The 144179-nt window shown below is 41.8% G+C and overlaps 1 protein-coding gene across 1 annotated transcript; it reads right to left on the minus strand.

Annotated features, from left to right (window-relative positions):
• Positions 1-54599: 54599 nt before the first annotated feature.
• PTCHD1 (patched domain containing 1) lies at positions 54600-106873 on the minus strand. Its single transcript, XM_045856087.1, has 3 exons — positions 106281-106873; positions 68796-69456; positions 54600-56686 (listed from the first exon to the last, which is right to left on the minus strand). Exons 1-3 carry the CDS (start codon positions 106629-106631, stop codon positions 55032-55034), a joined length of 2667 nt encoding a protein of 888 aa, XP_045712043.1. The 5' UTR covers positions 106632-106873; the 3' UTR covers positions 54600-55031.
• Between the last annotated feature and the right edge of the window lie 37306 nt (positions 106874-144179).

Below are 144179 nucleotides of genomic sequence, written 5' to 3' on the forward strand. Positions count from 1 at the left end.
CTTATACAATGTTGTATGTCAATTTTGTTTTCAAAAAGCTGGGGGAAAATTTTTAAAGAGAGTACTTTTAGGCTTCTGGTCAAGATGGCAGCGTAGGCAGACAGGGCTCACCTCCTTGCATACCCACGTCAAAATTATGACTAAAATATAGAACAACCATCACTCAGAACTGTCAGAAATCGAGTTGAATGGAAGTCTGACAACTACGGAATTAAAAAAAAATCACATCCATCAAGACTGGTAGGAGGGGTGCAGACGCTGAATGGGCTGGTCTCTCATCCGCGTGTGGTGGATGAAAATTCAGGAGGGATATCTCAGTAGCAAGCAGGCCCTGCCACACACCAGGCCTCCCAACCCAGGGTTCCAGTGCCAGGAAGATAAGTCCCCAAAACTACTGTCTGCAAAATACAGCGGGGATTGAGTTGGTGGAAGAAACTTCTGGATCCCCAAGCAGTTCCTCTTAAAGAACCTGCACATGGACTCACCTACTCCGACTTATTCCCTGTGAGCTCCAGCACCAGGGTGGTAGCTTGAAGGGCACCAGTGGAGTGCAGGGGGAGGCTGAAGTGCCTGGCATGGTGGAGAACAGAAGCCATTGCCTCTTTTCTGAGCCATCCCCCGCAACCCTGCAGAACCATGGAGCCGGTAGGCTGGTGCCATATTTGAGACTCCGTCAACCTGGCTAACACTGTTTGACCTGCCTTAGAGATCCCCAGAGACTCTGCCCCACCCAACTTACAGGCCCACCCAAGTTGCTTTTCCATATGAATGGCTGGTCTTGGCTCATGTTTCACAACTTCATAAATCCTCGCAATCAAGCACCAGTTGGCCTTAGTGAGCTCCAGGCTGGGCACTAGCAGTAGCCAGACTTGTTTCACAGCTTGGCTTCACCTGGGAATCTTTGAGCCCAGCACAAGTAGCAGCCTCCTCAGATTGCTTCATACTTCAGGAAGGGTGGCCCTGGGCAAAATACTGGTGGGGGCTGACCTTGGCCTGCACCACCTGGGAAACCCCAGGGCCAGTGCACACAGTGGAGAGCTACAGATCACGTAGGAGCACCACCACCCTGCTCCTGCACAGCTGATCCTCCATGGAGGGCAGAGATTGGTGGTCACTGGTCACAGTCAATCCTTGTAGCTGACTGGCCTGGGTAAATCCCTCCCATTGATCTGCCAACAGCACCCAAGGCTCAACCACAAGAGGAGGGTGTACTCAGCCTACATGAAGGGACCACCTCCAGTACCCAGTTTGGATGATAGGGTAGGCTGTTCCGCTGGACCCTTCAGGACACCTACCAACACACAGAGTCAAAGCAGCTCGACCTAACACATAAAAACAAACACAGGGAGGCTGCCAAAATAAGGGGAAAAAGAAACATGTCCCAAATCAAAGATCAGATCATAACTTCAGAAAAAAAGCTACACGAAAGGGAGATAAGCAATCTATCAGATGCAGAATTCAAAACACTGGTCATAAAGATGCTCAAGGGAGGACCTCAGCAGCATGAAAAAGATCCAGTCAGAAACAAAGGTTCACTAATTGAAACGAACAATTTACAGGGAACCAACAGTAGAGTGGATGAAGCTGAGAATCAAATCAATGATTTGTAACAAAGGGAAGCAAAAACAGCCAATCAGAACAAGAAGAAAAAAGAATAAAAAAATGAGGGCAATACAAGCAGCCTCTGGGACAACTTTAAGAAGTCCAACATTTGCATCATAGGGGTGCTAGAAGGAGAAGAAAAAGAGCAAAAAATTGGAAATCTATTTGAAAAAATAATGAAAGAAAGCTTCCCTAATTTGGTAAAGGAAATAGACATGCAAGTTCAGGAAGCACAGAGTCCCAATCAAATTGAGGACCCAAAGAGGACCACACAAAGACACATCATAATTAAAATGCCAAGGGTTAAAGATAAAGAGAGAATCTTAAAAGCAGCAAGAAATATGCAGAGAGTTACCTACAAAGGAGTTCCCATAAGACTGTCAGCTGATTTCTCAAAAGAAACTTTGCAGGCTAGAAGGGACAGGCAAGAAGTATTCAAAGTGATGAAAAGCAAGGACCTACAACCAAGATTACTCTATCCAGCAAAGCTATTATTTAGAATGGAAGTAAAGCTAAAGGAGTTCATTATCACCAAACCATTATTATATGAAATATTAAGGGGACTTATTTAAGAAAAAGAAGATCAAAACTATGAATATTAAAATGACAACAAACTCACAACTATCAACAACTGAAATTAAAAAATAAAAGTAAAACCAAAAACAGACTAAGCAAACAATCAGAACAGGAACAGAATTGTAGGTATGGGGATCATTTGGAGGGTTATCAGCTGGGAGGGGGAGGAGAGAAAATGGGGAAAAGGTACAGGGATCAAGAAGCATAATTGATAGGAACAAAGTAGATAGGGAGATGTTAAGAATAATGTAGGAAAGTCAGACGCCAAAGAACTTACATGCATGACCTATGGACATGAACTAAGGCGGTAAATGTCAGAGGGAAGGGGGAGTACTGGGTGGAGGAGGGCAAAGGGAAAAAAATAGGGACAACTGTAACAGCATAATCAAGAAAATATACCTAAAAAGAGTACTTTTGATTTTTAAATTTAATTTTAAGGTTGATTTATTTTATATCTGTTTGTGTTTCAAGGTTGAAGCCATTGCTTATTTATTTCCCTAATTTTACATTCTTTAAAGAGGTTTAAAAAAAAGTTTGTTTTTGTGGGGACAGTTTCCAACCTGGGAAAACCTTACATACTCTTTTTACTGATCATGGCAAGAAAAGATTAGGTGATTTGTTGATGTTTTTTACCAGAAGGAACATCTTTTTATAGTAAGCAGGAAATGAGAACTATTAGGCACATTGAACTTGGCTAGAATGTTATGGGAGTATTTTAGGTAGGATGAATTAATGGAGATCTAGGATGGCGAGAGTAATTGAGGACAGCACCATTTTCATTCCTGAACTTTGGGAGCAAGTATATTGGCTTCTCTTTTCCTTTCTTATGCTCCCACTTTTCTGCTGGTCCTCTTGGACCATTTTTGCCCTAACTTCAATGTGAGCATCTGTATCCAGTGTAGGGAGGAAAAAAAATTTCACCTACCCTCTTTGGATTGGTAAATGTGGTCTGCAAGTTCAATTGACAAAATACAGTTAAAGAGGACAAAAAGACCTAGTTTATGCATGCAACATGTATATACGTGGGAGAACTCGATGAATAACTTATAGGGGTGGTTATAATTTGGGGCTTACATGCCATCTTAACTAAAGGGCAACAAACTGGGAAGAAGTGACCAGACCAAGGACAGGGGGGGTTTGGGCTCCTGAGTATGGTAAATTGTGGCAAGACAACTAGGAAATATATGTTAGGTAAGGGTTGTTTAGTAAGGTTTGTTATATGTGGGGAAGTGTCATTCTCTTCTTTCTGGTACAGGAGAGGGGCACACCTTTGCAAATGGAGATTTGTGTCACTTTTACAAAGGGAAATTGGTGCACTGCTTCTAGGCAGAAAGGGGGAGAGCAGTAAGCTCCTCCTGTGTCTGCTGTTTCTTCATTGTCTTCAGCTCAAAATTATCCTCTTGCCTCAGTGGCACCTTTGGGGATGGCATATTCTGATCCCCTTCACCAGTATTTCTCTAATGTTTTATTTTGTTTTCTAAAGTTTTAATGTGCACATAGAAGGGATTAGATGACAATGAAATTGAAGGGGAAACAAATGTGGGAAAGTATCTAGAGCAGCAGTCCCCAACCCACTTGGTACCAGGGACCGGCTTTGTGGAAGACAATTTTCCCACAGACCAGGGACAGAGGGGATGGTTTCAGGATGACTCAAACACACTACACTCAAGCTCACCTCCTGCTGTGTAGCCTGGTTCCTAATAGGCCCGGACCCGCACCGGTCCAGAGCCTGGAGGTTGGGGACTCCTGGTCTAGGCAATCCTCTCTTACAGACCAATTCTGAAGTACCAGTGCCCTCAAGTTTCCTCTGATGTGAATAGTCAAAAAATGTCTAGTTATGCATAGTTTTATGTACCTTTTAGATAACTTTCAACCTCAAATTTTAAAAATGTAGCTCTGGTGTTTTTTATTTAAGCACCTTATGAGCACTGTAGTTCTGAAGCTAATTATAGCATCTGGTGTAGTTTCAGTGTCCTTGTCTCAAGCATTTACCCAGGTAGTCAGAGCACAAGAGAGAAACTGAGTCACAATAGTGCTCAATAAATTATTTCTACTTGGCAGATAGATTGGTGGCAAGTATATTAAGCCTTTTAGACAGAATTAACCTGGAAACAACTGATGTAAGCCACTTAAACATGAACTTTCCCTACTTATTAAATTAAACGAATATCTAAATGGCAACATGGGTTTTTAAAAACAATAATTTGAAATGTAATATGTTAAATTTAGTAGAATACCTACATTTTTTTTGCATCACCAGTGACAAATCACAAGATAAATGAATAGCATGCTCTGCTGTTTATTCTGGGATGATATGGGTTTGTAGTCAAGAGCTGTAGACTCTGGATCTCTGGATTCAGGTTTTCTGGGTTCAAAAACCCACTCTGTATATAATATTTAACAGAATAAAGTTTAGGAGCTTAGTGAAGTGGGCCATTGTCATAAACAGAGCTTTATCGAATCTTAGGGATTTGATCACTGACCATGTCTCTTGCTGAATTCAAACAAAACACTAGGATTTCAGGATATTTTATTTTTGTCCTTCACCCTGTGGGCCCTGAAGACTTTTGGCTCTTTATTGGGCACAGCTATAACCATTGCTTGATTCTCTTTAATTACATATTTTGCATTTAATATAACAGTAATGAGAAAATGCTCGGTTTTAGATGAGCAAGGCATTTTCCCCCACAGAACCACTTGGAACGTGTTCTCAATCAGAAGGTGGTTATTACTGAAAGAAGCATGCTAGAAAGGCAAAAACTATAACTAACATAGTTTCCTAGAGGTGTATCCAGGTAGAGTGATAAGGTGGAGGAGATCTTAAGAGAACTGAAACCAGCGGATCCCAATCCTGGCTGTATGGTAGAATCACCTGAGGAGTGTTAAGAGTGGTTTTGTCTAGGTCAACAAAAGCAAAACACCAAACCAAAAGCTTTTGCACGGTGAAGGAAACCTTCAACAAACCAGGAAAAGATTTGCAAATAACATACCTAATAAGGGGTTAATATCCAAAATATATACAGAACTCATACAACTCAACATTGAAAAAAAAAACACAAAGCATCTGATTAAAATATGGGCAAAGTACCTGAATAGACATTTCTCCAAAGAGGACATACAGATAGATGGCCAACAGACATGTGAAAAAATGCTCAACATCACTAATCATCAGAGAGATGCAAATCAAAACCACAATGAGATATCACCTTATACCTGTCAGAATGGCCATAATTAATAAATTAACAAAAACAAGTGTTGGTGAGGACATGAAAAAAAGGGAACCCTAGTGCACTGTTGGTGGGGATGCAGACTGGTGGATGCAGCCACTGTGGAAAACAGTATGGAGGGTCCTCAAAAAATTAAAAATAGAACTACCTTACAACCCAGCAATTCCACTTATGGGCATTTACCCGAAGAAAACAAAAACTATTCAAAAACGTATATGCACCCCTGTTTTCATTGCAGCATTGTAAAAATGTTTTCTTTTCAAAATTGAACAATATTTCAAACATATAGAAAAGTGCAGAGGAAAATATAAAGAATAACTGTGAACCTGCTCTAGCTTTTTCAAATCTTAATAACATAATAAATATAATGTAACAAACTATAATATAATAATGCAACACAAGTTAATATAATTCGGTATATAAACACTTTTTATTATGAAAAAATTTTATTTATTTTTATTTTCTTTTGTTCAAGTACAGTTGTCTCTGTTTCTCCCCCACCACTTTCTCCTGCCCCACTCTCAATCCTACCCCTCTTTGGCTTTTTCCATGTGTCCTTTATACTTGTTCCTTGATGACTCCTCCCCTTTTCCCCCCATTATCCCCTCCCTCCCCCTTTGGTTACTGTCAGTTTGTTCTTTATTTCAGTATCTCTGGTTATATTTTGCTCACTTGTTTGTTTTGTTGATTAGATTTCACTTATAGGTGAGATCCTATGGCATTTCTCTTTCACTGCCTGGCTTGTTTCACTTAGCATAATGCTCTCCAGAGCCATCCATGCTGTGATGAAGGGTAGGCGCTCCTTCTTTCTCTCTGCTGTATAGCATTCCATCATGTAAATGTACCTCAGTTTTGGGATCCCCTCATTTACTGATGGACACTTAGGTTGCTTCCAGCACTTGGCTATTGTCAGTTGTGCTGCTATGAACATTGGGATGCATAGGTTCTTTTGGATTGGTATTTCAGGGCTCTTAAGATATAATCCCAGCAGTGGACTCACTGGGTCGAAAGGCAGTTCCATTTTTAGTTTTCTGAGGAAATTCCATACTGTTTTCAACAGTGGCTGCACCAGTCTGCATTCCCACCTATTATGAAAAAAATTAAAATATACTAGAGTAAAATACAGTCATGTGCAGCATGATGACATTTTGGTCAACAATGGACCACACATATGACGGTGGTCCCATAAGATTATAATGGAGTTGAAAAAGTCCTATTGCCTAGTGATGATAGCCATTGTAAAGTCATAGTGCAAAGATTGCAGCAATGAACAATTTGAGATGATAGGTAACTTTAACCCTGTCTGTGAATGAGGATAACATTGAGGAGCTCTTAGAGGTGGTTCCTGAGGAGTTGTTGGAACAAAATCAGAAACTGAGGAGGTTCCTAATAAGGAGTTGTTGAAAGTGGACAGGAATTTGTAGTTGAAGAAGAGGCAAGAGACAAGGAAACTGTAGGAGAAAAAGAAGAAACCTCAAGAAAATTCACAATGAAGGGTTTAGAAGAAGGTTTTTCAGACTTCAACAAGCTCCTTAAAATGTCTGAAAACACGGACCCAAACACTGAAAGGTTTTCAGTAGAGAGGAATGCTCATGGTACATTATCTGCTTATGAGCAAATGTATGATGGAAAATAAAAAGAAACAAACCAAGCAAACCACCATAGACACATTTCTGAAAAGAGTGACACCTCCTCAAGAAGAGCCTCAGACAGGTCCTTGAGGAGGTGTTCCAGAAGAAGGCATTGTCATCATAGGAGATGATGGCTGTATGCCTCTTACTGCATCTGATGACTGTCTAGGCTGTGGTGGTGGAGGACAGTGGTATTGATGATCCCAACCCAGAGTAGGCCTAGGCTAGTGTGTGTGAGTGTCTCAGTATTTTTGTTTTTAAAAAATGATGGCTCTGCAGGGGTGGAGGGATCGAACAAAAAAGAAAAAGGACTCATGGACATGGACAGCAGTGTGGTGATTGCAGAGGGTATAAGGGCAATAAAATGGTAATGGAAAAATATATAATAATAAAAATAATAAAATTTTTCAAATATTTTTTCTGTCCTTTCTCTCATCTCCTTCTGGAGCTGCCACAATGCATTGGTTGTTCAGCTTGATGTTACCCACAGGTCACTTATACTTCATTTATTTTTCTGCAATCTTTTTTCTTTCCTTTTCTCAGACTCAATAATTTCAATTTCCCTATCTTAAAGTTTTCTGACTCCTCTTCCTCTTCAAATTTGCTGTTGAACCCTTTTAGTGACTTTTTAATTTCATTTATCATTCTTTCAAGCTCTGGAATTTCAGTTTGGTTTCTTTTTACAATCTATCTCTTTATTGATATTCTCACTTGGTTAATGCATAGTTTTTCTGATTTCTTTAGTAATTTTTTTATGTTTTCCTTTAGTTTTTTGAGCATGTCTAAATGCCTTGTATCAGTACTTCAGATAATTCCCAGATAAGTTAGAACAGCATCCCCCAACCTTCTTGGCACCAGGGACTAGTTTTGTGGAAGCCTAGCGGGGGCAAGGGAGAAGGACAGGACAGGGACGATGACAGGAGGCGTACTTAGGTGAGCTTTGCTTGCTGAAAGTATATATATATATATAGAAAGATCTCATGATTTAGAATCAGCATACAGAGACCTCATGGCAGGCCAGATTTTGAGGAACCAGTTATTCAGAGAACTACATAGAAACCATAAACAAGAGATCATATGGTCTGTGATAGAGGAGATAACTGCCAATCCCCAGTTTTCCCTTGGCTCTCAATGTCTTTTTAATTCCTGTGCCTGTGTATCCTTCCAACAAACTGCAGTTACTAAGGTTCCTCATATAGTTTCCTGCTTCTCACAACCTATAGAGCTCAGACTTTTAGGAAGTGTGTGTGATACCTCCCTAAATGGCTTATATTTCTTTTACATGAATAATCTAAGAAACATAATGACAGGGAAAACAACAGAGCAAATGTCTTCAATGAAACGAACTCATGTGAAAAATGGTTCAAAACATTAGATATAACTGGATTCATTCATCCTTAAAAAATATAAGTGGTTACCTTCTATGGTTTTTATATTTGGTCAAGTTCAAAGTCCAGTAAGCATTTGAACGTGTCTTTGGTCTATGCAAACTCCTACTGTCAGTACATTAGAATACCACAGTGGAAAGACTCTGTATGAAAAGATGATAGATACCTCTCAGGTGAGCTTTCTCCAAGAAGAGTTCCAACTCTATTTCCTCAATGGAGGCATGTAGAAGTACCGATGAAGGGAGACAACTGCCTTCTAATGGGGTAGCAGAGACAGAAAGCAAAATAGGCACTAAGTCAGACAATTGTTTTGTGTTTTGTTTTTTTTAAGCAGAAGAGAGAAATTTGTTCAGAGCAGCTGTATAAAACTGAGGACAAGTAATTATACTGTCTACAAAGCCTCTGGCACTGCTGTTATAAGGAGCTTCTAAAATGGGTAAGACACCAGAACCAGTATGCCTGCTTACATGCTGAGTCAAAAAAAAAAAAAAAAAAAGGAAAATCCCTTGGGAGGATTTGAGTCCCAATTGGTTCTGATACAAATGGTACCAGTGGAAAAGTGAGGTGGCAGGTAGCATATATTCATTGGGATAAATGCCCTTTTAGTCCATTGCCAGGTGCCTCAGGGTCCATGTTTGAATCAAGCCAAAGGGACATTAGGGGCATTTTTCCTGTTGTCTTATTACCAGAAATATAACTTTACATAAATGACATGGAATAGTATCTCAATCATTTTTTTCCCAATTCATTTCTCTTTTTAACAAGCATAAAAATCTCATATCATCCAATTAATGTTATTTGAAATTCCAAAAAATCCCAAGAAATTTCTAAATAAATTAAAATGTAATTTAATCTAAATTGGTATAATGAGACGAGGAACTACATTATTTTAAACTAAGGACTGATCATTTTAAAGTGACTTAGCAGGATAACAAACTAATCAAGTTTCAAGTTGAACTTGAAAGTCAATTTATCAGATTATCAATTTACATAAGTTTCTTGAATGCTTTAAACATATTTATAACTTTCATGTTTGTTTATCTCTTGTGTCTCTATAGAAGTAGAGAGATATCACATCTCTCTCTATATATATACACATACACACACACACATACACCCAAGGCCTGTCCAGAAAAAGTCCACCAATTGTTAATATAACAAGTACAGTTTGCACCACATCGATGTTACCCTGGTACCCAAGGAGAATGGACTGGAATGAGCATGCATGAACAATGATGACTTCATTGTACTAGTCTGTGGGGGCAGTAGATGCCATTGAGTGAGCATGTGTACTGTGTGGCCATTGCATTCAGAATGATTTAGAGTAGAGCAATGAATCTGCGTCAAATTTTGCGTTAAGCTTGAACTATCCTCCATAGAAACAATTTGGATGATTCAGAAGGTTGCAGCTATGGGCAATTGGTGATTGGCAGCTTCATTACAACACTGTGCTCATGCATCACATCTCGTGCAGTTTTTTTGTGAAACATAAAACCACTAAGGTGACTCAGTCTCCCTACACCCCAGATTTGGTACCCTGTGACTTCTGGTTTTCCCCAAAACTAAAATCAGCTTTGAAAGGGAAGAGATTTCGGATTATTGGTGAGATTCAGGAAAATATGACGAGGCCACTGATGGCAACTGGGAGAACTGTGTGAGATCCCAAGGTACTTACTTTGAAGGGGACTGAGGTGTCATTGTCCTGTGTACAATATTTCTTGTGTCTTGTATCTTCTTCAATAAGTGTCTCTAATTTTCATATTACATGGCTGGATACCTTCTAGACAGACCTTGTATATCTCTACCAAGAGAGAAAGAGTGAGTGAGGGAGAGGGAGAGAGAGGACAAAACAGTTGTTGTTGATATGTTTGTTAGACAAGATTTTCACATCTAAGTTAGCTATCATTACAGTTATGATTCTACTTTGAGTCATAGAGATGACATAAGTACCAGAAAAAGTTATAAACAAGTACTATTGAGAGGGAATAGGAGCTGCAACTTGTTTGTGCTACAGAAGACTTAGTGGTGGGTTAGAATTGCCCTGGGTCTTGAAAAAATGAGTAGAAATTGTGTGGGGAGAGAAGAATGAGGTAGTGTTTTAATCTTGTAGGATCCTTGATCCTTTTTTTTAAAAAGAGAATACCCTGACCCTGAGACCCTATGCTGAATAGTCCTTATTGAACTGTTAAGCTTCCAAAACTTTTATTGAGATCTTTGTATACAAACTTTCTCTTCAATGTCAGTTGATAGTGTTGGGAACTCACGGGAGGATGCATAATTGTTTTGGGTAGGCCAAGACATAGCCAGTAACATGTTTAAAATAATATGAAGAGACTGGTTGCAGAGTCGATGCATGGAAAGCATTGCTCCAAAGAAGAAACAGTTCTTTAGGAAAAATGATAACTACCCTGTGGCTCAATTTCATTGTAGTCTGGGATGAGTGTGGGTTGCCATATTAAATTCCTGTCTTGCTATGAATGGGAAACCAATGTAATATGCCTTCTCAGATGGCTTGTAGTATCTTTGTTGCATCAAGACATTAGGTCCTAAATAGGATGGATAGACATTTGAAAAGAACCCTTAATTTTTCCTATATAATTACTGTCTAATATGCCAAGAGAAACCAACAGGCTGTCTCAATTCAGTGGGAAAAATTTGGTGAGAAGCAGACAGTTTTAAGGACTCTTTTAAATTGAGCTTTTATTAAGAAGTAAAATAGAACAAGAAAAGAAGGAACTGTTACCAAGGCAAAGTCCTGGCATGCAGCACACTTCTTTTTACTGTGCTTGTCAGCACTTTTGCTCTCTTCCCACCCTGCCCTGTTTTTATTTTCTTCCCCTGTTCTGAATTCAGAGCCAAGTCTTGAGGTGTTTTGAAAGCTCACCATGTGCCCTGAAGCTCCTTTCTCTGGGAATGGCACTGCACTGGCCACTTAATATTGCTTCCCTCCACTATTGTCTTTTGAGCTGAGTCAAGTGTCCTACAAGTCTGTTTGGGCTCCATTTCAGCCTCCATTACCCCATGAGTATATCATTTAGCCTCTTTTCATTTTAAGGGGTTCTAACCTTGAGGGACCAAAAAACCCTCTAGATGTTTCCTTTGTGACTTCTGTTGCCGTCAGCCTGATTGACCATAAACTAAATCATTCAAGCATCATGATCTACTCCTTTGCTTTCCCCCTTGTCCCAGCTCTAGGCCTGGGACTCCATAGAGTTTTATCTTTGTCCATGCTACTCCTTGCCTAAAGCATTACAGATAAAAGCATCAAAAGACAAGCAATGCTTTATACCTAGGGTCCTGAAAATCTTTTCTTCGCTCCTAAACAGCAATAAGGTAAAATATATACTCCTTGTCATGGCCAGTGGATCTTTAATATGTAATTCTGGTGTACTTTTTACAACCCTCTGCGGTGGGTAACTTGCCTGTACAGGATGGTCCTTCCAGACCACCGGGTCTTTGCTCACACTGGAACCTATGCCCTGAAAACCCATTCACCTACAGCCTTCAAGGCCCAACCCTGTATGTCACTTCCTTAATACATTCGACTCACATTCCACCTCAAAATAATTTCTCCCTAACAGTTGTTTTAGTTAAGATAGGGAAGGTTATACTGTACTAACAAATGACTTCTGAATCTCAGTCACTCAAGTTGATTTCTCATTTGTTACACGTGGAGCTCAAGTCAGCTGTGCCTGTTCCCTGAATCATCTTTACTCTGGTTCCCAGGATGGCAGAGCAGCCTTTATCTGGGATATTGCTGGTCACTTGGCATAGGGACAAGAAAATCTAGTGAAACTAAGCAAAGGCTCTTAGCTCAGAAGTGGAACATGTCAATTCTGCTCATATTTCATTGGTCACAAGAAATCCTATGTTATTAGTCAATGGGATGAGGAAGTATAATACACTCCCAGAGGGGAGCAGCTGGTATTTTGAATCTTAAAAAAATCAACCCAATGATTCCACACAACACTTTGACTATGTCACTATTGTGTTTGTTATACAGTGTTATTAGTTCTATATGTTATCCCTGTGAACTATGAATTCATCAAGAGCAAGGAATGAATCTTATTCATCTGCTTATTTCTCTATTTTACACTGTACTATCAAGGCACATATGAACTGCTTCATAATTGTTGACTAGTGGATAAGTAAATGAATAAATAATTTTTGACCTGAATTCATCTGGGACATTTGCAAAAAAAAATCCCTATTCTATTTAAAATTGCTCAGTGTCTCGGGAAAATGTATTTTTGGTGAAATATTCTTTCAGTGTCTTTTGGACCTTATGCCTCTGAATTATTTTCACAAAATATGAAACCTTTGGAAGCCAGTTGGCATCATCATTAGTCATTGGAAATCATCCATTTGACACCAGCAAAAACACAGGCATGCTGCCTTTCTCACAAGGGCTATGAGTTAGTGAGACACCAAGCAGTGAGAATACATAGCTGTCCTTTCTGTTCAGAGATGACACATGATGCTCGACCCTTCTCCTGTTTGGCTGTGGACGAGCAGTCTCGTACAAATGGACCTTGGAATACTAAATCAGATTTGTCCAGAGCACAGGGCTAGCCTCACACAAGTGACTGAGTAAATGATGTTCCTTCCAAGTGACTCCAAGAAGCTTTTACTGCTCCCAAATGATCTGTCCTATAATATATCAGGGCCCCAGATTTCCCCATAAGAACCACTCTCATGTTTGATTCAGTGTTTGGTAGTCCCACCTTGCATCTGCTCCTTTTTCTGTGCCCCTCTTTAGAGACAGTAGTTATAGCTTGGCTCTTTTGTTTCCATTCCCCAGTATAGGCATCTTACATTTGTGTAACTGAATTTGTGTTGAGAAATGTAATTTATGAAACAAAAATCTATGAAATGTACACTGGGTTTTAGGCACTGTGGCTTCTCTTAATAAGTTTATAATCTAATGGAGATGACAGACAAGTAAACCCAAAATTAAAGTATGGTATGATAAATGCTATGATAGAGGCCTTCCTGGGTGCACAGACATGGGCCATCAGTGCCTAGATTTCAATTAAATTCAATGGAGGGAGGGAGGGAAGGAGGAAGGGAGATAGATAGATAGACAGACAGATGGAGAATGAACTGTGATCTGAGAAGAGAAAACAAGACCTGTATCTGCCAAGGCTTTAGCTCCAAGTCATAGAAATTGAATTTGAAGCAGGGAGGTTACACAGTCGGATGACTGGTCTTCTGCAGATGCCATTGCTGCCAGTACCACAGGCCTCACCAGGATGGACTGTGCAAGGTTCCTGCCTTATTCTGTTATTACTTTCTGTATCAGGCAGGTTTCTGACAGGAAATATATGGCATGCTCAAAAGGGTCACCAAAGATCATTTAAAGAGGGGTCTATAGTCAAAGGAACAAGAAGGGGTTATGAAGCACACAGGAACTACCAGCAGGGGGGAGATTTCACCACCTCTAGGTCTGAAAGGGCAAGTTAGGGGAGCAAACACAAGAACCTAGCTAGCTCTAGTATCATAAGAGAGAGGCCATGGCCTTACCCAGAGGAATACAGCCAGTGTCACACTGCATCCCAGCATGGAAGAAGGAGGGAAAACAGATACCTCAGCCTCACTCTCCTCTGGCCCTCTGATCTGCCAATGTCTCTAACTGGCGAAACACAATGGGAAGACAGCTGGCAAAGGAAGCCCAGTGGATGTGAAATCTAGAGGTCAGCTTCTTTGGGCACAGAGCAGGGTGGAGAAGGGTGGGAAATGGATTCTGAAGGGGGTAAATGGAAATATCTAGCACAGCTTCCAATTCAAATTGTGATTGGCAGAGCCTAGATTATGTGATTGTGTATCTGTATGTCCAGGTAACCAGGGGAAGCAAGCCACTGGCATTTTCAGAATGCATACTGGGAAACAGGCTACATTTAAATAATAGGAGAAAAAGTTCACCCATAAGGAATACCAACAGTCCTTCAGTGGTCAAGGATAGGGCCTGGGAAAAGTCAACATTCAGGATAGGGGCAGGTAAAGACCACACTTTGAAAGGCAACTAAAATTGTGTGACTAAAGAGCAAGGAAGGAGCCCTGGCCAGTGTGGCTCCGTTGGTTGGAGCATCTTCCAGTAAACTGAAAGGTTGCGGGTTTGATTCCCATTCAGGCACACGCCTGGGTTGTGGGTCAGGGGATATGCAGGAGGTAGCTGATCAATGTTTCTCTCATGTCGGTATTTCTCTCTCTCTTCCTACCTTCCCCCTTCCTCTAAAATCAATAAGCATGTGCTTGAGTGAGGATAAAAAAAAGATGAAGGAAGGAAAACCAGGGAAGACTAGAGTCAGATAGGTAGGATCACCAATGTCAGTGGCTGTGGAGAGTTGTGTTTGTGGGGTGGTAGGTGTGGGGACTATATGCCCCCAAAATGAGTGAGAGGTAATAAAGTGCTGAAAGCGAATGTATGTTACTCTTTTTAGAAGCTTTTTTCTTTTGAAAAGGAGAAAGAATGATCACTTCTTTGTAGATGGTCATGAATTTAAATGAGAAATTTTTTTAAAGAAGAGGAAACTTGAGTGCTGCTTATGTGTGTGGAAAGAGCTTGTGAATAAAGAGATGGTGGAAAGACATTACCTATTACCAAGAGAAAAACCTTCTTTCTCTTTTTTTCTCATCTGTTTATGCTTTATCTTTCTACCTATATATCTACCTATTTTTATTATTTTTTAAAAAGATTTTATTTATTTATTTTTAGAGAGGGAAGGGAGGGAGAAAGAGAGAGAGAGAGAAACATCAATGTGTGGTTGCTGGGGCCGTGGCCTGCAACCCAGGCATATGCCCTGACTGGGAATCGAACCTGCGACACTTTGGTTTGCAGCCCATGCTCAATCCACTGAGTTACGCCAGCCAGGGATATCTACCTATTTATTTTTTAATGGGAGTATCTCAACTTTGCTATTTATGGTTCATATGTTTTACTTATTTTCATATAAATAACTATACATGGCCATCAATTTTTCCAACTTACCAGGGAGAAACTTGACAAATATTATTGTATGTATTTAAATTATACAACGTGATGATTTTATATTCATATACATTGTAGAATGATTACCAAGGTCAAGATAAATAACACAACCATCACCTTACATACTCTTTTCCCCCTTTTTTTGTGTTGAGAATGATTAAGATCTACTCTTAGCAACTTTCAAATGTTTAATACAGTATTGTTAACTATAGTCACCATGCTGTGTGTTAGATCCTCAGAATTTATTCTTCCTGTAACTGAAAGTTTGTACTCTTTGTCTTACATCTCCCCATTTCTCCCTCTCCTCACCCATTGGAAGCCACCATTCTATTCTCTGTGTGAAATCAACTTAAAATATGATCCTAAGTATAAGTGACACCATACAGTATTTGCCTTTCTCTGTCTGACTTATCACACTTAGTATGAGCCCTCCAGATGCATTTTGCAAATGGCAAAATTTCTTTCTTTTGTATGGCTAAGTAATATTCCTTTGTGTCATCATATATTGTCTTTATCCATTCATCTATTGAAGGACATTTAAGTTATTGGAATAAGGCTGCAATTAATGTGAGAGTGCAGATACCTTTTTTGAGGTACTGATTTCATTTACTTCGGATATATACTCAGGAGTGGGATTGCTGAATCATATGTTAGTTCTATTTTAAGTTTTTTGAAGAACCTCTACTCTGTTTTTCATAATTACTGTACCTTTTAACATTCCAACCAACAGTGTATAAAAATTCCCTTTTTACCACATACTCAACAACGTGTGTTATCTCTTGTCTTTTTTATAATAGCCATCCTAACAGGTATGAGATGACATCTTATTGTGGTTTTGATTTGCATTTCCCTGATTATTAGTGATGTTGAGCACCTTTTTCTGTACCTGTTGGCCATTTGTAGGTCTTCTTTGGAAAAATGTCTATTCAGGTCCTTTGCCCACTTAAAATTAGATTATTTGCTTTTTTACTCTTGAGTTCTATGAGTTATTTATATATTTTGGATATTAACCCCTTATCTCATATATGGTTTGGAAATATTTTCTCCCATTTGATAGGTTGCCTTTTCAATTTATATTTTGCTTTCTTTGCTGTGCATAAGTTTTTTCAAAAGTTTGGTGTAGCCCTGCTTGTTTATTTTAGTTTTTTTTGTCTGTGGTTTTCATGTCTTATCCAAGAAATCATTGCCAAGATGAATGGCAAGGAGCTTTACCCCTATTTTTCTTCTAGGAGTTTTATGATTCCAGGTCTGACATTAGGTCTTTAATCTGTCTTGGATTAACTTTTGTGATTGGTGTAAAATAAGGGTCCAATTTCATTCTTTTGCATGTAAATATCCAGTTTTCCTGATACCATTTATTGAAGAGATTATCCTTTCCTATTGTTTGTTCTTGGTACACCTGTCAAAAATTAGTTGACCATATATGTGTGGATTTATTTCTTGGCTCTGTACTCTTTTCCACTGGTCTATGTGCCTATTTTTATGTCAGTACCATAATTTTTTGATTACTGTAGCTTTACAATATAGTTTTAAGTCAGGAAGCATGCCCCTCTGCAAATGAGTATGACCATCAGTACTGGGTAGATTTATGGATTTCTTAATTGAGATTTTCATTGCTTCAGTATGGCTGACTTAAACTTGGGGAGGAGGTAGGAATAGCACTTAAACTTGGATGGGGTAGGAATAGGGTAGGTAAGGTAAGATTATTTATTAATAGTTGAGCATCTTTTTTAATTTAAGTGCTATGATAGCTCCTATCCAGAAGTAACTGTATGTGGCAAATTAATGATGTCTCTAAATTCTTTGGACCTTTTCCATTCCAGAGTTTTTGTCTGTGACCTTTGAATCTAGGCAGTTTCTATGCGTGATTGACCAATAGAATATGGTAGTAGTGATAATGTGCCAGTTCCAGTCCCAGGCTTTAAGAGCCTGACAGTTTCCACTTTCTGCTTCTTGGGACACTCTGGGAGCTCTGAGCCCCTATTTATGAAATCCCACTACCCTGAGGCCTCCCGGCTGGAGAGGCTGCATGTGGGCACTCTGGTTGCAGTTCCAGCTGAACCCAGCATTCAGGGCAACCCTGCCAAGGTGCCACATATGTGAGTGAAAGTGTTTTGGATTCTCCAGGCCAATCCATTTGCCAACTGAACCCACAAAATTCTGAGACATTAAAAAGAGGCTTCTGTTTTAGACTGCTAAATTTTCAGGCAATTTGTTGTAGAGCAACAGATAACTGAAACAGTAGACTGGAAGTGTATGTTCCAGACTTTTAAAGGGTGGAAGTAATTTTTTAAAAATATCTTATTTATTTATTTTTAGAGAGAAGGGAAGGGAGAGAGAAAGAGAGGGAGAGAAACATCAATGTGTGGTTGCCTCTTGCGTGTCCCCTACTGGGGACCTGGCCCACAACCCAGGCATGTGCCCTGACTGGGAATCGAACCGGTGACCCTTTGCTTCACGGGTCCACACTCAATCCACTGAGCCATGCCAGCAAGGGCTAGAAGTCATTTTTAAGCAAAATTTATTAGAAATTTCAATGTTAAAAACAATCTTAATCTGGTAATTTAAAATGCTTAATCCCAAAGCCATTATAATTTCACCATTGCTTAACGTGAAATATGTATTTTATTTATTAAATGGCATCTACATATAGCTTAAAATTATTAGTATCTATACATATGACATATATGAAACTGTTTAGATTTGTGAAGCCTCATGCTTATTCCAAAGAACCCTAAAAGATCTATGACCTACTCGTTCTTAGAAACCGAATTCTTCTTGTCTTAGTAAATGTAAAAAAAATTGGATAGGATTCAGATGCTAGTGAAACCAGCCATTTGAAACCCACTGATGATTTATCATTGGAAAATGTTTTTTTCTGTAGGCCTGATTTCATAAGTTGATGGCAAAAGATTGGTGTCTAGACATTGAGTAAAAATAATGTGTGCATATATATAAATTTTTTCATGGTGTTTAAAATTAGTACTGTGATTCTTTCATCTTTATGTTAATTTTTTGAGTACCCTAGTTGACCACTGAATATATTATAGGTACTTATCAATTTTCTTGATTATCATTTGGCCTTTGACATTTGCTTTGATCAAAACTTAATTTTTTTTTATTGAGGTAACATTGGTTTATAACATTATATAAGTTTCAGGTAGGCAGCATTATAATTCAGCATCTGTATGTACTACATTGTGCTCACCACCAAAAGTCTAGTTTCCATCTGTCAATGAACAATTGAGCCTCTTTACCCGTTTCGCCCCCCCTTCACCCCTCTTCCCTGCTAGTAACCACCAATCTGTTGTCTGCCTCTATGAGTTTGTTCTCTTTGTTTGTTTCTTGGTTTTGTTTTTAATATTCCACATATGAATGAAATCATATGGTATTTGTCTTTTTCCATCTGACTTATGTCACTTAGCCTCTAGGTCCATTCCTGTTGTTGTAACTTGAAAAACGGTGGAATCCTGCCATTTGCTTTGAACAAATAAATCTTACTTTAAACTGGCTCACACTGGAAAATGGGAAGCCTTCCCTAGAAAAGTAAGTAAAGGAAAATGGTAGTTTTTTTTTAAGGCAGAATGTCCGATTTTAAGCTAGTTCAGTGTTGCAGTTGCATTCAGTATCGATGTAATTGCTTTTACATTACTCAGTATTATGTGTCTAGTAGATTTTCAGAGCAGTTTGAAAAGCAATTGAGTAGACTATGTAAGTGTTCTTTCTACTGAGCATTACCTGGTACAAATGGATTATATAATAAGACTATTTAGCTCTGTGGAGATCAATGTGTGATAGATAGGCCTACTAAATTTACTTCTGGCCTCCCATAACTCAAAGGATGTAAGCTTAAAACTACAAAAAAAGCAATATCTGAGACTAAATCTGCTGACATTTAACACTTAACCTACAAGATGAATGTAGCTAAATACATGAACCTATCTGAAAATAAAAGAAGGACAGCTCATAAAATAGTGTTGGGACATTTGGCTATCCACTTGGAAAGGGAAATTTGGTTTCTTCCTCATGCCATTAGACAAGTAAGTTCCACAAGGAATAAATATTTAAATGTGGAAAATAACACTATATAATGATTAGAGGAAAAAATAGAAAACTCACTTTGAATTTCTGGAGGGGGTGAATGCTTTTCTTAGTTTTCCTCAAGGTTTTACCACATTAAAGAAAAACCATAGGTGGGGGGATGTGAGGAGGTAGGAGAGGGTAAAGGGGTGATACATGGTGATGGAAGGAGACCTGACTTCGGGTGGTGAACACACAATACAGTGTACAGATGGTGTATTATATAATTGTACACCTGAAACTTAATGCAATGTTATTAACCAGTGTCACCCCAATATATTTAATTAAAAATAAAGAAGTAAAAATAAAGGACAACTGAATCAGTTTGACCACATAGAAATACTACTAGTGCTGCTGCTACTACTAAATTATTGTCCTGACAACGCTGAAACAAATTTAAAAAGCAAGTAACAACCAAAGAAGCCACAGGGTTGGAACATATCCTTATTCTATCAAAATATTTCCCAAATTAATAAAACACTTAAATACAAAAGTGAACAAAGATTTAAATGGGAAATTTTCAAAAGAAGAAATTCACATAGAAGCCAATAAAAAAGAGAAAATGAGAAAATTCTTAATTTTGCAATAATTAGAGAAGTAAAAATTTTTTTAGAGAATTACAAATTATAATGACAATATGGTGGTATTTTTTTAGCTACCACACTGATGAAGGATGAAAAAGATTGCTAACAGCCAGAAAGGCTGCAGCTGTGAGGCAGTAGGCTGCCTCCTGCACTATGGAGGCTGTCGAAATGGACTAACCTTTCTGGAAGGCAAGCTTGCATTAAAATGCATTTACTATTTTTGACCCAAGAATTCACTTCTATGTAATTAGTCTAAAGAAATAAGTGTTTTTATTTCAGTGTTGTATGTAATAGCAAAACTGGCATGAACCCAAATGTCCATTCATACAATAGAAAAATAGGTGTTTATTTTTAAGGACAGGCTAAGTGTCCACTGATTGATGGACGGATAAAGAAATTGTAGTATACAAATACAATGCAATATTATTCTGCCTTCAAAAACCAGATCCTGCTGTTTGTGACAAAGTGGATAAGTCTGCAGGACATTATGCTAAATGAAATAGGCCAGATAAAGATAGAAAAAAAGTGCATGATCTCACTGATACGTGGAATCTAAAAGAAGTCCAGTACATAAAAGTGGAGGGGAGAGGAGTGGTTACTATGGGCAGGGAAGGTAGCGGAGATGGGGAGATGTTGGTCAAGGGTACAAAATTGCAGTTACATAGGATGAATAAATAAGTCTAGAGATGTAATGTATGGTGTGATGACTGTAGTTAATCATACTGTATTAAAGATGGAAACATGCTTTCAGGTGCTCTTACCACACACCAAGAAAGGTAACTATGTTAATTAGCGTGACTGCAGTAATCACACTTCACTATGTATATGTATATCAAATCATCATGTTGATATCTTAAAATATATAATTTTTATTTTAAAATTAAAGATTAAAAAAATAAAGGACAGGCTATATTTATAGGCATTGACAGAGGAATAATATCACAATTTACTAAGTACTTTTTATTAAAAATAATTTATTTATTTTTTAGAGAGAAGGGAAGGGAAGGAGAGGGGGGAGAAACATTGACGTGAGAGAGCGGCATCGGTCAGTTGTGGGATTCAAACCAGCGACCTTTCAATTTGTAGGACGAGGCCCAACCAACTGAACTATGCTGGCCGGGGCCTAAGTACTTTTTAAAAAATCTACAGAATAGTATGTATGGAATAAGCACATTTAGTTTACATGCATATAAAAGTTAGCAAAACTAACACCACATTGATAGCAGAGAGGTTTCTCTTGGAGGTGGATGGGACTTGACTTTAACGTCTCATTTTTTTGTGTTACTGTATTTTGCCATGTATAGGATGCACTTTTTTGCTCAAATTTTTGAGGGAAAAATAAGGATGCATATTATACATGGGTATAATGATTACATACCATGTGTATAATAATTCCCTGTATAATATGTACAAAAACATGGGTGTGCATTGTACATGGCAAAAGTATGGTATTTAATTTTTATAGTGACTGTGCATATTACTTTGAACTGTGAAAAGACACTGAAGGTTTGCATTTTGAATAAAATTGAAAGTTAAATGTAATGGTTTTCTATAAAGTACCAGAACTTTACAGTCACCTTGGGTCTCTTGGGCTTTGTTTTAATTATTCTAAGTAAATAACTAAAGTAGATAAGAAACCTCCGGCTGAAGAGTCTTCCCAGGAAGAAAAATGGGGAGGATAAAAAACCTGCCTGAGTTTAGATCTTTTGAAAGACACTCAAAGCTTTGTCCAGACTACACTGGAGTGATGTAGACACACCTCGACAGTAGCTTTTTTTGGGGGGTGGGGTGGGGCTGTAATTAAATTCTTCCTTCGCCACTCTCTCTCCTCCATTTTTCCACTTTTTTTTGTACTCTGTAAAACAGTAGCATTATAACAAGAAGAGATAATTGAGACCTTTCCCTCAAGGACCTCTGGATAATACCTTGTTTTACATATTCAGAGGACTAAAATAAATAAACAACCCATACCGACTGCAATTTAAGGCTGTAATGATAGCAAGCCTCACCTGAAATGTTGGTGGGCAGAGGCCGTCAGCAGGTTAGCGTCTGCTGCAGGGAAGATCTGTGAGTCGCTGCCATTAGAGAAAGGAGGTTACGAAAAGGTTGACTTTGCCCAGGCTCTCTGTCTCCTTTCCCTTCTCCTCTCAATAAATAATCACAGTGCTGCTTTTTGCTTGGAGATGTAAGGTCGATGCAGTCATTCTAAATCAGGGTTGCATATCAGAACTTTGGTAAGATTTTTCGAAATAAAGATGCCTGCAAAGTACCTCTAAGCGAACTGGCTGGAATGTATGTGATGTTAAACATTAAGGGTGATTCTTATGGTTAGGCAGCATCAGCAACCATTGGAAGCCATAGTCATTGCATAAATTACAAAGCTTTGAAGACCTGGAGGCTTAGTAGGCCCCTAGAGATGGCTTGCAGGACTCATTCTTTTATAAACCATCTTATAAAAACATGTTTTTTGTCATCTTTCTCTCTGAACGTTTATAATAATTCTTCTACATAGTACATTACTCAAATGTTATCCTGATCCGACATTACATCACTAATTCATGTATTAAGAAATACTTGTTTAGTACCTACCACATTCCAGGCTATTTTATAGGGTTTGGTTAGTATTTATTGTTCCTGATTATGTGTTGTATCCATTCCTGTAGGTACTGTGTTCATCTCAAACTATTATAATAAGGATTTCACATGTCTGTCTGCCCATCGTACTATTGCCGAGTTCAGGGACTGTGTCTTATTTATACTTGTGTTTTTAGTGCTTAGCACCTTCCCTGACATTTGGTTAGTGCTCAGTGAATATTAGCTTATATTATTATCCTTGTGGGAGTGGGGAGAACAGATGGTGTGTTCTAGGATTAACAGGTCAGTGGTGACTATTCAGCATGGCTAGTACATAGCAGGCAGAGGAAGAGGTGGTAGGAGCTGAGGCTGAATAGGCAGGTAAGGCTGGCCCATGAAGAGTCTTATATGCTATGCCAAGAAGTTTTGGCTTTATGTACAATAGTGAGTGCTATGGTCAGAATGCTTGTGTCCACCTGAAATTTGTATGTTGAAAAGCTAATGTCCAAGGTAGCGGAATTAGCAGGCGATCAGGCCATTAGGGCAGAGCCCTCATGATTGGGATTAGTTCCTTTATAAAGGAGACCCCAGAGAGATCCATTGTCCCTCTCTATGACTTGAGGACACAATGAGAGCTCAGCAGCCTGCAAACTGGAACAGGGTCATCACCAGAACCCAACCATGCTGGCACTCTGATCTCAGACTTCCAGCCTCCAGGACTGTGAGAAATAAATTTCCATTGTTCATAAGCCATCCAATCTAAGGTATTTTGTTATAGCAGGACAAACAGACTAAGGTGGTAAGTCATTCAAAGTTTTATGCACAAAAGAGGCATGATGGCAGTACAGCTGGGAGGAGGTTAGGACAAGAGTTATGGCTGGTGACAGTGATTATTGCAGTAATCTAGAAGAGAGGATAAAACAATTAATGGAGCATTTCCAGTAATTTGCTGGGGCTGGCTTGTACCAGTTTGTGAGAGCTGATTCTGTACCTCTCTTCCCAACCTCATGATCAGTGGTGTCACATTTGTAGCTTAAAATTGGCCATGGTGGGATTGTTTGAATTATAAGAATTGGCAAACACTTCACATCGGGATTTCTTTTTTCCTAGAAAGCCATTTTAGCAAAGTATCATTGCATTTACCTCAGCTTAAAGGTCATTTCACCTAGAAAGCCTTACCTTGTTGCTACGCATGGGTAAGGTGCATCCTCTGTGTGCTCTCATAGCATGCTAGTCCATTTACATTATAATACTCAACATTCTGTATTTGTTTGCCTCACCGGAGGACATTCCTATTGATTTTAGAGAGAGAGGAAGGGAGAGAGAGAGAGAGAGAGGAAGAGAATCATCTATGTGAGAGAGAAACATCAATTGGCTGCCTTCTGTATGTACCCTGACTGGGGACCAAACCCTCAATCCAGGCATGCGGCCTGACTGGGAATCAAACTAGTGACCCCTTGGTTACAGGACGATGCTCACCTATCTGAACCACACTGGTCAGGGCTCAACACTCTGTGCTTTAATAACCTGTTTACTTGTTTGGATATCATGCTCAGTTGTAAGCTTTGTGATGGCAGCAACATGTCTGCCATGCTCACAATTATACCTTGTGCCTGTCATATAAATGTGTTCAAAGATATGTGATGATTGTGTGAATGAATAATGTTTTATCCCAGTAGTTCATGTGGCAGATATGTTTCAACAGCAATTCCAGCCCTGGCTGTTGTGGCTCAGTGGATTGAGTGCTAGCCTGTGAAGCAAAGGGTCGCTGGTTGGATTCCCAGTCAGGGCACATGCCTGGGTTGTGGGCCAGGTCCTCAGTAGGGGGTACACAAGAGGCAACCACACATTGATGTTTCTCTCCCTCTCTTTCTCCCTCCCTTTACCTCTCTCTAAAAATAAATAAATAAAATCTTTTTAGAAAGCGCCAACAATTCTAGAAGTGGTGTATGCATATGGTTCATACTTCCTCTTTTTTACAATAAATTAAATGAATCAAAATTACAATGTAATTATCAAAAAAGCATATATGTCCTCAATTCTTGAAAGAGAATAGAAAGAATAGATTATTTCTGTGATCATAACATGAAAGATATATTGTAAGAGGTATTATTTTCATTTTCTTTTAATTTTTCCTCCTTGCATATATGACAATTACAGGTTTTTGTGTGTTTTTTGCATTTTAAGTGTAGCATGGAAAGAAAAAGACTTTGAAGATCTAAGCCAGCATTTTATAATAGCTATAGAAGTACCCTTCAGTATTTTGATTTGAACAAGAAACTACAGGTATTAGTAAAAAACTGAGACTTGAGTTTTTTCATGTTGTTGACATTACACTTGTCAAAATAGATTACTTTCCTGTCAAAATAGATCTGTATACTTACATGCACATATAAAACACATAAAAAGCACAGTTATTAAAATAACATTTATGAAAAATTTATAACATCTCTGTGTTCACTATCCACTGCTGCATAACAAATGGCTCCAAAATTAATGGCTTAAAACAGTGCGCATTTATTAGCAGACCCAGTTTCTGTGGATCAGAAGTCTGGTAGCAGCTTAGCTGGATTGTTCTGACTTAGGGTCCCTCTTGAGGCTGAAGTCCAGGTGTTGGCCTGGGCTCTAGTCATCTGAAGACTTGAAAGGTGCTGGAGGATGTACTTCCAAGGTAGCTCACTTGCATACCTGGCAAGTTAGTGCTGGTTGTTGTCAGGAGACTTCTCCATTGGGCTGCTTGAGTGTCCTCAGGATATGGCAGCTGACTTCCTCCAAAGGGAGTTATGTGAAAGAATGAACAAAGATAAAGGCACAGTCTTTTATGACCTAGTCTCTGAGATATACACCCTTCTTTGCCATACTCTATTCCTTGGAAGCATGTCCCTAAATACAGCCTATACTCTAGGGAGGCAGGTGGTTAGTTTCTACCCTTTGAATGTAAGAGTAGCAAAGAATTTGTGGACATATTTTAAAAACATCATGATGGCAAAGTACTTATGTTGTACCTCTTTTTAAAAATTATATTGTATTGACTATGCTATTACAGTTGTCCAAATTTTTCCCCTATTGCCCCCCTCCTCCCAGCACCCCCCACTCCCTCAGGCAATCCCCGCACCATTGTTCATGTCCATGGCTCATGCATATAAGTTCTTTGGCTACTCCATTTCCTATACTATATTTTACATCCCCATGGCTATTCTGTGACTACCTATTTGCACTTCTTAATCCCCTCACATTTTAACCTATTCTGCCACACCCCCCTCCCATCTGGCAGCCATCAAAATGCATTCCTTATCCATGATTTTGTTTCTATTCTGCTTGCTTGCTTAGTTTGTTTTTTAGATTACATTGTTGGTAGTTGTGAATTTATTGCCATTTTAATGTTCATAGTTTTGATCTTTTTCTTACATCAGTACCTATAACATTTCATATAATAATGGTTTGGTGATGATGAACTCCTTTAGCTTTACCTTGTCTGGGAAGCATTTTATCTGCCCTTCCATTTTAAATGATAGCTTTGCTGGATAGAGTAATCTTGGTTGTAGGTCCTTGCTTTTCATCACTTTGAATACTTCTTGCCAGTCCCTTATAGCCTGCAAAGTATTTTTTGAGAAATCAGCTGACATCCTGTGGGAACTCCTTTGTAGGTAACTCTCTGCTTTTCTCTTGCTTCTTTTAAGAATCTCTCTTTATCTTTAACCTTTGGCATTTTAGTTATGATGTGTCTTGGGGTGGGCCTCTTTGCATACATCTCATTTGGGACTCTGTGCTTCCTAAACTTGCATGTGTACTTTTTTCACCAAAGTGGCAAAGTTTTCTTTCATTATTTTTTCAAATGGATTTACGATTTCTTGCTCTTTCTCTTTTCCTTCTGGCACCCCTATGAAGCAGATGTTGGAATGCTTGAAGTTGTCCCATCAGCTTACACTATCCCTATTTTTTTTTTTTTTTATGTTGTTCTGGTTGGCTGTTTTTTGCTTCCTTATGGTCCAAATCATTGATTCAATTCTTGGTTTCATCTACTCTACTGTTGTTTCCCTGTAAATTTTTCTTTATTTCAGTTAGTGAACCCTTTGTTTCTGACTGCATATTTTATATGCTACTGAGGTCCTCATTAAGTTCCTTGGGCATCCTTATAGCCAGTATTTTGAATTCTGCATCTGATAGATTGCTTATCTTTCTTTTGTTTAATTCTTTTTCTGGAGTTTTGATCTGTTCTTTCATTTGGGCCATGTTTCTTTGTCTCCTCATTTTGGTAGCATCCTTGTGTTTGTTTCTGTGTATTGGTAGAGCTGCTGTGACTCCCTGTCTTAGTAGCATGGCCTAATGTAGTAGGTATCCTGAAGGGTCCAGTGGCACAGCCTCCCCTATCACCCAAGCTTGGTACACCTGAGATGCTCCCTTTGTGTGGGCTGAGTACACTCTCCTCTGATAGTTGAGCCTTGATTGCTGTTGGCAGGTCAATGGGAGGGATTTACCCAGGCTAGTCAGCTGCAAGGGCTGGCTGTGACCATTGACTACCAACCTCTGCCTTCCGTGAACGATCAACTGTGCAGAGACAGGATGGTGGTGCTCCTATGTGGTCTGTGGCTTGTCCACTGGGTGTGTAGGATCTGGGGTTTCTCAGGTGGTGCAGGCCAAGGTCAGCCCTCACCAGTGTTTTGCACAGGGCCACCATGCCTGAGCTATAAAGCAATCTGAGACGGTGGCTACTTGTGCTGGGCTTGGAGATTCCCAGGTGAAGCCAAGCTGTCAATCTAGGCTGGCTGCTGCTAGTACCAGGTCTGGGACCACTTAGCTAGAGGTACGGGGGCTGGGGGCTCACTGAGGCTGACTGTTGCTTGTTTGAGAGGTTTTATGAAGTTGTGAAGCCTGAGCCAAGACCAGCCATTCATATTGAAAAGTCACTGTTGATAGCTTGGGTGGACCTATAAGTTGGGTAGGGTGGAGTTTCAGGGGAATCTTGGGTGGGGCAAACAGTGTTAGGTTGATGAGTCCCAGGTATGGCACTAACCTGTCTGCTCTGTGGGGGGAGTGTTCAGAAGAGGGACAAAGGCAGGCCTCTGCCTACCTTTCTGTATGGGAGAAAGCTGTCCCCCAGCTCTTGCCTTGGTGCCAGACACTTCAGTTCCTCCCTGTATTCCACAGGTGCCTTTCAAGCTGCTACCTCAGTGCTAGAACACAGAGGGAGTGAGTCTGTGTAAGTCTCTGCACAGGTCCTTTAAGAGGAACTGCTTAGGACCCCAGAAGTTTCTTCTACCGACTCAGTCCCTAAACCCATTGGTTTTTGTAGCCAGAAGTTGTGGTGCCTTACCTTCCTGGCACTGGAACCCTGGACTGGGGAGCTTGGTATGGGGCTGGGGCTCCTTGTTCCTGAGATATCCATCCCAAATTTTTACCCTCCACACATGGATGTGAGACCAGCCCATTCCACATCTCCGCCCCTCCTACCAGTCTGGTTGGATGTGGTTTCTTTAATTCCATAGTTGTCAGACTTCCATTCAACATGATTTCTGATGGTTCTGAGTGATGGTTTTTCTATAATTTAATTGTAATTTTTATGTGGTTGTGTGAGGAGGCAAGCCTGTATTTACCTATGCTGCCATCTTGACCAAAAGTGTAAAAACTCTTTCACGTTGTAAATCTGAGTAAAATAAGTCAAATTCACAATTATTTATGTAATATGATCAAAATTTGGTGAGAAAAATAGCATAAAAAGGTTAAAGAGAAGAAAATTTGAATAGATCAGTCACCACATGAGGTCTTTGAAAAGGGAATCAAAAACTTATGACTAAGAAGGCAAAATAATGGAAACATAGGACCTTAAAATGTAAAGTGTTCTTAAAAAAGTAAAGCAAATTTATAAAGTAACTTAGGAGAGCAATCAGGGATTGGGAATGGACAGGATCCAGAGATGGAGGCAAGGTGTCAAGGCAGCAGATTATATTATGGTAAGGGATCCTGGAACGATGACAAATTTTGCTCCAGCCAAAAGTCTACATGTGCTTTCTTAAGGACAAAGGCTAATTTCAGGGCAAGCAAAATTAGATTCTGTGGGAGAAAACCAAGTGAGTTAATTAGCATGGGGGAAGGATCGTGAGCAAGGCTGGAGGTAGGGCTGAATTCTGAATTCTGGTGTTAATGGTTTATCATTAAACAAGGTATCTCCGCTAGGTGTTTGACCTGCCATACGAATCCTGTCTTTATTTCATATGTATGCATTGCAGAATGTTTTCATGCTTTTTTTCCTGCCATATTGGGTATTGATTTTCTGTTCCAGCCACTTGGACTGTGTAATCAAGTCTCCAGCTTCCTGAAGCTGGACATTCCAGACAAAGAGGATGCAAATACTGAAGGCTAAGGGAAAAGCTAATCGTCTCATGAGGACTCAAATGAATTAGAGAAACAGCTTCTGAGGTGAAAATTGGGATTTGATAGCAAAAATGGAGTAAAACGACTTAAGGAAATTAGAAATTAGTGCTCCTTGACAGTCAAAGCACAGGTCCCAAAGATATGACAACTGATGGTCTTATTGACAAATCACATCAGAGCTCTGGACATTTAGTGTGAGTCTGCTTCTGTTGAATCTTACACAGAGTATAGCATATTTTTAATGCGTGCAGCTTCATCTAAGCAGCCCCTTAGGAAAAGGCCAGAGGTGTCTTTCTTAATAAGCTATTGTTTGCATTGAAAAGTAACTTTGCAGTACAGAAACTGGCCACACCTTAATGGAATGGATACAAAACATTTTTGTTTTTCAGGAGAGTTGGTAGTCTTATATTTCTTCCTCAGCTGCTGCAATAATGTATTCTACTTCACTTTGTACCCTTCTGATGAAGCCAAGATGTCTTCCAGAATTGTCTTTCCACTATAACCATGGTTCCTTACTTCCTTAATATTCCTTCAAACGTCATGTACTCCCTTCTCTGCATTTGGGCCTTGCCCTACCTCACCGTGTTCTTCAGTTCTCCCACAGCCAGGTCAAAAACGTGCCTCTTCACAAAGCCTTCCAAAATTAATCCCCTCTCTTCCGTCATTGTTAAACATGAGTCCTCCTGTGTTTCAGGTCTTTAGTTGATGGTATGTAATTGATAACTGATTGTTTTTAATAACTCCCAAGCTCTTTCTTTGCAGTTGTCCAGTGTGGCAACATAGAAATAGTTGAGACCATGTGTCTAGATTCTAACTGCCAAGGATCAAATCCCAACTCTACCACTCATTCTCTGTGTGATTTTGGGAAAGTTACTTCACTTCTAAGCATCTCAGTTTTCTCATCTGTAAAATAGGAATAATATTAGGGCCTGTCTTATGGTATTGTTGTGAGTATCAGAAGACAATACAGGGGTGGGCAAAAGGAGGTTTACAGTTGTGAGTATGTGAAACACAGAGTTTATTCTTATCTTATTCATTAATTAATGCACTGTTTTCCACACACAACTGTAGACCTACTTTCGCCCACCCCTGTATATATCAAATGCTCATAAAGCACTCAGTAAATGTTAGTAGTAGTAAGAGAAGCTGCATCAGTAGGACTAGTATGTGCAGAGAAAAAGGCATGATTTTGTTGAAACCCAGATCTGCATTTTAGTAGCATAATGGTCTTGGTCATGTTACTTAAGCTTTCTGGGCTTCAATTTTCTTATAGTAAGTGGGAAAATAATAATTATACCAACTTCTGGGCTGAACTGCTCATGGAATGAGGGCAGGGCTGGTACTTGGAGGTGTTGACCAATGTTTGTTTCTTTCTTCCTAACTTGTCAACAGAAAACCAACTGCATATGTTAATCAAGATAGTATTTTATTTCCTCATTACCTCCAAACCTCTGCTAATCAGTTAATTTAGAGGAACTTTTGTAAAGAAAAAAATTAATCAACCTTTGTAGTCAGCATCTTGGAGAGAAAACACACAGCTGGTTAAATTTCTCGCTCTGTAATCAGCTTGATTCACATTGTTTGCATTATTGTCTCGGTTTGTTTACTTCTTCCTATGGACCATTCACATTCCCAGGTAATATTCTTGTGTCCACAGAATTTCCTGCCCTAATTTAAAGAATAGGTATTTGTGAATTGGAGGCAGGAAAGTAGGTAGTCAAAGTCAACCAGAACCAAAATGGTCAGCTGCTCTGTGGGACCATGGTATTAACCTAAGTGGCTTATTCTAGAACCTGATTTTAGTTTTGCCATGGTTTCCACATCCTCAGTGGATATAGTCATTGTCTCTAGATGCATCCCGATAGCTCTTGTGACAATGATGCCAACGAGACCAAATACTGTGGTTGCTTTTCTTGTCTTTATTATATACCATGAATAAAAGTAAGAAGTTTGGGGTTTTGTCTTATCACATAATGTAGACCTCAGGTTTGTGAAGAATCCTGTGATCCACGCACTGGCAGCATCAGTACCAAATGGGAACTGTTACAGATGCAAATTCTTGTTCTGCACCCCAGATCTACTGAAGCATCTCTGGGAGTGAGGCCCACCCATCTGTGTTCTCAAACCCTCCAGGTGCTTCTTGTGCCAAAGTCTGAGAAGCCCAATGATCCAGGATCTTGCTAAATCTGGGTGACTTGTAACAAAATGCTTTTAAAAAGAGGCGAACTCTATTTTTAGCCATGGAAACCTAAAGAATGTTGGCTTAGTTTAAATTCATGTTGTTTAATTCTTAAAACCCTGAATCACTGATTATTCACTTCAGACTTTATTACAATGCTGGAGCTGTCTTTCAGTGACTGGAAGGTTGTCATGGAATCCTGAAAAAATCTGAAACCTTCAAAACAAAATAAATTTTGATATAGTTAAAAATAAGCCACTTAGGGGCATACTATAGAGTCTTTGGAAAGTAAACAAACAAAAGGGTGCCAAAACTGTAAGTTTGAGAATCACTGTACTCTGTATTGACCAGATACATTTTATGATTGTATCACTAATTTTGCACATAAACATGATGTGTGCTGTTATTTTCTCTTTGAACCCATGCTCAATTGTAATCTGTACCATTATATTTCTTAATGTAAAAGCGTTTCCTCGTACACCAGAAATGATAAGTAAGTCTGAGTGGGACCCAATAAATACACAGTCTGCTGGACTTCCATGGTCCAGCTCCTTTTTGAATTAGCTTTAACTCCTTTGGTGGCATATGTAATGTCAGGGCCACCTGCCATAATGCATCCAAAACAAAAATAAACTCTTAGCTGCCAAGCACACCTCTGTTGCAGAGGTGAATGATTCAGGCAGACTTCAGCATTTAATGAAGCCTGTTGTTTCCTATAAATTAACTGAGTGCTATCAAAGTTTGCTAATAGCAAATAACTGTTCTAACCGTGAGCCCCTTCATTTATCAAGCTTGAAAGGCAAGCAAAGATCTGAGTGACACAGACAAGAGAACATAGAAAAAAAAAACCCCTAAAGGAAGTAATCTTTTATGGTCTTGTAACATGTCGGCCTCCATATGGAGAGATACTGTTGGTGATCTACTCATTGCCGTAGGACAGGCCATTTGAGTAGTTTTTCCAGAGCTAGGGCACAGAGTTACAGGGGTAAATTATGGCTTAACTCCTTTCAGATGGGACGTATTTCAGAAGCAAAGTCTGGGATGCATTGTGGGCACTGGAGAAATGACAGTCGGGCAGAAACCACAAGAGGGCCTGGTTTTACCCTTCTTGTCAATAAGATACTCCTACGACTGGTTTTATAGCTTCTCAATCCTCAGTCACTTCATCTGTTCATGAAATGGGGTACCTACAGGCCCTCCAGTGTTTGCCTGAAACATAAGTACAAGGAATAAATGATCTGAAATGGATCTGTGCCTGACGAGAAGACAGCAGAGTGGCAGTAGGATGGTGCGTTTGATGAGGGTGCTCTTGCCCTCCTTGCTATTGAGAGGTGAAGCACAAGGAGCAGGAAGAGATGAGGATGGCAGGGAAGTGGAGACTAGATGCAGGCTGCAGGTGAAAGTGGTGGGCTCCTACACAAGCAGTGCATTTTGACAATTACTTATCAAGGGTCCTCTCCCCTGTCCTTGGCTGTGGTATAGAACTGTCCTATGTTCTTGAGTCCTTTGACCACCATTCCACTGGGCCATTCTCTTTTGCATGCTCATGTTTCCCAAATCACTACTGCATAGAATTATCTGGTGTGCTGGGTGTGTTAATCATAGTCCTGCGGTAGCCACAGCCCCTGCTGACACTGGTCTAGCTTGTAGCCCACTATTGGCTATAATTATCCAGCTTTAAAAAGTGGCTTATTTTGTTAAACAGGAAAGGAATATTTCAGAACTCAGGTTATATATATCATGCCCTCACATATTTCTTTTTCTTTTTTTGTTGTCATCAGTTAAGAAGTTTACTTGTTTTAGCCCTGGCTGGCGTAGCTCAGTGGATTGAGTGCGGCCTGGGAACCAAAGTGTCCCAGGTTTGATTCCCAGCCAGGGTACATTCCTGGGTTGCAGGCCATAACCCCCAGCAACCGCACATTGATGTTTCTCTCTCTCTCTCTCTCCATCCCTTCCCTCCCTAAAAAAATAAATAAATAAAATCTTAAAAAAAAAAAGAAGTTTACTTGTTTTAAAAAAATCCAAATGCTGACATTGTCCACAAAAATTTAACAGGTTTATTTATAATTACTAATAAATCGAACTGCTTAAACTTGTTCACTGGAACATTTTGACTTGCATTAATGCTTTATGTTCCTGCATTTATTTATATCTTTAAAAATCCACACATGAATAAATATGGAAAAACTGCCAGTACTGATTTCTGTCCTCTATTTTTCACTTACAGTCATATATTTAGGTACCTTTTGACCCCATGGTGAAAAAATGTAATGTTCAGAACTACCAATAATAGGAAAAAGAATTTTTTTAAAAAATTATATGTTTTATATCATAATGGATTCTTTTTTTAAATTTAAATTATTTTATTGTTGTTCAATACAGTTGTCTGTATTTTCTTCCCACCCTTCCCCTCATCCCCTCCAAACCCAAACCCACCTCCTTCCCTTGCTTCCACCCTCCCCCTTGGTTTTGTACATGTGTCCTTCACATTCTCCACGTATGTGGTGTGCTAGCTGGATGTCTTTTGGCACAATTGTTACACATTGGCATGGATAGTGCACCAGTTGGTATCCTTGAAAAGGCCAACCAGATGGGCCTCACTTGCCCCTGCAAAGCACTAATAGCTGCACTCGGGAAACGCAGATCTGTTTTGAAGTCCTGAGCAATTTCTTGCACCAGTTGCTGGAAGGGAAATTTGTAAACCAGAAGTTCAGTAGACTTCTGATAAAGGCTAATTTCACTGGGCGACACAGCACCAGGCCTGTAACGATGAGATTTCTTCACTTCTCCAGTAAAGGGTGCACTCTTGTGAGTGGCTTTTGTCATGGGCAGTGGGCTTTCCAGGAGCCATGCTATAGGGACCTCCTTACTTACCATCCCCCCATCTCCTTTGGCTGGAGCTTGGAGAGCTAGAGGCAGTGCTAGCGTTAAAGAGCAATCGATGGCAGAGCGGCAAAGCTGTGAACACCCCTCACCTCTTTCTTGTCTTCCAAAACACAAAACAAGAGAGTCTGAGCTTCCTTGATGAAGAAGAGCAGTGAGGAAGGTTGAACTGTGGATGGCAGCTTCTCGTTGTAGGGGAAGATTGTCCTTCTCCAGCTTCGTAACCACAGGCGTACTTCTGTGGAGCTTTTCCTCAACTTTGAGCTTTGGTTCTATTCCCCCAGTTGGTTTTGGGGGAATTGACCCTACCCTTGTCACTAAGGGTGAGATCTGTCCCTTAGGCCTGAACTCCTCAGAGTAATCCTGTTCCTTGGCCATAGATACTGCTTCTGGGAAGGATTTGTGACACAATACTAGGTATTCCTGGGTAAGAAACTTCTAAGCTCTTTAAGGCTAGATTGACTCTGTTCCTATCTTGAAAAGGATGTAGCTATGGGAGTTACTAATACTAGAGCTGTTTTGAGACCAGAAAGGAGGAAAGCAGCCTCACAATAAAGTTGGCCCATGGAGCAAAGAACTTAGAACTTCATTTTCATTTTTGAACCACCGAATCAAACCTGCCTTGAAATCAGCAAGCCCTAACATTGGATTTTCAAATTACATAAGCCTTTTATTGTTTAAACTATTTTGAGTTGGCTTTTCAGTTACTTGCAATCTAATTCATCCTAATTTAGTTAGTGGAAATAGGGTTTGAGGCATGCAGTTAAATTACAACAATTTTCCACCATGCTGCCAAATTAACAGAAGAGACGACTTGGGAGTGGTGGAATTCAGAGGTGGATACAAGGCATTGCGTACATGAGTTTCTTGGATGCCAGTAGTGATGTGGATATCATCTTTTTCTGTCTAGGTGTAAGTTCCCTGTGGGCTGAGTTTCCCTCACAGCTGCCTGTTACTGAGCAGATACTCTATGACTAGCAAATGTAATTAAATTAAACCAATGCTATGCTACAGAGAAAGCATGTATACCCCCTCCATTCACTTAGTTAATTTAGTAGTGTTCCAAAGAGGTCATGGTCATATTTCCACAATTCATCAAATCCTGAGTCATTTGGGGTTTTTAGTGAAGAGCAGATCTTTGGGATTCTGGGTGATGACCCTTTATGGGACCCTGAAAACAGATAGTGCCACAGAGCAGATGAAGGGCAGGCAGCACGAATTAAGCCTTCATTCTTGCTGTAGTTGCTTCCAAAATGTTTTGTTATTCCCTTGTCCCCTTTAGTTCTTTTCCAAGCTATATTGACCCCCTCATCTTTCAGGGTTGCTTCTGCTAGATACTCATTATTCCTGAATGAGTGTGTCAGGGAACTCCCCCTTTCTGTAAAACCAGTCAAGACAAATAACACACCATTCGCTCCTATAGGATGCTGACAGTACATGCTTACTGCCAGCAAGATGACTGAGATGTGTTTCTCTTGAGGAAGGGGGTCCCCTTGTTACCCCTTTTACCCTGTCATCCTCACCATGGGTCCCATCACAAGTCATGTCCACCACCATGTAGAACCGAAAGCTGATCTGAGTAGACTTACCTTTAAAAATTTACTAATTTACTTAGTATCTGTTTCCAAAACAGATGCCATAGTAGGTCTCCAAGTTATTGCCGCAATGAATGTAATCAATTATTTTTGAATCACTAGGTTAGAGGTAAGCAACAATTTAAAATCTTAATATGTATGGTATCAAAAAAAATCCCTGCATGGTTTGAATTTTTAATACATTTACTCCTATACAAGATAAACCATTTATAAAATGCAGCAGAGAAAGCATTTATACAAGATTTAACTAAAATTGTTAATGACTCATTTGTTCTAAAATTCATTTTGAATTCTTATGTTATAGTCATAGCTATATACAAATATATGAAAAATGATGGCAGACATGAAAGCTACCATTACTGCAATTAAATGAGCTACATCTGGAGTTTTCAAGCAGTGGCAATTTTTACAAATATCCATTTCCATAAGAAATCAAAATTTCTTTGATTTTAAGGAATTGTTTCTCACTTTTCATCATCTGAAGCAACTTACTATCTTAGGAGTCAATTAGAAGCTAGTATGGGCAGGAGAAACATTAAATCCCACCCAATTTCCCACCACATTTCCCTACTCGTGTCTTAGATTCTGAGTATCCTCTGTATTTTCTTTGGTGGGTGATTTAAGGGAAATTTAGTTGACTTTTGTGTAGGATGTTGGAATGTTTGTTAGGTGAGTGGATACAAGGCATTTAAGAGGAATTGTTAATTACTAGTAGCAGAAGTTATGACTTGTGTTCAACAACTTAATCAAGTTCATTCTTTATAGAGGATCACTTTGCCAGAGATACTGTTTTTCACATGGACCAATTAAGATATAACATGTGTAATCATGTCACTAAAATGTTTTTTTAAAAATCTCCCTGTGAGTTGGTGGAAATAACTTTGCTCCACAGAACCTCTCTTTAAATTTTTATAAATTAATTAGAGACAGAGATAGAGACAGAGACAGAGACAGAGAGAAACATTGATTTGTTGTTGCATTTACTTATACATTCACTGGCTGATTCTTGCATGTGCCCTGACCGAGGATCAAACCCACAACCTTGGCAAATCAAGGTGATGCTCTAACCAAATGAGCTACCTGGCCTCTCTTTTATAGCGATATACCGTATGTTGTGATCCCATTTAACCAAGAGGTTCCTTGAAATAGCAGGTTCCCTAGTTCGTTAAGGGATTCATTTGGCAATCATTAGTTGAAAGACTGGTGGCCAGAACAATTTAAACCCCAGAGTAACTTAATTGAAAATTAATTTGAAACCCTGGCTAGTGTAGCTCAGTGGATTGAGCGTGGACTGCGAACCAAAGTGTCGCAGGTTCGATTCCCAGCCAGGGTACATGCCTGAGTTGCAGGCCATAACCCCTAGCAACTGCACATTGATGTTTCTCTCTCTCTCTTTTTTCCTCCCTTCCCTCTCTCTAAAAAAAAAAAAAGAAAGAAAATTAATTTGAAGTTAAGAAACAAACCTTCTGGAATGATAATATAAATCAGTAGGGTTTCAACTGGTAAACAGATCCATTTAGGGACCTTTTAATAATATGTATTTTTTTAAAAAAGATATATTTCCACCATTTATAAGTTATAGGATAGCTAGAAATGATAGTTCCAAACAGCCAAATACCCGATGAGAAAAAAGCACTGTAAAAATACTGTGCTAAGGAAATTAAGTTTGTTTTTTTAAAAGACTTTATTTATTTATTCCTAGACAGAGGGGAAGGGAAGGAGAAAGGGAGGGAGAGAAACAATGTGTGGTTGCCTCTTGCGCTTCCCCTACTGGGGACCTGGCCCACAACCCAGGCATGTGCCCCAAACTGGGAATCGAACCGGCAACTCCTTGATTTGCAGGCTGGCATTCAACCACTGAGCCACACCAGCCAGGGTGGAAATTAAGTTTTAAATATACAGATTAGGTACTCCACTCTTCCTATCCCCACTCCACCCCCACCCCCTATCTCATCTCCTCTTTGCCTATCCAGGTACTCTAATTCAGTGGTGATTCCTAAGTGACAGCCTGTCATCTTGAATGTTATCACTGTCTCTGGAGCCCAGTTCAATTCTGAGATGAAGCTGAGGGTATAGAAACATTGCATTGGGACTTAAGACTCTGGAAAATGTTAAAGCTGACACATTCTTGCTACCTGGAACCAAGAGGGGAAAATGCATCAGGCAGTATTCCTAATTGTTCAACAGCCAATTGTTCTTGTCTGATTATTTCTCCTGCTAATAAAAAGTACCATCTGGCTGCTGTGGACACAATGATGGGAGAGATATAGTAGAAAATTAAGTGTTTTGCCCTGGCTGGTGTGGCTCAGTGGATTGAGCGCCGGTCTGTGAACGAAAGGGTCATTGGTTGGATTCCCGGTCAGGGCACATGCCTGGGTTGCAGGCCGGGTCCCCAGTAGGGGGCATGCAAGAGGCAACCACACATTGACGCTTCTCTCCTTCTCTTCCTCCCTCCCTTCCTCTCTCTCTAAAATATAAATACAATCTTAAAACAAAAGAAAATGAAGTGTTTTGTAGATCATAATTTCTCCAAAGGAAATTCTGCGATGGAATAGTAAAGAAGTGCTTCTACTTGAGCACCTCTTGAGGAAATGTTGGAACTATATTGAAAGGTTTTTGTTATTCACATTGCTATTTTCTGTTTCAGATGAGATCAGAAAATGATACTAGGGAGTTTAAAATCATAGTCTTGGTCAGAGCCAAGGGGCAGCTACTGAAAAGAGAAGCCCTAGAAAAATAAAAATGGTGAGCTGGATGGTTCCTTCTTTTCCAGGTCTTCCTTGAAATGCCTTTTGAGTACTAGAACTTCCAGATAGTGCCCATAATCGGAACTCCAAGAGACATAATTAAGAAGTTTTTTGTCATAAAACATGGGAACCGAAGAATTCAACTCCAAGTTACCACCTTAGCAGTGGAGAGGTATGGGGAGAATTTACTGAGGTACAAAGAAATATAAAGAGTATGTGACAGGTGTCTTAGTAACTTTAAACACCAGAGAGAGACAGGGAGAGGGGAATATTTCACTTTGAAAATAGATCTGTCTTTCTTTTTGAATACTGAAGAAACAAGCAAGAAATGGTAACACAGTTGAGCATGAGTCTGGAGTAGAACTTGTATAGCTATTAGGGAATTTATAACAATGTAGAACTTAGTTAAAGAAACACAGTTTTAGGTAGTAGAAATCACTTGGAAGGCAATAATTTTTTTAAAATATGAAGATTATTATGAATTCCAATCAGTAGTACAGCTGTTTGTGCCATTCCTTGAAGAAAAATGGTAGCTTTGTACAGCTGTGACCAACAGTGACCTCTTTTAGGATGCATTGAGGAGAGACAGGGATCCTTGAACTCTGGGTGAAGAGGAAGCTTGATGTTTTATCAACATTCCTCTCTGTTGAATTCCATGTGCAACATTTTGTTCATGGTTTGAAGTAGGCAAAATCAGCATTAATAACAACATCCAAAAGAGGGCTGAGCACAGGGCTGTGGTGCCATAAGCACTCATTACCTTAAGTACTCATGATAGTTGCAGGTTCTGCTTTTGGATATAAGTGTCATTTGATTTTACTTATAAATATATGGTGCAGCCCTGGCTGATGTGGCTCAGTGGACTGAGTGCTGGCCTGTGAACCAAAGGGTCACCAGTTTGAGTCCCAGTCAAGGCACATGCCTGGGTTGTGAGTCAGGTCCTCAGCTGGTGGCGTGAAAGAGGCAAATACACATTGATGTTTCTCTCCCTCCCTTCACCTCTCTCTAAAAATAAATTTAAAATTTTTAAAAATACATGGTGCAAAGGTGAGTGAATATGCTGTTGGAATCGACATGGAATGGAGAAATGAGGTGTGTCCAGAAAGCATCCAGCTATGTACCATGAGAATATATATGTATGGAAGAAGATACAAGAAATATTGTACATAGGACAATGATGCCTTGGTCCCCTTCAATGCAGGCACCTTGGGACCTCACACAGCTCTCCCAGTCTCCATCAGCTGCCCTGTCCTATTTTCCTGAATCTCATCAACAGTCTGAAATCTCTTCCCTTTCAAAGCTGATTTTAGTCTTGTGAAAAGCCAGAAGTTGCAGGGTGCCAAATTTGGCTGTAGGGTTGCTGAGTCACCTGGGTGATTTGATGTTTCACCAAGAAACTCTACATGAGACATGATGCATGAGTGGGCATGTTGTTGTGATGAAGCTGCCCATTACCTATTGCCCATAGTCCGAATCATATGAATAGTTTCCTTGGAGGAATGTTCAAGCTTCAGCAAAATTTGATGCAGATTTGTTGATCTACTTGCTCAGTCATTTTGAATGGCATGGCCACACAGAACACATGCTCACTTAATAACATCTACCACCCCCACTAACTACTACAGTGAAGTTGTCATTGTTCATGAATATGCATTGCAGTCCACTCTTCTTGGCTGCTAGGTTACATTGATGTCACACAAACTGCTTTTGTTATATTGATGATTGGACTTTTTCTGGACAATCCTGTGGACACATTATAGATAGCAATGTGCAAGTGGGAGTCAAGGAATGCTTAAGTCTGGCCCAGAAGCATTTCTGCCAGAAACTTAATTCCCGATACAAAGGGTCTAAGGAAGATAACAATGAAGGGGGTTCAGAGGGTGCCAAGAAATCAGCATCTACTTAGTATCCCCGAGACTCATATTAATAGTGTTACCCACCCTCACAGGTGCTGAGGTAGTTACAGACAAGTAACCTCCAACATCAGGAACTGAATATTCTAGTTGTTAGCCACTGGCCTTTCAAACTTCAAGAAAGTGGCTGGATGTTGGGTGGAGAGCTCCAGGCAGTGATGTGCTAGAGCTGGTTCATGCCAGCTTATGAGACAATTGTTACATTTTTAGGAATTTTGTGAGCTAGACATTAAACTGTGAGTAGCTTAAAGTTGGCTATGTCCCCTCTTCCCCAGAATGCCAGTTGCCAAAGTGTGTCAGCACACTACTGGATACAAAGCTCCTTGTATATACTGAGATAAACCTAGAATTGGAGCTCTTTTTGGTCCTAATACTAAAGTTATCTGGTTTCTTAATTCTTTTTATACCTCAGCATGAACTGGCTTCCAGAGTGCGTGATGGGCTATGATCTTTATCTTTATTGACCATGTCTATAGCCTAAGTGTTTCCATATCCTTCACCAGCTTTTAGTTTTTCCTTGGTGTTACTGTGCTGGAGGCCTTAACCAGACCTCAGTTTACTTACCTTCAGTCCCGACTTGTGGCCCTGAAGCCCCAACACCCATAGTGTCTCAGAGAATTATGCAAGATTCAGTTAATTATTTCTATATATATTGAGAAATATTTCTCATTGTGGCAGATACTGCCAGTGCCCTCTCCTTATCCTTTGGCACTCACCATTTTAGTGATGTCATGTTAGAGGCCAACTGTGTCTACAGAACACCTGCAGTTTTTTCCCTAAAGACTCTTCTTCAGGTCACAGATAGGGAAGGCTGAAGATTAATGCCCCATAAGGAGCCCTTATCCGATGTCTAGTGGCAGTTGGTAGTTAAGTAACCTGCCTTCCTTATCCCTCCGTTGGAAGAGCTCTGATGCATTTTCCACAACCATTTCCCAGACATCTCCAGTGGGATTGGATCCCAGTTGCTCATAGAGGTAACCTATTCATTAGCAGATACCCTATTATTTTCCTTCCCTTCCCTGTATCACTCTCCCTTTCCCTTGCTGGTGCTCCTGGGATCACCTCCTAAAGAAACTACTTGCACATACATCCTTGTCTCTGGGTCTGACTTTGGGGGAGACCCAGCCTCAGACACTCATCACCCTTGTTTTTATGTCAACAGTAGACTGGAAGGCACATATTATGAAAAAATATTTGAATTGAAGACTCTTGGTTGGAAGAGCACATATTTAGAAATGTTCAACTTGGCATCTTGCAATCTAGAATCTTCTAATTCAGATATTTTTCAGAATGTGGTTCAACAAGTGGTGCATGTTGCACTTTTCCCCTTGCTATCATCCAAGTAATCAAAAGGGACACACATGTATTTGCTTTTAGTCCTGTGCTTTATTTTTAATTCTATATAAATAAATGCAAAATGACAAGGGGTATGTTTACTAAACATTGCATTTGGTTATATGACATTACACAGTGTGTCTTAATATTTTCAGCCTGTAATCGTGTCCTTTAGCTGTTGGTGCATAATTCTATAATTAACAAATACAATTCATCTAGAAGTTGTATCAACCACCTTTTAGTGGAACCCCTGAGTGCTTACACTTGCAAAAATTTGTCTGGGAAGCATTTGAGCCACGCTGGCTGAAGTCTAGGGATGTTTTGGAAACATCTAAAACAGTAAAAAGAATTGTGTATTCACCACCACAAGAAAAGATGCATAAAACCACTAATCATCAGAGAAATGCAAATTAAAACCACAAGGAGATATTACTTCATATCCGTCAGAATGGTTCTCATCAATAAATCAACAAACAACAAGTGCTGTCGAGGATGTGGAGAAAGAGGAGCCCTTTTGCACTGTTGGTGGGAATGTAGACTGGTACAGCTACTGTGGAAAACAGTATGGAGACACCTCAAAAATTAAAAATGGAACTGTCTTATGACCCAGTGAGTCTACTTCTGGAAATTTATCTGAAAGAACCCCCAAACACTAATTCAAATGAATATGAGCACCCCTATGTTCATTGCAGCAGTATTTACAATCACCAAGATTTGGAAACAACCCAAGTGTCCATCAGTAGATGAGTGGATAAAACAACTATGGTATGTTTACACAATGCAGTACTGCTCAGCTATAAAAAAGAAAAAAATTTTACCCTTTGTGACAGCATGGATGGACCTAGAGAACATTATGCTAAGTGAAATAAGCCAATCAGAGAAAGACAAACAACATATGATTTCACTCATATGTGGAATCTAATGAACAAACTGAACTGACAAGCAAAATAGAGACAGACTCATAGGTGGAGAGCAGCATGACAGCTCGGGGGGGGGTGAGGTTAAGGGATGGAGGGATCGAGTAAAAAGGAAAAAAAAACCTCATAGACACAGACAACAGTGTGGTAATTGTGGGGGAGAGGGACATGGGTAGAGGCGGAAGAGGGTATAAAGACAATAAATGAAATCTTTAAAAAAAAGACAATAAATGGTGATGGAAAATGCAATAAAAATAAACTATTAAAAAAGAAGAAAAAGAATAAGGGATAGAGAGGATTTTCTTTTCATGTTCATAAAAGACATGCAGGGGTATAAATCTAGAGTACCACAATGATAGTTATTTCAAGTTTTAGCATTAGACTCAGTATTTTTATTTATAACAATTATTTAGTAGTACTCATTTTTTTTAAAAATTCACTTTTTAACTATGGAAGGTCAATTGCCAAGGCCTGTTAGTGACATTTAGTACTACTTCCAGGTTTTTTGGGTCATTTTTCTACAATACAAAGTTGGCTGAAGTGAAAAATTAAGTGGGCCCCTTTGCTCACACCCTTACATTTCTTAATTCATATAATCAGACAAATATAACAGTCTGGGATCTTTTATTTTATGGCTTTCAATTAATGGAACTCAGCATTCTTATAGGTTCAACATCTATAATCCTATTCAAGCTATTTTGATGGGTATTTATTACACATTCTTTTAGGACTCCCTCTCAATGGGTGTTTTTGAATGTGGTGACTTAAGTGCTATGATTCAATGACATTTTTGTTATATGCTTGTGAATCAGTGATGCTCTCTGCAGAAATGAAGATTTGCATGTAGATGATGAAATGTCATCCTAATTTAGTACCCTGGGGAACATAGCACTTACCCCCAAGAGGGAGGGGCCTGACATCTTGAGCCATGCCTTGGTGATGAAAACTTTTAGTTTTTCTACCCCTGCCTAACTCCTCACTCTTGATTGATATTTTAATCCTAAGTAATGACTTTTCCAATTTATAAAGTAAAATCATTGCCCACCCCCCAAGGTTTTGAATACAGACTGTCATCACCCTCGTCTCTATATAAGACTACTCACTCAAGAATGAAGCACAAAGGAGAATATGCTGCAGTAAGGTTTAAAAAATCTCTCATGTTTAAGGTCAGACATGATTTTGTCCTGCTGCCCTGTTGGTCTCTACCAGATGAAACATACAGCTCTTCACCTTGTCTTGGATTCCAGAAAAAGCTAAAGTACTTCTTGAGTTGTAAAACTCACCAACTGTGCTGAGGAGTATAGTACGAGAACCTAATGTAAGATGCAACATCATCATCTGTAATCCACTTTAAAGCAAAATTCTTTACAAAGAATTCCAATGATCTTTTCTTATGGAAAAAAGGAACAGAATTGGAAAGTAAAATATTTCCGCCTATCAAAAAATGTCTCTAGAAGGTATCCAGGTTGCCTGATGACATCATTTCAGGGATATAAAGAGGGGCAGTCTCCATTCTCTTTCCAAATTTACTGTAGGTTTTAACAGTGCCCTTTTTATAGGCAGAAACTTGAGTGTTGGTCTCTCTTCAAGGGAGACGGAATAAAAATCATTTACTAACTATCCCATAAATCTGGAATGTGCTCATATTATTTTGCCATTAGGATGGAAACTTAACTAAGTATATGTTGAAATATTAAAATGAACTCATTCATTTTCTCCTTTCTCTTGGCTCTTATTTTCTGGGCTATTTAGGGAAATGTCGATGTTTGAGAGTAAAGCAAAGTGTGCAAAAATCCAAGGGACTAAATTTAGTTCCTGTGGATGTCTTCTTACCATAAAAATATTTCCAGGTTAGTTAACTAAATTAATTGAACATGTGGTTATGAAATGGAGTTCTCCAAGGAATTGGTAGCTAAGGCCTTGTGTGATATGCTTACTCTTCTGACCTGGGTTTTTCATCTGGTTTGATTTCTGAAAAAGGAAGTCAACCTGGCTTTTCTTCCATTTGTTTGGGAGTGATCACTGATGAGAGAGTGTCCACGCAGAAATTATCTTGTGGATGTATATACATCTCCCCCCAAACTGTAGTTTTTTCCTGTGTGTGTGTGTGTGTGTGTGTGTGTGTGTGTGTGAGTTGGGGGGGAGAGAGATTGAGATCTGATTTCAGTTTCCATGGAAATAGGCTAAATAAGGACTTTAACAGACAGCAGTATGAGTGTAACTTTTTTGCTATTCCCAGCTCAGAACTATTGAGACAAAATCTGAAATCATTCCAGTCCTTTACATTACGAGATCAATATTGTAATTTGGTACCTGTGCCATATAATTTTGGATTCAAACTTTGTGACAGTCACAACCATGCATCCATTCAGTTAGCCTTGTGAAATAAGCTAAAAATGAAAACCCACCCCCCCACCCCTAACAATTGATTGGATACCACCTGCATATAGACTGCTTTGTTACTCCCCTCCCAGGCCTTCCTATTCCCTCTCCATCCAGCTATGGACCTATCACTAACACACCTAGCATTTCCTCTCTCCTCAATCCTAAATGCCTGTGGAAGACCAGAATTCTACAGAAAAGAGAGGCCAAACCTATATTTTTCTTAGGCTTTTGTTCACTTCCTTTAAACCCAGGCAATTAGGTACATCGGTTGCTTCCAGCTACAATTTTATCTCCCTGTTTGTGATTACATATTAAACTAAGGCCAGGACATGGGGTTTTCTTTCTTCAGAGACAGAGGTATAGCACTGTGACCATTAAGCCAAAGAAGCACCATATGCAAGGTTTTATAAAACGGCATCTGCTGCTAAACAAACACCCAAATCCCTCTGTAAGGAATGAAGTCATATAAACTTTTTTGATTGCTCATCTGGAAAAAATAGAACAACAAAAAAGAACACATGCTAATTGCTGTTGAAGAGCATCAAGATATCTGAATGTGAAAAAGAAAGAAAAGGGGGAAAAAGTAAAACTGAAGCTATTCCCCTGGCCCACTGCTATTCCCCTTTTCAGTGTGTGTTTCCATCAGAAGATCGGAAAACTGTACAAAAAAGTACAAGCAACAAGTTTGAAATCTTCTTTACAGTTGGAATTTGACATCTAGCTTGAAAATGGGATGCTTTATTAAAATATAGGGTTTTAATGTGAAAGGATAGTCAACTAGAGATTCGCTGTGTGTGACATGAGCCGTTTTCCAGGTTGAGTGTGCTGAAGTGGCTTGGGGGTTCTGCAGTCTGTAAATGCTATGTTCACGCCTGAAACACTGCCCTCTGGTGAAAGCTGGTCAGAGGGAGTGAAGCCGTGGGATTGCCTGTCATCAGTGGGCTGGTTTTCTTGGCCCATTTTGTTTTTGCATAGGTGTGGGATGATGTAAGGTGTCAGAGAAACTCAAGTGGTCCAAAATATAGGCCATCATTGCTTCCCCAGCTCGTCATTTTGTATGATGTTGATTTTCCTTAGGCATCTTAAAAATATCTTGACTTTAGGTAAGAAACATACCGTATTTTCTGGACCATAAGACATATCTAGGTTTTAGAGGAGGTAAATAGGAAAAAATTTTTTGAAGCAAAAAATGTGGTAAAATATTTAATAACATAAAAAATGTAATATTTCACCAATGTAAATGTAAACAGAACTCAACAGCAGCATTAACAACCATTATTCCTCCCAAAGTTGGCGGGGGTGGGTGGAGAAGAAAGTGCAAAAATATGGTAGTTTATTAATGCTCCTTGATGAACAGACATTTTAACTCTTTATGGGAATTATTTCTGGGCAAGTTTTTGATTAATTCCACCTGAGCAGATGCTGCCCGTCGTGAGTCAAAGTGGTGTGACTCACACTTTGTGAAGCTCGGGGTGCTTACCTGTCTGAGAACTGACCAAGCTGAACTAATTATGTGCTCTAGGATGTAGATATTCTTTCTTAGTTTACAAATAATTTATTAGTCCCAGAATTACCTATTTGCTAGTATGAAGAAACCCAACTAAAATCCTGGGAAACACACATAATGTTGGGATCTCTTTTGGAGAAATAGATAAAATTTCTGAATGCTGCCTTAGTGATTAATCTGAGTGACAAAGTGTGATCTTATGATCAATTAACATGGATACAACTTAAGAATTCATTCTGAGTTAGCCCAGAGCTTTAGAAAATAATATGCAATTTCAGGAATTTCTTTCAGTAGCCATGACAATAAGAGAGGGACCATATTTTGCTATTTAAAACTATATTATGTTTAAGGGTGAGGATTGTTTCTGCTATCACTAAGTATTTGGACTCTTTCCTTTTGTCACCCACTAAAATTGAACTACCAAAGGAACACTTAACTGTTATGACTATTTCATTGTTAATCATTATTGGCACAGGTCATCTTTGATATTAAAAAAAACCTAAATGCATTGGTTATTTAGACATGTTTTTTATAGCTTTAAAACACTTGCATATTTAGAGGAATGAGAGAAATTTGACCAAGGAATGATTAAACCCAAGATGAAACTTTCCTTGTTTGTGCCTACCATTCAATAATTCTGCTCACACCTCTAAGCTGGAGTGTGAATACACAACCGAGAGTACTGAGAGTGGGTGGTTGAATTATGGGATCAGAGGCAAAAGGAATGGAACTTAAGTATGTTCTTGCCAAGTTACTAGGGAGGAATTAGGGAATTCAGTAGAAAAGGTGGGATCCTCTTACTTTGTTCAAAAAAGTACAAACTCGGGCCCTATATCTTTATCTCATAGAGATTCCTGAACAACTCCATTATTCTCAGCTCATATTTTCAGTCATTTTACACAAATTCGGCTCATTCATCTTCCCATTAATTACTTTTTTCCTGTCACACCGTTTAAATTTTCGGAACTGCACCAGCGCTCCTTTCCCCAATTCCTCTTAATGTTCACTCCCTAAGTGTGTGTGTATGTGTGTGACCTATAAGTTTATGGTCTTGGATAGTTCTGATACTTGTGTGACTTTTATTCCAAACTGATGTTTCCTGTCACCAGACTTCCTTGGATGGCCCCTTCTTTCATTGAGGTGCATAGAAGACATTGGTTTTCCTGTCAAACTACTGCTAGGGCTACATGGAAAATGCCCGCTCCTTAAGACTGGAGGTTGGCAAGATGGAATGAGCATCGAATATGTCCTTTTTCCTCCCTTCCTACCCTCTTTCCCCTTGTTTGTATCACAGAGCAAAAAGTCTAGATACATTTCCACAATTCCACACCTTGTGGAGAGATCTCTGTGGTTTTGGCCTTTGCTATTTTCATCTTTGTCTTAGAAAACTCCATCAAATGCAGTTTCCCACTATAAAGCTGTTAATTGGCAACTTGTAAATTCCAAGAAACATTCACTTCCCCAGTCTTTGTTTTTAGTGTGCTGTTGGCTGGTCTCAGACATGCTCACAGGAAACATACAGAAAGGGAAGGTAATATTTGTTATGGTTTCCCGCAGATAGCTGACGCCCTCGCCTGTCAGACCCCACAGCACCATAGGGCTGGGCCTGCTAAGGCATTTTAAATACACCTTAAATGTGTCAGGTGTGTTATAAAAGGCAGTGTGCATGGGTGTGTGTGTTATGTATATACATTATGTATTTGTGTTGTACATGTGTTATAGGTGTATTGAATGTACATGTATTATGTGTGCATGTGTGTGAAGCAGAGCCAGTGAGTCATTACCAGTTGTGACAGTTACCTGTGGTCCTGGGAGACATTGTGGGTTCTGCCTTGGGGATTCTGGCCAGGGAGCAAGGACAGTTTTGGCAAGATATTAATTTAAACAGTAAAGGTCTGAAAGTCTGAGTCAAACATGTTGAAGGTTTACCCTAGAAATTAAATACATTGTTTTGCAAACAGAATCATACGGGTCTTTCCAAGGGTGAACAGGGAATGGGTAATGGAAATGGGCCAAGCCTTTGCCATTTTTTTGGAATTAAATGAAGCATTTGATAGATCTCAGTGAACAGAGTCTTCTAACTTCACTCACATGCTACATAGTGGGACTAATGTTTCTCCATCTCAGTTGAAGGTTTTCTTTGTCATGTCTGGGCAGAAGGTTATGTAAATGGCGCTAGTAAGCAGCCAGTGCCTCCACTGGACTTCAGGGAAGGCCAAGCAGTGATCCCCCAGTGTTGCCCTTAGGACTACCCCGGGACATTCCATTGTGCCCAAAGTTACACCAGAAAAAGCACAACCAACAGGAATAAATGGAGTCATTTATTGTCCAACTTCCTCCATCAATATACACTGTATCCGATTATGGCTAGGAGTCGAAGAGCTGGACTTCTGTTTATATATCTGTGTCTAAGACACACCTGCCCTAAAATATAACCATATGTCCATGGCCATGATTTCCTATTTGCCCACTAGAAATATCAAGATGAATGAGGCACCTTGTCTCCTTGTTTTTTGGAGAGTCAGATGCTGTGCGTGCATGCCTGTCTGTTGCAGATGTCTTAGAATAGGGCTCCCCTGGGAGCAGCCCTTCCACAGATATGATACGCTACTGCCACGCAGCATATACTTAAGTAACTTGGAAATAGGCAGCTCTGCCCTGGGTCCTTAACAGGGCCCACTTCTTCGTGTTGGCTTTGCTGGCTGCCCCCCACCAAGTATGTATGTGTGAGGGGTGTGGTTACTATAATTGTGAAGTTACATATACTTTGTTCCAACATCGAGAATGTGGTAGCACCCTGATATTCTTTCTGCCAACAAGAGCACAGTGCAGAGGGGTCCTTTCCCAGTCCTGTCCTGGAGAGCATGTTTGGCTCATGCTAGAACATAAATGGGACAATGAAAATATTTGCAGAATAAATAAGCAAATGATTGAATGAGAAATAAATGAAGGGAAGTAGGCACTTGGCTGGGCATGAAGAAACCAATATTTGGAAGCAGTTTTGTCTCCTTAGAGAAAGGATTTTTGAGAAGTTCTTGACTGCCCATTAGCCACAATGAGGACACCAGGATCACACTCCCAATGAGGTCTTTATTTGTTTAGGACACTGGTTCTTCACCCTTTTTGGGTCACAGACCTCTTTTGAAATCTGATGACAACTACGAACTCTCTCTTTAGGGAAGTGCATGTATTGAACATATTCACACATTTTTGCATGTAGTTTAATTTTGGGGAGTTCAGAGTCCCACCCTCCCACCAACTCATTCATAGCCCCCAGGTTAAGACCCCAGATTTTACATACATAGAATTTGGCAGTAAAGTGGCAGGATGGAGAAAGGACTGAGACTAGGAACTAGGTGACTTCAGTTACAGTCCTATATCTGCTTCCAGCCAGCTATGTGCATGTACTTTCATTTCTCCAGGTGTCAGGTTTCTCATGCTAGAAACAAGTGGGTAAACTTAATCCTAGCCGGAGGTTTCCCTGGCGTCAACATTGTGGGGGCGGGGAGGCCAGCACATTCCATAGAAACAGCATTCCTTCCACCACGGTGCCTCTGTGGGTGCTTCCTTGGTATACATTGTTTTCTTTGTATTTTGAAAAAATAAAAAAAGCTTTCCTTCCCCACCAGGTAGGTTCCTGCAAATCCTCACTGTGCTAATTTTAATCTAACTTGAAAATCTGTACAGAGGCCGCAGCTCTCTGGTCACCTAACTTCCTCTTTCTCGCATGGCACCTTTATAGATATCAAAGAGGACTTCAAACAGATCTCCCAGGCAGAAGCGGGGCAGGTGAGAGGCAGGCTGCGGAGGACATCCTGATGCTGTCTATTCCGGCGCACGGATTTTAGCTTATTCTCTCTCCTCTCTGCTTTCTCCCAGACTGGCACGACACAGAAATAAGCAGTTTTAATCACCACAGGGAGGAACCCTGTGATGTGCTGGCCAAAGCCAATTCTCAGTTCTCTGCCAGAGATTGCAGTAGTACTAATTCAATATTTTCCATTGTGTTGCAACTTTACCATGCTTTTTAAAAACAGGAACTTTATTTTCAAATACCTGGTGCTTTTTATGTAGCACAAACTTAAAAGCAAATTACCCCAGAGTTGTTCAAATGTCTCCAGACAAGCCAGGCATAGTAGTTAAACAGTAAGTGCCCTCCTCTCCCTGCCCCCATTCCTAAGTGCCTGTGTCCCAATCTTTCAAGGATTAAAACCCAACTCAGCCCTGGCTGGTGTAGCTCAGTGGGTTGAGTGCCAGCCTGCAAACCAAAGGGTCCCTGGTTTGATTCCCAGTCAGGACACATGCCTGGGTTTCGGGCCAGGTCCCCAGTAGGGGATGTGTGAGAGGCAACCACACATTACTATTTCTCTCCCTCTCTTTCTCCCTCCCTTCCCCTCTCTCTAAAAATAAATAAACTCTTAAGAAAAAGAAAAAAAACCCAACTCAGCATGCAGGGCTTGTGCTCCCTTTACAGTTGTCCTACTAAGTGGTGATCAAGCCAAATATTAATGTCCTAAAATGACCAGGACAACTGATTGCATCTTTATATAGCCCAAATCCTGGGCCCACATCTGCAAAAAATCCACTTCTATGTGACTGTACACTGTGGTATAGACAAATTACAAATAATTCTATGCCAGGTCTTGTCATTAGTGCCTCATCTCACTTGTAGGAAGTCTGCATTGTCATGCAAATGAAGACTCCTCGACAGCAGACGGTTGTGTCTGATTTGTTCACTGCTGTCTCCAGTCTCTAGAAGAGTATCTGGGTGATATTGAGCACTCGGGAAGTATTTGCTGAATTTGAAGATAGTGACTGTTATTATCCCCATTTTACAGATGAGAAAGCAGACATTCACAGACGTCAAACACTACTGCAAGTTGCAGGACTACTTTAATAGGATCCGAGGGAATAAAGCCATTAGGAGGAGGATACCATTTGTGTCCATAGGTTCTGCTTCTCACCAAACCTGCAAGGCGGCTGCCCAGCCCACCCATTCTGGAGATAGACAAGCTGGGGGTGGAGGAAGGTGGTGTCAGGGTCCCAGAATACCACTTAGAACAATTGGGTGGTGGTTAGTTCGAATGAGAGTTCAAATGAGAGTTAAGGGTCTTGTCTGGAGCAGTATATTGCACAAAGAACTGCAGCCATAGAGGCTGGGTTCAGATTATCTCACTTTTGACAAAAGTTGAGGGGTAAAAGTAGTAGGAAAGGCAGGAGCAAAAGAAGCAAACACAAGCACACATCACAAACGGAACCATAGCAAAACAAAAGCCAGAAAACCCCAAAATGCTAAACCAAACCAGCATGAAACTTAGGCGCTGGAACAGTGGAGGGGGAGTTTCAGGAGGGTCTGTCTGTTTTCTGTAGAACGCATGTTGTCCTTTTAGCCTGAGGAGCCCTTATGCTGCTTATTGGACCACTGACATAGGACTAAACAATGATGCCCCATTTCAAGTATCATTTTCCTTCTTGTAAACCCAGAGTTTCTTGTGAATTTATATCTTCTGCTGAGTTTCACTCAAGGAGAGAATATTGCCCTTACCCTGACTTTTTTTTTGTTTCCTTGTGAATGGTCAGGAAAGCCCAAGTATCACAGTTTTTTTTTTTCTTTTGAGTTGACCAGGAGAAATGTTTTTGATGAATGGAATATTTTCTTTGGTAAACAAACACCAAATGCCAACTCAAAACCAACCAAATAAGTTTCTTTGGTAAAGTGAGTATGAATGTCTTGGTTGGAATTAATTGAAAAACAAAACTTTTGCAAGTGTTTGCTAGGACCATTCCTTCCCTCTTTACAGCAATTGGAAAAGTAAAAGTTCATGAAGTGAAGACAAATTTTATAGGGATGTGATTGTGAGTTACTTCTAAGGTGTCTTCTCCATGGTGGGGCTGAACTGGGGCTAAACCAATGCTGTCAGAGCAATAATCAATAATCAATATTAACAAATAAATAGTGATCTAACAATAAATCATAAGTAATAAATCTTGGCATGCAGAGTCCCCCGGTAAAAAAAATCATTCACAGACAGAATTTCATAAGCCTTGATTTCAAGTGTTGAAAAGAGAAGCTGACAAGGTTGAAAATGCCCTTCATTTAAAAATACAATATCCCAAGGAATACAGAGACTCAATCAAGTTGGAAAACTACTCTCTGTCGTAAAACAAAGTTCCACAGTAAGTCATTCCAGCTGACCAAATTGAATGATGAAATTCTCAACGAAATCCACTTAATTGGTGTGTGTGTCACATCAGTTTTGTGGAGTCGCTTTAACCCGAGGTGCTCCATGTGGCCGACACGAAATCAATGGCTGATTTAGAACACACTGCTCAGAAAATGATTTAGCAACATATGATTTAAGAATAAAACCAATCCCCTCTTCAGCTGTGTTTTATAAATAATAGCCTAGTTGTAGGCCCCTTGGAGAGAGAATTGATCGCAGATCCATTATGCGAACTTGCCCTTTTTTGAGAACTGTACTTGTCCTCAGATTAAAGCTCATTATCTTGTAGCTGAGTACATACCATGTTGGGACAATCGCTTAGTGTGTCTGCAGGAGAGATTGAACAAGTGTGTAATGCACTGGACACGTATTTAGAACTGTGTGAACAACAGTATATGAAACAGAAAGCACAGGTTTGCACTTGGTGTGGTTACATCTGAATCATTTGGGCATTTTTGCTGTTTGGAAAGACAATGGCAAATCTACATCCCAATTACCCAGACATTTTTTAAAAAGGTCTGCCCTGTGGCCAACAAAGTCCTGTGTTCCTTCCTTGGAAATGTACTTTGAAGGGAGTAATAGCCCTCTTATGAGAAAATCTAAAAATGGCCTGCCCTGTCTTAGGCATGCTACAATGATAGAACCCTCTGGTGGTGTGACCCTGCATGAATCGCTTTCTCCTCCTAGGTCTGTTTCCTCCTCTGTGGAGGATGGGAAAGTTGCACAGTACATCCGCTAAGGTCCAAAAAGGTAAGGTGCTTTTGGGAAATGCTTACTGCTATAGATGTCTACAAAAGCTACATCTCTAAAAGGGGAAAATACTGTAGATAGTTGCCTCAAATGTGACCAGCTGTTAGCTTCATTTTTATAGACATAAAGAAATGCAGGGGTCTGGGGCAACATACATAGCCTCTGCAGATCAAACCATTTCTGTTTAGATCCTGCAGATACTGCAAGTCAACAGTATAAACGTCTAGGCCCATTGACGTGCAGAAGGGCCATGCAATGAAGTAGAGGGGCATTAACAAAGGCATGGGGTGAGGCAGGAAGATGAAAGTGCAGCCAGTTTAGCAGGCAAGTTTGACCGCTGTCCTTGATAGATTTGTAAATCTTCCTGTCATTGTATCTATCTCCCTTTCAGCCCTTAATCTCCCTGCCTGCACTTTAACCAAGTTTCTGTTTCAGCGTTTGCGCCCACCAAAGAACTCTTTTTCCTCTGTGTCTGTGAGAAGGCGTGTATCATAGCGAAGGCAGACCGACACTACAAGTTGGAAGCTACAGCAAATAACCATTGCAGTGTGCCTTTCTCCTTCCTCAGCTAGGCGTGAGCAGATTTTGTTTCTGGGCACCCACGCAAAAAATGCATGTAGGGCCAGACCACAAACAGCTGTACCAGCTGGCCATTTTTTTATTAAAATGGAAATAGTGTCTCTGGGTTCAAGAAGACACCTGCTTTTCCTCCATTGTGCCAGGTATTTGGGTTTGGCTCTGTGGTTTTGTGTACTCAGAGCCTCCTGCCAAGAGCTGTAACTAATAAAGCAGATCCATTTGGTGACAAGCAACAAGATACTCCAAAATAGAATCGCCCAACTCTGCAATGCTAGATCTGTCACTGGTTTAAAGGTATATTAACCAAACCATACAAATGTTAAAAGCATATTGATGGGGGGATAGGATAGATTCATTCTAGACAACAAAACTGCCTCACCTGGGTGAATTTAGGGATGACTCTAGTTCAGTCCATGGTGATGGCCACTCCACCATATGTCTGCTTCTAAGGTTCTAGCTTGCTTTTGCTTTTGCTGGCCAGAACTCTCATAAGCATCTCCTTTGGGGGAGCTGGGGAGCTAGATGAGGTGGCTGAAACCTCAAACCACAGAACCTGCCTGGAGCTATTGCTCTGCGGAAGTTCTGGAAGCCTTATTGTTTGAACAATGCTTAAAGCTATTTCTGCCTTGGCAGCTGACCTTTCAATCAGTAGGTTTTTGTCGCAATACCAGCAACATCTGCAGTGTGAATAAAATAGGATTCTGCTTGCTAATACGCTTTCTTCTATTTGATCTTAGTTTAAGAGACTATAAGTCTCCTAGTGTGTGTGTGTGTGTGTGTGTGTGTGTAAATTCTTTCTGATAACAATCTTTTGTCTTAAAGATCGAAAATATGCAATGCCCATTTCCCCCCCTTGTCCTTTACTTTTTTTTTTTTGGCAATCAATGCCTGTTTCTTATCCTTAGAAAAGAAAGAAAAACTTTAAACTTGCTTCTTTACCATAATCTCTTTCCTCTTGATAAGACCTAGGGTGACAACATAACAAGCAGACACTATCACACTGTTGTAATTTGGTCAACCACTCGGGTACTATCAATATCCACCATTTCTACACACTCAATTTCCTCCCGGTTTTCAGGATTTTTCTTCTCTTTCCTTTTTTTCTTAGAGGGTGGCAGGAAAGTCAGTATCACAGGTAAAATGGCAAAGCAGTGAAAGAAGGTGACAAATGCTATTAAAAACAAGCACCTGAACAGTGTACAGGTCAGATTTGAAGGCACAGCTGCGAGAGGAATCAGACCAACAATATAGCAGAGGTAACTCTGTAAAATTGCTACCCCGTGCACTTCCAGGGCATTTTTTACCCACTTAGTTCTTGTGAAGTCCTTGCCCAGAACAAATGTGGATAACAGTGGAGCACAGTTGTCAATTGTGTAGTTAATTCCATAAATTAAGCATAGCACAGAAATGCAGTCTAGTTCTACTTTCCATAATGTCATGAAACCTATCACTCCAAACTCCACGGACACAACCGTTAGAGTGAGCCAGACATTAATCAGAGAATCTGCCACCAGGAATGCCGAGAAGAAGAGCAGGAACAAAGCACTGATGCAGGAGTTGTGCAGGGGGGCTCCCAGAGAGGAGGCATATCGGTCCATGTACACAAAGGATGGGTTGAAAACAATGAACTTCACCTTGGAGGTGACAGAAAGTCTCCTCAGGGTCTCCAGGAGATCATAGAGTTCTTCTCTGTTCGTTTCCATGGTCTTGGCCACCAAAAACATTCTGGAGGCCACTACATCGACCTCATCATTGTACTTTTTAGAGAAGATGATGTCCTCTTGAAAATGCGAAAATTGGGGAGCTTTCAGGAAGGAATTTCTCAACATGTCTGTGAAATTTTTCTTAGGCAAGCCAGTGGACACATTGAGTTTGCGAAGGTAATTTAAATAGCTCTCAAACCAGGATATCCGCACAAACCCCTTGGTGTATTCTAGCACATCTTCTTGGACACTAGTGTTCCAGTACTCTATGGACTCATATATGTAAAACCCAATCACTGGACTGTAGTTGCTAAAGTACTTTTGCTGGGCAGTAGTGTACTCAATTGTTTGTGTCGCGGTTGCTACGATGTTACTAAGGTCTGACCCTTCACTGACCTGCAGATAGCCCATTAAGGCAAAGGAAATATAAATAAGGTAAAAGAGAACTACAAAAGGCTTGACATAGGTGTTGGTTATCCAGTCACAGTAATAGCGTTTGAGGAAACATACCAATAGGTGACTCTCGTAAGTGTTCGCTTCCTCACCGTCACTTGCGTCCTCGCTGAATCTGGCTGTCAGGAGAAACCTGTACCATGCCGGCTTCTCCTGCAATGCCTCAGGCTTTGGGACTTTTCTACAGAAGATACTATGCTGGTAATTGTTTTCTATGTAGCCAGTGAATACCAGGCTGGAACCGTAAAATGAGAGTACATAGAGGTAGTTGAAGAAGATTGCAATACAGGAATTGCAGCAGAAAATCCTGGCTGCCTCAATGTTCGTGAAAGGACTGGCCCCTATGCCAAAGGTGACCAGGTACATGGCAGTGGTGAGAGAGAAGGAGAGCATGGAGTCTGCGTACACTGCTGCTGTTCTCTCTTTAACGTGTTGGTCTTCTCTAGTTTTCCTCCAGGAGGATAACATTTCAAAAGTCCCATATAATCCATGACCTGAGGGGACAGAAAAAGACCAGATCAAAAGTTTAAAAGACTAATCTCTTTAGAGAGAGGAAGCAACTTGGTCATGGTAACTCTACCGGGTCAAGGGAAATATAACCAGTCCCAGTGTGACAGGTGACAGGTAAATGCCAGTGATTTCTCCTGTGGGGAGAGAAGCTCGTGTTTTGGTAAATCATAAATGCTAATGGGTAGGCAAAGGGCAGCTAGAGGAGCTAAAATCTTCATGTTCCCTCCTGGCTTAAGGAAGCTGGGCAGACTTTTGCCTCTAGAAAGCTGAGTAGACTTGTGCCTATGTCTCTTGGGGATTGTATACGTCAATATTTTAAGGATGTTGGTGTAGTCTGCAGAGTATCTGTTTCCCTTGGTTGGTGGAACTATGTACATAAGATGCCGGGTCACTCATCAGTTTGCTTGTCATCCCCACAAGTCTGGCTGGAGGTCAGCACAGAGGAAGGCAGCAGGCAGAGGGTTCTGAGTTACATCTCATCATCTCATCTAAGTCTGGCTAAGCAGAGGGCTTTAGGGAGAAAGAGGCCCTGTAATTTGAGCTTTGACAGGAACCTAAATCACAGCCTCTTTAACCCCTCTCCTTCCCTAAGTATCAGTGCAGGAAGCAATAAATCTGAGAAACAGACAGCAACAAAAAAAAAGTAGAAACAAGTTTGGGTGAATAGGAAAAACGAAAGAAGGGATAGGAGTCACATGAACTCTCCCTACGATAGGTAAAAATTAAAATTCAGGTTGAAGGTCGATGGCTTATATTTTGTCTTCAGGGACCTGTGTGACCAATTTTTGTTATTGAAAGGTGACGAATAAGCAGGCAGTGACTCTTTTGGCTTCTTGGCACTATTTGGCAATGGCCTCTGAGGGAGAGAGCCAGATCAATAACCTTTTTTCTTAACTTCCCAGTGCCTTTGCCTCCTGGGGTAGTATTCCAGTACCACCGGAATAGCAGAGGGACTGTGAATGCCCATGTTGTAACTCCATTCTACTCCCTGACAGTAGATCTACCTTGACTTCTCTCACCTCTCCTGGTTGGAGCCAGACACTTCCCCGATGGGTCTCCCCGGGTTTCCAGGCCCCTGCAACATTGAAGAGCCCACCAAAGCGACCCATCGTGGCTTTCAGTAACCCCTGTCTCGGCACTGGGATCAGCAGATCTAATTTTCTGCTTCTATACCTTGGCATATTCGATCCCATTATTGAGGGTAATAAAATCCTTACCCTGTGGTACAATAGTCTTGTTTTTTTAAAAAGGAATTTAAAATCTCCAGCCAAGCGTAATGCTGAGTGAAGTGAGTCACTGTTATCTTGTGTATACAATAACTGAGCGCATGTCTTCCTTTGTGCGCAGGCTGGTATTTATATCCTTATTGTGAAATCTTGGCCTCAGACCCGAATGCCCATTTTATAGTTATTACATAGGCTTGTTTCTTCAGAGAGATTTGGCATTTATCTTAATTTACTAGGCATAATTTCACAGCTACTTGTAGAGGTCAGGTCAAAATTGTCAATTTGATAACTAGCACTGTGGCCCCTATTAAATCGGAGGCACCCCAACTCCCCATAGATGAAGCAAAAAATGCACTCGTTGACTGGCAGCCTGTTGTTAATTATGTTTTAGACAGCTAACATCTAGGCTCAGGAGCAAGAACTATTAAGTCTGTTTCTACTGTGTCGTCAGGAAGGACCAACCGACCTTTGGTTAAAAGTAACTGATCCCTTGACAATGAAGGTAAAAGGAGGATTACTATCTCCGAGGCATCTACACCTGGGGAAACAGCGTTGACCATTTCCTCTGGAGCCATGTAGAATAAGTTCTGATGGGCAAAACATAATTTAGAGTTTCACTGAAAATGGCAAATGGAAGTGTTTTTTACAGTATTTACATGTTAGAAACAAGAAAGTTTTCAAACAGGGCTTTACTGCTGAATCATTAAATATGCTAGGAAAATAAGGATGCATATAGACGGATCTGAATTAGCCATATAGTAGAATTTAAATTAAATCTGTTTTACAGTCCTTTTAAAAATTAGTGTAGTGTTTTATAATGACATTATCTGACCCTGATTGGAAAATACAGTAAGAATCCATTTCTTACCTTGCTGTTGAATAATCTTAGAAGCTAATGGAGAAAAGAAATGTGAATTAACAGAGCTATTAGGTGAAAAGTGTTGGGCTTGAGGGTTCGGAATGAAAATAAACAGAAGGAAAGGTAGAAGTAGGCTGTTTGCTTGCCTATTGAGTTCTGTTGCTGCACTTGAAATGCCCTGTCCTATAGTTTGATTATTTCTATTGAATCTTTTTTTAAAGCTGTATCTCTTTATTTTCTAAAACTTGACATTTTTCCATTTTATTGTTCTGAAATAAAGAAGATACCCTGAATCAAAATAATTATAGCTGTGAAAATCATTTTTCATAAAGGAAAAACTGTCATTCTGAATACAAGGTGAATAAATCACTCAATAATTAACATGCTTCCTGTGATCAATATGTATTCTTTTTTTTTAATTGAATCTTAACTGTTTTTCGTATATGCTCTTGGTTCTGGGGGTAGTTCCAGACAGAATTCAGATTTTATTCTCAGGGACTTTTGGAAACTATGCCTTTCCTTTGTTCCTATTGCTACAGGGGTGTGCATGCAGACCGTCACAGAGGCTGGAAAAGGAGGCCCTGGAAAGGAATCTGTTCTACTGATCCTTTAGCCTTTGTTGTTCGTTAGCATTGGGCACCACCCCCTGCCACCCTTCCTGATAGGCCAGGATTATTGTTTCTCAAGCCACACCTAACAGATACCTTTACCTTAAACCCCGAACTGGAGTTGTGCACTGTCTTCGAAGAGCTCTTTGGGTTTCAGGGACAACTGCCTACACCATAACTGGGCCTCCTTCCTGAAGCTCAGTCAGTCGAGGGAAGGACGAGTGCCAGCACAGCTGCAGGTGCTTCCCAGGGATTAACAGTCTGGAGGGTCTAGCTGGCACTAGACCTGGGGCACAGCTGGTTATTTATGTTGAAGAGGTTGATATATTGCCCAAAAGGTGAGCTGAACTGTAGGGCCTCTGCTTCCTGGCCTGTACTCAAGGGGAGACTATTCCCAGAGCCCTTAGGACGTGAGGAATGCCCTACACTCTGGGATGCCTGCTCTGCCCATGATAGCTCATTCTCTTCGGTTTTGGCCTTCAAGGGTGTCCTTTCACACGCAAACCCCGCTGGGACACTGATCTACTGAAACAACTTCCCTTAGGTCTGGGGAATGGGACAGCGAGTAGAGATGAGGAGGAATTGAAGAGGAAATCATAGGTAGGTGGATTTCAGAGACAGACCCCTTCCTACCTTTTCCTCCAGCCAGCCTCGGCCTTGTCTTTTATAGCCACTTCAGAAAGTGGGCCAGTAGAAATTAAGGAAAGGCAGGGAAGAAAGATTTCAGTAGGCTCTGTTCCTTTCTACCTCCCTCTCTTGGCAGCTGCCTCCCTTCTTTAGCATCACCACTATCCATCACTCTCTTAACTGCGCGGCTGGGGAGCAGCAAGCAGGACTCTCAGGCCATATCTTACAGGTGTAGGTGAACAGATACTACATTTGGATTGAAGAGACTTTTCAGAGGTTTGGCTATTGTTTCCCCCATGTTTAAAAGGTACCGTAAGAGCAGAAATACTGCCGTCTGTTTTGAATTCTAGATATTAAATTTTCTCCATGAAGTTGGAGCTCTATAACCTTCCCTATTAAGTCTGACCAAGGGGCCTATGTCATTGGCACAAAGCATCATTTTCCATCTCCAGTGTTTACGAGGGCTCCCTGGGAGCTACAGTCATGTCGGAAGCTACCTAAACAGGAACTTCCAAACAGATCTAGCCCCTGCTGACCACAGACCCTGCGGTGGTAATGGGAACCAGGGCTCATCACTGGAGGGGCAGATCCATACCTCAAGATCCGGAGGTAAAAGACTGTATCATAGTGAGCATGCCAGGAACAGACCACTATCCCAGGCCATTCCCTCTTACAGTCACAGCACTTAAGGCCGTACAGTTAGTTGCCAAAGGGAACTGTTAAACAACACATACTGATACTATCAAATTCTGAAGATAAAGAAGCTTTTAAAGTATTCACTTGTCTTCTAAAAGCACATTCAAAATATTTGTTTCTATTTTGATTTCTGACTGCCTGTCTGTAGAATTACGTGCATATCAGTGCTTGTCAACGCTCTCGTGCCCACACACACACACACACACACACACACACAAACACACACACGCGCGCGCGCTCGCGTGCACGTGCTCGTTCGGGTCCAAGTTTTGATTATTCATGAGTGAATGCTTTAAAGGCCACGCGGGCCGTTAGCCAGGCCCTGGGGGATAGCAGAGCTCTTCACAGATGTTTGGACACAATTTGTACCGGGAGTGCAATTTAAATTTTATTAGCAGTGGACTTTGGGATTGTCATCTAGTAAACTCAAATATTGAAGGATTGAGGCTAATAATTTTTCCTCTTTTCCAGAGAATTTTATATCTTTATGTACAGTTAACTTTCAGACTTTGGAGCCAATGAGGAGAAAAAGCGGCACAGATGATAAATGACACTAATGGTGGAACAATTTCAGCTGGCTAATCCTCCAGCCATTTAGGGTGAGTCTCAGGAACACTCACAGATTAAATCTCACTCTTGTCCAGACCCTTTCCTGGGCCTGGGCCTGGGCCTGAGCAAAGCCTTCAGGCTTGTTTATAATCCACTAACGAAAGGAATTTGCTAACAAATACTTGAGAGTTAACTTAACTTTACCAGTAGGTATACAGCTGGAAAGTTGTTCAGAAAGTGAATCATACGTTAAATGTATTTAATGGTTTTGCTATCAGAGGCAGTGTGAGTGACTTGAGTATTTTTTGTCAATGAACAACCACAGGCAATTTGATCTATTTTGGACATCTGGATGTTGTAAGGCAGATTTTTCTTTAGGCCCAGAGGCTGGTGCCCCTAGGCACTCCACCCTTTTTAATCCTTTCCACACTGGTTGGGTTTTCTCACCCTGACTTCCTGAAATTAAGGGGTAGCTGGCAGGTTGAGTAGGTGAAATGGGATGGCTTGCTGATTGACAGGATGAGCAGGTGAAATGGGATGGCTTGCTGATGGACAATCCTTCAGTTTCAAGGCGAAAACAGTATCAAGTGACAGTGAAGCCTGGGCAGTGCCAAATTTCATATATGGAAAGAAAATTACTATATTCTTCCAGATAATCCATTGGGTGTAACGACTACATGAGCAAAATCTGCTTAAAACGTATTTTATTCTTCCACAAGCCTTACTGAGTAGCTTGTGTTTATAAAATGCTTTCCTTTGACTGACATCCACATAAATGTATGATTTTTGTTTATTTGGAGAAGACATTTAAAGTGTAGATATCTTTGGGTTGAGTAACATCTATTTTCAGGGGGAAGTTCATTAATTGGGTTACATTTACACTTTGCCAGTTATAAACATTTACTTTCTGTGCTGACTTGTTTGGTTTATCACAGCCTGTTTTGTCTCACAGTTCAGAGTGGAGTAAAGGTGTACTCCGCTTAAGTTAAGATGGATGTTCACATCAGGACAAACACACACATCTTATTCTCTCTGCCAGAGTCTTGTCATATTTTGGTAATTCTAGTCACAGTATTGGGTTTTAATCTGAGAAATCATTTCCCTTTACTAATGAGCTGCAAATAAGAGTTCAAGAAATGAATTTGCTAATAGCTCTTCCTTGTTTAAAGAGAACATATTTAGATACTGTGTGTGTGTGCAGCACTATATAAAATTAGGTGTGTACAAATGTGGCCCATAATATATGCTATGCTCATTGTATAATATCTTTTCATATGGAAGGCATATGAAATATATAAATATATGTATATATGGATTATCCCATTCAAATATATTTTATATATTTACATATAAATGTGAGAATATATACTACATAATAGATACTATTTATATTCAAACATTTAAATCATACTATAAAATGTTATAAAAACACATAAAATATATCTATATATAACACAAATTTATTGCATAATATATAATATTTCATATGATATATAAAATAGCTTATGTGATAATATATATTATGCACCCAGATTATACACATCCATACCCACAATGAACAGCAGGCTGATGTGAAATTTATTGTACTGGTAAGGAAAAGAAATGCTAGTGCTGCTACACCAATCAATGCAGAAAATGGGCTGGAATCTACCCTTTCTTTAGTTCAGTCTACCTTTTGGTTCTTGGCTGAGGTAGCCTAGGTGAAATACAGGGTTTCCTTAACAATGACTGTGAATCTACTTGTGCTGTGAACTCCTGTAGACCCATCTGGTCAAGACTACATGACCCAGCATTTACTTTCTGAGATGTTACTCCAAATTCAACACCGTACTAGGTGTTTCTCCTCATGGTTTGATTTTTACTAGCTCGGTGCCCTGATGCTGTTTCCTGCTGCCTGACCTTCGTGGAATCTGTCACTCCCCCACTGCCTAAAGTAGGTGGCTAGTCCACCCAGAGTGTACTCAAGGAGGCCTGGGTCAAAAAGGAGGTGCTCCAGCATTTCTCTACCTAACTGAGCTCTGGCTTTCTAGACCTGCAACCCTAGTCCCGTTCTTGGCTTCCTTTATGGTTAAGAATAGAATAAAATGTATTTTGTTCCATCTCCCCAAACCTATTGCTCCCCACCCGCCCCTTACTGTAGTATCTGTTTTGGTGGAGCATAACAATAAGAGGATGAGAACTATCTGCAAAACTAGAGTAAACAATCTTGTAAATTAGTCCCACAATGACCACAGAGCATCACAAATAGGATTTTCAAGGAAAAAAATGTGAAAATATTGTATGGAATTACTTATTTTAAATCAGATGTAAACAAACCATGGGGACAACAAAGCCCCTCTAAACCAGTTTTTTCCTTAGAATCCACTGAACCTCTTTGAGGTTTATATCTAAGCGGAGTATTTCTACAGCTCTCTAATACACTTCTAATTCTTCATGTAGAATCTAATTTCAACTCCCATTGTAATTTCAACTCCTTAACTGTTAAGGAGTAGTTACATTTATACAGTCCTAAAATTATTTCAGCCCTTTAAGGACAACGGAGGCTGATGTGGTCCACGGTGAAAATGAGTTTGATACCCCTGATGTAGATTGGCATATTGTTGCAAACAATGGACTTCTACAAAATGTATTAGGTTGAACCATAAGAATGTACTGCTTTTGTAGTTCAAAAGCGGCCAGATATTGGTATCAATTTTGTAGGTCAAAAATGGTCGAATATTGGCAATTTCATAAGGTTTGGATTTTATTATTATCTGGCTGATCCCACTACCTGCCCCCCGCCATGTTTCTCATGAGTTTAAAAATATACCAGAATACTCATCAGGAAAACAAAACCTTTCAGGTTTGCTTAAGTTGAAGAGCAAAAATAACTGAGCTGCAATTTCTCATTTAGACCCATTTATTGCACAAGAACTTTTACCCCTTTACAAGCCTGAGCTCCATATAATACATCGTATTCTAGGTGGCATCAAATGAGAACAAATTCTTGGAGAACCAAACCTGATCTTAAATATGGATAATCTTAGAGTATATATCTGAAAGAAGCCAAACACCCCTGCTATTACTTTTCTCCTCATGCTTAATCACATACTTTCTTCCTTTCCCATTTTTGAATATGAGTGGCCTGGCTAGATAATTCAGAAGGAAAAGGATCTGGCATTTGACCTTCTCAAAATCCCAAACATTTGAAAGGAGCTGAAGAATATTTTTCCTTAAGAATATTTTTTGTTGTATCCACGCTTCGAGACTCTTGTATCTTGATAAATGCAAAGTGACCCTTATAAATTAGATTACCAAATATAAACTAATATCCAAACTACCTTTCACCACAACTTCAATTCCTCACTTTCAGCTGATCAGAATATACACGAAGCAACAAACTTGCCAGATGAAGAAGGAAGAAAACCTTCCTTCTGTTCCCTGCTATATTCTCCAACATTCCATTCCTTTCCTGATTTGTGTCTTATCAGCAAAGCTGTGGAAATATTAAGCCTGTAGGGAGAGCTTGCATGTATAAACCCCATGCCAATTCTTAAATAATATGCCACTGTAGGAAGTGGTGCAAATCCTCATCCTTTAAAGGAAATTCTACAGTGGGTCAAAATGAGTGTGATACGTTTTCAAGTGGCAGTTCAAATATCTTCATACCTGATATCAATATAGTTTGAAAATAAAGGCGATTATTGTACTTTATGCATAATGGGTAAGGATGCAATGAACTCCTCTCCAAATTATAGTAACTAAAAAATGTCAATGAGCATGTATAATACTGTAGACCTTTAAGGAATTCAGCTCTAAATAAACTGATCTGACTCATATGGACTGGGGGTTTGCCAGAAGTGGGATTGTCTAATACGTGTGACACTGATTAAAAACACTCTAAATCATGATGTATCTATGCTTACATCATTGCCAAAATGACTCATCTGTGTAGGATATATTCTTACTGCCAGAGATGTCATGTATCGTCTTGGCTAGAAACACACAGTCACATCCCATTATGGTGAATTCTAAGAGTTTATCCAAATTCTTTCCTATTCTGGAATTTTGTCAGGTTAATACTGCTTGACACACGTGGTCTTAAAATTTTCCATTCTAAATGTACTGTCATTTTGGCATTTGGCTGGGGCTGGCCTTATGTGACCGGCATCACACTGAGAATGTTTAGTTTCTTGAATTTAAAATCTATAATGTTTATCATATTATAGACCTATTGTCAGCTAAGGAAATGCCTGCTTTACAAGCTTTTTCTAAGATACTTTTCCTTCTAAATGAGGCCATATATTTTTAAATTTTTATTTGATATTGTAGTTAGATAACATAAAATCAAGAAGTTTTGCTTAAATCTGCTTAATTTAAGCACAGCCATTTTATGTTATAGAGAGCCAATTAAAAAAACTGGACAGTTTATTGACTTCATGCAAAACCCTTAGCACAGTATTTCCTCTTGGTCATTTGATATAGTTATTGGCATTTTAGGGCTGGTCATCAAAAAACCAGAATTTAACACTGGCCCTGAATGCGACTTTTTCAAATATGCTATTGCTTATATTTTATTTTGCAATCAAACTCTGAAAACAAAGAGTTTATCTGAGAAATACAGAAGGGCAACAACCATCCTAAATCCAGGCACTGTTGGCTTTATGAGCATATTAAGCACCCATTACATGGTGCAAAGTATTTATTGCAAATGGGCCTTAGCTACTAAAACGCATAGTTTCCTTTCATGTTGTGACTAAGTAATTTGTGATCTCTTTGGACTGAAAATGTACAGAAAGGTTGCATACTGACTGTCAGCAGGGAAAACTGCCATCAAATCAATGCCTGTAACATTCCTCACAAATTGCCAACAAGGGAGTATTGGGCACCCGCAGTGCTTGGTCTCTTTCATGGCAAGTGGCAGATTTTTCTGAATTGAACTCGGATGTACAAGTTCAGTGATACTCAGCCTCTGCAGGGTTGTGACACAACTATTTTTGAATTTGTTTTTTAAAAGACACTCCCCTGCTAACAGCATCTTTCCATCTTTTACGTCCTTCTTGGCCCCAATACTACCTGGTATATTTCTTTTTGGGTTGACTTTTACTTACAATATTTAAAAGCCTTCTAAAAAGTACAAAAATAAGCCCTGGCTGGCGTAGCTCAGTGGATTGAGCGCGGGCTGGGAACCAAAGTGTCCCAGGTTCGATTCCCAACCAGGGTACATTCCTGGGTTGCAGGCCATAACCCCCCAGCAACCACACATTGATGCTTTCTCTCTCTCTCTCTCTCTCTCTCTCTCTCTCCCTTCCCTCTCTAAAAATAAATAAATAAAATATATATAAAAAAACTCCCTCATTAAAGAAAAAGATGCTTCATGCTTAAAATTTTTTAATAAAAAAAGTACAAAAATAAGTTTTCTGAAAATTTAAATATTGTACTTTCTTTTGCTTAATAAGTTAATTTAAATAAGTTTTGAATATTTAATTTCATTTTTTTAGTGAAATTGATTTTTTAGTGAAGCTAATGTTAAGAAGCTTTGAATATTAGTATTTTTTTAACTTAAAATTAATATTAAGCACTATAGATTGTAATTTTATTTTACTTGATCCAGATTTTAGGGAGTTTGACATATTGTATCACAGTTTGAGCTCACTGGTAACTACCTGGAGTGTCAAAAAACCAGGAACAATAGTCCTTTTTCTAGTTCTGACATTCTTCTTCCTTCAACTTCAGAATCTTACTGTCTCCTTTGAGTTCCCCACCCTTTTCTTACTTCTGTTTATCTCTATCTTGCCCCCCCAAACAATCACAACAAAAAACACTATTTTTAAAATGAAAAGCTAAAAAAACAACAACCCCAAGCCTATGACTAATGATGAGCAAAACATCTTAATTTAAATCTTGACTCAAGCCTCTGTGGAAGCTAATACCTAGTCCTTACTCACTCTTCAAGGAGCCCCCTGTATTCTACAATCGACTCACTTTGTCTTGGGATTATTTTAAAGAGGCAAATTCTGCTGCCTTCTTAAGAGATTGAAGTCGGAAGTATAGCAGCCTCCTTCTCTGTTGTGTTCAGCGGTGATAAGTAAACCAACCTGCTAAATCCGCAGCTTGCTCAGTCTCTGCACAGTGCCCCACTTTCCCACAAAGGCTGCTATCTATGTTTATTGCCTAGGTCTAAATTCCCACAGGCCACAAAGCATCGAGGGCAGCCTGTAATTCTGCAGCCTTGCAGCCTTGCCAGCCCTGCTTATCACTTCACCAGAACACAGCTGAGATTTCCCAAGTAAATTCTTTTGCTTTTGGCTACCCCAACAGGGCACAAGGCATACTAGTGAACTCCGCCATAGTTATTTCTCAAGCAACGAAAAGGGCCACAGTTTGTCACATCAGTATCTGATTCCAAATGACATTTTAATTTTGCTAAAGCGATTGATGAGAAGTTACCGCTGAAAAGGGGGGAAAGCTAACCATCTGAATCCTTGGCCCGGAAGAACTCTGCCATCAGGCTTGCTGGGCATGTCATCTTCAATACCAGATGGACAGTCATTGTTGCTATAGCATGACCACTATGCCTTTGTTTTGAGCATTATCTCTATCAGGAAATTCCTGCAGCCCCAAGAGAGAATATAGTAGGATTGTCACACCATCATTTTAAAACATTTTCCTGAGTTCATAGCAGGGACAGGAGAAGTTTCGTTCTATTTAGGTCTTACTTGTTGCTTTTAAAGCTCTCATGCATGTACTTATGTCCTTTTGTGTGATGTTCACATCCATTCTATCTCTAGGGTGGGGAAACGGAGGGTAGCAGACACTGTCAGTGCTCAACGCATACACCCTCATGTTCACCATTCTGGAGCTCCCTGAAGGCTTCTGACTGCAAATACTGGTAACTGGAGGAATTTCTGCAGCTGCTGGAATGTGCTCCCCCATCTTCCCTGGGACGTGCTGGGGTGTTAATGACCCCAGGGAGGGCCCTCAGTGAGTCATACGCAGGGCTTCTGCATGCACAGCCCAGCTTCCTGCTTCCTCACTTCTGAAGGAGGGCCTCCCCGAGGGGTGTTCTCCAAGGTCTCCCAAAGGTCTCCCATAGGATTGAGCCACAGGTGCCCACAGCAGTAACCTGCTCATTAACGTGTACTGAAGTGTTTTCCTTCCCTGTCTCAGGTTCTCTTTCCCACCCTGGGGCTTCCTGGGCTCACCTCTCAAATAAACTACTTGTATCTAAATCCTTGTCTCAGGGTCTGTTACTGAGGATGCTCAACCTGAGACAGTATGGCACAAAGATTAATACCTGCTAAATGCCACACAGCTACTTAATGGACAACTGGGGCTGGAACCCAGGACTTTGGACTTCTGATGCATTTACCAGATAAGGTTGTTTCTTGCTGACCAACAGCACTTTATGTGATTGATCCCAGTAGTTCTGGGCAAAAGGAAGACACTATACATGAAACCAAGTCATTAGGTGGCTACTCTGTGTCTTTTTAGAACCCAGCCACCATTCCCAGCAGAAGGAACCAGAGAAATGAAGGGTGGTAATTACCTAGCATGACGAAAGGGACTCCCAGGAAGGTGGAATTGTATTTCCCACCAGTAAGATTGATGATCCCGGCCGCGGTGAGAGTGGCCAGGGTTATGGTCACCAACCCGAGCAGGCCTAGCCAGGGTTTGCTGCGGACGCAGTCCTGCATAGAGCAACAGAGGATGGCCATGGTGACCACCAGGATCAGGCTGGTGACCAGGTAACGTTCTGATACACGGCTGGTCTTCTGGAAATCTTCCCTCAGGGAGGAGGACGTGTAAGGGTACATTTTGACCTTGCTGTTGGATTTCTGGAATAGTCGGACAGTGTCGCAGAAGCTGGACTCCCACCTCTCAGCTACCATGTCATTGAGACTGTTGATTGACTGCAGGTAGTAGGTGAGCTGGACGGCCTCTGCGGATTTCACCCGGTCCTTACTGTGCACGGTGACGCCTCCGAGCTGGTGCCCATTGTACACGGCCCTCCCGTCCTTTAAGTGAGTGATCGGGTATGTGATAGCAAAATTGGTCCGGTTGGTGGCCCGAGCATTCTTGAGCTCCTCCAGAACATGCACTATGTCATCCACGATGCAAGTCTTATCGTTATTCAGGATACATATATGGGCGAACGTGTAATTGAAACCAGGTCTCGGAATCTGGATCCTGGTCACAGCAGCATGCAACTATGGGGAAAGAAAATGTAAATCAGCGTTTATTACCAAAAATAAGACATTAGTAACTGCCATTCGCTCTGCAGATTCAAATATAGGTTTTGGGGGGTGGGGAGTCCCTCCTGCCATCTCTAAGCTGAGGAGTTCAAATTAAATGTTATAACCTTACATCAGAAATAGGTAGTAAGGATGCAAAATGCACTTTGGACTCATGTTCCTCACGGTGTAATCCCTGGGCCAGCAGCATCAGCACAACCTGAGAACTTGCCAGAAATGAAAATTCTCAAGCTGTACCTCAGGCCTGGTAAATCAGAATCTCTGGGGTGGGGCCTAGAAGTCTGTTTTCACAAGCTCTCCAGGCGATTCTGATACAGCTAAAGTCTGAAAAGTGCTGGGTTAAAATACCAGCTCTGTTTCCATAAGCGGTGTTCTTTATTTGTGACTCGATTGATCTAGAAATGTCTGAAAATCTTACAAAGGCCCACTGTTCAGCTTCTCCCTCTTGAAAATGTCAAGGAAAAAGTGAACGGAGGTGCAGTTCCACGCACAGAGGTCTCTGCAGGCCCACCCCTCGCTGACTTGTAGGGCAGCTAAGCGATTTCCGCATCCAATTCAATCACTCTGTGCCATAAAAGACAAGTGCTTCACCCTGAGGGCCCTCCTATTCTCCGACTTTCCTTGTCTGCTTATATAGAAAGCGAGCCGTAACTGTAACAGTCAGGCTGGGGTCCTTGGGACTCACGCTGAGGGGGCACAGTGGGATTCATTCTGTACACCTCACCCTCAGTCCCATTTGCCAGGCCCAGGTCTGCATGCCTACGCTCCAAGTGCACCTGGGAATACAAACACTCATTTTACAGCCCCTAGGCCATGCCGGGCACAGTTGCAGGCCCTTTCTACAGATTATTTCATTTAATCCTCATAAGAAACTATAAAGTGCAAGAACTAGCTTCATTTTACACACGAGGAAACTGACAGAGAAGCCAAGTCACTTGCCCAACATCACAAACACAGTAACAGAGAATGGAGTGGACGGTCCAGCTCCAGAACTTGCGTTCCTGGCCCCTCCCAACACCCCTCTTGGTTGGCAATGCCAGCAAGTGAATGAAGGTTCTTGCTAGCAACTCATTCTTGAATTTGTGCTTTCACTGCCCCTCCCCTCAAAAAATCACAAGTGCTCAAGTTCACATATGTAGAAGTATGTGTAATCTACAGTTTAAGGTGAGAAAAATAAGGACTTCTGTCTGTGAATTGTGGCCAGTGTGCAAAATCAGGCCAGTGGTGGATGTGTCTGAGTGTTAATGAAATGAGCGCATGTAGGACAGGGCCTGGCCCTGGGTGGGCTCTTCCAAGAGCAGAGACAGCCATTATTGCAAATCTGATGACTGAAGAACATTTCGTATGTAAAGGTGAGCATCCAGAGTTGCCACACCATATCTATTCCATTGTAACTTGTAAACTGCTGAGCATCCCTGTGACCCTGATATGTATTATCTTAAATCTTTCTACATGGATTATTTACTGAGACATGTTGCTGTGCATGTGCCAGGGTAGGTGGGATATTTATTATGCTTTTTGAAAATGTCTTGGAGGTACCAGCAGTCAAAGTCCTTTACTCAGCACAGAGCATGAGTTATTAATCCTGGTTCTCAGTGTGCCCCTGCCCCACATCTCCTCACGGGACCCAAGCCTCAGGCTCAGGAAACAATGCATGTATTGCGTTTGGCTGAAACATTCTGAGTTCCTTCCTTATCTCTGTTTCCCTCTTTCCCAGAGACACCCAGGAGACTATTTTCACAAAACTCTTACCATATGCTAAATTTTTGTTTTGAGATTAATGATGAGCAAGTATCTTCATTGGTTTTAAACTGTGAGAATGTGTTTTCATCCATTTTTCCCTAAGCATGGCCCAGTGAATTTTGATTACAAGGACTCCTAACTACAAAAACATTCCAAAATGTAAAAGGTTATTTGAGAGAAGAATCAAGAGGAATTTAAATACAAGGGAGAGTTTCGATAAGAGTTAAAAGACTTTGGGGAGAGATTCAGAATAGGCTAGAAAAGGAGTGGTATTGGAAGCATGCATATGTGTAATATTTAGTGCATTGTTTGTTCCCATGAAAAGTCTAATAAATCTCCCTTAGAGTGATTACTAAATATGTCAAGAGAAAAGATTGCCAAATAAGATGCTGTTAAGCCACAGGGCTGAACCCAATTATAGCAAGGGGATATTTTCCATCCATTCTCTAAGGCAACCATGCCCTGCTTGGTGGGGAGTTGTAAACTATTTAGTGATCTGCCAGCTCTGTTGATCTACGGCTGTGACCCCTGGGACCACTGACCAAAGAAGGCAGACACCTTGTTAACCCCTGTACCACCAAATCATAGGAGGGAGGCTTGGAAAATGAGAACCTCACTGAAGTTTGACAGCGAAGGCTTCTTAACTCTTAGTACCAGAGCTGCTGTGAAATTGCAGCTGCTTTGAATTTCTGATGGAGAGGTGGGTAGAACATGTGTCACTTTTGCTTCTGAGTGGCATGGAGATGCTGAGTGTCAAAGCAGCCAGAGAGGGGGTGTTGGCTGAGGCCACCCACCTGGCAGGGAGAGTCTCCAGGATAAGAGGTGAGAGATAACAGGCATGGGAAAGGAGAATTAAGACTCCCTTCTGATCTTCGGTTCTTATGCCTACATAGCAAGTACAGGCATGATCTACTCTTGGCCATCCACATAGCCATGAGCAGACACACTGCCCATGGCTACTTGGACATCAGCCTGTACAGGGTTTTAAAATGCCCTGATTTCCTTTCCTAAAGGAGCCCCACTCAGAACAGCGGAAATATTAGTAGCTGTTCTTAGAAATTCACAGGGGAAAAAGGGAGCCACAGATTGCAGTTATGATTTCATTTGCTTAATATTTACTTTTTAAAAAAAAGATTTTGTTTATTTATTCTTAGAGACAGGGGACAGGAAGAAGAAAGAGAGGGAGAGAAACATCAATGTGTGGTTGCCTCTCCTGTGCCCCCTACTGGGGACCTGGCCCACAATCCAGGCATGTGCCCTGACTGGGAACAGCAGCCCTTTGGTTTGCAGGCCAGCACTCAATCCACTGAGCTACACTAGCCAGGGCTGAATACTTACTTTTAATTTCTGCATTGAAAAAGAAAAGGAGAGGAAACACGATGACAAATTAGCTTACAATGACATCATCTTTGCCTTTAAATTGGCTTTTGCTCTTGGGGATAGACGGGGGAAAGAAGGACAGGAAAACATTAAAGCATGACAGTGAAATGGTGACCAAGACACCTCAGTCAACAAAATGGAAAATCTCAATCCACACAAGCTTGTTATTGGGCTAGGCAAGAGATCCTCTTCTCAAAAAAGAAAACAAGGGGAAAACAGCACATAATAGTCGTCCTGACCCTTAATATAGTTTCACTCTGTCGTGTGCATCAACATATAATCCATGTTTCTATATGTTAGATTTTGAATTATCCCATCAACATACATTCAATAAGTTAATATCAAATCTACTGTGTGCTCAATAATGGGGTAATTTCCAAGTTTAGGGTTCTCACATCATACTCACCAAGTGGAAAATCACATTAAGAGGTACAATGTACAAAACTATGGGAAGATCCTAATAGCAGATGATGACAAGTGTTCTGTACTAGTAAAACCAAACCAGTGTCAATCCTGATCACAATATTTTTTTTTTACTAATATCGTATTTGCTGCCAAAGAGGCCAGAACTGAATGTTAAGTTGAGATTCATTCTATGGCTCTGAACGTACTCTTTAAATTGTTAGCTTCTTTGCACTCATCACTATTCAGGTTAAGAATGATGACAGTAATAGTGACTAGTCTGCTAAGTACTTTCTATAGTTTTAAAAATTTACTCAATACAGGACTCTGTGGGAATGGTTAAATCACTATTCCTATTTTATAGTGGGTGTAGTTGAGGTGCAGAGAATGTCAATAATGTACCTAATATGACCTAGTACGAAAGGGGCAGATGCAGGGTTCTCAATTAGGCCTCTCTCCACAGTGGGACACTTAGCCACAGACCAGCACGACTCTGGAGCTTTAGTGAGGATGAAGAGGACTTGGGGAAGAATGAAGAATCATCAGCCCACTTTGTTTCAGCGATCGGCTGTGGATATAGCTGAGCTGTGGGATGGCCACACTTGGGGATCCGGGCTCCATTAAGAGAGACCAGAAATCATCTGAAACACCAGACTTTTTAAAATGCCCTCACCCGAGGATACATTTATTGGTGGTGGTGGGGGAAACATTGATCAGTTGCCTCCTGTAAGTGCTTTGACTGGAGATTGAACCCACAGCCTTTTGGGGTACAGGTCGATGCTCCAACCAACTGAGCCACCTGGCCAGGGCACAAACCTCCTCTTCAAACAGCAACATTACATGGCAATATTAACAGGTGATGAAGGGGATGGGTTTTGAGATTACTGACTTTTCTTATTTTCCATCTGGCCTCTGCAGTTGCCACATAAAACTTTTCAAAGACGGGCTTAGCAAGAAAAAAAAGTCCACAGGCACCATAGAATCCAGTAATGAGAAGCTTTAGCTTTAAGTCTGCTTCTGCCACTTAGGAAGGAGTGTCAGGGCCCCTAGGAATATCACTCTGCTTCAGGTCTCAGATTATTCAATTCAACAAGGAGGTTGGTTGCTCTTGCTAATCTTATGGACAGATCCTTTCGCTTCTGACACTACATAATTCTAAACTGAGTGACACCCACAGACTATACAATCAGATCGTGGGACAGAGAAAGTTAACTTCATAAACATCAATTTGAGATTTATTATAGTTACTTGAAGTATGCTTTTACAACACATTGAAGTTCTTTTTTAGGTCAATGACAGATCTGATAGTAAATGAAACTCAGAAGAAAAACTACCGGGTAGGGAAGATAGGGTTACTGGGGAAAAAAAGATTCACTTCTAGGAGTGATTTCCCGTTCTGGGGAGGCACTCTGGCTCTTCTAATCCCCTTCTGCCAGGGCCTGGGACAAAGCCAGTGTGGGCTGCCGGTCACGACAGGCCAGAGTCTAATTTCCTCTCTGCCTCTCCTTGGCACACTCAGATCTTCCTCAGAAGACAGCAGGGGCACCTTGTAGAGGAGAGTACAGAAGGGATCTGGGAGGAAGGAAGTGTCTGCTCCTGAGAGGTGATTAACATAGGAAAAATACCTGTGGGTTGCGAGGAGGATCTTTTACAATACCTTTCAGCTCTTTTTGTATTTGCTTCTTGTTGAAAAGGGGGAGAGGGAAGGCAGGAAGGCCAATCTGCCAGGCAGGGCAATTAACATGTCAAGCTGTCCCCCAGCAACGTCACCTGTGAGGAGAGATTCAGAGGAGGTGGGGCTTCCCCAGGGGCAGTTAGTCCGATGATACCACCTCATCTTTTCTAGGCTGCCTTCCCTTCTTTGTCTCACCTTCCCACTCCCTCCTTCTGCCTCTCCCAAATACGCTGCATAGCATTAAAACAATTTAAAAAGGGAGGTTGTTGGTTTGCTTTTCTAACCTATGTCATGTGCTCCCTAATATTACTTTCAAAGTGACACTAAGTCAGAATTGCTTAAAAATGCTTTCAAGGAATGTCTGTTTTTTTACCCCCAAGTGATTTTTTTTTTACTGAGTCCCTCTGAATTCCAGATCTTGATCTGGGTCTATATTGTGTAACTATAAATGTGTAGGAACTGACCAGCAAGTTATCCTGATCCAAGACACAAGAAAACACCTTGAAGTGGATGGATATGGTCTCTGAAGTTCATCAATTACGCTAGCTCCCTCAGTGTTATGTTCCATCCTTGCATGATCTCACTCTCACCCACTCTCCTTCCTCTTCTTTTAATAGAAATGCATTACATCAGAACACCAGAAGTTGCAAGTTGGGGATTGTTACCGTGATTCATTTGTAGTACAGCCAAAAGCAAGTTAGTCATCCCTTAATAAGCAAACCGAAATATCATTCTGCCTTTGAAACGTTGAATGTTCGGAGGACACGAAATTTAAACTGTGGATGTAGCCAAACAAGTGAATGTCTATCCACACACTTCTGTACATTTGTGCCCAGTGTCATGCTGACCTGCTATAGTGACAAAAGACAAATGGGTACCTCTGTCAATACATAGTGCTAGTGGAGGTCTGGGCGAGTGGGGTGTTTGTTTTTCTCCTTGCTTTACCAGGGGGTAAACACGGTTTTTGTGGCTGCTGACACTAAAAGGCAGCCAAGAGAACCCCACACTGTAACTCCCCAAACAGGGCTATTTGTCTCTGCAGCTTTGGCTGAAAAAACAAAGCAGCTTTGGATCTGAAGCAAATAAGTCTGAGATTTTAGAAACAAAAAGTAGTAACGATGAAGGAAAAGGCAACTACAATATCTCATTGCAACTTTTGCCTGATTCCACGTTGGTCTGGATGAGAAAGGATGCAGTGAAGCACATGTCCAGTACTTGGTCTTGAGCACAAAAAAATTTCCTTGATATCTTGAAGACCTCTGGGAATCTGTGAAGTTAAATTTCTGGATTAGAGTGGTTATTTTTTAATCCTGACTTTCACGGTCAAGCTTAAACGCTGGTCACGCAGGTTTGTGGGTCATGAGTTTGATGGACAAGATGCTCTCAGAAATGGAAGAATGTTAAAGGTGATTGGCCAAGAGGCAAAGAGAAGTCGTAAGGAGCCAAATGCCTCGGGAGCAGGTAACAACAGTTTGAAGATTTGGTTAGGAAACCACAAATTTTTCTGTCCTATGTAATGGACAGAAAAAAACCCAGGATACCAATTTATGAATCTGTTTCTCTTTTGTTTGTTAGTTTATTTTGCTCATTAGATTTTACATATAAGGGGGCTGGGTGAAAAAGGTCAAGTGATTAAGCAAAAAACAAAAACAAACCAACAAAAAAGCCCAAAGCAACTCAAAGACACAGACAACAGTGTGCTGATTACCAGAGGGAAGGGGGTCGGGGAGATATAAGCGGGTAAAAGGGGGATAAGTGGTGATGGAAGGAGACCTGACTTGGGGGGTGAATACAACATACAGATGATGTGTTGTAGAATTGTGCACCTGAAAGCTATCTAATTTTATTTACCAATGTCACCCCAATCAATTCAACTTAAAAAATAATTGAACAAAAAATAAAAGCCAAACCAAACAAAAACAGGATACCAAGGATATCCAGGTCTGGAGAACAGCCGTGGACCTCAGTGGGAAGAGCACTGGATCGGGAGTCAGAAGACTTCAATTCAAGTCTTGGTTCTGGGTCTTACTGACCACATGGGTTAGAGATATATAAGTAAACAACCTTTGAAAACATACACCGTGCTGCTCCCCTGCTCTAAATCCTCCAATGGTGCCCCACTGGGCTTAGAGCAAAACTCACGTCCTGAGTGTAGCCCACAAGGTGGTACATTGCCCTTGCTGATCTCTCCAGATTCGTGTCTTACTATGCCCTAATCACGCTGCCCAACTTTTCATTCTGCCTGCAGTGTGCTTCTTCCAGATAGCCTCACTTCCTTCCTGTCCCAGCTTAAATGTAATCCCCTGCTCTGACCCCACCTCCAGTTAAAAAAAATCGCATATCTTGCCATCACCATCATCTTTGCTTGTTTCAGGTTTCTAATGGCACCAATTGTGACATTCCGTTATCCATCTCTTTGTTTCTTTATTCTGCTGCCCCCACTGGAGCATGAGTTTTACCTTGCCAGAGTGTGTCTGGCCTACTACATCTCCATTATCTAGAACAGTTCCTGGGACATACACTCAACAGTTATGGAGTAAACACGCGACTACAATAATCTTGTAAGTGGATGGACTTTAGTCTGTCTCAGGGGCGTGTTGAGAAACAAATGATGTGATGGGTATGCATGCATTTTGTAAGCTAGAGGGCCACACAGCTGTGGTTATAGAGCAGGGGGGCATGGAACGGTCTCTCCTCTGTGTCTTACAGCTGGCCAGATACAATCCGAGAACTGACTCCTGATTCTCCTGGAGCCCCGGATCTTTCCCAGTTTGTGCCAACATCTTGTGTGTTAGTGGGAAGGACATGGGTTACGAGGTCAGACTACCACAAGTTCAAACCCTGCCTCTGCAGTTCTGGTTATCAGACTATGTCAGACACACCTGGGCACTCCACTTCAGTGCACACCAGCAAACACGTACCATGCCATTTACCTGCTTTAAGTCTTCTAGCCTGACGTGGAAAACTGGGGGCATTAACATACTATCTCAATACCAAGTGGCCTGAACCAATGACTGAAAATAATTAGTGCAGCCCTGATTGGTGTGGCTTAGTTGGTTGGGTGTTGTTCCACAAACCAAAAGGTCACGGGTTCAATTCCCAGTTGGCGCACATCCCTGGCTTTGCAAGTTTGGTCCCAGTTGGGGCAGGCAAGAGGCAGCTGATCGGTGTTTCTCTCTCACATTGATGTTTCCTTCCCTTTCTTTCTCCCTCTCTTCCCCTTTCTATACAAGTAAATAAATAAACTCTTTTAAAACATAAATAAAAAAGTAAAAATAGTTTCTGTATAAATAGCCCAGTTTCCTTGTCCCCAAAGAGGGAAGACTCTGTGGCATGTGTTCCGCACCATTTCCCAGAGTTCCCCAGAGGGATTAGGCTCCAGAGTAACAATGTCCCTATAACTTACTACTTCCCTTCCCTGTCTCATGTGGCCATTCTCTTACCAGTGCTCTCTGGGATTGTTGTCCAGATATACTACTCGCATCGAGTCCTTGCCTTTGGGTCAACTTTTGGGGAAATCCAAACGAAGACAATGACTCTAGGTATTTAACTCAACTTCATTATCTGTAAAATGGGGATAAACCTGACCTCATAGGATCATTATGAGGATCCCACGTGATAACATATAAAAGGTGTCTGGTCTAGCATTTAGCATTGGGTTAAACCATATGAAATTGCCATTTTTATAGGTAAAAAAGTGGTTCAGCGTTGGCAATTTTATGTGATTCACCTAACTGATCTTCAGTAAGGGTCTGTTCTTTCCCCTCCTAGCCTCTTCTTCCCAAGAGTCCCATCAGAACTGGAGCTTTCATAGGGGTGTGTCGGACAATTTTATTGGATATCCAAGGAACAGTGTGGAGGTATGAGACAGGCTTTTAAGAATAAAACAACAGTGTCAGGCTAGGAAAGATCTCACATATCCACTCATCCCCTTTTCCACAAGCAAAAGTAAGGCTGCGGATAGTGTGGGCATTAGCCCCTGCATGCAGCTCTCATTCACACCGGTAACGGCTTCAGCTTCAGACAAAAAGAGAAGTGCCAGGTAACCACATCCATGAAGTATTTGAAACTGCAAATAATCCATAGCAATGTTAACTTTATAAAATTATGAACAAGTGTCTCCATCAGAAGAGCTCCTGGGCAATTATTTTTCCTTCAACGGATTTACTAAGTTTCTAATGGGTGCTGAGCTTGTGAACAATGAAAATTAAGGCTTATAAAAGAAGAAACAAGAAAAAAGCTCCACCTAATGACCTGGTAATGGCGCTCCTGAATGACAGACCACCAGCTTTACAGGAACGAGTACTTGATATAATTCATGTTATTACCTGATGGTACAGTTTCCCTGGAAATATTTTTTTTCTGTTCTCACACAAAGCTCCTGATCTAAAAAGTCACAAGAGCATCTTAACTGCTGCCCTGTTCCAGATCTGAAAAGAAGTCTTATAGGGCAAATTCAGCTTCTTAGGGCCTTGAACCTTCTACAAGGTGGTACTGTTGATATATAGTGTGGCGTGGAGAAGACAGACTGTCTGGCTCCACTGCTAGCTTTGGCAGTTAGATGTTTGATCCTGGACACTAAGCTGTTCCTTAACAGCTCGCTCTGTGCCTCAGTTTCCCCATCTGTAAAATGGGGGAAAATAATAGTAACTATCTCATTCGGGTTGTTGGAGGATAAATAAGAAATTGAACATAAGGTGATCAGTATAGTCTCTGTCACACAACTAGTACCCAGTAAAGGGTTGTTAGCAAAAACAAAGTGAACAAACAAACAAAAAAACACTTCTACCCTCTGTTTGGCCTGATCTTCCTTAACTTTTTTTCTTTAATCCATAAAACTTCCTCAGTTATTCTTGAAAATTATAGTCAGTGACATGTATAGATGAAAGATTTTTGCTCACATCTTTACTGAGAGACTAAAGAGTAAATGGGGTTAACAGTATATACTAATACAAATATTTGAGGAGAACAGCTGGCTGGTGTGTGTTGAGAACGTGGCACTCTCTAAGATAAGCCCAAAACCTGCGCACCTTTTTCAGGTTAGCTGCCCATTTAGGTTACCATGTGCTTCAGACTAGGTGGGGAACTGTGAAGGGGCTGATAGAAGGAAACTAAAAAGTAGTAAGTACCCTCAAAGTGTTGGGGCTTAGTGCAAGAAATGCTGCATCTACCATCTCGTTTAATCCTCATAGCAGCTCCGGGAGGTGGATGTCACATTGCGTTTACAGGTGAGGAAGCCGAGCCTCGAGGAGCTTAAGTAACTTGCCCATAGTAAAAAAATTCGTAAGTGGACCAGCTCTGATTTAAATCCTGGGCTCAGAAGATTGTTATCTAATGGGGATTCTTTTGGTAAAGACTTTACCCCCTAATCTCTCTGCTTTGGCCATCTGGACATTGATAAACTTGTTTTGGGGTATTAGGCTTTAGCACAGTTAAGCCCCAGCATGAGATGTTAGCAGCAGTAACGAATTAAAAGTGGTGATGACATAGCAAAGTCAAGGGGTCAAACGTGACAAAGCAGCCTAGGAGAAACAGTAAGGCTCTGACCCATACTGAATAATGAGGCCCAGCGAATGCCAGATATCTACCACAGAGACCTCAGAGAGAAGCCGCAACCCCATTTCCAATGACAAGCACGTGCAACCAGCTGGAGATGAGGAAAACAGATGTGCAAGGAGATGACTTTCATCACTCCAAATAGCGTCCTTTGCATCTTGCATGTTTCCTGTGTGACTCCCCTGCCATCTCTCTCTTACACACGCACGAGGAAAGAAAAATACTTTATAGAACATACTCATGAAAAGGGCTGGCAATTTGGGGATTTATTGTAAAATAGCACATTGAAGTTGGGGCTGCTACCAGATTTGGGTGTCACCCCTTCCCAAATGTTCATATTCACTCTATGAGGGCAGAGACTGTTTAACTCCATCCTGTCTCCCTGGCACATAGAGGAAGCCCAACAAAGATGTGCTGACTGAGAGCCTTCAATGTTTATTCCTTCTTGCTGATTTATATTTTCTCTGGTGATACTGAATGATATTTCATTTGTACCCAAAGGCTACTGTGCTACATGCATATCATTTCCATCTTAAATAAACAGATGACATTGAATTTAGTCCTGTAGTTTACACACTGCAGACAAATGGCTGATCTCATTAGACAAATGGATATGGTTAGGCTATAATCTAAAAATATAAGAGCAGGAAAACAATTTAGGTAGGAGATTGGGTACTGAAATAATTATGTGTTATGCTTAATTATAGAGCAGTTTGTTTTTTTCTTGTGCGTTTGTTGGATTTCTTTTGTTGGAGGGGAAGTTTTTTTAAAAACACAGAAAAGTTTAGAAACTAATATAAAAATGCCTGTCATGCCCCTGTGAAGATTTTTGCCTGCTGTTAATGCTGTTGGTGGTAAGGTGACCATATAATTTATCATCCACATGGGAACACCTTTGAGAGTGCGAGAGGACACTTAATTTACAGGGACACCAGGCATGGAATGGGACCATCATAAGCAAAACAGGATGCTCTCTCTGCTTGTGGGTGTCCCAGAGGATGGGAACGCTGATGTGACTTCACCCATTCCTGCCTCACAGTGGGCATGAGATGGCAGTCCTTTGCTGTGCAGACCCGTCACTGCTGAAGGGACCTTGACTGTTGCAGGTGACGCTGTGTTGTCATCAGACGGGCCTCTGGGAAAGGACTCTGGAAAGACTTGTCTCTCATGATTTCCGACCACATCTAACCTCCTTCCATTGCAACTTCCTTTCTTGCCAAGGCTCTGATGTTTTGTAGGAGTCAGCTCTCATAGAGCCCCATTCTTTTTACTACTGCAGAGGCGGAAGGAATTCATAGCACCCTCATAACATTCCCTCTACCTGCCCTGAGCACACTGGCCCTGCTGGAACTGACAGATGGTTTCCACTTGGTTGTCTCCTTGACATGTGGCTTTGCCCAGCCAGGAGCAAAGGTTGCTTTCATGTCCAAAGATGTCACTCTGGGTGATTCTATCTTGCTTTAATGGTGACAGGGCCTCACAAACTCGGCAGATGCAATTTTTCAGTTTGCTGATGTGAAATGGGTCTTGGGCAGCATGTGAGAGGCCAGAGCAGTTTTACTCTCTTGGGGGTTAGGGTCATGCCAAGAAAGTCTTTTGCATTTCATCAGCAGGTATAGCAGTGAACCATTTACTCAACATGTACTAAGTGTCTACAGTATGTTGGACAAACCCCGGGGAGATAAGGAACACTAGGATAGTTTTACCCATGAGAAACTTAGTCTGGTGGACTTCAGGCAGATTCTCAGAATTGGTTCACATAGACAACAAAACAAAGTGAAATAAGGGGTTACAGTTCTATGATAGGAGTAGCTAAAGGATGTAATGGGGACACAGTGAATCTAGTCTATTATGTGTGTGTATGTGCGTGTGCGCATGCATGTTTGTGGTGTAAGGAAATACAAAGTTGAAGAGAGGACAAGGGCTGGATGAGGGAGGATCTTCCCACTCAAGAGGGGGGGGCAAAGTAGATTCACAATTGTGAGTACGTGAAAGTTGATTTTTGTATTACTATTTATTAATTATTGTATTATTTTCAGACTGAACACCCATAAACCTACGTGTGCCCACCCCTGTATTTATTAGTAACTATTGGTCTTATGTAAATGCCATATGAACATGACAGAGATGGCTGTGTCCTCACAGCACAATGAAACTTTGGCAGATACAGATGAGCAATGAAACAATTACAAAATTTGCATGGAGTTCTAAGATGGGACATGTGCTGAATATTAGGGAAGAGCACCTACACTAACCTTGCAGGCACAAGGGAAGACATCTCAGAGGAAGTGACTTCTAAATTAGCACCTGAAGAATGAGGAGAAACTAACCATGGGCAGAGGCTCAGCATGGGGGTATGAACTGGTGGACAGAGTATATTAGGTGGACATTGCAGCACAGACAACATCCCAGAGGCACAGAACAGATATCAGGGGGACATGGAAGTGATTCAGGCCAGTGGGAGAACCGAGAGGAAAGCTATAGCAAGCAAGGTCCAGCTCACACAAGGCTTTGTCTGCTGAACTTAGAAGGCAGGCTTTGTCCTGTGGGCAGCTGGCAGCCAGTGAAGGACCTCAAACAGGAGATGGGATGATCAGAATTGTGTCGGGGGAAGATCACTCTGCCTGCAGTGTGGAAGCTGGATCCGCAGGGGTGGAGATCAGAGTCTGGGAGGTGGATTAAAACATGAATGCAATAATGAATTCATTGGTGAAGTGAAGATCTGAACCATGGCGATCACGCTGATGTGGAGGAGACAACTGACATGTCTGCTTTTTTACACGTCTGGGAAGTTGAGCCCAGGGAGGAAGCCAGGCAGTAGAATTTGATGAAAACTTTCCGATCCATAGTACCAGTTAAACATTTGAACTGCATTTCCTGGGTTTGGGTCTTAATGCGTTGTCCATCAATTGTAGATTTATAGATGTGCAGATCTAACCAATGTCTGGCCTTTCACTTCTCTGCATGTACTCATATGCTTCTAAAGTGCACTATAGAACATACAAGTGCAGTCATTCTTGGCCAGTGGCCTCAAGTTCTGCATCTGTAGCAGATGCAGTTGGCACCCTGCTCTTATCTTCTAGCCCTTACCTCTTGAGAGCGTACCTGGCTGCCTTTGAATTCCAGCACCCACAATTCGCTGTCAGAGAGCCCACTGTGCCATCTGCTTGGCAGCCAGTTCTGGGGAATTAACATGCCCTGGGAGCACAACTCAACCAATGACAGATGGGAGTCAGCATATAAATACCCAGCTCCTCCTCATGGGTGGGATTACTCACGGGTGAGTGTGTGTTCAGATGATTCCCAGAGCTTCCCCAGTGGGTTGGACTCCAGTTGCCTGCAGCCATGGCCTGTTTGATCACACTGCCTTTTAGGCTCCTTCCCCTTTTTGTCTCACTGCCCAGCTCCCCTTCGGGTTGCCCATCACATCCCAAATAAACTGCCTTTACTTGCCCTTTTGTTTCAAGGCCCACTTCTGGGAAAACCCAACTAAGATATCTGCTACTCAAAACCTCCTGGAATTAGAGTTTCCTAGTGTCCTGAAAACATTACACCATGTGAAAACCAACCCCCCACTTTCTTGTATATTCAACTATGGTATGGTTAAAATAAAACAACACTCAAGCCTTAGGTTGTAAAGTTAGGATCTTTGGAGCCTCTCTTCATACTCAGTGTTTTTTGATGGTGGACACTTTTTTTTTGATGAGACCAACTTGTATACACTAAGTATACAAGAAATTTCTCAAGTGGTTCTGGTAAGTTTATGAATCTAAATGGCCAGGTGTTATCGAGTGTACACCTCCCCAGTTTGGGGCATAGCCCAGTGTATGCGTTACAGTTCTGATTACAAAAATGCACTGTGACTCCTCAAGGGCTCAGGCCTGCACCCTTTCAGGAGTGGAGAACTGGGAGGTGACATGCTCTCTCATCCTTTTTCTTGCTGATGACAAAGGAGACAGGCATTTCTTTGGCTTTTACTTTATTTGAAAAAAAAAAACACTCGAAGACTCTTTGCATCCTCCTGGAACATCTCGGCAGGTAAGGCCTCAGGCTTCGGTGTTCTCTGTTGACAGCAAATGCTAGAATATTGCCCAAATGGGATGAGAGTCCCTATCTTTCCGTTTCTGCATTAGTGCTGTTAAGACGGTAGGTGTGTGGGAGAGACAGCTGATGTGTTCACTGGATTCCTTCCCAGGTAGTGATGTGCCCGGGGAGCGTGTGCTGGTGGAGGCAAACTCTCCCTGCATCAGCTCTGGGGCTACTAAAACTGAGCCGATTTGTCTGCCAAGATTCAGGCTGCCTTTCTTCTTGTCGTTATTCACCATGGCTGGGTGCTCTGTGCTCTGCACTGCTGTGAGGGTCTAACTCTTCCACCTTATTAATGGGGATTCCGAATAGAACCCGTGTGTGTGCACACTCTTTGGTAGTGAGGTATAACATTTGTACAGTGAAGTGCACAAATCCGAACTGTAGAGCTCAATGCATTTTCTAGGTACATGTGCATAGAAACATTGCTCAGATCAAGATACAGAATATCTACAGCACCCAGAAGGCCCCTCATGACTCTTCCCACAACCCCTGAAGCAAAATGATTGACTTCTGTCAGCATTGATTAGCTTGGCTTACTCTTAAGCTTTCCCCTTGTGTCTGCTTTCTTTTGCTCAACCCAGGGCCCATGAGATTCACCTGCGTTGTGTTTATCAGTAGTTTGCTATTTTTATTTAGTTTTGCTGTTTGTGTTTTGTTGTATGATGATATAATTTATTTCTTCATTCTCCTGTTGGTGGTCTTTTACATTGTTTCTGCTTTGGGTTTTTATAAATAAAACTGCTTTGGGCATTTTTTGTACAAATCTTTCGGTGGACATATACACTCATCTCTCTCAGGTATATGCAGTGATGTATTGGTAAATGTTTAACAATAAGTTCTGTAACAAAAATAGCTCTGATTTATAAGCATTTGTAAATTCCTCTTCCACAGCCAATTTCAAACGGCCAGGGGGATGTGCGTTAGGAAGAGATGTGCCCAATCAGCTTTTAGGAGCCAGTGGGCGCCAGCCTGAACATACCACTGTGTATATAGACTCAGGAGTGGGATTTCAGGATCACAGAAGAGGCATACATTTAGTTTAATTTTTCCAAAGTGATTGTACCATTGTACATCTCCACCAGCAAGGTACAACAGTTCCAGTTGCCCCACGTCAATCTTCTTACTTTTTTAACCATTCTGGTGGGCGCGTACTGGTATTTCATTTGGGTTTTAATGCACATTTCCATGATGCACGAAGCTCAGCACTTCGTATGTGCCCATTAGACACGTGGGTATCCTCTGAGGATACAGCCCACTCTGAAATCTTTCGCCCCCTTTATTATTGTATTGGGTTGTTTTGTCATTATTGATTTGTAGGGCAATATCTAAATTCAAGTCAAGTGAGACTGGCTGTAAAGACTGCAAGAAAAAAGAGCTCCAGAGGTGGCCTGTCATGCGAGAAAGAGCCTGACACTGGGGTCATACAGACTTGTGTTTATATGCAACTAAGTGACCACGTGATAGCCTTGAGAAAACCCCTCTTCTTGAGCCTCAGTTTCCTTATCATCAAAAAGGGGTCACTGTCCAGAGGTGTGGTTGATTTCAGGAAGAGTGTAGATACAATGCCTGGCGGAGGAGCACATTGCAGGTTCTTTGTAAATGTTGGAACCTCTCCCCATTTCAATCAGTAAGTGTGGCCGGCCCCTTTGCCCATGAGTTTCTATTCGTGAGGCACATGATGGTTTTAACCCAAATGCCTAGAAATCCCATATTCTTCCTGGCTGCCGAGTGGTGTTCTTGTCATAGAGCAACTGCCTGTCTCATGATGTGAGGATTTTATTCTTTTTTTAAAAAGATATTCTATTTATTTTTAGAGAGAGGGGAAGGGAGGGAGATAGGAGGGGGAGAGAAACAGGAATGCCAGAGAGAAACACCTCTTGAATGCACCCTGACTGGGGACTGACCCTGCAAGGCAGGCGTGTGCCCTGACTGGGAATGAAATCAGCGACATTTCACTTTGCAAGATGGCGCCCAACCCACTGAGCCACATCATTCAGGGCGAGGGTTTTATTCTTTGTGATAAAGAATTTATCTTTCTCTGTGTTGCGGGGAGCACAGCCATGACATTCTGCAGTGCCTTATTTACTGTGAGGCAGGAAGGATCTGTAGGGCACATAGAGCCCTGTCCTCTATGTGAGGGGAGAAGCTGCTGCAGGGTGACAGTGAAGTCGCAATGCCCAGCTCTCTCTCCTAGGAGTTTGGACTTGTTGGAACTGACGGGCTCAGCTCTGCCATCACCTCCTCCAGGAAGCCTGCCCTGGAAATGCAGATGAAGCGCTCTCTGGTCTCCTGTGTGTGAATACATCTGTCTCATCACTTGCTATATTATAAGACATATTCTTTTAGATCTTTGTATCTTATTCTTTGTTATATCTCCACTCCCAGCACAATGCACGCACACACTCAGGACAGAAACGTTCTGCACAAGTCAGCACGCTCTTGTCCAATCACCCAGGCTTTACCAGCATGCATTAGACAGTTGCCACCTGCATGTCCTGAAGCCTAGTTAAACAGCGAGAAGTGATCGAGCAAGAGTATTAGCTAGTTCTCAAAGGCTTGCAGGGCTGGGGGGAAGCAAGACAAATAAATAATTGGAATCAGAACATATGGGATAAGATGATTACTTATATGTCTACAAGTAAAGATGCTGTGGCAATTTAAACACACATGCACACACACACACACACACACCAGCAGAAATAATGCTTTCCAGCCCAGCTCTCAAGGGAACACACAGGTGGATATTAATAGATGCAATTCTGGAAAGAATAGGACCTTGAAATTAGGAATAAAGAGGTTTTTTAAATTTTCAGCCTATCATTTCCTCTCTCCTTTTCCAAGGTGAAGTAGCTTTATCAAAATCAATGTAAAGCAGCCTGCAGATCTCAAACTAAGTTTTGCCTCATTTAAGAAATGGATGAGCATAGGTGTTACCCTGTTACCTTGTAAATAACACAGGTCATAGAAAGCTGAGACATAATGTAATAGAAGAACCTGGAACACAGAATGATCCCTCTAAATGCCATTTTAATGTTTTCTACATCACAGTAACCAGTTAAATTGTTATACTTTGCTGCACCATGCTTATTACGCTATGAGGTACTTATACATCATAACAATGGACACTAGCGAGCTTTGTAACTTCTTTTCTTTTTTTAAGTAAAAAGGGGCAAAGATGTCCTTTAAGGGGAAAATTGAAGTGCTAAAGATCAGACCATTTTGAAATGGAAACATTGTCACGGTGCTTTGCACACCACTTTAGAAAGAGAGATTCCAATAGGTAGCAAGCAACTCTCAGTGGGGAAACCTCAGATTGTTCTTACAAGAGAGACTGGTGGCTTTGGCAGGTCACTCTGTAAAAGACAATCCATTAGCCATTCCCGCTCAAGGCTCTTGAGGGCATGGTGCATGCTCCCAGTACACTTTTCATGGAATCCGGGGGTTTATTAAGAGTGAGTGGCGATGCGAGGCTTTGCTCTGCCTGCTGCCCTGCTGACTCAGGAGAGCAGGGGCGTGAGCCACTACACTCCACACCTATTGTAGCATTTGGATGGATTCCAAACAACAGCCTCGCTGGAGCAAAAACCAACCAACCCAACATGGAAGACTTCCCTGGAGAAGACAGAAATGGTATCCAGGCGGGTTTAGGAGAAAGGTTGGGAGGGGCTGACAGCAGCAAAAACAAAGAATTCCACCTTACTCGCAAAGCATTCAGCCCAGCTTGCTGAAGATTTTTCTGTTAGAATAAATACTTCAAAATTTGGGGTTAATAGAAAGTTGTTGCTGTTGTTTTAGTAAGATCAGGTTTTGTTTAGATGGCACAACTGAATTGTGTTATTTTCACTTAAAAATACATTTATTTAGGTAAGCCATGGGAAGATAGCTAGGCTGTAAGGATAATGGATTTACACGTTTTAACTTAAATTTTTACAATTTTATTCAACATAAAACCAGTGGAAAAGGGCTACTTCTCTAATTTATCAGGGCTGTCTCTATGCTACCTCCTGTCACCCTCTGAGTCTTGGGGCATGAGGGGATTGGAAACCTGTGAGGTGGACCCTGCACTTCCCTCCCCCTCCGCCCGAGCCAGCTGCTGTGAACCCTGCCCGTCTGCACCAGGTGTGGAACTCTCTGGGCTCACCCTCACACCTTTAAATCAGAATCTCTTGGTAAACGCCAGGGCATATGTATTTTAAAAAGCTTCTCGGGGGCCAATGCACACAGCCAAGGTTGACAATGTGTGAATCATTCATCCAGTCCTGTTGATTTTTACCTTCGACATCTCTTAAATCCATCCTCTTGTGCTCCATTTTCATCACTCCTGATTTGGTTCTAGCCCTTATAATCTATCTGGATGACAGAAACAGCTTCCTAACATATCTTTTTTTTTTCTTTTAGTCAATCTTCCAAACTGCCACCAGATTTATTTTTCTAAAACACAAATCCAAACCTGTCACTCCTCTGCTTTCAATTCTCCAGTGGCATCCCTCCGAATGAATGATGGAGCTCGTTTACTTCTTAGATGATGATGGAGAATGGCTACCCCTCATTCCAGGCAGGACCTCATTTAGTTTATCATTTTTCTTTTTAACTTTTTATTCTAAAATAATTCAAGACTCACAAGAAGTTATAAATATGGTTCAGAGCTCCACTAATGATAACATCTTACATAACCACAGTATATGGTCAAAACCATAACCCTGACTTTAGCATTGTATGAACTCTCAACTACATGCCTTATTTGGATTTCACCAGTTTTTGCATGTACTCTGTGTGTGTGTGTGTTTGTAGAATACTATGACATTTCAATCATATGAGCTTACTACAGTTTTAAAAGTATCTCTTTTTCTACTTAGGGTGGTTTTCAACTCTGGTTGCATATTAGTATTTCCTGAAGGAGCTCTTAAAAAATAGCCGTGTCTGGCTCTGCTCTAGACCATCCTCTGGTCCAGCATTTCTCAGACATTTAATGTGCACACAACTCAACTGGGGATCTTGTAACAATACGGATCGTGACCTCATAGGTCTGGGTGGAGCCTAGGATTTTGAAGTTCTAACAAGGTCTCAGGGGCCGCCGCTGCCAGTCTGTGGGCCACGTTTGCAGCAGGCCACCCTGTTTCAGACCAATGGAATGAGAATCTATGGGTGTGAAACCTGGGCATGGTATGTTTCTTTCCTCCAGTGATTCTGCCTGTAGCCAGGGTTGAGAACCACTGAGATATGTGACGGACTTTGGAGACTGTGTCACCCTTGGAGGTCATGCCATCCCAACGTCTAGCCGAACCATTCTTGATAATTTCCGTCTCCTCTGACGAGCCATTCAAATGCCAAAAAGCTCCTGGAGTTAAGAAATCCTTCCTTCTGTATAATTCATATTCTTCTGAAATTTAAATCTACCCAGTGTGAACTCTGTCCACTTGTCTCCCACTTCCATTTCAATGTCTTCTTCCTTTGTCCATAATGACACAGAAGGGAAGGAGAGATTATCCCTTTGCTTTCATACCCACATTCTGCAAAAGGCACTGCTTTATAGATTAATTACCTGGTCTCTTTCCATCCCCTTGTCAATTGGCCTCCATGCCTATAGATAGACAAGTGCTCACTTTTTTTTTAGCACTTTCAAGTGCTAAAGGTTCACTTTCAGCTACTGACTTTGTTATCTTGAAAACACCAAGTCATCATACGGAAATTACTCTTAATCTGCTAACATATTCATAAAAATACCCTTACCTGTATTTTCAATCCTCCTGAAAATCACAGCCACGGCTCACCCTCTCTCTAAGATCGGTTCCTTCCATTGGGTTCTGCCTTTCCTTTCTTTCTTGCTGGTACTGTTTATCCCCCCTTCTCCCATGTGCTCTGAAATATGCTTCTGTCTCTTCCATATTAAAAATGGCCTCATTGCTCCCACTTCCCTTCCAATTCTGCCACATCTCCCCTTCTTTACGGAGCTCCTTCCACTTGCTGTCTCCAGCTATACTTCAGAGATTCATGCTTGCTAACTTCATTTCCTCACCTCCCACTCACTTCTCAAACCACTCCAGTCTAGACCATGTCCCAGCATCAACCGAAGCTCAACAGTGACTTCTAAGCAGGTCAATCCAATGGCTACTTTTCACTCCTCATTCTTTTAGTTCTGTCACTTCTCATGTATTTTAATGATCTGTTGTTAGGTGCATACATGTTTAGGATTGTTATGTCTTTTTGGGGAACCGATCCCTTTAGTCCCTCTTTATTCCTGATAATTTGTTGTTTTAAAGTCAGCTGTATCTGAAATATAGCTACTTCAGCTTTCTTTTGATTAGTGTTAGCATTGATAGACTTTCTCTATCACTTTATTTTTAACCTGAGTCTTTAATATTTAAAGTGTTTCTGGTAGACAACATAAACTGAGCCTCAATTTTTCTTAATCTACTTTGATAGTCACTGCCTTTTAACTGACACACATGTATGTATGTGTGTGTGTGTGTGTGTATATATATATATATATATATATATATACATTTAAAGTATTTGCTGATATAGTTGGCTTAATATTTGCCATGGTTTTAACTGTTCTCTAGTTGCATTTGTTCCTTCTTTTCCCGCCTTGTCTGGTTTTAATTGAGAATTTCATATTATTCCATTTTATCTCTTGGTATACTGATTAAACTTTTCAATTAATTTTAGTGCTTGCCCTACAATTACAGTATATAGTTACACCTAATCTAAGTTCACCTTCAAATAATACTGCATGCTTCACCTGGAGTATGGTTATAATTATTTCCAATTCCTCTTTCCTGTCCCTGGTGACATGGCTGACATCTATTGCACCTCATCCATGTTATAACCTGGTAGACAACATAAACTGAGCCTCAATTTTTCTTAATCTACTTTGATAGTCACTGCCTTTTAATTGACACACATGTATGTATGTATGTGTGTGTGTATATATATATATATATTACATTTAAAGTATTTGCTGATATAGTTGGATTAATATTTGCCTCTCAATACATTGCTACTATTATTATTTTAAAGTTATATTTTAGATTAAGGATAAGAAAACAAAAAAAGATTTTCTTTTACCTTCATTTATTCTTATATAGATCTGAGATTTTGACATATATAATTTGCCTCTGCCTGAAGGACATCTCTTGCAGGAAAGGTCTGCAGGCAGTGAATTCGCAGTGTTTGTTTTTCTGAGAAAGTTTTTATATCTCTTTCACTTGGAAGCATAATTTTGCTGGGCATAGAATTTTAGGTTGGTGGTTTTTTCAACTCTTTAAATATTTTACTCCATTGTCTTCCTGCTTGTGTTTTCTGATAAGTCTGATATAGTTCTTATTCTTGTTCTACATGTAAGGTGTCTCCCTCTACCCCCCAGCTTCTTTCAAGATGTGCTCTTTGTCTTTGATTTCCCATAGTTTGAATATGATATGCTTCAATGTGGTTTTATGGATACTTATTTTCCTTGGTGTTCTGTGAGCTACCTGGATCTGTAGTTTGGTGTCTGTCACTAATTTTGGAAAGTTATTGGCCATTATTACTTCAAACATTTATTTTGCTACATTCTGTCTTCTCCTTCTAGCACTTTCTAATTACGTGTATGTTATATCAGGGGTCCCCAACCTCTGGGCTGCAGAACGGTTTGGATCTGTTAGGAACTGGGCCAATACAGCAGGAGGTGAGCTTGAATGTAATGCGCTTGAATCATCCCCAAACCATCTCCCTCATCCCCTCACCCTGTCGGTGGCAAAGATTGTCTTCCACTAAACCAGTCCTTGGTGCCAAAAAGATTGGGGACCACTGTAGCTATGCCTTTTGATATTGTCTCACAATTATTGGATGTTCTAGGGTGCTTTCACTCTTTTGTCTTTTTGTGTTTCAGTTTGTGAAGTTTCTATGACCCTATATTTAAGCTCACTGATTCTTTCCCAGACTGCATTGAGTCCACTGATGAGTCCATCAAAGCCACTCTTCATTTCTGTTAGTTTTTCTAGAATTTCCTTTTGATGCATCCTCAGTGTTCCCATCTCTCTACTTACAGTATTTGTCTGTTATTGCTGTTGTCTACTCTTTCCATTAAAGTCCATAACAAGTTAATCATAGTTATCTTAAGTTTTCTGCCTGACAATTCTAACATCTGTGTCATATTTGAGTGTGGTTTTGATGCTTCCTTTGTCTCTTCAGAGTATGTATTTTTTCTTTTGGCATGCTTTGTAACCCCCCCCCCCCCCGGACATATTGTATCAGTTAATAGGAGCTGAGGTATATAGGCCTTACAGTGAGGATTTATATTAATCTAGGAGTTGGGATGTATCTAATGTTTGTTGTGGCAATAGGTACCAGAAACTTCACATTTCTTGTTTTTGTCTCTCCTTTTGACTTTGGACTTCTCAAAGTACTCCTCCTCAGAGAGAGACTGTGTTTTGCAGCTTTCAGCTATAATCTACTATTATTATACTAGAGCCCTGTTGATATAGTGATAAGGTATAAGGAAGGGAAATGCTCTACAATCTGCTGATGAATCTCAGTCTTTAAGTGGGCCTGTGCCTTGAGGCTATGACCTTCACAGGTATTTCTCCTGTGATATAGTTCCCCCTGCCCCCCCACTCCCTTCTCTGGCTGCAGCACTTCTAATCTGTTTCCTCGAAGCCCTGATACCTGAGGACTCTCCCCCTGCCGCATTACATTCAGAAGATGGAAGGAGGCTTTACTGGGGAGGAACCTAGGATGAAGTTTCAGAATTGTGCTCTGGCCACATCTTCTTCCCTGGAGAGGAAGGTCTTTTGTGGAGAAGACTGGATAGATTTCACAGTGACTACTCTTCCACCTTTCCCTGCCCCATCTTCACCTTGGGAATCTGGTGGGGTTTCTGGAAGGGAAGCCCAAGAAAGTATGAGCCCTCTGACCCCTCCTCCTGTAAAGGTAGTGATTGCAGCCCCTTGGAAGTCTCGAACTCTCACGCTACTGCACACTCAGCCTCCAGCAGTTTGTCCAAATTACCTTTTAAGTGTTTCTACCCAAGGCTTCTGCTCCAGGTAAGCAGATTGTGTCTGCGTCCTATAGATGTGCCTGCCTATACAGATTTTGGGATAGCAGTCTGCCCCGTGACCTCAGTTCTCTGATGTGTGCAAGAAAAGTCATTGGTTTTCAGTTCATCTCAGTTTTTCTTGTTGTAAAGATTGGAGTGATAACTCCCAAGGTCTTTACATGTCGAAGCTGCAACTGAAAGTTCCCCCTTACTCTGTTACTGATTGAAATACTACTTCAAGGCCACCAGACACCAGGGGCCATGCCTCACTCATCTATTTTTGTATTTCATGGAGGCAGTCTAGTCTAGTTATTTTTAAAATGATGCTTTAGAACCCAGAACTGTTTGAATCTTGATCCCACTGCTTATTGGTTAAGATGTATCAGTTATTTCATCTGGGAAAAGCAGTACTATCGACTAGAACTTTCTCCAATGATGAAAATGTGCTTCATGTCTTCCGCCTGTTACAAGCACATGTAGCCATTAAGCACTTGAGAAGTGGCTACTGCAACTGAGGAAATGAATTTCTAATTTTAACAAACTTAAATGTGAATCAAATTGCTACATATGGCTAGTGGCTTCTGAATTGGATAGTGCAGGTCTAAGGCTTTGCAAGTGTAGACGTGGATGATCAAATATGCTATTTATTCTCCTTGGGTCATTCCAAGTAAAATATACAGACTGATGTAATACTGCATCATCTGGGAGTATGAGGCCATGTAAGCAAAGCTTCTGTTTAGTAAAAGGTAGTCCCTGACTGTAAAGGCACTTTTTTTTTAAACAAAAGAAGATGTGATATGAAATAGGTGAACTGGGTGACGAAGGTGTTTATTCTTCTCCCCTGGGAATCCTTGCCCCAGACCAACATATGCGCGTTCAGTGCAGATACTATGAGATTTGTGTGGCTGTAGGCACACTGTGCTTTATAAAGTTTGTTCATGCATTATCTCCTTTTATCTTCCAACCCCATAATAGTGATATTGATGATCCCATTTTCTGAGTGAGGAAATGAAGACCCCAGAGAGGTTAACTGACTTCATCATGGACATATGTGGTTCACAGCCTCAAACACAGAACCCTGGGGCTCTGAAAGAACCCCTAGGCCACTATGCCACAACCAGCACTTGCTGAACTTCATTGCAGTTCGGCTTCATCTCTCTCTAATAGCACTGACATCAGGCAGTAGTTGAAACTGAACATTAGCTGTGAGAGTCCTCGTGGTGGACACCGTACCTCTGGCAACCACAGGGCTGGGTCCTCATCTCAGCAATGCAACATGTACCTCCTATTTTGTCCCTGCTGCGCCTTCTGGTTTGATGTAAAAAAAGTTACTGTAAAGGCAAGTGGCAGGTGACCCTGTGTGGGAAGTCTTTGGAAGAAAGGAAGCTTTGGCAATCACACAGTGAAGGTAGCAACTACAGCCACAGTATAGGTGTGTATGAGTGGGCAGAGGCTTATGCCCCTCCCCTCCATCTTAAAGTGTGCATCATTCTATTCAGCCCGTTTCTCCTAAATGCCAGTACCTGGAGACAGGCAACAGAGCAGGCCCCTCTGTTCAATATGCTTGCCTTAAACTGCAAACTTAAAATGTTCAGACTTATGTAGTACCCTTTGCAAGTAGCTATTACAGCACCATTCGGAATTAACTGCTGCACAAGTAACTTTTGTGCCCTTCTTGTGTGTGTTGCTTAGGTCCTACAGAGAGTGAGAGGCTGCATTTTGGGGGGATCAGTGCTGGCAGCCAATTACTAGGGTGTTGCATAGCAGTGGCTTTCAAAGTGTGGCCCCTGGACCAGCAGGAACAGAACACCTTGGAAACCTGTTAAAAATGCAAATACTCTGGAAAAATACAATAAAAATAATGTAAAAAAAAAGAAATGCAAATTCTCAGCCTGCAACCCAGACCTACAGAATCAGAAGCTCTTCCAGTGAGACCAAAAATCTGTGTTTCGACAAGTCCTCCAGGACAAATCCACTCAAGTTGGAGAAACACTGCTTTACAGTATGGAGGCAATTAAATGGCACTGGGTAATTAACTAGTCAGGATACAGAAACATTCCTGAGGCCCACCAATTCGCGGCTTTACTCATTGTGGTCCTCAGACCAGCAGCAGCTGCAGCAGCCCTGGGAGCTTGTTAGAAGTGCAAGACCTCGGGCCTATTCCAGACCTACTGAATGAGGATATGCATGTTAATCAAATTCCCAGGGAATTTGAAAGCACAATCACATTTGAGAAGAACTGCTAATCCTCACATACACCAGAGGTTTGTTTTGTTTGAAGAGAACCAGGTAGGCAGGAAGATTTTTTTGGTGGATTTGATTTTGATCCTAAATAATTACAGATTTCTTTTATATCCCATGAAAACAACTTTTAGAAGGGAGATGGGGAACACACTGAGCTAAATGATTAAGACCCCAATTAAGCAAAATCTTACATTTCAGAATTTCAAGGGGCTTTACAATTATCACTTTGCCTGGTCCTCCTGATCTCTGGCAAATTCTGACCCCACTCTTTCCTTTGAAGTGCTCATGTGCTCACAGATCTATTTATGCCGGTGAGATTTCCTAGGGAAACACTGTGGTCATGTAAATTAAGTGAGAGAGGAGTTATCTGTTATTGACTCTCTAACTGACATTGCTGGAGAATCTCTTCTGGCCTGCCCTGCTGTGATGAGTGGTGAAGAGAACTTGGAAACAGAAGCCCACCGCCTCCCAGAACTTTTAATTCCAAAGACACTTCTCTAGGCAGGAAATGAAGGCTGCCTTTGAGTGCAAAGCACTGTCAAGCATGAAGATGAGGTTCTGAGGCTGGAGAAACCACCTTGATGAGCTGGAATGCAATGCGCTCATCCCCACCGACAGCTCTGCCTGCCTAAGAACTCAGGAGCTGCATGCTCAGCAGTAGGATGAATCCAATCGTCTATAATGACTCAGATGGAGTCATTAAAGACCAACAAATTGCCAATCTGAGTATTGAGAATGCAGATTGAGCACCCATTATTGCCTGTTGGATCAAAGGAAAAAATGCCTATATGTGTATTTACTCAACAGGCAATAATGACTCTGAAAGAGCTGGCACATATGAGGAAGTAACAGTCATTTTCAAAGCAAATAGCAATAATGATAACACGCCTTACAAGCCACGGGAGAACAGGGTTACACAGTGCCTTCACATACGGTATCTCACTGTATCCTTACCGTAAGTGGGTATGGGGGATGCTATTACATTCAGTGCAGATGAGGAGCCGGCTTCTCAGGGACGTTAGGTGACTTACCCAAGGTCACATACTTAAAAGAACAGGGGTTTGAGCCCTGGCTGGTGTGGCTCAGTAGAATGAGTGCCGACCACAAACCAAACAGTTGCCTGTTGGGTTCCCAGTCAGGGCACATGCCTGGGTTGTGGGTCAGGTTTCCCCAGTAGGGGGCGCACAAGGGGCAACCACACATTGATGTTCCTCTCCCTCTCTCCTTTCCTTCCTCTTTCCCTCTAAAGAGAGAGAGAGAGAGAGAGAGAGAGAGAGGGAGAGAGAGAGAGAGAGAGAGAACTGGGGCTTGAGCTTGGATTTTTCCTGACCCCAAATTCAGTATTGTGTTCATAGCAGGTGAATTTGAGCCTTGCTACTCAAAGTGTGCTCCTCTGACCAGCAGCATCATTATCACCTGGAGCTTGTTAGAAATTCAGAATCACAGCCCCACCCTAGGCTGAGTAAGAATCTGTATTTTCACTAGATGCCCAGGTGATGTGTGGGCACCTTAAAGAGTCTAAGAGCAATCAGTCTTCCCTCAGTATGACCACTTGCTATAACAAAACGAGAACAAAAACAAAAGACAGCAATAGAAACCACACAAAATTAAGGTACTGAATATCACAAAGATCTTTTGAGCACGATGCCTTTTTTCTTGAGACAATTAGAAGGAACTCACAAAGCTATGGTATTTCACAAATGTGTGGAGTCCATGGAATAATGGGCAAAGGAATGTCACCTTCAATGCTGAGAAATTAGTTGTAACGTTTCTGTTAAACTTCACCGAGATACACTGATTTTTGTGCCAGTATCAGTTTTTAAGTTCACCTCTTAGAACAAATCTTTTTGTTACCATGGGCTCTCTCTTCAAAAGAGTGAGGCTCAGCAACATTAGGATGGTGATCTCTTGAACACTGATGCTACAGTTGGCAAAAACCATTTGTCCTTGATTTTTGAAAAAATGTTTCATGTTTACATTTGAGTATGGCTGTGGTCAAAGTTTTGAGACTTCATGGATACAAGGACATGTGTAGTAGAGAGCTGACTTTCGGGGTGCTCCTTGGGAATGGCACAGTGCTCCGCCCTCCTATATGGGAATGGAGGCTGAGGTCAAGTTCACGCCTTTCCAAACTGTATTTGGACCAGAGAAGGTGGTCAAGTGTTTGGTTTCCTACAAATTTCTCCACATACAAAGTAAATGTCAGAAGATTCTGAGGCAGAATGGGTAATTATTGCTTATCATCAAGTTTGGAACCAAGATTTATCAAGGATTAAAAGTGAAGACAGACCCAAGGAAATCACATGGTCATGCCACCAGACAAAATTGTATTTGACCAAAATAAATCAACAGGGAAGGAAGAGAACATTTTTCATCCTATAAACCATCGGCCGGCAACAATTTATTAAGCACCTACTACACACTCCACATTATGCTAGGTTCTAGGAGAGATTTGGGAGTCTGAGACATTGTTCCTGCACTTGAAGAGCTTATGATCTTGCTAAAAAGAAGAAACTATCACCTGACAATACAGCAAATTATATAATAGTGTATAGCTAAGCATTCAAGAATATGAACACGACTGAAAGCCAGGTGGATTTAAGGGAGGGAAGCAGCCATTCTGGGAGGGCCTCGTAAAGTAGGAGACACGTGAGTTTGACATCAGAGTAAGCCGTGAGTGCATTTCTAGAGGAGAACAAAAGTAGATGTGTAAAATGACCATCTTTATGTTTTGTTACCTTTCAGATGGAAAAAGTCAAGAATCATATGATTTCGCTCATATGTGGGGTATAAAACTGAAAGCAACAAATGAAGAAAACAACAAAAACTCACAGACACAGACAACACTGTGGTGGTGATCAGAAGGAAGGGTGTGGGGGTAGGAAAGGGGGGCAGATATATGCTGACAGGAGAGTTGATCTTGGGTGGTGACACCCAGTGCAATACATAGATGATATATTATAGAATTGTACACTTGGAACCTATATAATTTTACTTACCAAGGCCACCCTAATACATTTCTTTAAAAAGAGTTTTAAAAAGTAGATGTGTAAAAATGGGGACCTATAGACTTTTGTATTCATAAAGGGAAGAGGGGCGGGATACTCCGATGTGCGGGTTTGGCAATATAAACCCGTAAGTCCTGGTGGTGGCCAGGCCCTGTTTGGAATCATCTTTACCACCAACCAGTGACAGGACTGAAAATGGCAGCGGTTGCTTATCCAGTTCAAGAATAAACCAAACAACTATGCTGGATCATTCTTGCCTGTAAACTTCATGGAGCTGGGGTCAAGGCCATCCTGTTGAGTGAAGGGATGAACATCCCCTGGGAATTGGGCCCTCAACTTCTAGATGCGTGACTCCAGGTAGGCATAAGACCCTTAGGCCGATGCCGCTGTCAGGGTCCCTGCCCATATTCTTTCAGCTCATACTCACCTCTGCATGCCAAGGCCACTTACTGCAAAGCCCTGCAGCTCTGTTGCCTGAGGCTTTCATAAAACGACAATACCAACTCTGATTATAGGGACAGAGAGAGCATCTGGAATTGCCATGTATTTATTTAATGCTCCCGGATGCAGCTGGATCAACTAATGATGGCTGGAGAGTTGGGGAATAAATATCTAGCTTCTTCGACCACAGCTGGGATAACCTGGACACATGTTCTACAGTGTCTCCCAGAGTTCCCCAGGGAGACCAAGCCCTGGGTGCCCACAGTGGACAGACACCTGCTTGAGAATATTCCCTCTTTCATGTCCCCATTTCCTTACTGGTGTTTCCGGATATTAACTCCCAAGGTAGCTGCTGGCACTCAAATCCTCATCTCGACTCCACATGGAGCCCACAATTGAAACCTAAAGTAGAAGACCTAACAATGGACATCTTTTGAAATGCCAGAAACAATATTCTCAAGAGGGTTTCTTAGAGAGTGAGAAGATAAAAATAGCTACCCAGTTTCCTCATTGCCTCTTTTGTTCAAAAATCTGAATTTGGAAGTTGAAGGCACAGCATAATATTCAGGGCTTCCCATATGAAATAATAACTGGTGTTGATTTCCTTTTTCTTTTTCCCTTTAAAGGTTAGAGATTACTCACCTCCCCTGCTGGTCATTAAATCAGTCTGGCAGGACTCCTCGGAAGTTCTGTGGCCTTCCGGGCATGTGGCTGTAGCAGGGGCAGTGCTGCAGACAGGCCTGCTTGCTGTGATGTGCTACTGAGCAGGTGACTTCAAAAGGCTGCTTCAAGCCTATCTCAAGAATCACTAGGGGCTCATACTGAGCCCCAAAGTCAGGTACCAGATGGCTCATCCCACAAAGTCAAAGCTGATCAGATCCCCAGCACCTTGCGTCTCTCTAGCTCCTGTGCCAAGAGATGCCGCAACCTCTCAGGCAGGAGCCAAACAGTTCCTTTTACCTTACTTCTCCTTCTCTTAATCATCACAAGGAGTCACCAGTTAAATGTTCAGCTGTTTCGTGAGGTTTTAAGTCTAGTGAATCCTGAGAGGTTCATTTTCTTGTGTTAATTAAAACAAATCATCCTTGTCATATAGCATCTATCAAGATACTATGAGTCATTAAAATGGTGGGCTTCTTCTCACACTACAGCTTTATATTTAAATTTCAGTTTTAATTAGCAGTTTACCCAGAGTTTCTCCCAAATGCTTATCTGCACGAGGAAGTAAAAGGTTGCTTCCCAAATCTAAATAAGATGAGCAAGGTGGGCATTTGAAGATATTAGTCACACAAATGAAATGTGCTCAGAAACCAGACAACCCAAAAAGAATATTATGCTTGGATTATTTGGATGTACCTCCTATGAAATGAAAGGAGAATGAAAAGCAATCTTGACCTCTTTTTAACTTCCCCCCTGCGCAAAAATAAAGTACAAATGTCAACTGTAATTGAAAAGTTAAAAAAAAAATTAAAAGGCAATTGGCTGATCCAGTGGATGCACAAATGTTGCCCTTTCAGGCCTGGGCTTAACATTTCCTAAGAGTACCTGCCTCAGAAAACTCACCAAAGGGACAGGGCTTCCCAAGGTGCTATGGCACCTGTCCCCGGACAAAGCACCGAGATACTAAAGCAGATTCCAGCATCAGCATCTGCAGACATGACCTTTAAGGTGCCGTCCGAACCCAAGGGTCTTTCATGTCCTGTTCCTTGGATGCAAGTTCTTCTTTTGACATTTTATGTTCAGAAAGACAAGGCAACTTGACTAGGCAACAAAGCGTTGCCCCCAACCTCCTTGGCAGGTCACTACTCCTAGTAAGGTCTTACACACTGTCAGGAGAAGGCCGGCCTAGTGGGTGACTGCCAGAAGGGTGGTCAGACCTGCTGATCATGGGCACTCCGTGAAGCCTCAAGGCCAGGGTCAATTCGAAAGCTTTGCTGTTCATGCAGTCAAACTGCATTCAGTTTCTTGGGTTGCTCTACAGCAGGACTTAGACCAGAACAGACAGGGCTATAGGAGAGAGCAAGATAACTGCATCCTGGGGAAGGTCGCACTGGAATATCTGGTCTCTGCTCAACTGCCCAAAAGAGCGTTTCCTCAGAGGTTGTAGTATTTGTCCCCAAAATTCTTTAAGAGTTTGGCATTTTTCATTTTACATAATCAATGCAGCTGCAAGAAAAAATCCTAATAAAACAGAAGAAACAAACAAAGGAACCCCTTCTAGCAGGGTTTGGGGCCAGGCAATTCTTTGCTGTGGGAGGCCATCCTATGCCCACAGGGTGGGTAACAGCATCCATGTCTGCCACCCAGGACATGTTAGTAGCAACCCACTACCAGTTCTGAGGATCAAAACTGTCTCCAACCATTGCCAAATGTTGCCTGGGGGGGTACAGTCACCCCTGGTTGAGAACCACTGCCTTAGAGGTTAATAGTAGTAACTTCCTGAGAATGCTTTAGCAAAGTTTGGGAATACAGTCTAGGAACTTCTTTATGTAGAGGACTAAAGAGTAAATATTTTTGGCTTTGGGGGCCACGTGCCATCTCTGCCTCATATTCTTATTTGTCTTTGTTTTGATACTTTTTTTTTTAAATGTACAAACTTCCAAGCTTGAAAATAGGCCGGAATATGCTGATCCTTACACTGTAGAGAAAGGAATGATGCTGATTCCCGTAATGACTGAAAGTGCTGAGGTAGTATTTGGGAAAACTGGGATCTTGACCCAGCTACCAGGTCTTCGTGACACTGAGGTAGCAATTATTCTCCCCTTCCTGGAAAACCCGAATTAAATAATTCCAAGTTAAATTCTATTAGTTAATTCTACTTAATGTATTTAAACATAAAAAAGTTTTAATGAAATAGAAACTGAATATTTGAACACAGTGAGATTCCCCAGTAAATGGAAGAGTGTCTGCAAAACAATGATGTGTCCTTCCCTTGGTTTGAAAAAAAAATCCTATGAGGTTCCTCTGAAGAAGGGGACATTATGCATAGGAAAGGCCCCTACCTAGTTTCAAGACTGAAATATGTTTTGATGTGACCACAGTGGTTAATGAGGAAAGAAAAACAGTATCTTGGAAAAAGACAAGCCTGGAAACTGCTTGTATAGTTGTAAAAATAAAAATGTCATTTGGAAAATACATTCTAAAGTGGTTTCTGTGGAGTTTTCTTTACCCACCACACCAGAGTCTGAGTAATCCAGGGCATGTGCATTTGACAAGCGTTCATTGAAGGTCCACTGTGTGCCAGGGACTGTGTGAGGCACTGGAGTTGAGTCCACCTGAACCCGGCCAGTGAACAGCGCCCCAACATGAAATTGCCACCTTTAATCATCCAGAGTGTTTTTTTCCAGTAAAAAAAAAGCCAGAGGTATTTTTTCAGTAAAATATTCGATCTTTCTATCTTTGTATACTGCCAATTACAAATATTTCATGGTTTACTTTGAGCACTTAAGAGTTTCTATATAGGGAAGGGCCAAAAGTAGGTTTATAATTCCTTGTATGGAACATGATACACTAATTCATAAATAATAATAGAAAAATGAACTCTTGTGTTCTGCATTCTCACAACCGTGAACTTACTTTTGCCCTACCCTGTATGTGGATTTTCATTGACATCAGAAAGGATCAGTCAAGAGGATGTCTTTATGATCTAATTATCACTATTGGAACAATAGTACGGGATGAGTATGAGACTTTGGTCAAATATGTTTCATCTGGATAACAAAAATGTACATTTTAAATAATTCAAGTAGTTTGTCACATGGGAGACAGGAAATTATAGTGAAAAGAGCACTTTGCTGGGAATCAAAAATCCTGGGTCCCGGTCCTGGTTTCTGTCTTTGTTTTTTTTTTCCACGGACTAGTCAGTTAATTTTTAAAGAGCAGTTTTCTCATCTGTAAAATGGGATCATAATACTGTCCTGCCCATCCTGAGGCATTTACTGTATCTAGAACATATTGCATGTTTACATGTTACAGTGTCATAAAGGGGGTAGGTAACATTATTCTAAGGACTGGGTTAAACTGTTTCTTCAGTTTACACTCTACACAGATGCTTCTGGAGTAAATCAAGTATCGTCTTGGTCAATTATCAACAAGACCTTCCTACACTTCATTTTAGGTGATTAAGTAAAAAATCTTATCTATAAAAGCTCATGAAACACTATCCGGAAATTTGCTCTGAGAGAAACATCGTGGATTTTCTATTAAAATATGATAATGAGCTAAATTTAATCTTCTAGTGAAATGAAGACTTTTGAAGATCAACATTTATTTAAACAGGTTCGGAAATTAATGGTTGATCCCCTACCAGCACCATGAGGCCCCACCCACTTTCATTAAAAATTACATCTTTGCCACACAGCCTTCAGCGGAAACCGTCGTGACGGAGAGTCACCCCCCTCATAGTTTGGCGTCAGATGTTATGCTCCAGAGTCAGAGAATGGCAGTCCCATCCCTTGCACAAATCTGAGAAAGCTACAAAGCAGATCAACTGGGTTTTCAAATATGGATTATTGTTTTTCTGTCATACTCTCAAGTATATTTGTTGAAAACTAAGCCTGGGGTTTTGTTTTTTGTCATCATCCTATTCCAGTCTATGTTTGGTCAGAAAGTAGCTAGACTAATATCCCAAGAAGGATCTCCTTCATTGAATATTCAGGTACAACCAAGAGCACTATGAGGAGTAAAGGACACAGCTCTGTAAGTTACTTCCTCTAGTTTCCTAGCAGGGCCTGAAAAAGCCTAGAGCCCTGCTCAGGCTCTGTCCACTTCACTTCTAATGCCATGTAGTAAAGCCGGCAGAGGCTGGCTGGTGTTGTGTACAATGTTAACTGTCAGCGCTATCCTTGATGCCAGCAACCAAGTATTGGAATAACACTAGTAAGGGGCAGCAATAGTGACGCTCACTCCTAACACCTTTTATAAAGAACAAGTCTTCACCGTGTCTCTCATAGAAAAAAGGAAAAAAAAATAATAAGTGCCCCTGCTCACACTTTACATTACCATGAGTACTGAAGGTCTACTTTTCTGTCCCCCAGCTCCATACCTACCAAATATAGGGGATGGATGTAGAAAGGAAAAAAATGGATACATAAAATCAAAGGCAGTCCTTTCCTAAGTCTGGGTCCTTATAAATTGTATGAATTTATTTGACCAGAGAGCCAACAGCTAGAAATGAGTTCTGACCACTGTTTGACAGGGCTGTGATTTTCCCCAGACACCTGGAACACGAAAACCATCCCATTTCTTAAAACAACTCACCGACGAGACCGCTGTCCTTTAAAGTTGCCCTTTAGACACAGAGGCAAAGCCAGTCTCTTTCTCCCTCCCACTTTCCCTTATAATACGGTTTTCTGTTTTGAACAGATCAAAATCAAACAGGAGAAAAACAATCGAATTGAGAAGAGATCTGATGTGCCTGTTGATGTCTCATTAACCTTGAGTGAATGTAGCTGGTGATTGCCCATCACACTGGCATTAGGGTTTGTTAGGGGGAAAGAAACCTAGTGGGAATATCTCCTGGGACGGGGGTGGGGGATACAAAGAGAAATATTATAGAGTAGATCATCTATCAAAACACAGGGCAGCTTTCCAACTGTCACGACTGGCTAAATTCTAGTTTCCTTAAGCCTGTGATGAAACTACTACGTGTCTTCTTGAGAAAGCATTTGGAGCAGTATTTGTCTGTGTGCCAACATATGTTCACTGAGGTATTGGGGAAAAAACACTTTGATGTTGGAAGTATAATGATGAGAAAAAGCAAACATATCGAGATTAATGTTACCAAGGTTCTGTGATGAGTATGTGTGATATGTGCGTGCCATTAAAAATATGACGAGCCACCCAATGTGGGAATGTTCCAATTCCATTGAGTCTCTAGTTAGAGTCCCATCATTACTAATTGACAAGTCAACAAATGGAGGGAAATGAGCTTGCCCCTAGGGATAAAGGGTTACCTGTAGAGGGAAAGAGAAAGAAAGAGTTCCCCAGGTTCATGGGCTGACTCCTTTTGGAATAAGACTAGAAATCTAATGAGCCTCCAATCCTGGCTCTAGACCAGAGAGACCCACACAAAAGCAGCACCTCTCTCATCCCTGAGCCCCAGGGCTACATCTGGGACTGGTTCCTGTCTGCCTCCCCCACCCCCAGAAGAGCACCTTAAGTAAACAAACTCCATAATCTCCACCAGGGATTTGGACAGAACATTCTCACCTATTTTTGCTCTTCTCTCCCAAGGTCTCCACTTTTCCATCTCTAGTCCTTACTCCTCTGCTTTTCTTAGGAACTTCCTGAAAGTTATCATCATTAACCTCACTTTTCACATCAAATTCTCCCCTCAGGCTGATGGCACAACCTGTTTCTGCGAGAGTCACCCTCTAACCAGCTGCTTGCTTTCCTGTGCTCTTCTCAGGGCTATACAGCTTGGCGTCTGTTCTCACTCTCAGGTTCTGCGCCTCACCCTGGAGCGCAAATGCACCCAAATAAAAGTGGATCAATTGAACCCCTCTTTGCCTGAAGAAGTTTTTGCATTTTGGAGGAGAGGAGATACTGTGAAAAATGAAATAACTGTGAATTACAAATATCATTTCCTACCCTAGAAGACAGAGATGGCTACCTCGCTCCCGGGAGGAGGGCAGCAGGGCAACCCCTGTCCTTGTCAGGGACCGCACTTCTTTCTGGGAGGTGGGAGGCGTTTTCCCCACCATCTCACTTCACATTCCTCTGCCACCTCACGGCCTCTCCAAATTGCCTTTCCCAAAACACTGTGGGGGCCAGAGGAAGGGGTGGGGAAAGGAGAAGAAGGGGAGAGGGGTCTCTGAATCTTGCCATACATAGTATGTTGTTTTCAACTAGCAGGACTTTTTTCTTATTCTGTTCCTTCCTGGCCCACTTACCCCAAAGCCTTCCCGCCCCGAAGGCCAATGCAACCAAAGGCAGCGCACTGACCACAGCACCCTGACTGCCGCCGCCCCAACTGTTGCAGCAGCTGCCTGGGTGGCAACGACGGCGGCGAGGGCAGGGCCGGGCCCGGACTGGGACGCTCCCACCCAAGAGGCTGGGAGGCTCTGGGCGGCCTCCGAGGGGCGCGCGGTGCAGGGGAGCCCCTGCGGCAGGCGCCCGGGATGGGAGAGGCGGCGCTCTCAGCCCGGACCCCGCGCACAGCCAGTCCGGCTGTGGCAGCGGCAGCAGCGCTAGTGGAGGCTGCCCGCTTCCGCCCCCTTCTCACCTTTAAGATCAGGTCGGTGTGATGCTGGTCCAGCATGTTGGCTTTCTGGAAGGAGGTGACGATGACCCGGCCGTAGCGTCCGGGGGTCTGCAGATCCGAGTAGAGCCGGTGCTTGGAGCGGTTGACCGGGAACAGGCTGTTAACAAGGTTGCGCTCGATCTTGGCGAGGCTGTGTTGGGGCGCCAGCAGGTGCTCCACGCTCTCCTCGACCTGGTAGCGGCTGAAGCTGGCGCCGAGCAGGATGGAGATGAGCACGGGCGCCGAGGCGAAGAAGACCGGGTGACTGGCAATGAAGTGGCCAAGCCGGGAGAAACACGTCCTCAAGCCCCTGTGTAGGACCTGCCGCAGCATCCTAGAGCAGAGCGGGCGCGGGAGGAGGGCGAGGCGCACGCTCGGCGCGGGCTCGGGCGGCGGCGGCGACGGCGGCGGCGACGGTGGTGGCGCCCGCGGTGGCGACGGCGGCGGCGGCGGCGGCGAAGGCGAGACCCGGAGCTTTCCCGGAGCCGCGGCACCACCATCGGGGAGTCCCGCGCCGCGCTTCGGGAGGGTCCCCTCGGGACGGAGACACGCCCTCCTGCCCGCGTCGGCTTGGAGAGCCCCCCAGCCTGGCGGTCTCCGCGCCGCCCCCACCCCGCCCTATCCCGTGCGCCCTCCCCACCCTCCGCCGCCTCCCCGCCCGAGGGGCTCTGCGCGGCTGGGCTGCGTCCCGGCTCAGCGCGGAAGGGGCCCGGGGCAGCCCCCGCGGCGCGTCATGACCCCACTCACCCGACCCCCAAGGCCAACGACGGGGTAGCACGGGGAGCGGCGGCGGCGCTATCGCGGGGAGACTCTGCGCGCCAGCCTAGGAACACGAGGACAGAGAATTCCAGGCTACACCCAGTCCCCTCCCCTCCCCTTGCTCCCCTCCCCCGGCCCGCCGCCCGCTCACGCCTTCTCCTCCCCTGTATCCTCCGGGGAGACCCAGAGATGAATAAAGAAATGGCCCCGATTTCCCAAACAAAAAGTAAAGCGTTCTCCCGGGGGGCGTCGGGCAGACCCGCTCAGAGCCGATCCCCCCAGAGTGGGAAAGGAAGAGGCTGAAGACTGCGTGCGCCCTGGCTCTCGCCTAGCTCAGGTGGTGGCGCGCACTGGCTGGTGCGGAGAGGGGGTGGGGAGCGAAGACGCTCGAACGTGGAAATCACGCCTCCTCTCAACTAAGAGCCATTTAAAATATCCCCAACACTGCAGCTTCTGCGGGACCATGGGGTCCGGGTGTGCGTCTGGGGCGCGTCCACCCAAAAAGCGCCTGTGGAGAATATACTAGCCCTCATTTAGGATCGCTCCAGACGGACTCGGGTTGGGCAGTTCTGCTGCGCACCCCTCAATCTCCCCACCCCGTCCCCCAGTAATAAAAGTGCTGATAATGATGGTAGGTCGATGGAGCTGCGGGTCACCAGGGCTCCGGTGCTCTCGGGCTCCCGGCTCTCTGCCCTGCCAACGCCGCCGCCGCCTCCTCTTCCTCCCCCTCCCCCCTCTGTCGTCATTGGCGGGTCTGGGGGACCTGGTGCGGCGGGGCTGGAGCGGGCGCCCCTGCGGGCGTAGAGTGCTTGTGAACAGCTGGTCAGGGAGTCGGGAGCGTTACTCCCCTTTTCTCTTCCACCCCGCCCTCTCCTTCTCAAACGCGCGAGTGTGGGGAGTGGGGGACACCTTATCTCAGACCTGGAGAGATACTGGTCTGTGAGCTTACCGAGCCGCCGGGGGCGCGGGGGAGCTCGGGGGCGCCGAGGGCTCGGCAAAGTTGGGCGTGTACGTGTGCGCGCCAGCCTTGAGCTAGCAGGCAGCCACTGTGGTTCCCCTCGAACTCCCCCTCCAGAAAATTCCCCAAGAAGGCGGGCGCCGGCTTCGGGCCCGGGATAGACCTGCGGCGGCGGGAACGGCCATGCACAGGTACAATTTAGCGCCTTTCCTTGCGCTCTCCAAGCCCCGGGGTCCATCCTTTGCAACGCAGATGGAGCCGGATCTCAAGAGTCTGGGCCACTGAGTCGCTCTGTCCGGCCATGGGGGTGGGGACTGGGGCGTGGCGAGGGGTCCCCAGGTTTCACTCTCCTAGGGCTCGACCTTCGCCTCCTAAGCCTCTGGTCGCTTCTGCTTGGCCTCCTAGTGCCAAGGGTCAAGCCAGAGGCGGCTGGGAATAGAGGCGCGGTTCCTGGTCTGTGGCCCGCACTACTGAGCGTGGACATGCATATTAATTAAAGCAGAAGGAAGATGGAATGAGGCGAGGAGGAGGAGGAAGAGGAAGAGGAGGGGAAGAGGAAGAGAGGGGAACAGGAGGAGAGGGAGAGGGAAATGGGTGGGAGAACGGGACTCTGGGAGGTATTACTCCCCAAAGCCAAGCGGCCCTGCACTTCTCAAACTGAACTTGGGAACTTGCACGTTGGAAACAGGAAGTCGTGGGCTGGGAAATCCTCCTCTTTTGGTTTCTCTGTTCCCTTCCCCCACACCAGACCCTCCTTTCTATATTCCCTCAGAAACACCTGAACCTGCTGCACGGCCCAACCCGGGGGTGTAACCGCTCTGTTCTGCCTGCGCTCCCTGGGTCCTTCTATCCATCCGTAGTCTTGTCCACTTTCTCTGCTCACCCTCGCTGTTCCCCACACTGCTCACTGCTTCCAAAGGCTCCCCTTGGGCGCTTAGGTTCACCAGCAGCTTCAGCCAACACCTCCCTCAACCACTCCGTATTGTCTTTCCCAGGAGGTACATATTGGGAGGGGCTAGAAATTCCCCAGCTACACTCGACTTGTGCCCTACCCCCCCAGCGTCTTAATTTCTGCTTGCGGATACGCCGCTCCTCTGCAGCGCTTTGCTGATTCACGATGCTCGCGGAGGGAAAAGCCTCATTGACTTGTGCCCCGGCCAGCGGCGAGGCGAGCGCGAGTGGCTGCTAGGGCACGGGCTTTCGGAAAGCACCCACCACTCTGCAGCCAAGGTGCTAAATGGCAGGGTGGATGCCCTGCGTGGCTCTCGGTGGGGCAGACTGAAAGACCGAAGGGGGGCGGGTGCGGCGGCGGCGGGAAATGCTGCGAGCCTGGTTCTTTGCGGCTGAGCCGGCAGCAGCTGGTGGGTGGGCACTTCTCAGGAGGCCTAAAGTCGGTCTCTGCGCGGGGAGCGAACAGAGGTGTTTCATGTGCCCTGATGCCGGCGGCAGAAGTAAGAGAAAGGAAACCAGCCCACAGGTCTCTTTGGGAGCCTTTCACATTTCGCCGAAGCTCTTTATTCTGAAGTCTTTGTCCCTCCAAATGGTTCCCTCCTAACCTTGGATCTCTCTCATCCCTGGAATTTCCGGCCGTTTAATGTTAGCCCTCACGCAGGCGTCCCCTCTCTCCCGCCTGGGCTGAATCTTAGAGCGGGAGAAACCCAGCACTGCTCAGCTGGCCGGGGTGGGAGTGTTGTCCTCCCACTCGGAAAGGGCCTTTCCGTTGAGACCGAGGCATTTGCTTCCAGCCCTCCCAACTCTTCCTAATTGTCTTTGTGTATATTTGGGGAAACTTCCACCCTGTCTGCTTTAATTTCGAGACACCCAACGGCCTGCCAGTTGATCTTTCTGCCACTTTCTATTGCCTGCAATCCAGTTAGTATTGTCAAAATTGAGTTGGAGCCAGAGAGACAAGAGAGAGGGCGTTGTCTCCTCCCAGTGTTTCTCCTGTTTTGATTAGGCGTTCAGGGGAGCTTTGCCACCACCCGAGACTTGAGTTGGCATTTGGGACAATGACCTTGAGAACAGAGCTTCTATTAGCACATTTGTAAAATATTCATTTTTTTCCGATTAAAAATCAATACATACTAAGTGTAGAAAAATTTAAAACTATCAAGAGAAGGAAGGAAACCAAAAGACACCTGCCTCTGTACTCCCCCACCCACTTTGAAAGGTAACCTCTGTTTGTAAGTTACTGTATACATAGGCAGCATAATACAGAGGTTAGCCTATTGGTTCCGTAGCCCTGAAGCTGAGTTCTTGCTCCACTACTTACTATGATGAGTTGAGTAAGTAACTTAACCTCTTTATGCCACACTCTTCTCTTCTGGAAAATGGCAATAATAATAGTACCTACCCCACAGAGTTGTGGTGAGGATTAAATAGATTAAAAGATGTAAGTCACTTAGGACATGGCCTGGAATATCATAAACACCTAGTAAATGATATTTGCTATCATTCTCGTCTTTTCTAAATGTGTGGTTGTGAAGGAGAAAATCAGTCCCTGCCATCCAGAAACTGGCCTGGTATTATCAGCTGGGGCTTGGTGTTGCTAAGAGCTGCCCTGGGACTCACATCTAAGCTTTGGTCTCTTATTGAACCAAAAGCATTCATGGCAACACGGATGTCAGATAAGGTCATTCTGTAACTGTGATGGGTCCAGACTAAAGACCACTTGAAAATCATGTTTGAACACAGACAAAATGAGAACCTTCAAACCACAAAAATGACCAAACATGCCCCTATCCAGGCTAATATGAGTGACTGTTGTGGTTTTTCAAAACAAACAAACAAACCAACCAACCAACCACAGTTTTAGTCCTGGTCTAGTCTTTTTTTCTCTCTAGATAAAGATTTATGAAGGCACCCAATCATAAAACTACTCTGTAGCCTGGCAGCAGCCAATCCAGAGCAAGCCCTGCTGTCTTAAACCCTTTCCTTAAAATCACTTAAGGCAAGCTCAAATCCTGTAAGTCCCTTCTAACACTTTATGGAGACACCCTTCGGTTCTCTATGGTGCATGCTCTCCTTTACTGCAACAAAAAAGAAACCCAGGGTGTTCAGCTACTGGTGTGTTCCTGGTACTCTTTGGCAGGAGGGCTTTGGCAACGTATAGAACATGTTTATATACTTTCTTTTTCCTAAAATTGAAGGCCATAATAAACATTCTGCTTGGCAACCATTTTTATCATTAAACAGATCATGAACATTTTCTCATGTCAATTAATATTGCTATTGAACATTTGACATAGCTGCATAGAATTCCATCATATGGCTGATACTTCATTTGTGTAATATATACCATATTGTTGCACATTTAGTTTTTTAAAATTTTCACTAATATAAATAACACTGAGTTGAACACCCTGTACATAAATCTCTGCATCTCTATTTCCTTAGGGTCAGCTATCCAGCACTACATTTTAAATAGAAAGGTATCTGCTCCTAACAGATACCTTTCTAAGTATTGTTAGATCGTAAGGGACAAGGGCATTCCTTCACAGGGATTAAATTTGTTGACAAGAATAAATGAAGTGGTCTCACTTGGGGGTGGATTTCTATCCCCTGTTACATTTGGAATCTGTCTCTTGACTCAGTCTTGCTCAGAGATGCCAAAGAGATCGAGCATGGTGTGGAGAGAGCGCGGGAACTCAAAAGAGAAGGTTAGAACCAAGGGTCTGATTTGTCTAGCAGGTTTGTCATTACCTTCGCATAATCAATCCCACCAGCATTTTCTGCCTGAAAAACAAAACAATATGTTTCACCTACATATCTTAAGTCAGAACAGATCTATGTCAACTGTGACATGCCTGTGCACAGCAGGACCATGCAAAGAGTATTTGGATAGCTGCAGTTGAGCGTGGCCCTCAGGATAGTGTGTTTATCATTACTTTAAACGTTCCTGATCTCTGAACACTGAAATATTTCTAAAAGTGCTGAGTGTTTCTGGCATTCTAAAAGATCTAGGTAAGATCTTTTTGGAGAATAGGAACATATGCAGGGAAGGCCAAAGTGTAACAAGGATTACTCTTTCGTAGTGGGGAAGCTCCCCTGACAAACATCAGCATTACCTTGAGTGGGGATGCTTCCACAAAATATGTACTGGGACTGAGCCCTTTTTGACCGACCAAGAGGCAGTTTTATGCAGAGCAACACTATAATCCCAAAAACTTACCCAAAAGGAGACTACTGAAGATAGTTTCAATTTGCCATTGAAAAGCGAACACATGTGTGAGAAATGTTAATAGGCTGCTTAAGATGAAGAAACATGTAGATGATTCCTACTCAAAAGTGTGCTGATTGGATATCCGAGCCTTTCAGGATATTCTGCCAACTCAGTGGCTCTCAATGTTATCATGAATCTTTCAGAAGAATGATCCATCATGCCATATGGAAAAAAGTAATGCAAAATCATTTTCCTGAATAAACGTAAGACTCAGGGCTAAGAGAGGTATATTTCATGCATTGGTTCAGGGAGAAACATTTTGGAACACACTCCTGGTGTCTGTGTTCATCACGTCACCAGTAGGTCGAGGTGGCCAGGTCCAAATCTTTGCTTTGTGTTTCTTCTCCTAACAGAAAGTGTGGCTTTACCTTCTTTCCACCTTTCAAAATCCTTCCATCCCTCAGAGTTCTCTTAAAATCCTAGCTCACATACCTAATAAGGTTTCACTGACTGCCACACCGACATCAATTAATTTAACTCTAGTGAGTGATTTCATTTGAATGATTTCAGTGAGCAAGTTCCTACTGTATCCGACAACTAGGAGAAATTGAGCAAGGGATTCCCCACTCTCGAAGAATTTGAATTCTAATAGGGTTGAATAAGTCTACTGAGGATTAAAATATAAGTCCAACTAGAGGAAATGCTAGAGAGGTCACAACAATGTGTGAAAGCTCAAAAAGGCATAGATAATATCTGGTTAGTCTCTAGTCTTAGAATACCATTAGCCTAGAGTTAGCACTTGCTGTTTGTGACTTCTTTGTTATATGATGTTTTATATATATGATCTAGAAATATCTATATCTATAAATGTAAGATATGTAAATATTACATATCAGGTTTTTTTGATAGCCTTTTGATCACTGGGCCAGACTAGTTGAGGTCCCCTTTTCTCTTCCCTTGGTACAGTCCTGAAGTTCTGAGCTTGGCCAAAGAACGTGATAACTCATTCTGGGACTTCCTGAGCAATGTCACTTTCTTGATAGTAAAGTAAGTGCCACTGAGATTTTTCATTAAGTTAAACTAGTTTTTCTTCTACTGCATCTAAATGAGGACAGTTTAGGTATGTTATTCAGTTTCAGCACCAGGGACAGAGCCATTTACACCTAGTTACTCCTCCCCCTCCCAGCCCCCATCACTTGGTTTCAGAGAAATTTTAGACCTAAAGAGGTTACTTAGACTAATACAATCCAGGGGGTTAATCATCTTTGCCTAATCCAGGACAATTAAAATGGAAAGAAATTTAGATTAGTGGATCACTAAATCCAGTATGTTCGTATTTATAATTGCACCCAATACTTTTATGCCCTTGTGACATGTGTGTGGGGGGAGGAGGACATTTAAAGGTAAATGTTAGAACTGACTCTAAAATATAACCTCTTGAATTTTAGGAGTAATTGTGCCAAAGACTTACAGGAATGGTAGAAAAAGGGGGAAAGAACATTTTCATGTGTTTTATGTGCTAAGTTTAACCCTAGGCACTTTCATATACAGTATCTTGGCCTATGTAATTTGCAAAACCACTTTGTAGGCTATTAAGTGTTGTCAGACCAATTTTAAAGAGCAGAAACTGAGGATTAAGGAGATTAAATATCTTGTATAGAGTTACCTATAATGGAAGCATAAATATAACCAAGCCTATCTGATATCAGAATCTTTGTTTTTCTTTCTTTTTTTTTTGCTTAATCACTTCACCTTTTTCACCCAACCCCCCAACTCCCCTCCGCTCTGACAGCTCTCAGTCTGTTCTCTATCTATGAACCTGTTTCTATATTATTTATTAGTTTATTTTCTTCATTAGATTCCACATATGAGTGAGATTATATGGTATTTGTCTTTCTCTGACAGGCTTATTTCACTTAGTATAATGCTCTCCTGGTCCATCCATGTTGCAAAAGGTAAGATTTACTACTTTTTTTTTACAGCCCAGAAGTGTACACAGACAACAGTGTGGTGATTACCAGAGGAAAAGGGTGGGGGAGGCAGAAGAGGATAAAAGGGGGATAAATGTGATGGAAGGAGACTTGACTTGGGGTGGTGAACATACAGTATAACATACAGATGATGTATTATAGAACTGTATGCCTGAACCTATTTAATTTTATTAACCAATGTCACCCAATAAGTCTAATTAAAAAAATAAGAATCCATGGTTTTCTGTCAATCATTCTTCTTTTAAGCAGAAAATTACTTGTTTCCTCTTATAAAATGCTTGGCTGGATATCATAATGTCTCAAAAGCATTTTAATCATATAACATAATATGCCACAAATATTATAAACAATTTAATGTTATTTCTGTATTTGCTATTCGTTTATTTATTTTTAAATAGATATTATTTATTTATTTTTAGAGAGAGGGGAAGGGAGGGAGAAAGAGAGAGAGAGATATAGTCCATTGGTTGCCTCTTGCTAGTCCCCTTCTGGGGACCCAGCCCACAACCCAGGCATGTGCGTTCACTGGGAATTGAACCAGCAACCTTTTGGTTCACAGGCCAGCAGTCAGTCCACTGAGCCACACCAGCCAGGGCTGCATTTGCTATTCATTTAATAGTGTTGTAAAGCGGCAGTATTGTTACCTATCCATTAATCAGTTTTTCAGTATTTGAATTCATTTCTGATGTTGGTATTCCTTAGTGGAGGCTGTGGACCAACAAAAGATTGTTATGGAACCCAAAGTGTTTGCTGATCTGATCCAACCCACTCTTTTTGCAGATGGCAAAACTTCTGCAGTCCTTGTCTAGATTCTACCACGAAAAAAAAATCCCTCAAAATGTTAAAATGGAAAACTGTCAAGTAGTTCCAAAATACATAACAGAAAAAGCAACCAAATAGACTCTGACCTTATGCCTGTTGAAATTCTTCCATTTTTTAGTGGTTCAACAGTAGTCATTATATTGCAAAGGGAGAGATTTTTTTTACTTCTTTCCCTTTACTGTGTAAAGTGAACAGAGACCATTATAATCACCCTATCCATTGTCTTATGCTTGAACAAAGGGGGCCTAAGAAAGCAGGGGGTTTTCTGGTAAAACCTTTAGCTTCAGGGCAGTTGCTGTTTGATGTTTATGTATCTAATCCCTTTAAAAATTGTACTCCAGAGCGTAACCTAAGACAAAAGCACTTCATCCCTTCTGTTATTAGAGCTGTGTACTTCTTGCTTTGACTTTTAAAAATGACACAGCTACAAGGCATTCTGTTCCCCATGGCTGATCACTTCCTTCTAGTGAATGGCATTATGTTGGTGAATTAATTAAGAGTAGAATCTGATTTACGTATTAAAAAATATTAGAATTGTTGGAAAGTTGCATCAGGATGCAGCTCCTAGGAGAGGTTAAATGAGAAAAAAAAGTCAAGGTTCGTTTTTCAGACAAAGCACAGGACTTTGCATTTCTAGGGCTGCTTTGCTTCCACCTTCAGGCACCTTCTGAATATAACAAAGGGGATTATTGTGCGTTTGCAAAAGTATGTTCCACCATGGGTGGCAAGGTTTAGCCTCAGGTGAATGCTATTACCTCCTGTAGGGTGCCAAGCGACAGAAACCAGTTTGGTCACTAGTCAGGCCATTAGCAAACAAGGTCTTCCCTCTAGCCCAGTCTCCTCCCTGTATTTCCGAGTTCTTTTCACAAAATCAGAATAATAAAGACGATGACTGGTTTTTCTCCGTTAAGGAGACTTTCAGATGCAAAACATGCTAATGAATGTAAAGTACTTTGAAACCACCACATCCATTATTGGGCCAGATAGTGCCAAGACCCTTGGCTAAAGGTGTAGCTGGAAGACTTGTAAAGACCTTGCCTTTGAGGTGTCCCCAGTGGAGTGGACTGAGGCCAACAAATGAAAACAAAATCGTGTAGTGCGGCAAGAACGTTGGTGCCATGGGGCCAGTGAGAAGCTCCCCCAGACTCAGCCTGAAAAGCACAGGTAGGGATTGGGAAAGCTTTTAAGAGGATTTATAGAGATGGTATCTGGCGCTCCTTCCTTATCTTCTTGTTCCACTGTAGGAGCTCACTCTAGGTAGTTCCCACAAATGGCGGTGGTTTCCTGCCTCTGAGAGATTCTCTGGCCACGGAGAAGGCAGGAAGTGTCAGGGAGCTAATAGCACCTCTAGGAGAGACGCTCAATTAATGAGGGCCAGGAGAAATAGAGAAACCCCCAAACTTCTTTGCCTCTCTGTGGAACACCTCAGAGGTGTGCCTCACAAGGCTCTCGGAGACTTCTCAGCAGAGCTGTCCCTCAGTTGCCCACTGCAGTGAGCTGCTCACCAGCACACCCTGTGTTGGCTTTTCTCTCCTCTCTGTCCACATTCTCTGCTCCCCGACTTTGTTTGCCGGGACTCCCTTCCCAAATAAGCCACTCGCGCCCACATCTTTGTTTCAGGGTGTGTCTTTGGGGGAACCCAACCTTAAACAGGAGATGACATCCTGATGGAGCCTCAAAGGTTAGCAGTTAGTGAAGCCTAGTGAGTTTAATGATATGTAAATTATACCTCAGTAAAGCTTTTTGAGAAAAAAAAAAAAGTGAGTCAACCCACCATGGAGGAGAGGAATATTTCAGGCAGAGGGAATGACATTTGAAATAATAAGGATGGGAGAGAGAACTTAGCTTGTTTTGGGAACTACAAATTGTCCAGATTGGATAGGCAGCAGTTTGGAAAGGTAGATAGGAGCTGGGTTAAAAAGGGTCTTGTAAGCTTGGATAAAGAGCTGAGGGTTTTATTCTGAAGGTGACAGGGGGCCATTTCAGGGCTTTAAGCAGGGGAGTTTATGGCCAGGTTTGTGTTTTATAAAGCTGCTCAGACGGCCTCACGGAAGGTGGATAAAAGGAGGGCAAGGCTAGGGGCAAAGAGACCAGTTGGGAGGTCATGTTACTAATTAGGACAGGAAGAGATTAGGGCCAGAAGCAAGGTAGAGGCTAGTAGGAGGGAGAGAAAGGGAAGGACTCGTGTTTTTCGGGAGATATAATGGCAGGACTGAGGTGATTGAAGAACTGAGCTGAGATTCTGCGTCATGGTTTCTGAAGACATAGTATCATTCCAAAGAGCTATGCTAAACCGTATCCAGCCCTAGAGATGTTAGTTTATTTTTGCCAGATGCTACTGGAGAATGGAGCTTAGCAGGGTGAGGAAGAAGAAAAGATGAACTCTGTTAAGCTCTAAGTTACAACATCGTAGGGTTGAATGTAATGGTTTGAATGTGAGAGCTGGACAAGAGAGGTTAGGGGCCTGAAGGAGTCCACAAGGTGGAGGCTAAAATCCATTAGGTTAAATCCATCACATGCTGATTCATGGGGATTTATAAATGTCCTTGCTCCCAAGGGAATTGAGTTATATCTTAGGGCTAGTTGCTTAAATGAGACAACTTCATTTGGAGGACAAGGTAAGGAGATAAATGAATGGGTTTTGGGGAGAGGAAAGTGAAATGTATGGACTTCGTGAGCGAGATTCCCCAGAAACTTCCCTCTTTGGTTTGTCTTAATTCTCTTCATCTTTATAATGTACACCTGGGAGTTTTCCTTCTGTTGACCCTCTAGAACCCATCTACCTCTGAGGATGACCAAAGACATACTCACTATACCCAGGCCTCCATTCCCTGGCAGCAGCTTACACTTCTGTTAGGAAACACACACACCACCCACATGCACGTACTTTAATTTACACAATTAGAAACCACATAGAAGAAAACAGACACCATTGTTGTACATATCACACACACACTCTTTCATGGACACCTGTGTGGGGGCACTATAAATATGAGACTACTTTAATACAATATTTTTAGTCCTATGATGAATGGTACTGCTATGAACGTTCATGTACCAGGGTTTGTGTGGCTATATGCCTTCATTTCTCTTGGGTATACACCTACCAGAGGAATAGCTGGGTTATATGCTAAGTCTGTGCTGAACATCTTGAGACACTACTGAACTGCTTCCAAGGAGCTTGAATCATTTTACATTCCCAACAACAATGTGCTTTGTTTGTTTGAATCATTATATATGCTAGTTTTTTTTTCTCTACTTATTATTAGATGTTAGTTTGAGAAAACCTTTCTTGATTTGTCTTTTAAATTCTCCTTTGTGGTGAAAGATGTTTTTTTTTTAACATATAAAAATGTTCCTTGAAAATCCCTTAGTATCCTGGTAAGAATTACGATAACGAGACTGTCTAGAGGATATACCAGACTGGACCAGTGTATTGCTTAGGTAGCTGTGGGAAGCTCTTGTTCAGAGATACAGGGATTTCAGGATGTGAGATCCACACCCTGCTGTGGATGCCCACACCTGTGGAATCTGCAATGTGGGGGAGTTCTTTTAAGCCATGGACCAGTAAACGGAATATGAGGACCACCCTGATGCTCTCTGTTTTTAGACTCAGAAGGGGAGAGAAAGTGGGAGAGGCCACAAGGAGCTGAAAGTCTCAGACAGAGTGGCGGGAAGGCCATAAAGACATCATGCTATTTGTACCTTTCACGGTAGTGAGAGGCATGATAGTAGGTCTGGTTTGGACCCACTTGGAAGCTTGCCCAGGTCTCTCTTCCCCTATCCCCATTCAAACTAGTCTCCCCAATTGACGCCTTCCAGTTTCAGCCTACATTTTTATCCATCCAGTGTCCATCACTCTGGCCAGTGGGTGGTGAGGAAAAGTAGGAAATGGGAAAAAGAGAAAAAGGAGAACAGGACCCTTCCCCCACTTCTTTGCCTCCTATTTACTATTAGTTCAGTAGGTATTCGGTTTAATTTGCCTCACCCGAAACAATGACACTTTGGTCTCCATAAAGCAGTAGTATCACCTCGGGCCCGGCAATGAACTCCCCTGTAGAACAATAAAGGTGAAATAAGGTGATGACAAAATCCTACAGGAGGGACTATTAACTAATGTTATTAAGTGACGCTTTTTAACTGCAAGTTCCCTCCACTGTAATATTTCATTATTAGCAGCCCTTGGGAGTTAAAAGAAAAGAAATACCTTTCTATTCTCTGGCTTGGTCTCCCAGTACTCATAAAGGAGTGTAGGCTATGCTTTATGATGCCAAAAACCATCGATCAATCCAGTCAATTTGATAATAGAACAACAATCAACCACATTATTTGGCATTATGCAGGCACAACAGCCAATTGTCTGACTGAAATATTCACATGCAAATCAGTTATTTTGACATCTTATGGGCACAGTCCATGTCAATATTTAAATAGTAATTAAAAAATCATTAATTAGAACCATATTTGTTGATTACTTCATATATAGGAGTTTTTCTCATTTAACAGATGGCTTTGTATCAATCCCAACTTAGAAATTAGTAAACACAGATTTTTCAAAACGTAGAAAGGAAGTAAAAACATAAGAAGGGGCTAGAGGCAGAAAGCAACTTAAAGATGATTTTGAAAACTGGGGTAGTGGTAATTCTTTAGTGCTGGTAAGTAATTTGTGCAAGACATGGCACTTGAAAGTGCAAACGTTGGGGGTGCAATTATTAATCTGGTGTGTTAGTATCCTAGGGCTGCCATAACAAGGCAGAAAAACTAGGTAGTTTAAATAATAGAAATGCACTGTCTCATAGCTCTGGAGACTGAAGGTCTGAGATCAAGGTATCCGTAGGATTGGTTCCTTCTGAGGGCTGGCAGGGGCAACCTATTCCAGGCTTCCCGCCCAGTTTCTGGTGGTTTGCTGGCAACTTTTTAGCATTCCTTAGTCTGCACTCATGTTCACATGGTGTACTTCCTCGGGGTGTGTGTGTGTCCTTCTAAGGACATCAGTTATATTGCATTAAGGGTCCACTCTATTCCAGTATGATTTCATCTTAACTAATTACATCTGCAATTACCCTGTTTCCACATAATGTGCTGAGGGTTAGAACTTCAATATATGAATTTTGAGGGGACACAATTCAGCCAATAACATCTGGTAAGAGACCAACAGCGCCTCCACAGAGGCCCAGAGTCTCTGTGAAGTCTGGCAAAAGTCATCCTTGACTGGATGCTTTTGTGTTAAGATAAGGGCAAGTAGAAATCTGCTGTCAACTAGGTGCTAGGGGCACAGCCTATTTTACAGTTAATGCCCTTTTGATGCCTCCTTTATACATTTAAAGAACTGGGATTAAGAATTGCTTTAGAACTTGGGGTCCAACATGTTTTTCACTTTTTATAAAATTACTCTCTCCCACAGGAGGTATTCTCCCTCCAATTTTTGTATTTTTAAAGGTTTTATTTATTTATTTTTAGAGAGAAGGGAAAGGAGGGAGAAAGGGAGGGAGAGAAACATCAATGTGTGGTTGCCTCTCACGTGACCCCCACTGGGGACCTTGCCTGCAACTCAGGCATGTACCCTGACTGGGAATCGAACTGGTGACCCTTTGGTTCACAGCCTATGCTCAGTCCACTGAGCTATACCAGCTAGGGCTGTATTTTATATTTTAAACCTAACAAATGCCCTTTAAGAGTCTCCCTTTCTACTTTATTTGAAAATATGTGCTCTAGTTGCCAAAGTTAGCTGTCCCATCCCCTTCCTCAGCCAATACTATGGCCATCTCCACCCCATCCTCACCTTACGTGACTTTCTGTTTGGATCTGGGAGAATCACTTGGCTACCATTTCCCACCTGGAAGAAAGGGGATAGACGTCATCCTTTTAAATATCCTGAACACTGAGGTTAGAAGCATCATGTCTGTCTGGTCAGCCCCTGCCATTAGTGATGGACTGTGCTTTGCAAGGCCATCTTTCTTGAGGACATTGCTAGCAATGCTCTGATAGACTTTTGGTGAGGAATGTCCCAGGATATTTGCATCGGTGTGAAACTGCTCTTAGAAATCACCTTGCTCTTACCTGTGGTATACCCTCTCATCTTACTTTCTTTGAGAACTCTTTCAGAAGTGGCTTCTTTTGATTGTTGATGATTTTTGTTGTAAAGCTTTTAATGAGAAAATAATACGGGCTACATTTGTATGATGCAGGAACAATTGGAGGATTGAATCAAGCCACTGGACTGTTTGGTGGGAAAAATGTCACCATCAAGGTTTCTTTTGGTACCTCTTTGTCAAGTGTTACGTATATATATACACACATTTCATGATTAGATATTTATATGTGTGCATATACAAACAAAATCATGTTCCTTATTTGTCAAGTGAAAACGATTGAAGTAACCCTGGCTAGTGTAGCTCAGAGGATTGAGCGCAGGCCTGCAAACCAAAGGATCACCAGTTCGATTTCCAGTCAGGACACATGCTTGGGTTGCAGGCCAGGTCCCCAGCAGGGGGTGTGTGAGAGGCAACCACAGACATTGATGTTTCCCTCTCTTTCTCCTTCCCTTCCCCTCTCTCTACAAATAAATAGAATCTTAAAAAAATGATTGAAGGAAACCACAGTTGTCTCTCTATGCATATCAATGACTAAACATTTATTATAAATCCACTGTGTGGATCATTAGGGGGAGGTGCAAGGAGGCAAAAATCAAGATTCTTGCTTTCAACAAACTTGATATCTTGGGGAGAGAAGATTCTTGATGCATTCGGCAAAAATTAATTAAGAACTAATATGTGCCAGCTCCAAATTGAGAAGTGATATATGTTGTAAGTAAGAGATCATCCCTATCTCAAGAAGGTTATAGTTTACTGGAAAATGTAGAGAAGTTGGCAGAAGGTGGCAGGAGTATGGCAAGGACTTTAATAGAGGAAAGCATAGGACATTGCAAGAGTTGGTAGTGGAGTGTCTTAACTCGGACTGAGAGAGTTAGGGAGGCTTTATGGAGGTGGAAGGTAACCAAGACCAATGCATAGTAGTGCCATTAGTGTTCCACACTAAGCGAGTGGTGCCAGGTGTAAGGGGCATTCAAAGATGGGGGAAGTCCCTTTGTGCTGGGGTGATGAGGAGGGACTTCATGGAGGAGTGGGGTTTGAGATAAACTGAAAGTGATGTCAAAAAGTGCATACATTGGGCCACTCTTCAACTGTGTATTATGGAAATTCTCTGTAGGGAGTTAGCGTGATGGGACAAGCTTGGAATGTAGTAGAGGTTGGAGCTAGATATAATTAACCACAAGAAAAGGATTTTGAGCCCTGGCTGGTATAGATCAGGTGGTTATAGCATCTTCCTGTACACCAAAAGGTTGTGGGTTCAATTCCTGGTCAGGGCACATACCTACGTTGCCGGTTCGATCCTCAGTCTGGCTGCATACTGGGGGCGGGGGGCAACCAATTGATGTTTCTCTCACATCTGTTTCTTGTCTGTTTTTCTTTCCCCTCCCTCTCTCTCTAAACTCAATAAACGTATTTTTTAAATTAAAAAAAGAAAGGGATTTGCATTGAATACAAACATGCTAGTGGTGCTTCCAAAGGGTTTCACCAGTGTCAACAATATTAGTATCAGCTGGGGCGTTGCAAGGGAGAGGTGCACCTCTCATGTTGTGGGTTTGGGAATGAAGCAGTGTGGTTACTTTGAGTTGATGGATAGATTTGGAAGGAGGAGGCAATTCTGGTGTATGATGTATGAAGGGTTTTGTCTGCCAGTTGCAAAAACTCAACTAAGAGTGGCATTAACAAAAAAAAGGACTGATTTTCCTGCAGAATGCAAAATCTGGTGGTAGATACTGGGTACTGGTTCAATGGCTCGAGAATGTTGCAGATGGCTTCTCTGCCATTTTCATGGCCTTCTTTTAATGTTTGTTGCCTTATGACTGAAATATGACTGCCACAGTTCTAGACATCAGATATGCATTTTAGTCAGGAAAAAGGTGCAAAGTTATGTCTGTTCCTTTAATAAGGAAAGTATTTTTTGCGGAAGCATCCCTGCAGAGTTTCTCTTATGTGTTAATGGCCAAACCTGTAGCAGATGGACACAAAACAAAATTAAGACAGGTTCAGAAAGAGATTAGGGATTTCAGCCTGTCAGAAGCGTGTCTGTATGCTCACACATGTGCGTGTGTGTATGTTGTTAGGGCTACTTACAGCTTGGGCCGGGGTACAGGACTAGGTGCAGTACCAGTAACGGCCTCAAGGGGGAACCAGAGAGAAAGCCACGCCGCTGAGCCCCACATAGTGCTTCATTTCATGACTATTTGGGGTCACTCCTGTCCAGCATCATTGATTCTGTATAACTCCCCTGGGTCCATATCCTCGTTCTGCCCCTCAGATGTTTGCTTTCTTTTCGATTTTGTCATTGGCGACCTGGATAACTGTCCACACCTGGAGAGAAGTCAGGAAGCCAACATTGACGGGGCTTGAGACTCCTGCCAGGCCTAGAAACTGTGCCAATCGTGAGCTCCCTCTGGGTAGGGTTTGCAGTTGCCAAGTATCACATCCCAGCCAGACAGAGAAGAGGAAAATAAGGGGGCTTCAGTGCCTGATGATTGTGCCAGGCCAGTCAGTGTGGACAGACTGGAGTTAAGAAAAGAAATCTGTTTTCTGAAGAAAAGTTTGATTCTGGACTTAATGCATTTTCTCCATGGTTTTTGCCTTTTTCCTCAGTGTCTTGCTAAACTTTTCCAGAAACACCGCACTTGTCATCTCAGAACTAAAAGAAAAAAGGAATTGCCTACATCGCACCAATAAGGCCTTCTTTCTTACCTCCCAGGCCAGGAATAGGAGGAGCCAACCTGTCCTGGCCTGTGATTCTGGTAAGAACATGGCAGGTAGTGAGGAAATACCTTGGAGAGGGTAGCCAAGGACAAGGGTGATTTCTACTGTCCTCTTATAAGGGCGTTCATTTAGAAGTGATTGTCAACCAAATTTGCTAGTGAGATTGGGGAATCAGAATGTTTGCTGAAGCTGACAGATGATCATTTAAAACAAAGCACTTGCCTCATTGAGTATTTTTTAATCACAGTGTTTATTTTGGATTTCAGAGACTATCAAAAGTGGGCATCGCCCACAAGGCTGAGAAACCCTGCTAGGGACAGTGATGCAGGACAGAGTGGGGCATCCTGTGGAGACAAGTAAGAAAAACCAGATCCACGTTGAAGAGTTGCCTAAGACAAAAACCTCTCTGAAGTATCAGTGAGAGGACTTGCTCACTTTGATGTGTGACCTAAGGCAGGAGCTAGGCTTTGAGCTTTAGGAGGCTGGTGAAGCCTATGAACCCCCCCTCTCAGAAATTTTTTTTAGAGAGGTTTTTTCTTTTGATAGAATACTGAATTTTATTTTTTTAAAGATTTTTTAAAATTTATTTATTTTTAGAGAGGGAAGGGAGGGAGAAAGAGAGAGAAAGAAAGAAACATCAATGTGCGGGTGCTGGGAGCTGTGGCCTGCAACCCAGGCATGTGCCCTGACTGGGAATCAAACCTGCGACACTTTGGTTTGCAGCCCGAGCTCAATCCACTGAGCTACGCCAGCCAGGAGAAAATGTTTTTTAAATGCATAAAATCACATGAATAGAATGACAAAAGAAATCAATTATATTGAATTACAGTTATGAAACTATTAAAGAACTAGATTTGTGATAAATGAATGTGCTTCTTTTTAAAATTTTTTATTTATTAATTTGAGAGAATGTGTAAAGGAGAGACAGAGAGACACATAGATTTGTGGTTCCACTTATTTATGCATTCATTGGTTGTTTCTTGTATGTGCCCTGACTGGGGATTGAACCCGCAACCTTGGGTATCAGGACAACACTGTGACCAACTGGGTTACCCAGCCTGGGCCACTTCTTTATTAACATATTAAATAACAAGATCTAGTGAGAGGTAGAATTAACTGCTGTCATTTTGAAGTAGTGATTGTAATTTTGAAGTGGTGATGTGAGGAGTGTTAACAGTATTTTGAGATATCTGCAAAAGCTGAAATGTGATATGGGACAACTGTGAATTTTATTGGTTGCAAAGTCACAGGCACTGGTAGTACAGCTGAGGTTTCTTACCTATCTTGAGTTGAAGTAACTGCCAAATTTCAGTTAGAGATTGAAAATGAAGGGTAAAATTTTCCCATCCAAGTTATGGACCCCCTGAATTCTATCCATAGATCCCACGGGAGTCCACAGGTTTAGAAAAAGCTACAGAATGGAGACAGAGGGGACTACACAGTGGCAGGTTAATGTTGCGGTGAAGGGGGGCAGGCAGAAGACCAGACACTGACCGTGGCAGCAGCTCAGTCATCTGTCCTGGACACTGTCCATCCTTTCATGAAGGGGCTGGTGTAGAAGCTGCACTCCATTTTCTGGGTCCGTTTGGGCTCTTAGATAATGCCAAGTCCAGGAAATGGTGCTGTTAATTTTTTATTGGCAGTGGACTTGGTTATCTTGCAGGAGATTAATGGACTTGGAGTCTGGTCCAAGCCTGTGAGGGTTTCTGGTGATGGTTTGCTCCCAGCCTTCCTGCCCTGACTGGCTCTGATGAGCATTCAGGAGATGTCAGCTGAATGTGCTAAATGTAAATGAAAAGCCAACATCAAATGCAAAGGAAAGGGGCAGGGAAAAGATTTGGCTTTGGGTCACCCTCCTTTCTGAATATGGCACTGGGAGCCTAATTGCTAACACATATTGAGCCGGCAGTCAGAAGGTTGCCTCAAGACTCATGTTAATCATTATTGTCATTTTGCAAACAGAGAAAGAGGACCAGCGATGAGTTCAAGGCTGAGGAGCATGTCAAACAGAGTGTGATGAATAGAATTTCCAACCAAAGAATCACAATCCTTCTGGCCGTGGATGCAGTTAGTTACACTTTTAAAAGCATGTGCACCAGTAAGCAAGTCGTTCTTGAATGCCCGGCACATGACGAGCAAGGTAAGGGTGGAGGGTGGAGGCCTGTACAGTTATGACGGTCAGGCAAAGCCTCTCGGAAGGGGTGCCGCTGGAGTTGAGAGCAAAGTGAGGAGAAGCAGTCGGCCACGCAAAGCACTCCAGATGGCAGAAATGGCTTGCGGGAATGCCCTGGGAGAGCAGCAAGCTTTGGGAGACAGGTAGAAAGCCAGTGTGGGTGAGAAGGGAGGATTGCAGGAGGTGGAGCCCAAGAGAAAGGGGGCCCAGCGCCTGGAGGGCCCCGGAGGTCACAGGGAGGAGGCAGGATTGCAAGTCAGGTAGAAAGCAGAAGGCTCTGGAAGATTTTAGACAGAGCAGCCTCTCTATGGGCACTCTCTGTGGTCTGTATCCCATCATAGCTCTGTCTGCTGGGTGTGTGCAGACAGACTGGTGAGGGCTAGAGTGGGAAGGAGGTGGATGCAGTCTCCTGGTGGAGAGCTGTGTGACTTGGAATAGGGTTGTAGCGGTGCAGGTGGTGAGAAGTGGCCAGATCCTGGAAATATTTTAGAGGTGTGGCCAATAGGATGTACTGATGAATTAGATAAGGGTATGAGAGAGAGTGGCATGAGGGGTGGCTCCTCAGTAATGTGGGGAGATGGCTCTAAGCGAGGGGAAAATGGTGACTTATGTACAATTCATCTTGTGTCCTCTGACATAGCCCCCCCCCCACACCCTCGGTGACCTTTTTGACTGTTCCACCTTCTCAATCTAATTTTCTTTTTGCCTTCTCAAGGGTTGTAACCATATACCTCTTTCTTAGAAAGCCGTAGGGGGTAGTAGATGAAAGGGCAGGGTTTAGAACAAAGGACTAGAGTTTGACTCCTGGCTCCCCTCCTCATTTATCTGTTGTGTGACCCAGGCAACTTGCTTCTCTGAATATCGGGTGTTTTTCATCTATAGAATGGAATGAAAAGAGTTACCTCATAGAGTTTTTTGGATACAGACTAACAAACACAGTGGATGAAAAAGTGCCTAGCCCAGAGCAGGTTCTCAGCAAACCCATCCCAACTTCCATTCAATTCATTGGGTTGGCCAAAAAGTTCGTTGTCATTAACTTCATTCAAAATAATTTTGTTAGATTGTATGGTGACAGCTGTCACATCAGTGTGCATTTAAGAAAAATTATCAAAATTGGTGAATTTTTGTGTAGCCATTTTAATAGTGTAGATGGAAGAAAATATGCATCATTTTTGGCATATTATGCTTTATTATTTCAAGAAAGGTAAAAACACTGAAATGCAAAAAAAGATTCGTGTGTATAGAGAAGGTGCTGTGACTGATTGGATGTGTCAAAAGTGGTTTGCAAAGTTTTGTGTTGGAGATTTCTCGCTGGATGGTGCTCCACAGTTGGGGCCAGTTGAAGTTGATAGCAATATTATACCATGTGGGAGACAGCCAACATACTCAAAATATCCAAATCAGTAAACTTATTGGTGAAAATGAAAAGTGTGTGTTTTATTTTATGGAAAAAAACTAAATAGACTTTTTGGCCAACCCACTGCCTGGCTATTTAAGGCCTGGTTTAGTGACAGTCTGGATAAGCTATTCACAATAAGCTAAATCATGTTAACGCAGTATGTGGTTCTTGCCCTGGCTGGTGTGGCTCAGTGGATTGAGTGCTGGCCTGTGAACCCTTTAAGGGTTGTTGGTTCAATTCCCAGTCAGGACACGTGCCTGGGTTGCAGGCCAGGTCCTCAGTAGGGGGTACTCCAGAGGCAACCACACATTGATGTTTCTCTCCCTCTCTTTCTCCCTTCCCCTCTCTAAAAATAAATAAAATCTTTTTTCTTTTTTTAGACATTGTGTGGTTCTCAAAGCTGGCCACAAATAAAAGTAACTGGAGAACTTTAAAAAAATACTCAAGCCTATATCCCACCTGCTTGGGTTTCTGATTTGACTGGTTTTGGGTATCCGAGAGTCATTATTTTAAAAAGCTCCCCAGATATTTCTGTTATTTGGCCCTGATGGGCCACAGAGTGACTTTAATAATGGTGAACCCTACACAGAAAGGGTTGGGATCTTGGACTGTTCTCTCTAGAAAACTCTTCTGCTTTTTTGTTTCTGGACATGAATTGATACATGGGTTGAGGATCTGGGACCACTGATTCAGGCAGTATTACCACTGTCTGTTGATGGTGGGGCTGTGGGGAGATTTACTCGGCTCCATTTGCTCAGGCTCTGATTTAGTCAAGGTGTTTCATGATCAAAATGTTTCACTGGCCTATGGGTCAAAAGTGAGATTATATTAATAGTAATAACTGGTATGATTTCGGGGTCTGCCTACAATTCCTATAGAGGAATGAGTAGCGTATTTAGAAAACAAAGTTCCAAGGTTATTTTTATTCCCTCATTCCCAAATGTGAGACTTTCCATTCTTCAAGTTTGTAGGGTAGACAGATCCATGCATGTCACTGAAAACATCTGCTGGGTGGTTTTAGCACGGAGCCCCTCCTAGACAGACCCTGAAATGAGAGATGGATACAAGTAGTTTACTTGGGAGTGATCCCAGGAAGCACTGTCAGGAGAGTGGGGAGTAAGACAGGAAAGGGAAGGATACATGTTGATGAGAGTATCACTGTTGTGGGTGACTACCCCTCAGTCCTGCTGGGGGCCTCTGGGAGGTTGTGTACAACAAGCTTTAGATGTTCCATTGAAAGGGTGAGGAAGCTGGGGTGTGCGTATTCACCCACTCCCATTCTTCATTGGTTGATAGCCACTGGGGAGGCTGTTAGCTCCTGGCCCTTCCTGTTCCCCGCATGGCTGGACAGAGCATGCTCCATTGGCTAGAGAGGGCTTTCAGAAGAAATGTGTGGCAAGAGGAGGTGGGCAGGGTACTAACAGCTTCTACTATATCTGCTATACTGGGGATCTCTGTGCGTGTATCCCATTGCTAAGGGTGGCAAAACGTTAAATATTTTGCAGGAGGTCTATAAGTCCAAATTGATAATTCAGGGAGATAAATAGGATAGATACAATAAATGCTTAGGATATATACAATAAACCCTCAGGATATATGGCTATCTTCAGCAAATACAAACAGGTAGATTAGGAAGGAATTGTGTCCCCTTATGCAAACTGGCATTTATACCAGTCAATACTAATTCCTTTTCCATTCTATAGATAAACTAGTAGGATTTGTAGCGGGGGGATTTAAGAAATCTCAAAGACATCAAAACATGATTGTCAGAAAAATGTGCATAATTACATTTATATGCCTTACATGTAACTTTCTGACAATTGACAGGGAAAGTATGAATGGATTTAATCCGACAAATTTATCAAAAATATTTTTGTCTGCCTGTTTGATACAGATTTAAGAGCCATTACATAGAATGCAGATTGCCCTGTAAATTAGGGTTTATAATACCAGCCCTACTTGAAAGGCACATAATGAAGACGAGTGGCGAAAAATAGTGGTAAATAATGGGGAGAATATCGCCCTGGAGCTCTGGAGGTGTGAAGGGGATGTGTACCATGTGTGCTGGAGGCTAGATGGGGGTAAAGACTAGAATTTATGATGGGCCAGCAGCTAGCCTAAGGAATTGGTCAATAAAATAGAACCATTGTGAAACGTTTGTCTTAGACTTCGTTTTCTTTATAGGATTTCATGTGTTCCCCCTGCAAAAGGTAAACTGAAGCAGAGGCTGCTGGTAACTCAAACAATTATTTATCAAGGTAAGGCCTTATCCTGTCACACAAATGTCAACTGGAAGTGTAAGAAAAAAAAACATTTACTTTGGCGGGCTTGTATTTTGCTTTGGGTTTGACTGAAACCCATTAGCATTTATTCCCAACTCTCCCTCACTGAGCCAAAGACTGGCTTCATTTTCTTGAGGTCAGAGTAGCTCTGGGGGCCCCGGGGGCCCAGGGGCAGGGGGGCTCAGTGATGCTCAGAAAGAAAGCTAAATGATACAGTCAGCATCGGCCCAAGTTTAGTTTTAAAGTGCTCACCTCGATTCATTGCGTTAATAACATTAATAATTTTTAGAAGTGATTTTTTTAACTAAAGCTAATTATTTAGGGAATCATCTTCCTACATTTCTTGAAATATTTGTTGGTTAATATTTAATCACAATACAACACAACCAAAATAGTAGAGCAATAAAGATACCCTACAGATATAACAATATAATTATGGCATTCATGTGTAGAAACCCACACTGAAGACTTTCCAGTTTTCTAATGATCCTTTTAGTTTGAATTCATGTCTGGGTTATGGTTTATGCCAGGGTGGAAGGAGCTCAGTTTGGTTTGGAAAGTGTAGTTACCGACGGGGTTGTTAAATATTAAGGGTTGGGAACCTTTTTGTAAACCCTGCGCGAAGGTCCTGTTTACTTTTCTCCTCTGTGGGGTTGACTGTGTCCTCATGCCCGAGTGTAAGCGTGATTTCTTCTGTGGCCTCTAATTCCTGTGAGGGTTGGTACCTTGTACACCCCTCTGGTGACTGGCAGGTGAGGGCAGCATTGGAAAGGCGTAGGGAAGGAAAGGATGATTGTCTGTGGTCTGGCGTCATTACAAATCACTGCTGTTGACTTGCAGGATAGGTGCATTTACCTATGGGGTTCACGCATAAAGGAACTCCTTGAGGACTCCCACGTACCTCGTTCATTGGTGCCACCTTTATATGTAGCCGATAGGTCCTTGTAAGATGCCCTGGAAACCACATTACAATTGAAGGAGGAAGAAAGGTAGAAAGAATACGAGTGGGGGATGGTGATATTGTTAGGATCACCTCGACAGCTTCTAAAAATAACGTTGATCTTTCCCTCACTAGTGATGGAAAAATCCACTTTCTTCCTTCGTTGATAGTTACTGGTTGGCTGAGACTATCATGATCCAGTTAAGAAAACAGAAACTACGCTAGGAATTTACAGGAATTGGTTATACAGGTGTTGGGGGGCTAGAGAGCAAAAGGGGAATCCTAGGGAAGCCAGGGATATCTAGTTGCAGGAAGCAGTTACTACCCTGGGCTGGGAAAATAAGGAGGAGAAGTGGTATCTTTGAACCCAGGAGCTTGGAAAAGGATCCTTCCAGGCCTGGACCTCTGCGGAGCAGGTTCCCTGCTGTTGGCCCTGGGGCCCACCAGGGGCTGGTCCAGTGGGTGCTCTGTGGTCTCCATGGCGTGACCCAGTGAGTGAGAGAGCACAGATGACTGACCCTCCAACCACTGCTGGCACCTCTGGAGTGATGCCGACAGAAACTAGGAAAGACGTAGGAAGCCCTTTTTCCTCTCTTCCAATGTTCTGCTTTCCTGCAAGATATCTTCCAAGTTCAGTCTCCCACTGGCGGAACCCATGAGGAAGCCAGCTAGCACAGGAGCCCGGGAAATGTGCCTTGTACAGTCCCAGCTCCAGGTTCACAGAAAGGTTTGTTTAGAGCTGAGAGACAACAGATTAGAGTCGCAGTGATCCTGTCACCAACAGGAGTGGGCCTTTGTCCTTTACCCTGGTCTGTGCTTTCCACTCCTTTCCTCTATCCTGGCTACAAAGAACTCCCTAGCCTGTCCTGTTCCTTGCATGTCACCCGCTGATGGGGGAAGGCTGTTGCATCAAATGAAGATGGGGGAGCTTTGGTTTCTACTTAATGTCAGCAATGTCTTCTCCACGACTGCACTTCTGGAGGACATGCTGAAGCCTTGCATATTTAATTGAATGGAATAATGTAATTTTGATTTGACTTTAAAATATATCATTAATTTCAACAAGATTCAAGAATACTGAGGCTGGAGAAAAATGAGGAAAGAAAATGAACACATTGGAAAAGCTTAACTCAAGCAATAGATAAATACATCTCCTTCATAATCTCTTATAAAATACTTCACTGTTTATAAGTCAAAAGATTCTTGCCCCAGCTGGTGTGGCTCAGTGGGTTGAGTGCCAGCCTGCGAACCAAAGGGTTACTCACCAGTTCGATTCCCAGTCAGGGCACATGCCTGGGTTGTGGGCCAGGTCCCCAGTGGGGGCCACATGAGAGACAACCACACATTGTTGTTTCTCTCCTTCTCTTTTTCCTTCACTTCTCATCTCTCTAAAAATAAATAAATAAAATATTAAAAAAAATTCTTATTCCGATTTATTTGAGGGATTTAATAAGGTCTTAAAATCTTCCTGGTTCGCTTTTAAATGAACCAGCAGTCTGCAAGGTTCCCTTTGGTCCATGTATGCAAATTGATCTTTGAGGCTGATGCAGGTGACAATGGAATTTTCCAACTGCAAAGCAGTATATGCTTAATTATACATGGTATTGTTAGAGACATCCATTTTTCATGGAATTATGAAGGTTTCATAACTTTGGCAAAGTCATTTAATGAAAGCAGTACTGAGATTGTGGCACTGATATTCTAAGTAACATCTCTAATCACCAGTGATTGGGCTTTACAGGGATTTTAAATTTGTGATAAATAACGCCTTGTATATACAAGGGTATGTGCTTTATTAAAAACATTTTCTGTTTGTCCGTGAAAGTTTTTGATAAGATAAGCTGGCTCACTGGCTGATATCATCCTGTGCTTTCCAGCAATTAGCATGATTTACCTTAGGAAATATTTGGGGAAGGAAGGAAACAAGCTTTGAAGTTTATAGGGAGAAGGATAAATATCTGGGTTGATTATTTGTTTCAACAAGTGCTTGTGAAGTGCTAGAGCTGATAAACTCTTTTTTTGAGTCTGGAACTCACAGACATAGTTTTTACATCAAGGAAATTAGAATCAATGCCCAGATAAGGTCATTTCCTGCTCTACTTTCATTTTTCAGACTCATGCCCTGAGTTATCTCAGTCTTGGGGAGTTTTGGAAATATTACTTGTTTTTTTTTAATTCCCTGTCCTTGGCACATATATTTCTTCAGCCTTCACTCAGATCCCCAAAGGTTGTCACTTATTTGCTGGGCTGGCAAGATACTGCTTTCCCCCCCTCTCTTTTAATCAGATTTTCTCAGGAAGATAGAAATAGTGGTGGCATATTGTTTGGGGTCAGGATATGCCTCCTTCCCATTTGCTTCAGATCCACTCAGTGTCACAGAGTTCCTTGTAGATAAATTAGGATGAACTTTGTGAAAACAGGATGAGGTCGTTCAGACCTACAGCTATGCTAAGTGATAATACCTTATATTGCATAATGTTTTAAAGGGCACTGTCTCCTATCAAAACTCATACCTCATTAGACCTTAATTGGATTGTTTACAGGTCTGTCTCTCTTCATAGCAAGTGAGCTTTTGGAGGACCAGGCATATATGTATTTGTCATGTGGCAGGCCCAGTGCCTGGCATGTAATTAGTTCTTTAATAACCATTGGTTGAATATGGGGTCAGTCTTGTACTAGCTTTACTCACAATGTTACCACGAGGGTTAGCTGAATCATTAGATGGAAAAACTCTGACCACTGAGCACTGAGCCTGGTACATAGATGGCTCTCAGTGAACGCTTCTGGATTGTAATTATGAGCAACAATAGTTTGGTCACTTCATCAACCCAATTGTAAAATAAGGAGGGGTCTAGGTGGCCTATAATGACCTCTATTTTTTTTTAAAGAGAGCCTTTAAAAAAAGATTTTATTTATTTATTTTTGGAGAGAAGGGAAGAGAGGGAGAGAAACATCAATGTGTGGTTGCCTCTCATGTGCCTCCTACTGGGGACCTGGCCTGGAACCTGGGCATGTGCCCTGACTGGGAATCAAATCTGCAACTTTTCGGTTTGTGGGATGATGCTGAACCCCCTGAGCCATACCAGTCAGAGCTCCAATGACCTCTATTATCCTTTCTTGTTCTAATATTGTTTCTTTATTGTGCTGCCACACAATGATGTCTTTAGAGGCTATTGAAACATTGAGGATACAGGTGGTCTATTCACGGAATGTCACCCAACCGCCATGCTTGAGCACTTGTGCCTACTCTGTTCAAATCTTGTTCTTGGTCCCTGGTGGACTTTCTTTAGCTATTAGTGGGTCTTGTCTAATCCACTGCCTTTTTTTATACACATAATCGCCCAGAGGGGACCAGTGCTATCTCTCTATATTTTAATATTATGAAGTTTATAGCTTTTGGGGGCATCTGTGCTGCACAAAAGTCCTTACTAATTTTGGAGTCCCCTGGGTTACAACCGGTTGAGGCTACTGTGAGCTGGACCTCCGCAGGTGAGATTTTCCTGGGTGGTTGGCCTGCCATCCACAGAAGTGCATTAGTATAGTCTTGAGTATGTATCCAAATCATTCACCTCCCCTCTTCACTCCACATTGTTTTATGTGCTTTGTAGGGGAAACAAAGCCATCTTTTCAGAATCTTGGTTTATGTCTCTTCTGCTTATCTCCTATTTTGCCTTCAGATGGAGAGCACCATGTCACATCCTACTGCATGAGAATAAACCTGGACATATTGATCATAGTTGAGCCTCTTCTGACCTGTGGTCCGACTAAGCCTCTGCCACATCAGCTATGTGACGGGGTGTAGTGGAAAGAATAGAAATGTTTCATCTTTCTGGCTGGGCAGTGAAAAATCTCTGAGTTGTCGTTTTCCCATCTATAAAATCAGGTTAGTCACAGTTCCTAATTTATTGTCCCATTTTGATGTTTAAATGAAGTATGTGTAAGGAAGTATATCACAATGATTGGCAGATGTAAGAATTTAAAAGAATTCATCTCATTACCAATATCTTGATTGTAGAAATTTGTAAGATACACAATAGTACAAAATAAAGATGAAAAATAACAGAATTCTACCTTATAATAGAATTCTTATTAATATATAGACTCATATATTGTGTGTGCGGGAAGGGTGTGCATGCTCAGCCCATTTGGCATTACTCTACAAGATGAGCACTTCCCAATGCAATTCCGATGAGAACCTCATTGTGAGCCTCATTTGGTGTTTCCTAGGCCCGATTCTGGAGCAAAGTATTAATATACATTTTTTTAGCAAGTATCTTCCCAAATGACTGGGGAGGGGAGGTGTTCATAGTCAAATCACATGGACCAATCGAAAGCTTCAGTTTTAAATAATTTGGCTCAGTTCAATGATATTTTCTAGGCATGTGCTACACAGATTACACATAGCCATTTCTATGTTTATCCTAGATAAAACGTCAAGAGTAAAACTGCTCTAGATTTTTGTTGTTGTTGCTGTATGTCCAAAGGTCAGCAGTTTTCCTGGATGGGATGGTAGGAATTATCTGTTACAGAGCAGTTTCTTTTTTTGATAAGGGACTGCTATTTTTCCCTTGGAGATACCCCACAGATTAGGCAGCCAGAAATCAAGTTCAATGCTCCAAATGTCAACGTTTCAACTGACAAAGAAATTATTTCAGCGTCATGGTGTGAAGTGTAAAGCAGGCTTTTTCCTGGAATTTTGACTAGAACTCACATCTGAGAGCAAAAAGCACCAAGGCCTTGGTGTTTCAAGTTCAGAGAACTGCCAATCTGCAGGAACAGTCATCTTCCTCCAGAGTCTGCCTGCTGAGAGGCACCCTTTCAGCACAATAGGTATTGATGCCTCTCTTCCATCTGCTTGCTACCCCCTCAGTCAAGTAAAATGTAACTATAGGCTATGAGGCCACTTTTTTGGGGGGGGATGGCGATTACAGATTCATGGAGTGCTAACCATCCCTTCTCCCTCCCCTCCCTATGGGGCATTCAACTTGTCAACCCCTGTAAGATTGAGGGTGACAGAACTGCCTCTACCTCCCCACCCCAAATCTCCTGAACCAACATTGCTGAGCCACCAAACCAGCAGAGCGCCAGATGCTCTGGGGTGATGATTCTGGTGCACAGTGTCTTGGCTGAGATGAGAACTCATAGCTGAGAGACAGACTGCCAGGTGTAGCTAGCATTCCTATTCTTAGGCGTGACAAGAGTCTGGGGGTTTCTTGTGCTTGAATGGACACCAGGGAAGGTGGCTAGAATGTCAATTGTCTTGTTCATGTCCCCCAAGAGGGCTGCCAGCTCACTGAAGGGAGGAATCCCATCACCTGGCCACTGTTCCCTTTATTAATCAGAATTTTGGTTCTTTTCTGATTTGTGGTTATCACATGTTTTGACTTCCTTTTCTCTTTTCCACCTTTCTTTTTGTGCCTGGGAATAAAGTTACTGTGGAGTTTGGTGGAGATATTATAAGAGAAAATAACTGTATTTAAGTTAAATTATTAGAATCAGGTGTTAAGCAGATTCTGAGCCCTTTTTTGCTATAGCCAAACTCTTTATCAAAGCAAGATGGAAGATGGCAGTTATCGGTGACCAAACATCCTCATGTTTGGGAACACAGACAGACCTGCGCCAACCTTGACCTGGCTACCCAGTCATGGGTCCAAGGTTTGAGAGCCAGCACCTCTCTATTTTTCCCTTTTGTGTTAAGAAAGCTCAAAAAGCATAGTGTTCCCCCAGCCTCAGGAGAGAAAAATCCTGTAGAATAAGATGGAAGAAAAGGGGGAGAAATTTACTTTGCATAGGGAGGAAGTCTATAGCAATTGCAAGATAACCCTTAGCAGACTGAAGGGAGTCATCTATGTTTAAAGATTTTTGCCCAGGTCTCCCCAATAATAAAACAAATGTAAACAATTAAACGAGCATTTTTAGGTTGGAGAATTGATAATTTTTTAAGATAGGAATTTTAAAATGGAATCAATAAATACTGGTGTGTATATATACATACACACATATATAAAGTTTGTACATTTTGTTTATAATTGGTTGAACTATTTCAAAGATTTATTTATTTATTTTTACAGAGAGTGGGAGGGAGGGAAACATAGATTGGTTGCCTCTCACACACCCCCAACTGGTGACCTGGCCCACAACTTAGGCATGTACCCTTAGGCAGACCGTGAATTGAACTTGCAACCTTTTGGTTCGCAGGCCAGTGCTCAATCCAAGGAGCCATACCAGCCAAGGATGAACTATTATTTTAAAATTTACTCTGGATGAGTCTGCATAGAATTTTTCAAAAACTCAAAAATACCTGCTGGGAAAATTTGTATTATGCAAAAATATATTTCACGAAAGAAGTTCTCAAGAGGAAATTGCAGGAGAAATGAGAATAACCAATGTCTTGAAGAGAAAGGAAACGTCATAAATAGAGATAACATAAAATCTTTTCCTCTTGACTCTCTAGTTCCGATCGGCATTTGCCTTTTCTTTACTGCTCTGCCAGTGATTGATTTGAGGCTGAGGGTAGACGCCTGGATGATCTGTGAGACCTACCCAATGCCATGGTGATGGGATCAATGGTATGCTCTAAGAAGTAGTAAAATGCATCATTTCTATTGAACAAATGATATTTCTCAAAGTATTTTGCTAACTGTAGGAGTAAAACTTGAGATTTACTGTCAGGAAAGAAAAATTAGGAAGTTAATCGATCTGACCCAATTGGCATTTCTCTTAATCAGAGTTTATTTGTCATCGTCATTAAAAGGAAACAGGTACCTCAAAAAGATGTTTATTGCTGAACAGTCTCCTTTGGAGGAGAAATAATTCTGTTTGATACCAGTGTGTTTTGCTGTATCCCTCCTTTTCAATGTGAAGAGACTACTGAGACTAAAAGGAACCCAGACCAACCTCACATGTAATAATAATGTACCAAGAGCTAACTGGCTAAAAGAAGTGCTTTATGTTTAATTATTTACTTTTTACTTTTTCTCTACTTATAAAATGAAATTATATGCTCAGTATAAAAAACCTGCAAAATCCAAATGAACACAAATCAGTAAGTAATCACACCACCTGAAGATAACCTCTCATCTGTATCATTTAATATTTTTTCTATAGTTCTGCTTTATTTAAATTCATTAGCAGGCCATGGATTTCAAATGTGAGGCTGGAAATCTGGAAACTATTCTACTGGAGAAGAGAATGGGGTGTACTGAAAATGATAAGAGAAACAAAGGATTTTAAAAAGGAACCCGGAACTGCGGTGAGTATATTGAAAATACATATTGCAAGTTAAATTTTTTTTAGAGATAATTGATACTTCTGCTTTTCTGGTAAAATACATCCCTATTTATGAACAAAATAAAGTGCATACTAACTACTGTATAGAATTAGTAAGTCAGACTGTGTAAGTCCAGGAAACATTAGGAAGTTGGGAAATTAGAATTTTACAAATGCCACATATGAAATACCGAAAGAAAGAGGCTAAAGTATTATCAAGTATTATAACTTGATAATGGGCATGAATGTTTTTTGTCAATTCTAATGTATGCTGCAAATGCTATTCTTATTACTAAATACACGGAAGTAGCTATTATTCTTACTAAATACATGGAGAGGAAGTCAATGTAGGAAAAACTAAAATTACATGGAAAAATGTGTTCTGGTTCTTAGGAACATTTAATGGCCTGAACGGACCTTGTTAACAAGAACTATCTGCAGGGTGGTCATGTTGAAGAGTGATTCTGTTTTACCCTATGAATCCCAAGGAAGTTAGGAAAAGGACTTTGGACAGTTTCCTTAATTTAAAATATTACTTTAGAGAAACACATGTTAAATTCAGTAAAAACTACATAGCATCTTACCCTCTTGAGAAAATCTTTCTTAAATTTCTGAATACGTTCAGCAATTTTATTTTACTTCGGATGTTCCTCTATTAAAGCTGTGGGACCATATTGAGTTGTTTCCCTTTTGGGAAAACATTTTGGTCTCTTCGTGTTGAGCATTTTCCCCAAGTCAGCCTGTTCAAATATTTCTTTCATGTTTTACTTAGAAACATTTCCAGCACTTGAAAAGCAAATACAGTATGTTTATGTCATCTAAGAAGCTGAGAGCTCTTTGCTTGTCACCCACTGATGTTAAACTACAGAATTTGTAACAGCCTCAAATGGCTGAGATTGCAGAAAGTTGAATTGTCTTCTTTTTGAACATTTAACATGATTATTATCAAAGGGTCTTTATTTTATTCCTCTTTATAAATAAGGTTAGAATACGTGTCATAACAAACCCTTCAAAAAAATCTCAGTGGCTTCGTACTAAGAGAGTTTACTTGTTACTCATGTCACATTGCAACTCCGTAGGCGGTGTAGGTGACTCGACTCCACTCAATCATTCAGGGATCCAGTCCCCTTTCATCATGTGATATAAATCACTTCCACCCACATTCCATTGGCCAGAACTCAATGACACTGCCCCTCCTAATTGTAACCCAGCTGTGTGCCCAGGTGGAATTAAAAACGATGTTTTGTGAATGCACAGAAATCTGTCACCTGAAAAAATTGGAATAATATTCAATAAAATGTCTAAAATTTTCTAGATCATTTCTTAAGATAGAAAGTCACCACTGAAATCAGAAGAATGGTTATGTGGTAAGAATTTCGGCTTTGAGGCATGTCCAGTAGCACTGATGCATCTCAGTCTGGTTTTCAGGAGACTCTTACAGCTGCTGGGCTGTGGGGGCCTTGATGTGGCTTGATATGGGCTAGTGGTTTTTGACCTGGGTCAGGACCCCTGAAAATTGTCAAAATGTATCCATAAATCCACATGCAAAAACTCATTTTCTCAATCAGCCACTGAATCATGGCTGAGGACAGTATGTAACTCTCAAAAGCGTCATGCTGTTCTTTGCTAATGATACAATTCTAAGAATTGAGTATTTTTTGGAGCCTTTTAAGGCTTATAGCAAAGTGGGGTGACTGTTCAGAGAAGAGTGACTAGGAGAGTGAGGGCATTTCAAACATACCATTCATTCACCAGTATTGAGAGTCTAGTACGTACCATTCACTGTGGTACTGGAGGGAGGTACGGGGAGAATAAAAGCAGCAGGCTTTGTGCCTTTGTGGAATTAATGATGGTAGTACTAAACAAGGTAACACATGCATGAGTGTGTTAAAGTTAACTAGCTACAAATGCCTGAAGAAAATAGAGTGACGTGGTAGGGAGTATCTAATGGGGATGGAACGTCATTAGACTGGGTAAGTCAGAGGAGGTCTTTCTGAGGAGGTGGTATATTTTAGTGGAGATCTGAATGATTAGGAGAATCCAGCTATGTGGGGAAGAGCATTCCAGATCAAAGCCCTAAAGTGAGAAGGCCTTTGGTGTGTTCAAGGAACAAAAAGGCCAGTGTGGCTGGAGTGCTTGAGCAAAGAGGAAGAGTGGCGGCCACATCACGGTGTTTGGATTTTACTCTCAGTGTGATGAGAAACTACCAGAGAGTTTTGCATAGGAAAGTGCCATGGCTGGGTTTACATGTTTAAAATGGGATTCTGGCTGCTCTGTGGTGAATGGCATGTTAGGGGTGCAAGTGTGGAACTAGAGAGACTAGTTATGGGCTGCTAACCAGCAGCTGAAGGATGGTGGAGCTTATAGAAATTGGTAGCAGTTAGAAGGCAACAGAACTGGATGGATTTTGGGGTGGGGGGAGGTTGGGTGCCCCAGGAGGGTGTTATTAGACAAACATGAATGAATGCAGGTGACTCTTAGGTTTTTGGTTTGAACTACTGGGTGGAAATATTTTTGGAATGTGGAGGGGAGGATTCAGGTGTTTGGTAAGGGTTCGTCCACATGAACTTTTAAAGTTCCTTAAAATGCGCGCTAGCTGGCATAGCTCAGTGGATTGAGCGTGAACTGCGAACCAAAGTGTCGCAGGTTCAATTCCCAGTCAGGGCACATGCCTGGGTTGCAGGCCATGACCCCCAGCAACCACACATTGATGTTTCTCTCTCTCTCTTTCTCCCTCCCTTCCCTCTCTAAAAAATAAATAAATAAAATATTAAAAAAAATAAAGTTCCTTAAAACGCAAGGGCCAGTGATTTGATGAAAGACCAAATGGGCTGGGTGGGGCATTGACCCAAGTGATGGGAGCCTGGTGGTCTCGCTGTTGGAGGCTCTGTCCCATGAAATTTTAACCACAGGCTTCTGTAGGTACCGTGGCTCTGCAGCTGCGGTACTGATGTGTGGGAGGGTGCATTGTCCACTGTGTTAAAATAGGAAGCTGTTGTTCTGTACACTGGAATACTCCTTCCACCTTACCCTCCCTCCTTCTTTCTTGAGTCATATGGCTAATTGCCATTCTTTTTCCTCAGTTAAAAAAAGTGCTAATCTTATTATGGGAAGTCACATTCTGGCTAAAATACAATACTAGCTTTTCTTATTGCTAGGGGTGAGATGTAGGCAAAGCATGTTGGGTAGGACCTATAAGAAGACTCTGTAAGAGGGAGGGTTCTGCTTGGAACACAAGTGTGATGGCTGGAGACAGAGCAATGGTCTTGGCCTGAAGTAAGCTTGAGGCTGAACTCAGGAACTCAGGACAGAGAGAGAGAAATATCGATGCAAGGAGAAACATTGATTGGTTGCCTCCCATATGTGCCCCAACCAGGGATTGACCTTTTGGTTGTGTTTCAACCAACTGAGCCACCCAGCCAGGGCTGAAACTACTTCTTAAAACAGCATCTTGTAACTTCTGTGAGCTGCTGTGTGACAACCAAGTTTGTAACTGCTGCATGCTATATCCATGTCACTTATTGTTATCTAACATACCATATGACTTAATGTATTTGTATTTACTGCCTGTTTCTGCTTTCTCCCCATAACTTAAAGTAAGCATTATGAGAATTGTCTGTTTCATTTACTGCTGTATCTTCCAGTCTTCTGATTCCTCCCAAGCTATTTAGCTTGTAGATAAATGAATAGTGAGGCCAACAGTGACAGAGACACTTACAATCCTCTTTTAGCCTGTATTCATTCATTCATTCATTCACTCACTCACTCACTCATTCACTCATCCTCTGTCTCTTATTGTCACATGCACACAAACACACGCATTATGCGTGTATATTGTTATAAGTTGGCTTCCATTCTCTTTGGCCTGTGTCTCACTGTATTAAAACACACCTTAGAAATAAAGGTTAAAAATTAATTGGCGAGGAGGAGAAAAGACAAAGTTCCTGATATTCTCCTGTTTCTTGTCACACTGGAGCTCTTCGTGTGATGTGAACTTGTAGGGAAATGGTCCTTATTTTCCTGAGCCAGGCACTGATGATGGCCTCCCTGGATTGCCCTGGTAGAGATCAAATAATGAGGGAAGAAAGGTTCTTTGTCATTCTCTATCTGAAGAGAGCTGGCAGTAAGCGGGGCTGAGATGTTGGCCTGAAATCAATGGAGAAACATGCAAGAATCTTGCTGTTCACATCACCTGCCCCCAACCTTGTGTTAGTTGCCCCAGATGTGTTTTCAGTGCCTGCTCTCTCTGTTACTCTCTTGCCTCTGTACGGCATGAGTTAAACGACAAGAATGAAGGTTTGTTTGATAGTACAAGGGGCATTTCGAAGATCACAAATGACCCCAGGCAGGGCACTCTCCATCTCTGGCTCCTGAGAAAGGAAGACGTGCTTTCCTGCTCCAGGCATGGTGTGTTTAGGGCGGTGCAGAGCCCCAGACAGGCCAGGTCACTTTCGAACTTCCCCCTTTTGTTAGTGATGCAAGATGGTTCAGAGACCTGGATCTGGTCCGGGATGCCAAAGCCTATTGTTCTGTTTCTGCAGCCTTCGCTCCTCCTTGGGAGAAATCTATTGGCCTGCTTTTGCCACTCTTCCTCCTGTTTCTTTCTAGGACCCAATTTGTACAGTTGTAAAAGGGAGCTGAAAAGGTCTGAGATCTGCCTGCTCCACAGCAGTTTGGGGAAATGAATAAAATGAAAACTCAAATTAACCTCTTTCAATAACATATTGCCACTTAACACATTGTTCTCAGATGTAGTGGCTCAAAACCAAGTAACTTATTATTTCTCATGGTTTCATGTGGCTATAAAATGAGATAATACATGCAGAGCTCTGAGTACAGTGCCAGGCACAGAGTTGGTACTCAATAACTGTTATTTCTTTTAATGTGCAGGATGATGTTGCTCCAGGGGAGGTTATGCACCATTTTGAAATTGCATATTGGAGCAGCACAGAATTCTGGGAGCGCTTGGCCCCAGGGCCACCACTGAAGTGTGTGGGGCTCCTGAAAAATATTTTGTGTGGGGCCTCTATGTAAGCAATTAAATGAAAACTCTATTCCTGAATGCATATGAGGTATAACATTTCAATGAAGATTTAGGACAGTGGGTCGAGATGTGGTATTTATATATTTATTTATTGCCAAATCAATACACATGAAGAATCTTCCTTGTGTCCAGCCATCATCTTGTCTCATTCAGGTTTAGCTGTCATTTATTAGTGCTCTTTATTGCCTAACACACCACTCCTGGATGATATCACCTTGCCCCTCGCTCCCTCCATGAGAAAGAGGAAGACCATGGTTCCTTGGAACCTGTTTATGTTGGAACAACATAGATCTTCTTGCCCTACAGTTCCCGAGAACCCTTCATGTAATGCTGTCTATTTCACATCCCATGACACAGCTGTCATGCTGCCATGAATCGTGGCTTCCAGCGATTCTCCCAGAGGTTGTTTACCATGCTTTGCTGGTGCCGGGCTGTCTCAGTGACAGCGTGCAGGAAAGTGTGAATGAGAAGTCATTTTCTGGGCATGTTATATTTACCTTTCAGAATTTCATAGTATAAATGTACAAAGACACATCTTCCAACCATGTGTCCCTTTGAATTCTTTAGGCCACAGTCACTGCATTCCTGTAATGTGAACTCCTTTGACTTTGCTCAGCCTCCTGGGTGCCAGTGGTAGGAGTGGAAAAGGTCGTGTGCCTGCTGCTATCCCTGTAAACCAGACGTGGAACAGGAATGGGTGAGTCGACACACGCACCCACACGTGTGGCTCAAGCCTCTTTCTGCTTTACTTGTAATTTTCTCTCTCTCCTCGAGTAGACTTAATGGCCAGAGAAAAAAAATGAAGCTTTCGTATCAGTCATAACATTGATCAAGGATGTTACTGAAGTATTGTGAGGGGTTTGGGGTGGGAGTAGTTTCAGGAACTTAAGTGAAAGGGGGATGGTTTCCTTTTTAGCATTTGACAGTGTTAGCTATTGGAGGAGCATGCTGGTTTGTCTAGGGATTGTGGTGGTGGCTTCTTAGGTGGGGTCTCCATTGCTACTCATGAGGGAAAAAAAATAGAACTGCTATTTATATTTATTTTTGGCTAGAGAAAGGAAAAAAGAGAAGAAACAATTTAAGCTTTTCTAGTATTTTAGTGTTGCTGGATAAAATGCAGGATGGTCAGTTAAATTTGAATTTCAGATAAACAATATTTTTTAAAAATTTAAGTATGTCCCAGTAAGCATATTTATACTAAAATAGTATTTGTTGTTTATCTGAAATGCAAATTTAATGGAGCATCCAGTAATTTTATTTTTAAAATATGGC

The sequence above is a fragment of the Phyllostomus hastatus genome, unplaced genomic scaffold (genome assembly GCF_019186645.2).
Source record: "Phyllostomus hastatus isolate PE091 unplaced genomic scaffold, TTU_PhHast_1.1 phas_scaffold_12, whole genome shotgun sequence".
In the NCBI taxonomy this organism is placed as follows: domain Eukaryota; kingdom Metazoa; phylum Chordata; class Mammalia; order Chiroptera; family Phyllostomidae; genus Phyllostomus; species Phyllostomus hastatus.

Bases quoted from the DNA above. Each gene is read 5' to 3' on its own strand.
- PTCHD1 (XM_045856087.1), bottom strand. From the start codon at position 106,631: ATGCTGCGGCAGGTCCTACACAGGGGCTTGAGGACGTGTTTCTCCCGG. The intron at 69,457-106,280 runs GTGAGAAGGGGG...CTTTCCCCATAG, and splicing joins ACACCGACCTGATCTTAAAG to TTGCATGCTGCTGTGACCAG. The intron at 56,687-68,795 runs GTAATTACCACC...CTGTCCCCTCAG, and splicing joins AGTCCCTTTCGTCATGCTAG to GTCATGGATTATATGGGACT.